This window comes from Canis lupus, chromosome 13 (assembly GCF_048164855.1).
Source record: "Canis lupus baileyi chromosome 13, mCanLup2.hap1, whole genome shotgun sequence".
NCBI lineage: Eukaryota > Metazoa > Chordata > Mammalia > Carnivora > Canidae > Canis > Canis lupus.
Genome location: NC_132850.1, coordinates 54,440,500 through 54,581,320, shown reverse-complemented (window position 1 = coordinate 54,581,320; position 140,821 = coordinate 54,440,500). Strand labels below are relative to the sequence as shown.

The 140,821-nt window shown below is 37.7% G+C and overlaps 1 protein-coding gene and 1 pseudogene across 8 annotated transcripts; one reads left to right on the top strand and one right to left on the bottom strand.

Annotated features, from left to right (window-relative positions):
• Positions 1–24,653: 24,653 nt before the first annotated feature.
• Positions 24,654–85,594, bottom strand: GUCY1A1 (guanylate cyclase 1 soluble subunit alpha 1). Of its 8 annotated transcripts, none has more exons than XM_072773745.1 (10): positions 84,636–84,904; positions 61,220–61,433; positions 52,849–53,216; positions 49,283–49,344; positions 45,764–45,822; positions 43,568–44,277; positions 41,710–42,195; positions 37,881–38,024; positions 34,331–34,485; positions 24,654–25,525 (listed from the first exon to the last, which is right to left on the bottom strand). In XM_072773745.1, the coding sequence occupies exons 3-10, from the start codon at positions 53,101–53,103 to the stop codon at positions 25,324–25,326; spliced, it is 2,073 nt and encodes a 690-aa protein (XP_072629846.1). In that variant the 5' UTR covers positions 53,104–53,216; positions 61,220–61,433; positions 84,636–84,904; the 3' UTR covers positions 24,654–25,323. The 8 variants fall into 8 exon arrangements, with proteins under 8 accessions (XP_072629846.1, XP_072629847.1, XP_072629849.1 ...); XM_072773746.1 differs by having other exon boundaries at positions 61,220–61,449; positions 84,636–84,899; XM_072773748.1 differs by lacking the exon at positions 84,636–84,904 and adding an exon at positions 83,382–83,501.
• Positions 85,595–96,482: 10,888 nt separating this feature from the next.
• Positions 96,483–97,897, top strand: LOC140602248 (ragulator complex protein LAMTOR3 pseudogene; annotated as a pseudogene).
• Positions 97,898–140,821: the final 42,924 nt, after the last annotated feature.

The window sequence follows — 140,821 nt, the reverse complement described above, 5'->3', positions numbered from 1 at the left end:
TCTTACTGTATCTTTGAAATGTAAACATAGCCCACAGTTGCCTGACTCTGAAGAAAGAAAAAAAAAAAAGACAAACTACGGAGTCTAGCACCTCTAATAATGGGCAGATATGTTTCAAATATCCACCTTGCAAAAATCTTGGATAGTCACCCTGTGCCTTTGTGATACGAATTCTCTACTCCCACATTCTCTAGGAACTAAGAGGCATTCTTTGAAATGCAAACTTAAGGGAGAAATTTTTCATCAGGAAAAAAAAATATTTGAAAATTGAGGCTATAACATCCTCTCCACAAGTATTAGTAAAAACAAAAGCTGTAAGGTTTTGTTTGCTTCCTGTTATTTCTAAAATGTATGTCCATGTATATTGTAAACTAAACGTGAGATATTTTTTTCTACCTCCAGAAGGTGTTGCTAAAATTAATTGAAAAAGGGCTCTATTTAATGGATTTGAAAGCAAAATCTTGTAAGGATTGGTATTCCAAAATTCAGAAAGATAAGAGTAACCCAGATGTTTTCAGGTTCACATGATCTGAGAAAGCATTGGTATTAAAGCTAATTTAACATTGGTGGTTTAATTAAGATATATGTGTCTGTCTTTAGAATTATCAGCATTAAACATAAAACTTTTATTTTTTTAAAAGATTTATCCATTTATTTATGATAGACCCAGAGAGAGAGAGAGAGAGGCAGAGACACAGGAGGAGGGAGAAGCAGGCTCCATGCTGGGAGCCCAATGTGGGACTCAATCCCACAACTCCAGGATCGCGCCCTGGGCCAAAGGCAGGCGCTAAACCGCTGAGCCACCCGGGGATCCCTAAACATAAAACTTTTATTCTGCTTGTGTTGACTGGAAGTCAAATATGTCCATGATATTCCTGTTGCAAATTTTGTTAGGAAGAAAAGCTTAGAATGGTTGACTGTGTGTAGGGCCTCATGAAGTCTTATTGGTAGTCTAAATATAATTGTTAAGAACAAACTAAATAGATGTAAATAAATGAAAAGATGGGTAAGCTTTGACCAGTGAGAAATAGTTTCCAAAATATTTGGTAATCTAAAACTTTAAAGTTCTGATAAAAGAAAAAAATAAAAAAAAATAAAGTTCTGATAAGTTAAATGATGAGTCAAGTTAAATTTATTGAATATCTAGGTCATTTCCAAATAAGATAAAATAATGATGCATTAAGTACTAAACCTGCATTTATCTAATTTTGTCTTATTACAGGAAAACTAAAGTTAAATTTGGATCTTTTCATAAGCAGGCTTTATGCTTTATTGACAGATTGTACTGTGAAAAGTTTCTAAAAATTTTGAAATATATTAATAGATTTGCCAGGCTAAAGAACTCTGTGTAACAGTTCACAGTTGCTCACTTCTTAACTCTCACAAGAAATTGAGGTTTCTAAGTATTACAAAACCTACTCAATGTAATGAAGACTACTGGAAATAATAAGGGAAACAACTTTCTATGCAAGGAAAATATGATTTGTGATTTCAGTAAGAGAAAGTATGAAGAATAAGAGTATGGTTTTGTTTGGAGAAAAGAAAGTGGTTTTGTCTCAAAGTGAAGCTGGTTATTTGGGCAGGGAGGAGTGAGGACAAAGTCTGAATGTAAACGGGTTGCAGGTTTGTAGAAAGGGAATCTTTTTTTTTAATTTTTTAATTTAAATTCAATTAATTAACATGTAATGTAGTATTGGTTTCAGAGGTAGAGGTCAGTGATTCATCAGTCTTCTTAATACCCAGTGCTCAGTACATCAAGTGCCCTCCTTACTGCCCATCTACTCTGTTACCTCTTCCCCCCACCTACTTGCTCTCCAGTAACCCTCACTTTGTTTCCTATGGTTAAGAGTCTCATCCTTCGTGTCCCTCTGTGATTTCGTCTTGTTTTGGTTTTTTCAAGAGGGAATCTCTAGAGAGGAGTTACATGTGTGGTCAATGCTTGCTAAGATTAAGATAAATTTAAGTAAGCAAATGAGTTTTAATATCAAAAGTACACTAGTGCAGGGGCACCTGGGTGACACAGTCATTTAAGCATCTCACTCTTGGTTTTGGCCCAGTCATGATCTCAGGGTGCAAGCTCGAGCCTCACATTGGGCTCCGCCTTCAGCCCTGCGTCTGCTTGGGTTTCTCTCTCCCTCTCCCTCTGCCCCCACCTCTGTAATATAAATAAATACATTGCTTAAAAAAAAAAAAAAAAAGGACATTAGTGCAAAATATTTGTATTTTCTTTGTTAAAAGGACAAACATTTCTTGAATATCGGCTTGCCCTTAATAAAAAAAATAAAAGTTTTTCTTTACCTTTTAAGTTATCTACCTACCTTAAAAAAAATCCATGTTTTGCCGAAATAATTTGCTGTGTTTATTATATATAATTTATTATTTGTATGCCCTTGATTACATACAAAAACTGTGTTAATATTAAAAGAGCTAAAAAATTTAAAAATTAAAAAAATTAAAAAATAAATAAATAAAAGAGCTAAATTTTGCTCACAATTATGTAACCTTCTGTATTTGCCTTTGATATCTTTTATTGTCACTTTGATTAAATGTATAATTCAATATTGTTTTATAATGTTTCATGTTCATATCTAATCAAATATTCAATCCTTTTGATATTTTTTGACATACTTGCCAAAATGAAATTCTAAAATGAAGACTTTAGATCACAATCTAACCGAAATTTTCCAGTGGGCCCCTGGAAACATTTCCAAACAATGGAAGGCCCTGGGCTGAACCAGTGGGCCCCTGGAAACATTTCCAAACAATGGAAGGCCCCGGGCTGAAGGTGGTGCTAAACCACTGAGCCGCCTGGGCTGCCCTTAGATTCTATTTCTAGAGATATGTAATTAAAATAAGTGTTTTGGGACTCCTGGGTAGCTCAGCAGTTGAGTACCTGCCCCTGGCATGATCCTGGAGACCCAGGATCGAGTCCCACATCAGGCTCCCTGCCTGTAGCCTGCTTCTCCCTCTGCCTACGTCTCTGTCTCTCTCTCTCTCTCTGTGTCTCTCATGAATAAATAAATAAAATCTTTTTAAAAAATAAAATAAAATAAGTGTTCTAAAAATTGTGTAAAACTCCTAGAAAGCAGGGGCGCCCGGGTGGTTCAGTTGGTTAAACGTGTCCTCCGGCTGAGGTCATGAGTTCAGGGTCCTGGGATGGAGCTTCATACCTGGCTCCCTACTGGAATCTACTTCTCCCTCACCCTCTCCCCCTCTCTCTTCCACTAGTTCTCTTGCCTGCTCTCTCTCTCTCAAAGGAATAAATAAAATCCTTAAAAAAAAAAAAAAAAAAAAAAAACCTAGAAAGCTGATGATAATAACCAGGTATGTTATTATCTTGAAATGATATGTGTGTGTCACAAAATAATCAGATTTTCTTATCAATTGCATTGTAATGAACTCGAATCAGCTCTTTAAGGATAGCTATTTTTAAGTCTTTTCTCATTTATGGACAGTTAAACTGTTACTCAGATGTTCTTATTAAAAGCTTCCTATGGACCTGTTTCATCTTCAGTGAGACTCATGGGAAGAACTCTGAGTACACGTTTCTGATAGCCTTAAGATCATAAAATTGAACTAGGTTACATTTCTCATTTTACTAGAAAAACTGAATTCAAGCGGAATAAGAATTATTATCATGGGACTTGAATAAACTAAGGAAGATAATTATAAATTTTATAACTTTTTGTTTGTAACATTGTTGACTTTTCAAAAATGCTTTAGTTTTCTTGATTTAAGAAAACTTTTTGTCTTAAGCAAACTGACAGTGATTTGCTAAAATATACTTTTGTGAACAAATTGAAACATTTATGTTGCTTCCTATCTGCCCCCTCCAGAACTCAAAAACTGTTAATATTCTTAAAATTTTAACAGCAAAATATTTATTTGCATAAGTTCAATAGGAATCTGTATCTCTTAGGATACAACTGAACGCATTAGTTTTGCTACCAAAGCTTGGACTGGAATGTGATATTTGAGAGAGTGATTAGTAGAATCAGATACGATCAGATTTAGCTTTATGGAACCAATAAAGCCCTTCAGAAATATCAGCCTGGTCTTTTCGAGTTCCCAGAGCCTTGCAAGTGAGTAAGAAGGTCAGTTCCTGGCAAGTGTAAGAAACAATACTTTGAGGACCTTGAGAAGAAAAGAATTCACCCAAATCCACAGGTATTGCAGACATAGTCTGATGGCAAGTATTTGGCTTGGCTTCTGGCCTCAACAGGCTGTTAAGAGTTCAATCTAGAGGATCCTAATGAAAAGTTCCAGTAAAGAAGTTTTTAAAGAATCTATATGGTTCTTGCAGGACTTATGGAAATAGGCCAAGTTTTGTTTTTGTTTTTATTTTTTGAAACTAGACTTATCTTGCCAATTAGTGTTAATTTGGCTATCTTTGATAGAAATGAGAGTGATTATAGAGCAAAAATTTGTTTCAGTAGCCCATTTTTGTAGATATTAGATTTTGATACTATTCATTATAAACTGAACTAACTCCTGATTTATTCTAGTGTCCTCCAATACCTGGCTATACCTCTCTAAACTAATATTTGATTTCCCCCCCTCTTTTTGACTTGAAATCATTTGAGAGCTAAAACTACCCTTTTTCCTAAAGCTCTGCAAACTGAGTATAAACAACTAAATGTAAATTTCAGAGAAATTGCTACCATAATACATGTATAGACAATCTTTGTGTCTGTTGCTCTGTGGGCCATGCAACAAGATCCCCAGAGATATTTAAACTACAAATTGGGATAATTGGTCAGATTGCCACTGCCTGCCCTTACTCTATCTGAAGATGCTTGGAGCCTGACATCTAGAAATCTTGACTGGCTACCTTTGAGAACTCAGAAACTGGTTTGTAATTTGATCTAATCATTAACTGTTGCTTTCCTTTCTTTCCACTGAAATACCTCTCATTTAATATCTGACTATTTGAACCACAGGCCTAACTTTGAGAACACAACTGCATCACTGCCTCCTGAAATGAACTTACCTGAACTGACCTATTGTCAGGAATAAAGGACTAGTTCAAGGACATGAAACAGTATACCAGGTCATCTTTCCTAAAGTTTCAGAAGAGGGAACCATAGGGGCCAAGGCAGGCTGCCTCCAGATGAGCCACTTGGCAAGCAGACTATTCGAGCTGAAGGCAATTGAGACTCTAGAGATACCTGAGAAATTTTTACCCTTTCCTTAACTACATAGAAGAATCTAAATTGGGGATTTTTTTTCCCAGATTAAGGGTTAATAGCAGACATAAATGTTATCTGTGTGATACATCTGTATGCCAGGGCAAACGTCTAATTATGAAACATCTGCTCTTCTTGTTACCCTGTCAATCACATTCCTTTCCTTTCAAGTTCCAGACCAATACCCCCCTCTCCTTAGTTCAGGATGACAAATATGCCTCATTTTCCCCACTATATTTGGGATTCCTATGTCTGTGTAGATTCCCTATATGTAAGCTATTAAATTTGATCATCTCCTGTTAATCTGTCTCATGTCAATTTGACTCTTGGTCCAGCTAGAAGGATTCTGGAAGGGGACAGGAATTCTTGCTTCATGATACCCTCCTCTCTGTATACCCCATGCTGAGAAGAAGAATTAGTACTGTAAGAATAGGAGGAGCTTAAGGAATCTCTTAGCCAGCCCTTAAGACAACACTATTTGAAGCTTAGTTCAATTCGTAAAAGATGAATAAATAAAAAGGCAATATATGGCCTTCAGAAATATCAGCTAACATGACTTTCATTTTCAGCTAGTAACAATAGATTAGTCACATAAGTTAAATATTAAATGTATTGTAACTGTTGTTTTCAAGGCTTTTCCAGAGATACAAAAATAATAAACCTTAGGTTAGTGGCAAAAAGGAACACATTTTTGGAGGGTGTTTTCGGGTCTGTGCATGTGTTTTTCAAGGTTTTGATGTTTTGCCAGTTTTTTCTACCATGGAATCGGGGCTTCTATTTTTGGATCATTTCATGGAGCAACATGTTCCTTAATTTCAACAATTCTGATTTGATTTATATTTGTATCCTCCTTAACCTGCGTGGTTCAGAGCCCAATTAATATTTCTTTGTGGAGCCTTTGGTACTTGAGCTATATATGTCTATTCCAAAACAGTTCACAATTCTTAAACACCTCTAGATATTACATTAAAGTGTTGATCTTTTCTAGTCTATGTTCAGCTACATGACTGAGTATTACTGATACAAAAGGAAATAGGAGAGAATGAACCGCTGATTCATTTGTTTGAATACTTCTCTTTTTATCTTTATTGAAAAAAATCAACAAAGAACAGAGTCAGCTCTGTGGACAACATGGTGTAGTAGTTAACTAGATTCTTTAGTCAGACTGCCCCCTCCCCGTGATTTAGTAGTGGTATTAACATTGGACAAGTCACTTTAGTTCTTTAAATACAGTTTCATCACTTATAAAATGGGAAAAATAGTAGGTCAATACACTCCAGTGTTGAGAAGATTAAAAATAGTACCTACTTCACAAGTTTATTGTGAATAGCAAATTGTTAATACAAATGTGATGCTTAAAACAAGAGTGGCAACCATTATGCACTGAGAAACTATCAGCAAATATTATTTTTGAGGTTGTTGCTGTTATTGCTGTTTTTGCAATCAACCATTAACATGTCTAAACCCCTTAAGCCCCCCTATGGAAATGTAGGCTTAACGAGCCCTGGAGTTAACTGGCATCGCCTGGCAATGAATGCATAGCAAAAAGAGCTGAAACATGGCAATTAGAAGATCTAGATCAGCCTTGTCAGTTACTACTTGGCAAGTTAACCTGAGCCCTAATTTCTCCGTTTTACAATGGTGATAATATTGCTTGGCCCACTTTCCTAAACTAGGGTACTAGGAGAATCAAATGCGACATGTTTGAAGGCTTCTCATAAACCTTAAAGAGCAACACTGCTCTGCTACTGATTATATGGCATTAGTAATTGAATAAACCAAAGACTCACATAAGAAGAACTGAGTGACAAGTGACAACTAGACAATCCCTTGTCTGTGTAGGGGCCAAGGGAGGCTGCCTCAAGATGGGCCACCTGGATGTAAATCTTGTTTTGAGTTAAAAGCAAATAAAACCCAGCAGATTCAGAAAAAAACTTCTTAGCTTCACCCCACATACCCCCCACCAACTGCCTGCAGGTACCAGGAGGAGAACTATTAACAGAGATTTCTTGTTTAAATAAACTACTTATCTGTATCATAGTAGGCAAACTATTTGTTTTGTCTTCCAAACATCTCCTTTCACCTTTCTCCTAATGATCTTTCTCCTCTGTATCCTCAAATTCCTACCCCTTTCCTTAGCTCTTATAAGCCTCATGTTGCCTCACAGTCTTGGAATTTCATGTCTATGTGGATTCCCTATGTGTATGAAACTCAATTTGATTTTCTCCTGTTAATCTGTCTCATGTCAATTTGATTCTTGTCTAGCTAGAAGGATCTTGAGGGCATAGGAAATTCTTTCTTCCCAACAGTTGTGTCTGTTGACATTCATATTGACATTCTTTTCTTTTTTGTTGAAAATGAAATGGAAATATAACTAAAAGATACAATAATGTTATGCATTTTCTAACAAATACAACATGAATAAAAATAATGAAAAGGAAGTAGATTGTCCATTGATCCACTTATGTGCAGCATGAACTTTTTTTTCTAAATGGGAACTTTATCAGTATCATACGAAGCTAAAATAGCCCATGACAGCACTGGGTGTTATACTATATGTTGGGAAATCAAACTCCAATAAAAAATATACAAAAAGAAAATTAGCCCATGACATTATGATAAAATATTACTCATTTCCATTGACATTTATAGTAAAACAGTTTCATTGAATGTAATCATGAGTACGTTCACAAAACAGAAGTATTTAATAAAATGTCATTTAGAATGCATTTTGAAGGATCTTTATGGTTTCTGGTGTACCTATATGATGGCTCCCTGCATGACAAAGAACATCAAACTGGAATACAGAAACAAAAAGTTCTAAACTGGTTTAACGAGATTCATAAAGCTGGTAATGATGTTTCACTTGAGAAGCATCTATACCCTATTGAAAAGATTAGAGTGTGAAACAACATTTGCTCTACTAGAATGATTTTAAAGCTGTTTAGTTAAAAAAAAAAAATCTTGCCTCTAAATAACCTTTGCAGTTTACCAAGTACTTTCACACATATTTTGCCCTTGTCCATGAAGGAGATGGTTTTGATCATTTTAGATGTTGGGACCAAGGCACAGAGGAGTAAGGGACTCGTACAATGATAAAGACCATGGATCTACTCATTGACCCCATGGTAGATCATTAGACTCCAAACCTATAGCTCTTTCCTTATGACATCATTCTTTTCCCTTTGCTATCTGGAGAAATCAACAGTTTGTGTTTGTTTATTATAATGCTTGATAGAGTAAAGAGAAATCAAAAGACAAACTATCTGCAATGAGCTATGTAAATTAGAGGGAATTGACATAAACCTCACTTTTCTTATCTTTAAAACAAAGATATTACAGATAGTAACTTTTATATCTTCTATAGCATTTTGGCAAGAATCAAATGAATAGATACATATGAATGCTTTTTATATATAGTACAACTTAATGCACACTGGATTTGCTATTCTTATTATATGATTTTCTGTCTGAATTATGTGAATTATGAATATTCTTGTGAGAAAATACCACAAAGAAGATATGAGAATGGGCTACATAGGACTTCTGGCCTTTAGCCCTACTAAGGACAAGCTACTGAACTGTCTAAACCTGTGAAGTAAGGCAATTGTGGAGATGAAATATGATAATGTATGTAAAGGAAATACTACAGCGCTTGACACACAGTAAATACCCACCAAATGTGAATTTACAATTCATTTAAGAAATGTATTCATTAAAATGTAAATAGTCCATTTTAACATGAGGTAAGATAACACTTGAATCTTAAATGACATTATATAGAGACTAGAAGCCAGGATTTCCTGATCCCTGCCTCTATCACTCCAGCCCTACAGACGGAAGCCAAAGTCAGCAGAATAAAGCAGTCTAGAGTCATTCCATTTTGTTATCCTAAGGGAATGAAAATCAAACCACCCAGGGCTCTGTGTTTAAATTTTATCTGCCGAAATAATGTATATTCACTTAACTGAACCCTTCCTTCCTTCCTTCCTTCCTTCCTTCCTTCCTTCCTTCCTTCCTTCCTTCCTTCCTCTCTCCCTTCCTCCCTCTCTCCTTCTCTCTCTTTCCTTTTTTCTTTTCTTTTCTTTTTTCTTTTCTTTCTTTTCTTTCTTTCTTTCTTTCTTTCTTTCTTTCTTTCTTTCTTTCTTTCTTTCTTTCTTTCTTTCTTTCTTTTTTCATCGTTTTCATTTTCAACTCTGCCAAAAGTCTCACACACACACAAAAATAGACCACTAATAAATACCTATCATTTCCAAGACCACTCAGACCTACTTTCTTGGCCTGCTATGGAAATCTGTGGTTTCTCCAGAGTAACTTGGGTAAAGGTGATTTTAGTGAAGTCAAGAGTTGTCCCATATGAAAAGACATGGTACCATAGAGAGAACTGTGAACTGAAAAGGGAGTCCTGAGCTGTGATGTGGCCCTTCCCACATATGTAATATTTGATATGTGTAGTGGGCAGAATCATACCCTCCCCTTCCCCTCTCCATAAAATGTCCATGTCCTAATCCCCAAAACCTGTGAATATGTTACCCTATATGACAAAAGGGACTTTGTACACATAATTAAGGATCTTGATATGTGGAGAGTATCTTGGATTCTCTGAATGAACCTAATATAGTCATAAAGGTTCTTATAAGAGAGACAAAAGTATCAAAGTCAGAGAAGATGTGGTGATAGAGGCAGAGGTGAGAGTGATTTGAAGAAGTTGCCATGAGCCAAGGAATGCAGGTGGCCTCTAGATACTGGAATAGGCAAGAAAATGGGTTTTCTTTAGAACCACTAGAAGGAATGCTGCCTTGCTGACACCTTGACTTTAGGACTTCTGACCTACAGAACTGCTAGGTAACAACCTTTTGTTTTAAGCCACTAAATTTTTGGTCATTTGTTATAGCAGCAATAAGATACTAATACAGTTTTCTCAGTATCTTTTCTGAACCAAATTCTGAGATCTCTTGAAGACTTTGTTAAGGACCGAATATTTATGTCTCTAAAATCCATATGTTGAAGCCTTTTCTAATTCTTAATGTGACAGTGTTAGGGCTCTTGATAGGTGATTAAGTTTAGTGGAGGTCATAAGGGTGAGGGTCCTAAAAGGGGATTAATGTCCTTATAAAAAGAGGAAGTGGCCAGCCATGTGAGGACACAACAAGGAAACAATCATCTGCTAGTCAAGAAGAGGGCCCTTTTCAGGAACTCAGTATGTCAGCAACTTAAGCTTAGACTTCCTAGCCTCTAGAGCTGTGAGAATTAAGCATCTGATATTGAAGTCACCAGTTTATGGTATTTGTTACAATAGCTCAAGATGACTAAGGCAGACCTATAAGTTATATTTTTTTTCTTTCTTTTTAAATTTTTATTTAAATTCCAGCTAGTTAACATATGGTGTAATATTGGTTTCAGGGGTAGAATTTAGTGATTTATCATTTCTATACAACACCCAGTGGTCATCATAACAAGAGCCCTCCTTAATACCATCCCCCATCTAACCCATCCCCCACTCATCTCCCTCCATCAACTCTCAGTTTGTTCTCTGTTGTTAAGAGTCTCATAGGAGTTTGTTTCCCTCTATCTTTTTTTATAAGTTATATTTCTATGCTAATCCTTCAGAGGTGTCAGTAATTGTAGTAAATTTCCCACTTTATTCTATGCATATCCTATTACTATGTGTATCAATCTCTTATCTTGTTGGCTATGTTGTGTTTCACCGAGAAAAGGACCATACTGATGTAGCTTATATATAATATAGGACCTGGGTGCCCCTCCCATGGTTAGCTGCAGTCTTCTTAGAAGGAACAATATTTCCCCAGAAATAATTGACACAGGAATTGTTGGCTTGTCCATCAAAGTTCTGCACTGCAAGCAAAAGAAACTAGCTGTGGCTGACTTAAACACAAGAGGAAACATATGACCCCTGAGAAATTCACAGAATCACAAAGAAGACTGGAAAAATTGTGGGAAAAACATAAATTACATGGAATTCTATTCATTTCCTGCATGAAAAGTGATCCAAAAGATATTGATTTGAGTGTACATATGACATAAGTAGGTAGATTTTGGGAAGTTTCCTTTTTACAAGATAGATAGCATTATTTAATAGTTTTGGACTTGGGGAACTAAAATTTATCTTTGCTCTTTGTGCTGGTAGGTGCCTTACAGAATCTACAGTTTCTTTCCCCACCAGTCTTCTCAGAGCCAGAAACCTTCCTTCCACCATTACCAAAATATGTGGTCTGTTTCCCAACACTAGTTAATTTTTCTATTTTTTAACTTGTATTTGAATATCAGGAATATATAGAGGGAGATAGTTCATCCTGAGAGTTGAGAATGGGATTTGAGAAAAAACCAGCAGTGAAACTAGAAGGCTGGGAAAGGAAAAAGGGGAGCAACATATGAAACTAATTATCTTGAGGGTAGGGAGAAATTCTGGAGGAGAAGATGAGTCACATTTCAGGGATGAGTATGTGCATAAAAATCAAAAGATTATTTATCATGGATTACACTAAAGATACTGATTATGCATTTAAGAATAAATGCACTGAAACCCCTGTAAACCAATTGACTGGCTTTTCTTGGTCTAATTCTACCATTTTATCTTCTGGTTCATGGCATCCTTATTACTCCTTGGCACAGATTCTTAGTAACTGTCATTTAGTCTTGGTCCCAGATGTAACCCGATGGTGTATCATCTGGCATTTTAGAGTCTCTCATCATATCCCTAACCTTGAGACTTGGAGAGCTAGGAACAAGCAAGGTAGAAGGAATCCAAAGAAGCTGCATGTTCCTTGCCTCTAGGAATATCATTATGGTCCAGGAAATAGGGGAACTGTGGATTGAAATGCTTACCAAGAAATCCACATGGAATCCAACGATTCTAAAGCAAATGGTCCACATTTAGAGACCCGCTGTCTGGATCCCAGGTAAAGCCTGATGTGTGGCACTTTTGGTCTCCTCCAACTTGGTATCAGGGTTGAAAAATGAATGACACCCAAGGTGCAGGGAACACCTCCAAAAAAACTACAAGAGATTCTTATGCGGGTTGTGTCAGTTGCAAGAAGGTTCTGTACAGACTATTTCCAGCTCTGGTAGTGATGAGCTCCCGTTAGCAGTTGTTCTGCAAGATTCCTGCTCTTAGGCTAAAACTTGTCCTGAAAAAAAAAATTGCCCTCAGTGTGCAATTTGTTGGGTGGGAGGGAACCAGCATGCAAGGACTGATTGGCCAGAGCATCTGATTAAAGGAGACTGAGCCCATCCCAAATCCCTTCATAGCCCAAACAGTAGCCAAAGTGTAGTGACACCCACTATTTACATAAACAGTCTGTGAGGAAGAGACATTTCCTTGCATTTGCCAGATTATAACAAGACCCGTTATTTGGCTTTCTTTTTAGAGGTGTCCTACCTCCCTCACTTGGGAACCACCCAAGTATATAATAGGGAGGGTTTTTTGTTTGTTTGTTTGTTTGCTCTTCACTCGAATGTGTTTCATCTTTCCCTAGGGATAAAGGGTTCTGGGCCCTGGTCCAGTGGGATCAGCAGATGATGGACAAAATCCAGAGAGCATCATCAACGATTGTCCTGTTCTGGGAGAGGGAAGAGAGGACATCACAGTCTTCCCTTGGAGGCTTAGATGCACTGCCACATTAAGGTTCTACCTTCATTATCACCTACTCTCAGTCCTGCATTGCTCCCAGACCTGAAGTTGGGTATGATTTGTCCAAAAACATTCACTTTCCTGACTATGTGGAACTGCCAGATGACGTGTGGCGCAAAGTACAGAACACTGCCTGGTACTGAGTACATCCTCAATAAATCCTTGTGCCAGGAACTGTGCCCATCACCAAGTGATCAATTTCTTCCCCTTCCTTGCAGTGAGGCTGGCCAGGTCACTTAGCTTAAACTCACACTGTGAGCAGAAGGGGCATGTGTTACCCCCAAGCCTGAACATAACAACTCGCCACACAAACATTCCCATTTCCTTTTCCCATTTGCCCAATGGGTAGCTATGCTCAGGGTATAGCTGAAGATTAGAGGGTCCGTTTGGATCCTGGATGACTAGTGAAGCATCACTCCCCATTATGTAAGAGATAACGGGTTCATGTGGGCTACTAACCTTCTGGGTTTTGTTTATTTGTGGGTTAGCCTACCTTAAATAACACAGGACTAGCTGAGGGCTTGCAGACTGGATTGCTCACCCTTGTAATATTTCTGCCTCCTGTACCACATACAGCCTTTACAGGACAGGAAGCTGAGGAAATTCTTTCCCCTATACTCTGTCCATCCTAAAGGGTGTGGGCCTATGCCTTGCCCTTTGTTATGAATCCAGACTCCAGTTAATAAGACTACTTCTTCTGTAAACGGGAAGCAAAGGTGTAATCTGGGACTTTATCTGGTCTCAAAATCATCAGGCAAGTTTGACATGAGTCATAATATTCAAGTTATTGACACAACAACTCTCTGGGGACTGAACCCAAAAATATGTCTGTACTACTGGACCAGCTCCAGAGTGCAAACTCACCACCCTGTGCCACCTACAATTTGAATAAATACACACAGCTCTCTCCTATCAGAACTGTGAGAGAGCAGCACTAATGTAAATCTCACGTTATAGAAACTGTATTTGTGACAAGTACATAGTTCTGAAGACCATAAATCAAATAGCGTTTAAATGTATCAAGGGTAGCTATTTAATGAAATCCTAATATGAGTTATGAGTTATAAAGGAAAGACTCTTTTGACACGATGAATATTCCATTTTATCATCATTTTCATAAAGCAGGTTTGCTCTTCTAGTAAAATATGCAAGAGCCATAATCTCTAAAGCCCACTGGATTGGATAAGTAATATAAAGTGATGAGACCGTTTGGGTACATTTAAGACAAAAGGTGATATTGGGGACTGCAGTGAGCTAGATATTTTTCCAGCCCAAATGAGGCAGCTTCCACTCAGGGACAGCCTTTCATCGAAAGGATAAATTGTGAGCCAATAATGTTAACTACACTGAAATTCCTTAGTGAGATCTATGATCTAGATTTCTATGGAGAATCATCTAATTTTTAAATTTTGGCACTCTGTCCTAACCTTTTCCTACTTGCGAGCTAACCAGTTAGCCTGAGGCAGTTCCAAGGTTACTGGCAGAAAACATCAGACTCCTGGGACAGTGACTAAGGACTGTATTACTCACAGCAAAGCAATAGCCAGTTTCTAGAGTCCCAGTTCCCACAGGATGATGCAAAATGGGCCAGGAGGCACCTGGGTTATATTATAACATAGGAACCTTGACCTTAGGGAACCCTGAGTCTTTTATCCTGGACTGTAGGCATGCCTCCCTTTGTTCCAGAGGGAGATACTATCTGTAGCTTACAAGGGAGTTAGCTATACAAACATCCTTGAAAAAGGTAGTCAGAGCCTCTGGTCATAAAACATGCATAAATATGAAGGGCCCATGGAAAATTATCTCCCAACATTATTCATTCCTAGTTTCTATGCCATCTTGGCTTTCGGTGAATTTTGTAAGTATAGCACTCTGATTTTTTTTTTTTTTTGATTGAAAGAACTGAGTCCAAATATGTTCAATTTGGCTCATATAACATTTAATTATAGCTAGTATCAACAATACCGTGCAGCAGAATGAGGCCACGCTGAAGTACTGACCTCAATCTTGCCCTGGAATCTTAGACCCAAACAGCTGAAAAAGCCCCATTAACCACCAGGTCTAATTTAGAAGGCCGGGTGGCTTTCTCCTTAAGTTTCTTGTTCATGTTAGAGATTGCATAGACTCCACCTTGACCTACAGGAGGAAAGGCTAGGACAATTTTATCATCATCCATAATCCTCAGCTCACTGGTCTGGGTGTGAAGCCTTCGAGGGCCTACGTGGCAACTTTGACTTCAGCTAAAGCTGGGGGAAATTTTATTGCACCATTCTACCCTTATGACTTGCATCACAGGGACAACTGCTTGCAGCATATGCGTGAATAGTCAGTCCTTTATCCCTCCAGGAAGTTTCCCTGAGTAATCAAGAGTGGTCCTACTCTGGGGAGACCTCTGTAGTCCTCTGCAGGTGCCTACTCTTGGCATTGCATTGAACGTTTGAAAGTGTCATATTCCTTCCTTATTACTCCATACCCCTACCCCTACAGTACAATTCACTGTGCTTTCAGAATTAATGCATGAGGAGGACAGTCCCAAGTCACATGTGGTGGCCCTGGAAAGAAGATAGTGGTGTTTACCATTCTCGAGATCTCTCAAGTGGAACCTACTTTAGTCAGGGGGCGCAGGTTGATAATGCCTCCTCTGTTGCTTCCCAGAAAGCTAGTAGACAGTGGGGTTCCCAGTTCAGTTTGAATACATAAGTCTAGTCTTTGTTAATGGAAGCACTGAGTGCAGTTGGCCCAACCGTCCCATGGATCCATGCCGCCAGCCAGTGGTATTCATTCGATCCACTAAATAACTGAGCAGCAGCTACAGGAATGGAGTGGAAAAGATGGTTTATGTAGGATATACATGTGCTGGAGCCATCCCCTGCTGTGTCTGATAGATTCAGTAAGGTTAAGGGGATGGTAATTAATTCATGTTTAGAGTTGTCTCATAGGAAATGGCAAGCCATTAGTCAGCACAATTTAAGGCATTTAAAACAACTTGGAACCAAATGAAAGCATTTTCTTTTATGAGAAAGGATCCAGGGATGGCTCTGGATGATAAAGATCATTAATATTCCTCCCTCTGCCACATTTCCTGGGGGTCAATGTGTTCACTCACCAGGGGCCAGGGTTATAGCTTCTCCTTCACCATCATGAATCTGGGTCCTATTTTAGTAGCTATAACTTCACCTTTTAAAAATCTTCCCCTAATTTCACCCGGACCATTCATTTGGAAAGGCTAGATGGTGAATGACAAGGGCGTTTTTATTTTATTTTCATTTTTTAAAATATTTTATTTATTTATTCATGTGAGAGACACAGAGAGAGAGAGTGAAAGAGGGTGGCATAGACACAGGCAGAGGGAGAAGCAGGCTCCATGCAGGGAGCCTGACGTGGGACTTGATCCTGGGTTTCCAGGATCAGGCCCTGGGCTGAAGGTGGTGCTAAACTGCTCTGCCACCTGGGCTGCCCCAACAAGGGCATTTTAAAATAAAATTTAGAGAAATTGATTGAGTTCCCCCCTCTCTGGCCTAAGCGAGAACTCAGTAAAAATTATGCTTAATCAAGAAGTCATCCTATGATTTAGAACTATGCTAACCCAACAAGGGGAATCAAAGTGGCTAAACCCAAATTAAGTCTGAATTTCTAGGTCCCATGGCATCTGGGCTGCCAACCCAGAGGCTGGATAGCCATGCTGGCCTCGAATTTCTTTTAGGAACAGAAAGAAAATCATGCCCAAGAAAAGCCAGAGCAAAGTCTTGAATTTTTAAATAAGGTCTATTTAGCAGCTCCTTATACCTTTCATTCTGTTCATTACCCAAGAAGCAGCCTAGAAGAGATGATTCTTTCCTTTAGCCTACTGCATTCAGTAATCAAGCTTCCTTATTAAGGTGTGTAAATCAAGGGGAGGTGACGAGAGTAGAGTCAAAAAAGTTTTAGGCAATTTTTGAGAAATTCGTTCTAGTGATCAATGATACAAGTACCAGAGGGTGGTAGGAAGCATGGAGTTGAATAATTTGAGTATCAGCACATTGTTGAGTAGCTCTGGCAATAAAAAGTACACCATTGTTAGACTATAAATGTTCCAAGAATGTCAAAACAATACAGAGCTTATTTTCAAGGGCTGTAATAATATAACTGCAGCAAGCTGATCCAGCTGGAATGCTGCACTGTGATCCAAAAAAGGTGTCGACATTGGTGATGCACCACTGATAGCTTCAAGAAGGGGTCAAAGGGCTGACGCATATTGTTGTGCCTGACCTATGATGGTGAACGCGTTGCTATGTTCACTACAGTGGTGGATCCAGGGTAGGGATGGGAGAAATCTGAATGGTGCAGTTTCAGTTAGTCTCTGGGTTCTATTCCATATCTTTAGAGAACAGGTCCTTATCACAGGCAATTACATGAATGATTCAGCAATTATAATTTGTTTTGACTGTTCATGGCCCCAGGGAGGGGTATCTTTAGTCTGCTGATACGTAGCAGTCCAAAGAGCTAGGACGTTAGCAACTATCCAAGAATAAGTAAAAAATATACTAGGGCACCAGTGGGTTTTAGTTTAGCTGAACCATCAGTGAACCAGGCCCAGACATATAGGAAACCTCTGTGAATCAAGGGATCCATTGAACCAGTAGCTTTGCTGTGTGGCAGCCGAATAGCTCCCCCCACAGTGACAGCTGCCACTTTTCCATGTGAGGCTGAGATGGCGCTGGGGTCAGGCCAGCTGCGTGCTTGATCATCCTGTTTGTACTTACCAGGGGAAGCTTGTGAGCTATTCCCACCTCGTTAATGATTGAGTCTGAGTCAACCTACTCTGAAGTGGAATATCAGGCTGGACACTCTCAAGATCCTGAGGGCTAAGGCTTCCGGTTTTGACAAGAGCCTAGTGGCAAACTAATAGGGGCTTGATAGTAAGAGTCATTTAGTAGCTCTTCTGGGGAGGCGACAAGTCTAAACCTCAAGGAGGGCTTCTGAGGAAGGCCTGTAATCACCAGAACTATCAGAGGAGAGCCTTGTAGCTCCGAGATGTGGTTAAAGTTGCGGGGCACCCAAGTTACTAACATTTACCTACATGCTGCTCTTACTGATGGGGAATTCTTCTGGAATTTAGGAAACAAAGACTTCCCGGCTGCTGCCATCCTTTCTTAACAAAGCATGGTGCATCTAGCATGCTCATTCCCCAAGTGAACTAGCTGAAATTTTAATAATTCACCTGGTTTATGCTCATTGGGCATGCAGATTTTCTTCCTTTGCTCTGAATATAAATGTACCTCCCAGTAACCATTGTCTAAAGAGGACTGGAAACATCTTTTAAGCCAGGACTGATCTTTGCCTCAGTTATGATAATGAGGTAGACTAGAGGCTGGCCCCCTGGCTGGGGAGGAAGTCTTCTCACTTGGAGGACTACAACCAACAACCAAGCCACAGTTTAGGCAACTGGTTTTGAACCTCCTTTCTGATGCTTGACATGCAAATTCCTCCCAAATTCTTCCTCACTAGCAGGCAACAAAATGGAGGAGCATGTATAATCCTGCGGACCATGTATAATCCTCCATATGATCTGGTCACCATACTTGTCACCGGTTCCCATAGACTCTTCCCTCAAAACCTGTTCATCAGCCCGCAGCATCTTTATACTCCCTCTTCCAGGAAACCATCTCTCTGTCAGCATCTCATCCTCATTGCTAAAACTGTCAAAAACTATGAGGAGTGAGCTTTTAGTTCAATTGCAAATTAACAATTTTAACTGCCATAGTTTCATGGAGGCTGGCAGCAGGTTCCTGGGTCAGAGATTAAAGACTTCATTTCTCACAACTATGAAAGCAGACAGAGAGCCTCAGCTGTAATTTGCACTGGTTCCCTGGGCCCCAATTCCACAGGACACTGTGAAGAGAACCAAGTGACCCTGCACACACAATGGGTTGCATTATAGGAAAGAAGCCCTGAGCTTAGGAACACAAATTTTTTTATAATGGTCACTAAATATGCCTGCCCTTTTGCTCAAGGGAGACATCATCTTGATTTTCAAAGGCGGTTTCCTAGACAAACATCCTGAAAAGATAATGTAGACCAAAGGCAATCTGTGCTTGTTTCCCTACCAAATAAAAGGCAGTGATGGAAAGTTGTTTTTCAGCAGAATGTAGCTGAGACAAATTGCCCCCCAGAGCTTGTGCCACTAACCATTACACTTGGATAGCCAGAGTACAGTTTTATTCTTCAGTTTATTTTTTTTTATTTGATTTTATAGTTATTTGAAAAACTTGGATAGGAGTCTTGTTGAAAATAGGAACTTTACATATCTAAGGAAATTCATTTTGGTTATGTTAGTGCCATATTTGACAGTAACTTTTTGAAAAGGGATAATAGTTGTTGGTCCTGTTTTTCCACACTGTTGTGTTGGAAGTTTCTTACATCTGTAGCAACAAGACCTACATCAGAACAAATGTGTTTGCATGGCTTGGAACAACATTGCTTTTATGTCACTTGACAGTTCACTTTTCTTTTTAAACAGCACTCATTTTAAATTTTAAAAAGTTTTTTTTTTTATTTAACACTTTCATTACAATAGTTACGTGGCAGCAATATCTAACAAGCTTTTGAGATACAGGATAACTTTTTGAAAGACTTTGCAACTCGGCCAAAAGCAGAACTCAAAATAAATGTGTTATTTAAAAAGACTGTGAAAGTAATAATAAAAGGAGTGTTGTTAGTATCAAGAAGGTTTTCAATGCCAGGTCCAACGGGGGTTCTATTTTACATAGAAGAAAAATGAAAAGTAGTACTTAAATTAGAAAAAAAAATGTATGTTTACCAAAAACTGGAGGAAAATAGGTTGATATGCTGAAAAGAAAATTTTAGTTGCCTATATGTGAAGCTTCATGAATCATTCCACAGAATAGAACGAAATAAACTAATTCTCTTTATTCCTCAAAAATCAAAAGTGGTTTCACCTAAAGCAAAAGTCACCTATTTCTCCTAGTTATACATTTATTTCAAATATTATTTACATTTTTTCCTCTCTTGATAAAAAGCTCTTAAGTTTGAGGGTTATGTTACCTTCCTGGGGTGTTCTAGGAGTAGAATGCTGGGAACCACCAAACCTCTGGAGATCAGATAAGTCTTAGGGTACAGGTCATACGCACATTTTAGGAAGGGTGATGGTCTGTGTCTCTCCTCTTTTTCATAGTGTATGTGACTCGGTGAAAATGAAGACCCACTAGGCTATTGCAGCAGTTTCCACTGGGGCTAAGTAAAACAAAACAAAACAAAACAAAACAAAACAAACAAACAAAAAAAACCCCCTAGAATTTTAAATTGTATTCATGCTCATTTAAAAAATAAAATAAGCTTTACCACTATATCATAGTATATCAGATTGGGGACAGCATATTACATTTTTAAATCATAAATCTTAGTAATATTACATTTATGCTTATGTGTTTATAATATATTGTCAATGTACTAAAATATTTTGCTAGTAGTGTGCAGGAATCCAAAGATTGACGAGCATTGCTTTAGATGAGTGAATATCAGGTTGTCATAAGATTTTGCAAGGCATCTTTAATTAACATGTGGGAGGAGGTGAAAGAACAGCACATTCTCAAATACTAATATATTTTTATTCACTTCAACTTTCCAAGACAATTTATTTGGGGAAGAAGGCAGCCTACTGTGACTGAACGCTGCCGAGATGCTGCATATCCCTGCTCCACTGGGCAGCAGTACTCCTGAGGGCATAGAATTCCATGACCACTATCACTATAGCTTTCCAGAAGGCTTCAATTTTACCCCTCTTATTCCCACTGTGTAATACCTTGGATTGTCCAACTTCTGTAGCAACATTTTTTTGTTTCGCTTTGTTTTAATTTTCTCTGAGCCTGCCTCAGAGTTCTCTCCTCAATACAAATGGCTTTGGCAACATTTCAGACTAAACAACCATCTTAGCAGTTACCTTACTTAAGGTTTGGACACTATGCATAGTCACTTTTTTCTGCCAAGCACATTTCATCACAATCTGTAAGGTTTATTTGCAATGTAATATTTTGACATTAAATACTAAAAAAATTGAAAGGAAGCACAACCTTATCCAAAATCTTTTACCAGAATATCTGAGAAATCCAAATCTGCCATTTAAATTTTGTCCTGATTTCTGTCCCAGGGTTTAAATCTAAAATATTAACATTTTCCTGAAATAAAGTTCATTATGATGGAGAGGAGTGTGTACTGATATTGATAAAAGAAGCCTGGCTTTCAGAGTATCACTTTTTTTTTCTTTTTGTTTAGTTTATTTCTATTTTTTAAAATGGGAATCTATGCATTTATGAAGCCTCTGCTATTTTTTTTTAAATTGTTTTATTTATTTATCTATTTATTTATTTTTGCAGATACCATTTGAATAGAAGAAATGGGCATAGGTAGAGGAATAATGGCTTTGGATGAAAAAGTATGTCGATTTTGTGAGCCAGTTAAAACAGATGCAGGTACGAAAGATTAAGAGCAAAGCTGCTTCAACAGGAAATATATAGATGGCAACAAAATGTAAAACGTTTGAAGTGACTGAAAGTAAGAACACCAAATGAGTGCACATCATCAACCTACTAACAGAAGCACTTAAAAGGAAGCTGCACTTTGTCTAGAATCTGGAAGCAAACGTGCTAACAGCAGAAGGAAACTGAGTGCAACAAAAACTATGAAGGACTAATTACTTCCATAAGCTTAGGCTTTTCAGGACAGGAGTGATTCTTCCTCTGCTCGCGAGAGAACACAAAGATGTCCCAGGCTTTGAGAAGAATCCTAACCACAAAGGTACATTTTAAAACTATAAACTTTGATTAAAGTACATTTTGGTGTTCTCTGCTTAGTAAAGCAGGCAGTCCTTGCTTTTAGCTTGTATTTAGACAAGGAGGTTGCACTTCTCTATGGTCTCTGCAGCACTGAGTTCTTGCTTTGTAGAGGATGGCAAGTCCTTCAACACAGGAATTGTTAACACCCCGGCCTAGCTCTTTCCAGGATCTGCCCTCCCATCTCTCTCACCCATCATATTCCCAATCCTTCCACCCTTCAAATCTGCCTTCATTTAACTTTCCAGGGACAACCATCTAAAGAGTGCACTGACGTGCACAATCAGGCAAAATGTACTTTAAGTTTTATTGTTCCGTAAAGGTTAATGATCTATCCAGCCATCCCGATGAGTGTGTGTGAGAGATTCCTTTTCACTCTTTAATAATGATTTATCCAGGAAAAAAAAAATCCATGCACTTGAAACTACTATAAGAATTCATTAACCCATTCTTTTTGGGACCATTGACTGTCGTTTTAACAGGGACTTGCAAGTTGCTTAAGAGCATTATATAGCCCTAGACTTCATTGGGGCTTTGCATGAAAAGCTCCAGTTGGGCATTTTCCAGCCGGGGAATCTCAGGGAGCCATGTCTATCTCCCAGACACTATGTGGAGTAGACTCTCCCCTTTGTTCACTTCTTTCACTTGCTAGACCCACCACAGAACACCCTGTTCCATCCTATGACTGCTTCTAACATAACCAAAGGACATGCTTGGAAGGGTCTGTCTTGGCATGATTGGCAATATGAGCGAGAAGTCATTTGGCAGAGAGGTTGGTGAAATGTTAAAGCAGTTTTTCTTTCCTTCTGACCAAAGGATCTGAAGGACTAATGACATTTAGAGTAATATGAAATTCCAGTACCAGACGTGCCATCTTTATGTTCACACCTGTGTGTTCATACTCAGGGAATAGCATGAATCATTTTCTTTTGAGATATAAAAGGAACAAGAAGCCACAGATGGAAACAATAAGACTAGAACAAGGGCAGCCCAGGTGGCTCAGCGGTTTAGTGCCGCCTTCAGCCTAGGGTGTGATCCTGGGGTCCCAGGATTGAGTCCCGCATCGGGCTCCCTGCACGGGGCCTGCTTCTCCCTCTGCCTGTGTCTCTGACTCTCTCTCTGTGTGTCTCTCATGAATAAATTAAATAAAATCTTAAAAAAAAAAAAAAAAGACTATAACAAAAAGAACAGTTCCTGGAATTCGGAGACACAGGCTGATTGGGAAGCACTCTTGGGACCCACATTACTTCTTAGAATAGTTAAACTGGCAACAATATTCAAAACTCTCAGCCCCCAAACCTGTCATAGACCCTCTGTCCATTCTACCCACCATCCTTAATTCTACTCCTAACTTCAGAGCTGCTAGTTTGATCCTTTACTTTTCTTGAAATCTTACCCTTTAGGGTTTCTGTCCCTGGCTACTATCAGTGGTCTGGATTTAAAAATGTCTCCATAATTGCTACCCGGCATCATGGATAAGAGAAAAAAAGTGCTCCTTAATTGTTTTTAGGATCCATGCTGTGAATTTTGAATATATTCTATCATGGAAATGTATGTTCATCTTACTTAAGATCCATAAAGTATTCCATAATTAGTGACCCTTTGTAGGCTGGCCCAGGGCATCTATCACAGAAAATTTAATTTCTTTGTGAAATTACATTTTTGGTAACTTATTATTTAAATAAATTGTCAAACTTATGGAATAGTTATAAGAAAAGTACAAGGAATTCCTGTAGACCTTTTACTCACATTGTTTACATTTTCTTCCATTGGGTGTGTGTGTGTATACAGAGAAAATATTCTTTGAATTTTATTTTATTTATTTATTTTTTAATATATTTTTTTATTGGAGTTCAAGTTGCCAACATTTAATTAACTTACAAACTTGGAACACAAATTCGTACCCAGTTGGGGTCTGTTTAAAAATTTGATAAACACATTTCATTTTATGCTTTCCAATTTCCTTTAATTCGTTTCATTTTTGTTGTAATAAGGGCTCAGTTCTAGAAAGAAATATGTGTAGAAGTCTTTATTTTTCTTTAAAATGCTTTTATTAACTTCATATAATTGTGAGACTATAATTCTATTTTCCCAAGGCCTATAATACTTTTCGATAATAGGATTGGTATTTAACAAGATTCAGTCAGTGCTTCAAGATGTTGGGATATCATTTAGTAAATAAATTGTCGTTGTACCTGTTGTAGTAAATTTTGGATACTAGAGGTCAATCAGTAATGACTTTTCATTCCTGAGATCACCAGGCTAGAGTGTCTATGGCTCTGCTAATACTGATTTAAAAATTATAATGTTCATCTTTCTCCTGCCTTGAAATTGAACTCTTTTTAAAATCAGATCCTTATCCCAAACCAAACTCTGTATGTTATTTAGGTCTTCAGAGAGCTTAGACTAATATCATTAAAAATAAAAGTTCCAGCTCCAGAAAAATGTTTAAGAATTTCCATAATGAAATCACAGCATCGTTTTCTTCACTGATATTAACATTCTTTTTTAAAAAGATCATTGAGATAATTCAACTAGAATAAAAAAAATTCACAGATGTGTACTTAATTAGACAAAAAACTTGATGATTCTTAGGACATATATACACACCAAAGTGTCCAACACAAATATTTAAAAATAAGCTACTAGCAAAAAGAACAAATCTCATTTCCCACTTCTGAACTTAGATTTTCTCATTGGAACTTTGTACAGCTCAGCAAGGCAATGCAGGGTGTCTGCTGAAATAGATCCAAATTTCTGTATGTTTGCGTGTGTTTTAATGTCTTATTTCTGTGCTTTACGGTATATCCCCTGGACTCTTACTTTACTCTCATGTTGCTTCTAATTAAATTAGAATGATGTTATTGCATTTTAATACAGGCTATAAGTCTCTTTTATCCCAAATGTTATGATACAGAAGCAAATGAATATGAATTAAATTGCTAATATGAATTAAAATAGCCTTTAAAAGTGCAGAATAGAAAAATGTCAAAGAAAAGGCAGCATTTATTGATATGACACATCATGTTATGGCAGATATTTTTATAAAACAATCTTGATATTTATAGAAGAACTATTTTATATTCATATTGCATCTAACCCATAATTGCTCATTTTCTTAAAAAAAAGGAAAAGTGCAACAGAAAAAAAATACTCAACCTATTTCATTACATATGCCACCAGTTAAATGAAGAAATGTAATAAAATGCAGAGCTGAAAGATGCAAAGAGCTTATGGTATCAAAGACTATCATTTCTATTTGGAAATTTTTTAAGGCAACACAATCACAAATACACTTTGACAACCATAGCATTCCACCAGGACACAAGACTGCAGGTTACTCCATCAGGTTGCACAGGTCAGGTCACTACAATTACCTGATATATGTACAATGTGTTGAATTTCGAGTACAGGTAATAAGTGATAGTTACAGTAAGAGAAATATCCCCCTAATTTGACTTTTCTTTCCTTTTTTTTCCTCTGAAGGTTTGAAGTGAATACATTTTTGTCATGTTAAGTGGAAGAAAAGTAGATTGTGACTTAGTTCCTGAAATTTTAATACTATTCTTAGTCATTTCAATCTTAAAGTGCTTTCAGAGATTCCACACATGCTCATAGGAGTCAAAACCCAAAGACTAATAATCAGATACATATTTTGTTAATCTATTCCTGAGGCTTTGCCTAAAAAATTGGCATTGCCATCTTCAACATCTTTCTTCTGGAACCACGGTTTTGAATTTGTTGCTGGTTCATAAGCTTCCAGAAAATGACAGATTCCAGGAATTTCACTGGGGAAGTTTGGTGGAAGTTCCTCCCTTGAACGAGGGGTAAACACAAAGCCAGGGCAGTCTTTGAGTAATCTGAAATGATTAAAATCAAAACATTAATATTAAAATCTAATAGTGATATAACTGTCTACACAAGATAAAACAACCCAACTAAATGAATATTCCGGAGAGTACAGATCTTCCTTGACCTATGATGGGGTTACATCTTAATATGTTGAAAATATCATAAATTGAACATACTGTAAGTTGAAAATGCATTCAATACACCTAACCTACAGAACGTTGGCCTAGCGTGCCCTAATGTGCTCAGAACAATTACAGTAGCCTGCAGTTGGCAAAATCCTGTAGCCTACACATTTTTATTATAACATATTTATAATAAAATATTTAATATTTCATGTGATTTCTTCAATGTTTTATTGAAAGTGAAAGAATGGTTGTATGGGTACAGAATGGTTGTAAATGTATCAGTTGTTTAGCCCCTAACTGGGAATAGGAATGTCATGTGGCATAACACTAGCCAGGGAAAAGATCAATATTCGAAGAAAGATCAAAATTCAAACTATGGTTTCTACCAAATGCATATAGTTTTTGCACCATTTTAAAGTTGAAAAATCATTAAGTTGAACCATCAAAAGCTGGAGACCATCTGTAATAAACCAACCATTTTCAGGGTGATTCACAGAAAGATCCTAATTATTTTAATAAGCATCTTCACAGAAGAACAATGAAAAATCAATTCACAATAACAAAAAAACTCTACCAAATAATGTATTTCACTCATATTAGGAAAAGTAATCATAGATATAATCAATAACTCATATAACAGTAAATTCACAGTAGTGGGAAAAATGGAAAATAATCTAAAAGTCTAATTATAGCAAAAAAAAACCCCAAACCCATGAATAAACATAGTGTTATAGAATAAGGCTTCCTATGTTGAAAAAGAAGACATTGTCCATTTATTGATTCATTTATTTTGTAAATATTTTGAAAAAGTAATCAAGGGCAAGAAGTTGTGAAAGAAAAGTTCTATATAAGATAGATATAGATATAGAAATAAATAATTAATAATGAGAATAACATTTGAATCTCTCAATAGAATTTTTATGAATTCCAAGTAGGTAAGAGTAAAAGAAGATTTAATTGTACAAATTGACACTTTTCTTACTATCTGGTATTGGAAATATTTCTTCTAAATTTATCTGTTTACCATATTTTACTATTTGCTACTAACTACTTGTCCATTATGGTAAACTCATTTTTTTGTGCTTGTTTATTTTTTATTTTTAAAAAAGTTTTTGTTTATATCCCAGCTAGTTAACATACAGTGTTATATTAGGTTCAGGATAATATGGTGATTCAACACTTCCATATAACATCTGGGGCCCTCCTTAATCCCCATCACCTGTTTCACCCATCCTCCACCCACCTCCCCTCTGGTGACCATCAGTGTGTCCTCTGTGATTAAGGGTCTATGTCTTGGTTTGACTGTCTCTCTATTTTTTCTCCCCTTTGCTTGTTTGTTTTGTATCTTAAATTCCACATATGAGTTAAATTCATTTTAAATTCCAATCCTACTGATGAAGTTACTGGCTCCTCTTTCTATTTGCTTCCCTAGCTTTCTGTCAAATGCATACTTAATAAGCATCTTTCTAACTTATTATTCAGGCACATGCATTCAAAATGGAAAATGTTGACAGTTCTGGGCCCTAAACCAAGTTCCACAGAAAACCACTTATTGTATCTGCCCAACCAGATCATGGCCACCTACTCATCAGTTTGTGATATCATGTCTAAATGTAATAGACTGATGGTGTCACATTAGATTTGGTACCATGACATCCTTCTATGTACTCAAGAAACCAACTGAATAGAAATCTAGGTCTCAAAAATGGGAGGCCTTCAGTAGAAAAGAACAGGTGAGCATTCAATGAGCTAATTTTTAAAAACTCATCAATAAATATGTAATCTGCAAAATAATTTATGAAATAATGCTTTAGTCATGATCCGTAAATATTTGGAACCTCTTATTTACAAAGCATACCATTTGTTAATATATAATGAAAAGTTACAGAATGCCATAGTATTAAAAGTATAAACTTCAAAGTCTGGTAGATCTAGGTTGGAATAGCAGCAAGGATGTCAGTTTTCTAGCCTTTAAGATGGAGTCATAACAGTTCAGGTCCCTTAGGACACTTGTAAAGATTAAATAAATAGATTAAACATGACTGGTTAAGCATCAATTAGCTATTAGTTAACACTCAGCGTATCGGTAACATTTAGGGAGCAGAAGCCTTCATCTACTATTGGTGGGATATAAGTTGGTAAGACCAATTTGGACATCTGATTGATGCTTAGGTAAAGCTGAACTGGATAGAGCCTATGATCTGGGAATACGATTTGTAGGTATATTATAGAGATACATGCTTATTCATACTCTAGATTACATATTATATGACATGCACATATAGTGACATGCTAGACCTGGCTTTTGACTGGCTTATGAGAGCCAAACATTCAGAAATTTTATGAGCCAATTAAAACCATCTGTAGCCTGAAATCGACTGTGGTGGGAAGACATACACCATTGAAACTGGTAGATGCTAAAAATCAAAGATTCTCCACCTTACTCCCAATGTTGGTTTATCAGCACACCGCTGCGTTAGGAATAGTTTTTTTTTTTTTTTTTTTAAGGATTTTATTTATTCATGAGAGACATAGAGAGAGGTAGGGGGGAGAGACACAGGCAGAGGGAGAAGCAGGCTCCATGCAGGGAACCCAACGTGGGACTTGATCCTGGGACTCCAGGATCATGCCCTGGGCCTAAGGCAGATGCTTAACTGCTGAACCACACAGGCATCCCAGGAATAGTTTAAATAAATGAACTGGGTTTACATTTCATAAAAAAAAAAAAATCTGAAAAACAATATTCAGCAGATTTAAGGCAAATCATGAAAGGACAGGGGCAGGTTGAATGAGAATCTATTTTTCTCTGGTTTTGTTTTACTACCTGGAGGAACCTAAATGAGAGTTACACTCTTGGCCTCTTTCTGCCCACTTTCTTTCCCGGTAAAACGAAGCAGCAAATCTTATTGGTGAGTTTGGGAGAAGCTGCTGGGCGTGCTTTTCTCTTCTCAGTGCCTTTCTGCCTCTCTCTTTGGGAGCCTGCCTGTCTGCAGGAAATGTATGTTGTCAGCTGCCCCCACAAACCCTATAGGGCACAGAGTCCAGCATGTCAGACAACGGGGTGGGAGGACTAGAATATTTTATTTTTATGTTTTAAAATAGGGATCTGAAACAAAAATGACAAAATGCTGACATTTATTAAATACTAGTATTGGCCGTATGGATGTCATGTTTTCTTTTATGTTCTTTAATCATTTAAATTAATTTATAAAAAATTAATTTATAAAATGCATTTGTAAAATGCATAAAAATAATAAAGTTTTGATAAATGGCAACACATAAAATGATAGGTAATTAAGGTCTTTTTTCTGTTCACATCAACCCAACATTTCCTATTTAAATACGGTATTTACAATCATAACCTTATATTTAAATTTATATAAAATAATCAGTACCTAGAAGTGGCCTTAAAGGATACCATTTGATTTTATTAAGGGGTTTACTCAGGATGACACATCCAGAAAGCTCTATGTTTAGGACTGTACGGCACGCTTTCTGAATACAAATTCTATGCTTTTTAAAGAAACTTACAGATAAACACAATTAGAGTGTCATGGAGTTAGAAATGTTCATGATATCATCTTTAAGGAAAGATCAGAATGCTTTTTTAAAGATTTATTTACTTAATTTGAGAGAGAGAGAGAAAGAGAGAGAGCACGAGCAGAGGGGAGGGGCAGAGGGAGAAGAGAATCTTAAGCAGGATCTGTGCTGAGCAAGGAGCCCAACTCCGGGCTCAATCTCATGACCCTGAGATCACCACCTGGAGAGCATAACCTGAACCGAAAGCAAGAGTCAGACACTTATGCACCACCCAGGTGCTCCCAAAAGATCAGAATCTTTAAGGAAAACAGGTTGCAAAAATAAAACCATTTAGATGAGAGGCTGAAGGAGATAAGACCCAAGAAAAGCTGCAATAGTCTCAGGCAGATGTCCACACATGGTGGGGTTTTTCTTTACTGTCCCTCGACCAGACAGCTTTCTCCCCAGATTGCTGCAACAACTTTCCTATTTTCTGTCATCTTTCTCCTATTCTCTTTCTTCTCTTTGTCCTTCCCCTTATAAAATTCAAGTCCTTCTTCTCTGTTATTATTAGATTCTCAGATCTCTCTTGCAACCAGGGGTTCCTGGGTCTACTTCCCCACCCACTCTGCATAGAATCCATTTTTATCTCCCACCTGCCATTTTTGTCTTTAATGATCCCTGAATCACCACATAAACTTGACTTATTAATCCACTGACCTGAAACTTGGACAATATTTAGTCTTGTCTCAGCTTTCTGCAATTCAGTACGATCAAACAAGAATGAAGAAAATTGTCCCCCAAAATAAAACTCCTCATGACATTGAGAATAAAGGAATGTATAACTGTCATGACATAGAAGCATTCTAAATTACTGATTAAAATTGGAAGTGAAAGGTAAGATCTGAAGTTAAGGATTTTTTTGTGCATGTTGGGTATGTATTCTGTGCCCTAAATTTACAACTATTTCATAAATATATCAAGGAAGCTACAATTGATGTTATTTTACTTTTTGAGAAATGTCACCCCAGAATTCAATGTATTAGCAATAAAATTCTTCAAGGAAATAATTAAGTTTTATATTTGTACAAGGTCTAATGGAGTCTATTGTTTGTCCCAAACTTTGATAGAGCTGAAATTATGTCTTTATTTTACAACCCAATTATTAAATTTCACAAAGCATGGATTTTTGATTGAAATTTAAATTATCTATTCTACTTTAAATTTCCCTATCCTTTGGAAAAAAATAGTTTTTTAAAAGAAAGCATTTTAAAATGTGGTTAAATGTATTTCATATTAAGTGCTTATTTCTTACCTAAATAAAGTATTTTAACTACCACTTGCCCTTTAGATAAGACATAAATATTTCCTATATGAAAGTAAGAGGTAAGTAAATTGAAAAAGGAAAAAAATAAACCATACCATATTTGTCTACAAAAGATTGAAATAAATTTAGCCAGAGCACTGATCTTCAACATCGATCAATGAGCATATAGAACTATTATAATCACAAATTATCTTTTTGATAATTGGTGGTGACACCATATTGCATGGTGTAAAATCCTGTATGTGTATGTCTCATAGCATTGCCAATATGGCAACTCTAAGGATTTAAGCTATGAGCCTTCTCCTGTTGCTGAAAATCTGTATTAAAGATTTCCTCTGCTGGAAGACTTGGACCATATTTAGTCTCGTCTCAGCTTTCTGCAATTCTGCACGATTGAGATCATCAATTACATGTTGAGAGTAAAATGAGTAGCTGTTATCAATGTCTTCTATTAAGATTCAAGACAACCAGTCTTTGAGATGTGAAACAAAGGAAGATTTTTTTTTTAAGATTTTATTTATTTATTCATGAGAGATACGGAGAGAGAAGCAGAGACACAGGCAGAGGGAGAAGCAGGCTCCATACAGGAGAGCCTGATGTGGGACTCGATCCTGATCCTGAGATTCCAGGATCATGCCCTGGGCTGAAGGCGGTGCTTTAGGGTTAGCCACCCAGGCTGCCCCAAAGGAAGATTTTGAAAGAGTTTTGTGTTATACTGGTTAAAAACAAAATAGAAGAAACAGAAAATGCACTTTTTCAATGAAAAGTTTTGGTGTTAAGGATAGACATACACCCAAGGATTCCTGAAAGTGCCCATGCGTATACATTGAACACTTAACAAGAACCACTCTTCTGTTATCACAGGATCATTACTCAAATCCTCCAGAGAAGAGAGTCATATCCTCTAAGGATGTGAGTTCTTATCCCTCCCTGGTGCATCTACGAAGACTCTAGGTCTATTAAGAGTCACCGAGGACTTTTCCAATTCTCATGCTATCGTGACTCATTTTTATATCAAAGAGTGGACTGTCAATCAATAAATACTTATAGCTTTCTTACTGTGTTCTGGGCACTGATCTGGGAACTGAGGATATAAAATGTATACCACAGGAGGCTGACACTCTACAAGGGGAGGCAGGCAATAAACACTTAAAGAAAACACCATTTCAGATACAGGTACAAGCTAAGAAGATGAAAAAATAAAATAATGTGAGCTGTGAGAGGTGGCAGTTGTTGTTCCTCTAGCTATGGGGGCTAACGGTGTCTCTTTGAAGAGGTGACCTTGACTTAAGGTGTAATGATGAGAAAGAGGAAGACGTAGGATGATCCAGGAAAGAAGTGGAAAGCAGAAGGGCCAATATCCTTGATCCAAGAATGGGTTTAGCAAGTCAAATGAAAAAAAGTAAGTCCAAGGTGGCAGAGTGTCAGTGAGTGAAGGAGAAAGTAGAAGAAAATATAGTGACACAGGCTGGCAGGACATGGATCAAAGAGGACATTTTAGTCTGTGGTAACGTATTTAAATTTTGTTCTGGCTGTATTGGGAAGCCATTGGAGGGGTTTTAATGTAGGAGTGATGAGATCAGATTCATACTTTATTTTTTTTAATTTTTATTTATTTATGATAGTCACACAGAGAGAGAGAGAGACAGAGAGACAGAGACAGAGACATAGGCAGAAGGAGAAGCAGGCCCATGCACCGGGAGCCCGACGTGGGACTCGATCCCGGGTCTCCAGGATCACGCCCTGGGCCAAAGGCAGGGGCCAAACCGCTGCACCACCCAGGGATCCCCATACTTTATTTTTTTAAAGACTTTATTTATTTACTTGAGACACAGAGAGAGAGAGAGAAAAAAAAAAAAAAGCAGGGGAAGTGACAGGCAGAGGGAGAAGCAGGTTCTCCGTTGAGCAGGGAGCCTGATGGGTTTCATCCCAGGACCCTTGGATCATGACCTGAGCTGAAGGCGGATGCTAAACCACCTGAGCCATCAGAAGCCCCGGATTCATAATTTAGAGAGACAATCTGGCTACAGTGTGGTGGATGGACTGTGGGGAGGAGGTACGTGAGACAGCAAGCAGAAGGGTGAGGGTGATCCTGGGTTGGCTCAGGTGGGACAGAGGTAGGAGGCTTGCCTTGGGGTGTAACACTGAAGGAAGTAAAAAAAGATGTATTCGGGATATAATTTGTAGGTGGATGTGGTAAGCTGTGAAGGGAGAAAGAGGCAATGATCATTCTGAGGTTTATAGTCTAAGTCACTCCGTAGACGGTGGTGCCATTTCAAGGAGATTGATGAACTTAGGTTTGGGGGGAGTGGATTTCCTCAAGCTGCGGTATGTGGGAAATCACTTGTTCTAAGACGATCACGTTAATTTTAATTTGACAATTAGTCATCTGAGTAAAAATACAGAATAGGATACATGGGTCGTTAGCTCAGAGGAGAATTGTGGGATGGGCTAGAGATTAAAAAAGAAAGTGAGTTCAGACTCAGAAGACCATAGGGACAGAGCTCTGGGGACTTGGAAAGTTTGATAGGGAAAGAGTAAAAACACAAGAACTAAGAAGGTGAAGCCCTGGGGTAATGAGAAAAGCAGGTTAGGGGGGTGTCACAAATGTCTAAGGAATAAAATGCTCCAAGGAGGGTGTGCTCAAGCTACTGAGGTGCCATCGAAATGTTGAGGAAGATGAGAAAACTGACCCATGAGTTTAGCAAGAGACACCGATGACCCTAATAAGAACCATTTTGGTGGACTGCAAAGGACACATGTCGATCGGTGTGAGTCAAATGGCCAATTGGAGGTTAAAGAAAAAGAAAAAAAAAAAAAAAAAGGTAGAGACGGTCAGCATAAGCAACTCCTGCAAGGAGTTTTGCTGGAAAAAGGAACAGAAACACGGGGGGTAGCTGAGATACACTTGGCAACAAGGACGATCCTATTTTAAGAGGTTTGATAGTAAAAGATATGTCTGTATTTTGATGGGAGTAATCGTTTCACTAGAGAAATTAATCGTAGAGAGCAAGCAAGTATTTTCAGGAGACAAGTTTTTGAGAAAGCAAGAAGCAGCAGCCCTCCGAGCAAACCTGGAGGGATCGCCTGGAAGGGGAGCGGGGCATCTAGGGCTTTGCCCCGGAATAAGTGCCTAAGACAAGGGCCCTGGGGTGGCTAGGCTGATGGGATCTGCCCCCGGAAGGTGGTGTAGTGCTTATCTGGTTGCATTTTTTTTATTCTTCTTCTGTGAAACATGAAGTGAGGTTATCAATTTAGACTCAGGGCTGGAAAGGAGAGGTTGTGGAGCTTCAAGGGGAAAGAAGATGCTATAAAACACTGGTCTCGGAGAATAGGAAAGATAACCTGCTGGGGATAGTTAGCTTGGTAAGTGAGCTACCCCACATATCTGGAAAACCTTTTGTTATTCAAGAGTTTCCATTATAATTGGATTCTTAAAATGAGATCCAATATATTCCTGTCTGGCATCTGAGGTAAGGGCATCCTGGGGACCGGGCCCTATAGCCCGTGGGGACCGTACCAAGTCCGGGTGACTAGTGCCTGGACTGTACTGCTGTCAGAAGAGCCATCGAAGCAGGAGAGCATTATAGGTGCTTTGACAAGAATCAGCGTGGGGGAAGACAGGACATGTCAGGGATCACGCCGGGGCCCCAAGTGTCCCCGGAGAGCTGTTCTTATGAAGCAGAGTCATGTTTAAAAAGGCGAGGGTCATGAAGTTCTTGCTTTCTTCTTGGTAGGGTTATCTAAGCCAGAGACTGTTAGGGAGGAAAAATCCATGGGAGAAAATGCCAACTACAGATAAACAAAAGTAATAGATTTCAGGCATGCAATGCAAACCGTACCTGTACGTCGTTGGGCTGACGTTAATCTTCCGTGGTATGCTGCAGGACTCGAATTTGTTGGCCAAGGTGACATTGTTTCCAAAAAGACAGTAGCGAGGCATTTTAACGCCAACGACTCCAGCAAACACTGACCCGGAATGCAGTCCAATCCTCATCTGGAAGCCAAAGGTGACACAAGGTCCCCGTCAGGGATAAAACGCTTCCCGCTCAGCAGGACTATACAGACGCCCTTTAAATGCTTTTACCCTTTGTTCCCCTCTTCTGCAAAACCTCCTGCCAACCTCCCTTCACTCGCATCCGGCTGAAAATTCCTAATACAAGGTCAGTCCCCCCTCAGCTCCTCTCCACTCTGCATGCACTTGGGTCTGGAAAACAGAGCATCTTTGTTTCAGCCCCCTTCGGGGCACCCCCTTCCGGGCACACCTCGCACGGTCACCAGGGGGACATGACAAAGGGTGGATGGCTGTGGACGTGGACCTGCTCTGTCCATCAAGTCAGACAGACAGACGGAAATTCCTGGCCCCCAGGTGGGGTTTCCCAATGCACTGTCAGGCAGGGGCGAGAGAAGCCAGTTCTTAGAATATACAGAATAAAAAGATCTACGGCAAACACTTTGTCACTGCTCAATGACTAACGTGAAAGGAGAAAGGAATTGTAAGGTTTAAGCGGACGGTGACAGAGGAAGCAGAGATGGAGCTGCTTGGAGCTACATCGTGATGACTTTTGTCATTACGTAATACACTTTTTTTTTTTAATTTGTAAAGATTTTATTTATTTATTCACGAGAGACACACACAGAAAGAGAGGCAGAGACACAGGCAGAGGGAGAAGCAGGCTCCTGCAGGGAGCCTGATGTGGGACTCGATCCCGGGACCCCAGGATTACGTCCTGGGCGGAAGGCAGGTGCTCAACCGCTGGGCCACCCAGGGATCCCCATAATATACTTTTGTTAAACACTCCTGGATGTATGGAAAAACCAGAGCTGGGCCACATCTAGATATAATGTGCGGCCTCTGATATGCTGGGGTGAAAGTTTAGGAATTCTGAAGATTCAAAAAAAAAAGGGAATTCTGAAGATTGTCAGTGATTTGGAGAACAATTAAAACAATATTTTGAACAGGCATCTTCTATAAGGTCTGAATTCTTGATGTTCTTATGGGATGCCCAAATTCTTAAATTGCCGCTACAATACAGTAAGTTAAAGTGGGGATATTTTATATGACGATCGGACATCGCATGCATTCTTTTCATGTCCTCTGTTCAGTGGACCATTAAAAAAAAAAAGTTTCATTAGATATATGCATTTTAAACAAAGGCCAAGTACTCAACGATTTAATGTTATTCACAATTCAGAAGACTCTAGTTTTGCCTAGTTTTACAACTAATTTTAAATATTTGCTAACAACGTTCTGGAATCATTTGCTTGTAAGATGTGAAATCATGAATTCTGCACAAACAAAAACACACGAGCAAGAATCAGGAGCCCTGCATCCCCAACCAAACTCTACTAACAATGGACAGTCTGACTTTCTGTGAGTCTCTTTATGTCCCGCTCGTTCTTTCTTCATCTATAAAACACAGGATTGGATTAGTTTTAGAGTCCTTTCTTTGTCACAATTTCATTTTCTTTTTTGTCACAATTTCATTTTAATCAGCAAAGCTTAGGTACCTGTTACATCTGGTATTTTCTTCTTTAGGACAATACAGTTTTGCCCATGTACCAACCAATCAGTATGAACAAAAAGCTATCTTCTGTGTCTAAATATGAAACACAGTTTTAGCACATAATTTACATCAGAAAGTTTCTGCTCCTTTTGGGCCCTCTTCTGGTTAAACCAGGTTCTCTCTCTGTACTTAGTTATTTTAGCTTTGTCCATGATAAACTTATCATAAAACTTTTCTCTATTTCATAATCAATCATCAGTTAATCACTCAATCCAAACAGCCCAGACAATGAAAATGCCCCTTGGTTCCTCCCATGCTGCTCTCCCTCCCTCCGTCCCCTTCTCCGGTTCTGAATTTCACTCTCAACAGCCACAGCTTTCTTTCCGGGGAATTTTTCAAATTCACATGCAAATTCACAAATTTCATTTCCAATTCACAAGACAATGATCCAAAGTTTAAGATGCACAATGCGTCCTGAGTGGAAACCTGCTGGGGAAGTCTTCCCTTTGGGGACCCCGTTTGACGCAGCACATGTCTCGTCAGGGACATCTTGGGAAGAGGAAGGAGAGTAACAGGAATCTGATTCCAAATTCACTTTGCACTTACTCTCCCTGCCACATTCGGCCCTCTGGTTTCTATCAATACTCCACCTGCAGCTTTCTAAGCCGAAGTGGGTAGATGTCAGTAAGGAAATCAGCAGTGGTAGATGATTTATACATATGGCATGTTGGAAAAACACGTAGAGTTTGGGGAGGGGGGGAAATAGTTTTTATTCTTTCACTCGGATTCCATTCCATCGGGTAGCAGGATAAGGAGGAAAAGACTGGGCTCAACATATGGCTTCCATTACGAAGAGAGCCAAGCCTACACTTCTGAGTAGTATAGTTTTGTATTTTACATTTTTTTTTCTTTTTTCTATGATTTTAGAGCATGCCATATAGGATTCTCTGGGACTTCAAAGTCCCATTTCTGAAAATCATCAATAGAGGACTGTCCTATAAAAATGAAGCAGCAGATTCACTATGTGTAGGACGAGTCACGGTGATCTTCTTGTATTCTAGTAAACTAATGCCTGGCATGGTAATTTTATCTTCTCGGCTGCAGTAAGACATTATTCTGAGATAATCTAGAAATGTTAGAGTGTTATGTGCTTTGGAAAATACTGGGTTGGATTAGCAGTCAATTTTCATTATAGTGTCATGACATCCACTGCAGAGGTTGGAAAACTAAAAATTACATTTTCCAAACTCGCTTGCATTTTCCAGATGCATTCTGGTTTGGTGAATCAGATACACTCGCAAGCGATCTGGAAGCCGGGATTTTTGCCGGGACCGCACTTCTGCTGCTTCCAAGTGCAAGCACAACTGTGGAAGCCTTTGGGTGTCCTATGGCATGCTTAGCAGAGGGCCTAGTTTCCAGTCCCTGATTTTGTGAGGGTCACGATGCAGGATTTCCACGAACCTGATTCAAATTATAAGAAGTGCCAATAACAGAGGCAGCAGGTTTCTGAACACAGACGTTTGCCGACTGCAGCTGGGGTGATAGAATTCCAGAACCAGCTTCTTGATCTTGGAAAAAGCAATGGCTCTCAAGAGCTTTGGGAGCCCCCCCCTTTTTTTAATTGGAGTTCAATTTGCCAACATTTAGCATAACACCCAGTGGAGCCCTTCTTTGAAGGTTTCACTTATAGATGGCTTCTTTTGTCCTCTCAGCGATTCTGTAAGCCACTGGATACTCTATCAAAAATTTCTCCCAGCCTCAGTAACTTACAGATTTTGCTCTCCACAACTAAACCCCAACTGATGCTCTATTCTTTGGATAACTAATTAATAAGCATTTACTCTCTTCCCATGACATTTGCTGGACAATACACGGTCTGCCTCACCTTGATAGGTTCTCCATGGGGAGACATGACTTCATCAGAGAGCTCCATCATCTTGAGGGCCATCAGTGCTATCTGGGCGGCATGGGTGTCACTTTCTTTGTGCAATCCCCCAGCCACACAATACGCATCACCAATGGTCTCCACCTACACATAACAGATATTTTCCATATTACAAATACAAGTTCGGAAAAAATATAGTACAACATCATATAGCAGAAGTCTCAGTGTTTGGGCCCTGTGGCAAATCAGAGTCAATCAGATACTCTCAGAAATGGCAAAAGTCATAAGGTTTGGGAGCCTTGCATCAGGCACCTGCTCTGGAGGGCAGTGTGGTTCTGTGAGCACAACATCAGGGAGTGGCTTCTACTCCCAGACTTGCTGCTGACTCAACACATCATTTTACCTTTTTTTTTTTCCCTTCTCCCATCATCTAAATGGCTCTGTAGAGGCAAATGATGTAATGCAAATGATATTTTGTGTTTATAACAAATTGCTTAAAGCTTTTGGAATCACCTGCCGATGTTATATCCTCTTAGCATACAGTGTTTTTTTTTTTAAGATTTTATTTATTTATTAATGAAAGAGACAGAGAAAGAGAGGGGCAGAGACACAGGCAGAGGAAGAAGCAGGCTCCATGCAGGGAGCCTGACGTGGGACTCGATCCCGGGTCTCCAGGATCACACCCTGGGCTGAAGGCAGGTGCTAAACTGCTGAGCCACCTGGGCTGCCCGCATACAGTGTTTTGAACAGTCACTGGTCAATCAATGTCATACGAATTTACTAAGAAAGTGTGATACAAAACTAAGACATAGTTTTTCAAAAGGATTTGAGGATTCTCAGAGGAACTATAAGTGGGTCTACATGAATATCAATAATAAAGGACACAAATGAAGATGTCAAACAATGGTCCTATTGGAAGGTTATTGAAAATCAAGCTGTTCTATAAATTCCAAGTGTCATCATTGTCATTACTGTTGTTGTAACAGAGGATTTTTATCCGTCTGTGATGCTGATGACAAAGCTACTGGTTAATTTAAATCCACAAATCATCCACCAAATAGTAACCACTGCATTTCTTTTCTCCACTAAATATTTACTATAACTTATTAAATCATATCACTCCTTTTGCCCAAACCTTCTAGTCTGGAGGGATGGAGATGAAAAAGGAAAAAAGAAAGGCAGACAAACCTTCAGTGATTCTCCATTTCCCTCAGAATAAATTTTGAAACTCTTACAATGCCCCTAGAATTCTGACCTTTCTGCTAATCTCAGATTTTATTTCTTCATCCTCTCTCTTGCTCACCTTGTCCCAGTGCCACTGGCCTCCTGTTATCCCTCAAACATACGAAATGTATGTAGCATGTTCCCACTTTGCTATTCCTTTGCCTGGAACAGTCTCCTACAGACAGCCACTTGGTATGTCCCTCCTTTCCTAAAACATCACCACATGAGAAATGCCTGCCGCAACTGTCCTCTATAAATAGCAATCACTCCTTATCTTCTGCACTTCTCCTGTTTAGCTCTATCCGGAATATCACACTAACTGGAATACTATATACTTGCTCATTTGTTCATTTTCCCTCTTTCCCCCAGTAAAATGTTAGCCATCTCAGTTTGTCTGTTTTATTAACTCCTAAATTACAAGTGCCCAATATATTTGCTAAGGAGTGAACCAGGCAGCAGTGCCTCTCTATAAGACTTTCCCCAGCGATATACGAAGTACCTAAAATAATGGCTAACATGTCTCAGGTACCCAATAAGTGTTACTGAATCAGAAGTGATGCCTCACTCCTACTTGGTGTTAGATGACTATTCTCTATGCTGTCATAGCACCTCGTGGGCATGTGTTCAGAATCGAGCATTCACCATGTCATATGGAAATCTGGCATTGGTCAGCCCGCCCTTCTCTCCCCCGACATGAGATCTTTTCACTCATGCTGGCCAATCCTGGATGACAGTAAATATCTGCTAAAACAATCAAAAAACGAGTACTGAATGAATTGAAAAATGAACCAAAGACTAAAGACAACAAGAAAATGAAGTTAAATAAAGTCCTGGTACAAACAGGTCCTGGGGAAAACAAAAAAGCTAGACTGTTTCTTGGAAGCCACCACACTCACAGGCGAGCTTATGATTTCACAATCCATATATCTTACATTTATCTCATGGTTAAGAAGCTTCTTGATTTGTCTCCAGGTATTTTCATGCAAAATCAGAAGGGAAGGGAAGGATGGAAATACAGACAGAGCAGATGATTCACTAGCTAGCTTGGGTTGTGGTTGGATTAACCACGGAACTCTCTGGCTACTAACCACGTGGTAAACAGCACGGATTCTGAATACTTGATTGGAAAAACTGAATTGTTTTAGTTTCAACAAGTTGAAATTTGTAGAATAGGGCTACTGCCCCTGTTAGCAGTGACAGCAGCAGCAGCAGCAAAGGAGAGCGAGCCTTTCTTCGTACAATTCTGAGAGGAGACAGTGTCAAGATAGAAACTATCTACTAATAAATATAATAAATTCCAGAAGAGGCCATCAAGCTTAACCTAAATGAAGCCAATTATTTTATCAGTAAGTATACATGGACCTCTTTTTTTTTTTCCCAAGGGAATTATGACTCTGTCTGGAATTTCCTGCTGGAAATTTTTTAAAGGAAGGTTTTATTTCTAGAATCTAGATTGGAACAAAGCAGAAGCTTATGTATTCCCATACAAAATATTTGTTTCCTCCTCAATAAGGTATTTATTTCATGTTGAGTGAAACTTTAAAATGCCAGATTGCACATGGCAAACTAAAAGGTGATTCAAGCCACATAAATGAGAAGGGTGCTCTATTCTTAATGCCAATGGCTAAAATAATGCAAAAGACTTTAAGTTAGTAAAAAAAAAAAAAAAAAATGTTTTAATTCTAGGAACACAGAACACAAAACCACCTCATTGTTCTCTCATGGCTAATAAAATTCCATTAAAATAAGGCTAGTACATGTTAGGGATAATTACTGTGCCTCCTCATGCCTGGAATGATGCTTGGTACATGGGAGGCACTCAATAAATCCTGCGGTATCTTGAATAACAGATATTATTTGCCATAATCTTTGGAACAGTCATGTTCATGAAGCTTATGGGACATAATGTATGTTATTCGTGCATATAAACTCTGTAGGTGGATATTACTTTCTCTGTTTTAGAAATGAGAAAGGCTACTTCACTTTCTCAGCTTCCAAAGCCAAGCAGAGAACAAGATTTGAAGACAGGTCTCTCTTTGCACAGATGTCTCTGTCCTTGGCCTTTCTTCAATACTGCCTTAAGTCAGTGTTTTTTTTTTCCTCTTAATCAGCATGCAAAGTATCTCGTTACCTCTGTACTGAGTTAACCTATTTGAAGACAGTTTGTATAACACCATGTTTCTTCTGTACTTTTACTTTTACAAAGGATAACTTTACCCCACGCAGGTCATACTTAAAATTATCTCATGATTAATAATTCAACTCGGTTGCCACAGCCAAGGGTCCTGTTCACTGACTTTTAAATTGAACCAGTTCATGGGTCCTACACCCTATCCTCCACTCAGGCTAGCATCCCCGCATTATAGGCTTATTCTTTGAGAAGACAATGGGGCAGTCCTCTCATAGAATGATTATCTCTCTTTCTGAGCAGATTCAGAGCTATTTCTGGCTAGAGAACACCCACATGATTAATGCACAATGCCTGCTCCCAGGATGCGGCTTGCAGAGAAAGCCTTTCATCGGCATTGTAACTCGGGTCCTAGTGATGATGCTTTTTCCCAGCAACTCTTGCCTGTAAAATGGGCCTTGCCCTCCTCTCCCCTACCTTGTAGACATCCAGCTCCCCACACTGCTGGTCAAAGCGAGTGTAGAGTGCATTGAGCATGGTGATGACCTGCAGCGGCGAGCACTGCGAGCAGATGGCAGTGAACCCCACGATGTCTGAGAAAAGCATGGTGACATTACTGAACTTCTTGGCTTGCACAACCTGCCCTTGCCACAGCTGCTGGGCAACCTCGGAGGGAAATATGGAGCACAGGAGATCCACCGTCTTCTTCTTCTCCTCTTCCAGGGCTTGGTGGGCTTGCTCAAGGGTGGCCTTCAGCTTGCCCAGCCTCTTCTTCAGGCCATCTTGTGCTCTGGCCTGTTCCCCTATCAAGACTACATCCCTCAGTGCATTGTGAATCGGGATATCTGAGAGGTAGAGCCCTCGTCCTGTAAAATCTTCTAATCTGTCCACACAGGGTGACCCCAAGAACAAGATTGCACTGGATTCAACAATGTAGATCATTTGGCCTTTGAGGTCCATGACCTGTGAAGCAAAGGCAAATCAACTGTAAGTTTCCGATACCTTTTTGAGACAAACAGAAAGGCAGACAGTGACAATCCCTTTGTATTTAAATTCTATTTTTTTCTTACTTGCTGAAAAGGAAGAGGACGCTTTCTTGTGGTTTGAATTCCTTGTGCGTTCTAAGATGCACGTGGACGTTTGAAGAGCGGATAGATAGGAGTAACTCTACATAGAGATCAGGATTTTCAGTAAACAATGCAAAAAATCCTTGCTTCAAGGCTTTCTCACTAAGGGGAACGCTGACGCTTCTGCTATTGTATTCTTTCAATAGTAGCAGGCAGTGTAAAGGATCGTGCCAAGGATGCCTCAAGAGACGTGAGGCGGTAGGTGATCATCCTGCTTTACTGAACGAGTGTGAGCAAATATGTGTACGTGTGTTCCCTGCAGCAAAGAGTAGAAATCAACCCAAATGTCCTTCAACAGGGGACTGGCGAAATAGAGGACAACCAAACATTAGGATTCTATGCAGTCATTGTAAAAGGGAAATCAACCTACACCTCATGACATGCAAGAATGCCCAAAACGTGTTGTTTAGTGAAAAAAAGGGAGTTGCAAGTAGCATTTTGTTTTGTTTCACACAGAAAAATGTATCTCACTGTTTTTTTATTTTTTTGGCTGTAATGAACATCTTTCCATAGTACCTATTTTGAACCTTTAGCTCCACTGCTTTTATGATAAAAAGTGGCAAAACTGTTTTCATTGTGGGAACAACCTGCAAATCTCCTGGAATCATGCATGTTCCAAAGTTATATGCATCATAAGCTTCAACGTTAGCTTTGCTCATACCATCAACTATGATTTTGCAAACTCTTTCCTTGGACTAAAAGATTACCCAGATTCTCTACCATGAGGACAACCCCACTCCCCAACATTCTCTAACAGTTAACAAAGTTACTGATTTTCCATGTCTACTAAATATATTGATTTAAAAATCCATCTAGTGGTCTCCTATAAGAAACAAGTAGTTTTTGTATGTTTGTTGCAAGATAATGCCTCTTGTTACTCCCAACTGCCAGCTATTTGATGATGACTGAAAACATATTTTTATATAAATATTTACCTAATTCCATTTATAAAAATGCTCTGAAAGAATTTTAAAAGGTAGATCGCACTCAGTAAATATTTGGGAAGTAATGAATCAAGTAAGCAAGCAAAGGAATGCAGAAAGGATTTTGCTTTAAATTGATTTTTGCCTTAAAATGGTGTCAGACTTGTTTTAAACATGTTTTATCAAAATGTCTCAAGAGATGCATGTATTTTTACCTTTTCATTTCTAGTCCTTAACCAAGAAATGATTTATTTCCTGTTCAAAGTGCCATGACATTTTCCTTACCCTGGAAGATTTCTTCACAGAGTTGTCCCATCTCCTCACTCGGACAACAAACTGCATGTTCAGCATAGTCATGATTCCACTAAACGTCTGGTTGATCTTCGGAGTCAGAACTTCAAAGTACTCTTCAAAATGAGGCTTTCCTTGAAAGTCTCTCCTGTTCATCAGCCTTCGAATGCCATTGCCAAACTGCAGAATGGTCATGTCTTTGTCAAACATGAAATGAAAAGGAAAAGTCTTACAGAAGAGGGAAGCCGGAATCACCAGCGAGGACTGGGGTTTGCCTGGGGACAGGGATGGTTTGGTGCTTTTGACATGAAGGGAGTACAACAAATAGGGTTGATTGACGAACTCGCTGCAATCATTTCGGAAGCAGGGGGGCAGTAGTGACACTTCCACTTCGGTTTCGTACAATATGTGAGCAGCTGCCTTAATGATGCCCGGAAGAATCAGGGACGTGATTCTCTTAGGGAAAAAATAGTAAACATTTAAGAAATCATGATCTTTATCCAGGCACAGAATGGAAGCATCTTCAAACCGGCCTCTCTTTTCTGCTTCTTGGCAGTGGCTGCTCTGTTTCAAAAGGGTGCTGAAGCTATTTAAAAAATCTTTGAGGGTTCCTCCAACCACACCCAAGATGTGTTCATCTTCCTCATAACATATTTTAAAAAGTTCTTCACCGAGAGATTCTTTGACAATTTCCACTGGAACTCCTGAAAGCAAATAATACATTTTCCGCATTATCAAATACATCGTCCTGGAGGGCTGTACTGTTACTACTATTTTTAACACTGAGTTGATGATTTAGTTCCCTTTACGTCTGGTAACAAGAGTTCCAACTACAACAGACCATCTACGTTCAAATTATCTACACAGACTAGTTTCTACAATTCTTGTAACTCCAAATAAAAATTCCCAATCACTTAATCACGAAAGAATGATACATTAAGCATAGCACACAATTTTTAATCTTCCTTAGGAGATTCTTCTTACAAAAGAACAATCAGTATTACAGAATCAAGTTAATTTCAGAAAAAAGCTCTCCCATCATTCTGCTAATGACAAACCAGTACATCTTGATAAAGGAGTACTGTCTCACTTGGAGGTCCTCCATCAGTAGGAATATCAGACAAGAATTTATTTATTTATTTATTTATTTATTTATTTATTTATTTATTTATTTATATTTTTTTTAGGAATGAATTTAAAGTCACTGGTTATGAAACTCCATTTTGTCATTTTCTCTAGAGTTGATGTAAAGTGATTTATAATTTTTTTAAAGCAACACAGCATTCTTGTTGTTTAATGTTACCTAAATGAATATTTGTTTGGAATATATTTACTTCCTGTAACTTCTCCTTCCCTAATCTCCTTTATTCTTTAAATTCTGTGTATCATTTCTTTTTTCCTCATCTGTAATTTGGAAAAACAATAGTGCCCTTTTCATAGCACTGTGGTGATGTGTAGAGACTATATTTAGAACAGTGCCTGGCTCCAAGGAAAGGCTCAGCATGTCAGCCATCGCCATCATCATCATCATCAAATTCTTAATATTGTGTACTTTTAGAAAGATTTAACCCATTGGGCCATGTCCTCCAACATTGAAAAGGATAGTACGACAAAGTTACCCATCCACTTGCCTCTCTCAAATTATTATTTTTTTCTCAAATTATTAATATGAGAACACTGTTAGTCCTTTTTCCCAGGATTGTTTCCAATCTTTAAAAAAATTCTTTATTTTACATTGTTAAATAAAATTTTTCATGCATAAATGAGGAATAATTAGTTATGTTCAAGACCAAAGCATGTAAATGTCTATGAGTCAGCTTCCCATGCGGCCTTATCTATGTGTCAGCAAATAAACATTATAAAGAAGAGGAAATGTTTTCGGTCAAACAAAAATACACAGCAATGAAAAGAATTATTCTTTATGTTAACACAATACATAATGCTGAATACTTCACACTGGAAGTCACCAAAAAATAAATATGAATATTTTAGGAGAAAAGATTAGTTCTACTGAAAATATTAGTTCTATTAGTTCTGCTATTTTCTATTAGTAGAAAATATTTACTGTTCTATTAGTAGAAAATTAATTTTTACTTTTCTATTAGTAGAAAGTATTAGTTTACAGGTAAAATATTAGTTCTGTAAATATAATTACTCCCTAATTAGATATTCTTAAAACAATTCTATTACCTGCTGCAATTGCTTGGTCTGTAATTATTTTTTCCAAGTCTTCTCTTTCCAAAGATTTCCTGAAAACATGTCAACATCTTAAATTATAAACTGACAAATGAATGCTACAACTTCAGATCAGAACATATAGACATGATGACAAAATAATTTGACCTACCTTTTCTGTGGAGGCAAACCTTGATTTATCAAGTTTAGAGGAGAGGAACAAGGACACATGCAACCCAAAACAATGTTGGAAAACCTCAAAACATACCTGATTTGGAGTGTTTCATCATTTTTTGAAGCATATTTACCTTTTCAGTTAACTTTTCCTAGGCTAGTAATATAGAGGTTTACACTGGCAGAGAACCAGAAGTATGAAATGGCCAACTAGGGGGATGGGAAGAAATCTGCCCCGGATTTTTCTGATAACACAATCAAGAAGAAAATTTTACATACTGATGGATTTCACGTTTTAAGTTTCACTATCTTCTTTCCTAAAGCAAATATGTAGTATATCTTGCTTCTGAGTTTAAGGCTCTATATATTTAACTCTCAGGCACTATTACATTGAACTATGTTTATAAAAATTAGTAACTAAAGAAATCTATTCTTTATTCAATCACACTGCATTGGTTTTTACAGAACAGAAGTTGATAATATAATAGCATACATTTTGATTAATGAAAAGTCTTAGTAATTTCGACTGGATGACTCATTTATTGATTTACATTTACCTAATTGTTTTTTGATGGTTTCGGATAGTGACGACTTCTTATGACCAAACTGGCCAAATCACTAATCCACGTGAAAAGACACCTAAGCTTCTATTTGTAGGTCAGTTTGTCATTAGATAAACCAATTTTACAAACAGGCAAAAATCTAAATTTTAAACAAATTTCAGTAAAACACAATACATATAGAAAAGTTTCAAAGTAAGTATTTTTAAGAAGGAAAACTGCTCAGTCCACTATTTTATCACATAAAGGCATGCTGCTTATAATTGTACAAAGTGCTAGGTAGAAATACTTTCTTATCTAAATTGGTTGAGGATCACTACATAATTTTATATCTAGTTTGAATCTAGATGAATCTAGATATCCCCATACCTCTTGTAATATATTACTTTATATGAATCATCTTCAGATTTGCTTATTTTTTAAGCAATTTCTGTTTTTTCTTTTTTTTTCCTAAAGAATGAGAGAATTTCTGCTCAGAGAACCCAGTTCTGCCAATTTTTTGCACCCATGATATGAGATGTGAACAAAACTTAGTCCCAACAGCACATAATACTACTACTGTCAACTGCTGTTGTACATACTGTTATGTATAAGGGTGTAAATATATTTATTATGTTTGTAAAATTCATCCTGTACAATTGCAGATCAAGGTTGCTCTTCTGTGATATACAAGATATTATGTTTTAAAGACCTTCTTGGAATACAATTAGAGAGTTTAGTATTTTGATGTACTAAGACCCATTTTAAGTTTAATATTTTACCTTTGCAAAAACTTTAATTAAAGATGTTATTTTAAAAAGAAAAAATAACAAACAGCACATAAAACAATTAAAAATAAGTCTCCTATCTTTATCTTTTTTTTTTAAAAGGACTAAGCTTGCATATATGCCAGCAAATGTGTGTGTGCTTGTACACACACACATCAGCCATGCACAAATATGATGATATGATCCAAAGATCCCAGGAAAAGAAACAAAGCAAAAGCTCTCTGTGAAGCCAACCCAGAGAGATATCACAATGGCTGCATTAAAATTCATTCACTTAAAAGGTGGGGAGCAAGGGGCTCCAGTCTTCAGTTAAGGACAGTTTATTGTTTTAATACATGGATTTTTTGCTTCTCAAATATAAGATAATAAACAGTCCAAAAAAAAAAAAAAGAGTTATGGTCAGTGGTTGGTAAGCTGAGAGCAGTAGAAATGGCAGCTGACCTTCCAAAATGAGATGGGGAAAAAAGGAAACAAAAAATTATATCCAAGAAACTAAAAAAGCAAAGCAGAGGGAAGCCATTTAGCATATCAGCAGGCAGTCATGAGAAGAAGGTTTGTCATCTTATTTCAACAACTGAATAATTATCATTAAGACAATTTAAAAGTATGATCAGCTCTTTAAGAAATCAAGGAAGTGGTAAAAAAAGTTTTAGATTTCCAAATAAAATGATTTTTATTTTTTTTATTTTTTTAGTTTGAGGTATTTTTAAAGAGATACCCCACTGGGAATACATCCTAACTGAACCCGTGCAACTAGTTTAGGAACATTTCAGAACACAAAGCCCTGAGAATAAATTTGGAGCCAACTGGCTGCCAAGGACTTGAGCAGACAGACACAGTAGCATAGCTAGGGTGACTTGTGGCTATCTTATCAGCTTCGCTGAGAATTAAGGTCAGAGGCATTCTGGAATGCTTTCTGTATCACTCATGTAAATAAAGCTTCTGTCAGACGCATAGATTCACACTTTCTCCTTCTGGACCCCTGCTGATCCCTTCTTGGCTTGCGGGCTGCCTGGAGTCTGGGACCAGTTAGTCAACTGGGAAAATTAAGGATAGATAATCAGCTCATGAGAAATAGACTGATGAATGGATTTATAAAATATTCCCGTAATGGTACTGGTTTGCAAAGCTACAATGTTCATTTCTGCAAATTTGAACACAAGTATTTATCCTATTATTTACACATGAAATAATCCTTGCAACTTCAAGGAATCAAAACCAAGGCCAATCACATTATCTGCCAGCAGTAAATGTGCCAAGATATATTTGAAAAACTATATAAAGCAGATTTTTAAACAAAAACTTCTATATTAACCCTTTACAGAAAGCTTTCTTTAAAAAATGTTCAAAAGACAGGGTGCAAGAATAAAAGTCTAACTGGAACTGATACTCAGCTAGTGCCCACAAATATAACCAAACTGGTTATGAAAATACGGAAACACTTCCCTTGGGATTGATAAACAGCTGTTGCCTCAAGGTTCCTGAGTCAACCCCTTCCTTTTAGCCACCCCCCAACTTTGATTCTTCAATTTCCTCCCGATGCAGCAACTGGAAGTTTAAGCTGTGGGAGGCGGGGGTGGGGGTGGGCACTGGGACCCTGCTCCACCTTTAGGAAGTATCCTGCAGGCAGGGAGCCTGTGCCTATCATCTGGGGTCCCTGCCTTACCTGTTAAGTATTGACAGTACCTCTTAGTTGGAAAGACTAGGCCTGATGGCTTGTTAAAAAGCAGCAGTACACGGCGACATGGTTAAAATCATGGGCTCCAAGAAACCCAGGCTTGAAACTCAGTTGTGCCTTTGCATAAACAGCTGTCAAATCCTAAATATTTTACATGAACCTGGGCTTAGTGATGTATTCAATGTGAAAAATAAATGCACCTACTTTCAGATTAGTAGCAGTTAAAGCACTCAGTCCAGTTCTCACATACCACAGTGATTCGAAACGTGTCGATGCAGACACTAAGTGGTGGCTATTTGCAGGGGTGTCAGTAAGTGTAATGGGAGGTTCACACAACTAAAGTGGTTCAATTTACCTGCTTTCTTTTATTTTGTGTTTTGCCAATGTTCTCTGAAGTGCAAGGTTCAGCCGCTCCAACTAAAAAATGAAAAGAAATGTTTTAAGCATTCCCTTAAATCATAATTCATTTGAAGATACATATTTTTAAGATTTGTCCTGAAAGTTTCTATCGAGCAGAAACATGATTACTTTAATGGTGAGCGTGGTGAATTTATGCTTCGGAAACGGAGACTGATTTTCTAGACGTTTCTCCAATCTGGGAAGAAACAATGAGCTTTGGCTAATTTGAGTTTGGATGTGGGCTGTGGCTCACAGGCTTTTTGCCCTTTGTGGGTGGTCTCGCTGACAGCCACAAAACAAGCTGAGTTGAGGTCCAAATAGAAGACTCCAGTTTGGTAGTGCCAGGTCTTCCACGAAGGAATGGTGGGCACCACTTCCTCTGGGTCAGGAAATCCTCTTGGATGTGTTGCCAATACTTCAGTGTGAGCGGGGCTCAAGCCAAGCAAATTCCTGTTCTCACACCCAGCCCCCCACTGACTTTCTCAACTACAAATGTGGATTTATGTTTCATATTTCATTTACATGTCCTGGCCTAGAAAAGTCTGGAGCTATCTGTCTTTCCCTTTTCCCTAATCCCTTAAATCCAAGCTTTCACCAATGTCCGTTGATCACTGATTTCAAACAAATCTTGCATTTACCTTAACTTGTACTAATTTCCTTTCTTTAAACCAATTGTTTTCATCAAATACTTACACTTTTACTCTCTTCTATTGATTTCTGAGTATTTCATGAGTTTTTCCACATTCTAAGTTATTTGTATGTAATCCTTGATGCTTCAGAAATACTTGATTATCTATTAATCTCTCTTAATCGCGTGTTTTCTCTAGTTGGTAAGTGGGATGTAGAGCGTTGGTTAGCAGTGCTGCCAATGTTTTGCATTCCATATAAAAACCATATGTATCTATACGTGTATTTATGTAATTGTTGATTCTTTCTGTAGTTTGTCCAGAGGAAAGTGAAGAATTTTCTGGTTATGCTCCAAGTTGGGAAATTCCTTTTTCCCTAACAACTATTTATATCCCTCTTACAGTTTCCACTGGTCAAGTGAGGCAGCAGAGTTAAGCAAAATAGAACAAGCTTCTGTTTTAATAAAATGAGTTATGGGAAGGACTTTCAGTTTTAAAGTGCATATAGAGCTCAGGGGGAAAAATCTAGAATTTATTGAAAAAAAAAAAACAGAAATGAAAAGTTTGCATCGGATGAGCAATAACATAACACCTTTTCAGGCCCTTCTATTCTGCTACTCTGGAATGACAGCTCCCTATTCTAAATCTGCTAAGGATATTTACCCCCTCCTCTGCCAGAAAAAACCCAAACAAACCCAAAACACCACGATTGCATAGTTAAATTTAATTATCTAAAACAAGAACTATAATGTTGTCAAATGCTGTTTTGAGCCTCTCCTTTAGGTTGCTGATAGGATTAAAACTAAACAGTAGGCTAAGCATTAAATCTGTCTACATAAAAAAGAATCAATTAAAAAAAGCTGTATTTGATCAAAGACACGCTGATGTTTGGACAGTTGATGAAATAATCTACACTGAATACCATACAGTCCAAAAACATCTGGTAGTGGGACATTTACTGTCATGAGGCAAATGGCCTCAGTTGTCAGAGTTCTACCTTTTATCCCTAGAGGTCCTATAGCTTTGCCTTCCCTGCTACGTGACGCTGTAGTCAAATTTTGATGGTTATTCCTGTGAGTTCACAAACAACACAGATTATTCTAAATAAAGAACCAGAGAAAAGGTAAAATGTCATTTAGAGTTGGTATTCAGAGTGTTTTAAAAAGAGATTCCAACATGTGTCTGACTTCAATGGCAGGAATTCAAAATTTATCAAACAAAATAATGAAGCCAACATGGTAATGACAGGACCCAGGGAAAATATGGAAGCTCTCCAGCCTTCCCATCCTCACCATCTGTTCATCTCTGTGCATCTCACTCTGTTCTTGGAAATGAGAGTCTCAACCACTTCCCAGACGATGATGCCAACCAACTCCCTGAGAAGGATGACATCGCTCATCCTAGCCAAAGCTGGCTGTCTAGTAACTTGGGTGGGGTGAGAATAAGGAAATATTTCCATTTCAAAGACCATTAACCAAAGTACTATTGTGCTAATACTGTATTTGAAGTAAGTTCCTCCAACTTTCTGCTGATTCTAATTTCTCCATCTTCAAGATTCAATGCTAGTCTCTTCTTTCTCAGTCGCTCTAGTCATTCTGTTGACAGCAGTACTTGTTCTTCCCTTCGAAAGTTGTGCGACTGTAAAAGTCAAGTCGTTTAACCTCCCAGGTCCTTCCTGGGAATGAAACAAGATGACCTCTGAAGTTCCTTTAAGTTTCAAAACTCAGTAGCCTGTGGTTCTTCAGCGCTCCACCCAAAGCAGAGGGGTGGTATTGGGTTAACAGAAAATTTTCAGTGATTATAGCTGGAGTCGGATTAGATCAATGTGCTATCTCCCAGATTAAGTGAGTTCATATAAAACTGTGAACACTGCCAGAGGGTGGAAGACATCATGAAGACTTTTCAGTTGCTCTTCTCTTTAGCCCTGCAGGAGGAGAGGAACTCTCCACATATCCCTGCATTCCTAAGATATGTGACCTCATTAGGGACGTGTCCTGTCCCCAGGGATGTCTTATAGGTGGATTACAGAAGGTGCTCCAGATTTTGAAGTGGCACGAGGCTAGGCAGTTCACAGAGCTGTATCAAGAAGTGCTCAAGCTAGGGGCACCTCGGTGGCTAAGTGGTTGAGTGTCTGCCTTTGGCTTAGGTCGTGATCCCGGGGTCCTGGGATCGAGTCTGACATTAGGCTCCCAGCAGGGAGCCTGCTTCTTCCTCTGCCTTAGTCTCTGCCTCTCTCTGTCTCTCATGAATAAATAAATAAAATCTTTAAAAAAAAAAAGAAGAAGAAGAAGTGTCGGGAGCTAATTTGCAAGCACTGGGCCATGACCTTGACTCAAGGAAGCAGGTCAAGCCTGGCTTGTGCAGAGACTTCAGACACAGAGCTGGAGGTGGAAACGGAGATTTTCCCACCTCCACAAATGGGCAGGGAACATATAACGCTCTTTGGAATTAGAAGAAAATGGATAGAAAAGAAGTCATTCTTCAAGGAATTTAATTTTAAGATAATAGCTAACAACTACCTAAGGCACTTAAGGGATGGCAAGGGCCATGGATTATTTCAGACCATGCTCATTAAAACTCTAGGGAGTAGGTACTGTTATTACTACCATTTTACAATAAGGAAGTGAGGATAAGAGGGGCTAAGCAGTTGCTCAAAGTCATAAAGTTCATCAGAGTGCAGGACCCTTTAAAAGAATTCAAGATCTTAAACGTTTTAAGATTAAACATAATTTAAGAACATGATCATTTTCAAGGAGTGTGTTTATATGTTTCCAGGAAACAGTCTACATCTATTATAGCCTTGAAAGTGAGAAAGCACGCGTTTACATTTTCCTTTAAAAATACTCGTTTACAATTTTCAAAATATCAGTAAAATCTCAAAAGGGCAAGCACTCACCTCAGGAAAGATCAGTTTGCAAATACTCTCTGCTAAAGTGTGAAGATAGACTCGGCTCCTACTGGTCTTTCTTTGAGGAAGACTTCTTTGTACATTCTTCTCAGGGACATCCTGACAGATGGGCAGAGTTGCTTTGCCACTTTCTGAGGTTCCCGCTACCTCTTCTCCTGGCTCTTTGGGAACCTGCCCAGGTGCCAGTAAGGACAAAGGGCACTCCCCTGTGATCTTGAGATCCTTCAGCTTCGTGCAGAACATGGTGTTAGTGGCCTCTCACCCTGCTGTGGATCACCTCCGGGAAAGCTGTTCTTCTTATGCGGAGTGACAAATGGAAGCCACTAGCAGATCAAGAATACGGGTGACTGGAGTGTCTATGGGTAGTAGGAAGTCAGAACAGAAAGAGAAGTGATTTTGTATACTTACGAAAACAGAAAAAGACAGGTGTCAAAAGGCAAAGACCTCATATTCATATATCATTTCCAAGTAGACAGAAAATTCTGGTGGACATGTCAGTTACAGAATGGATGAAATATTTGGTAAAGATCTTTAATGTGTGTATATTAGTAAAATACTTGGTTTTAGTATTTTTCAAATGGAACAGAGCTGCATTCCACATGTCCCTACCACAAACTACTGATTTCCATTTTTATAGCCCACTTGGTCTACTTTGATTCCAAAAGAGTGAAACTTTATGGTTTTATGATAAAAGCCAAGTATTAGGGAAGCCCAGGTGGTGCAGCGGTTTAGTGCCGCCTGCTGCCCAGGGCGTGATCCTGGAAACCCGGGATCGAGTCCCATGTCGGGCTCCCTGCATGGAGCCTGCTTCTCCCTCTGCCTGTGTCTCTGCCTCTCTCTTTCTGTGTCTCTATGAATAAATAAAATAAAAAAAATCTTTAAAAAAAATAAAAGCCAAGTATAAATCTATGTCTTAGTGCTAGTCTTACTACATTCTCATTATGCTCCTCTTTCCAAAAAATCAGGATAGCAGAAACCAGTGTCTCCCAATATGGAAAAAAAAATATATTTAGTGCTACTCAAGTATATGTTTATGGATCTAAAATGCTGAATTTTAGATGAAAAAAAAGATTAATTGAAATGTTAATTCAAAAAGAAGATGCTTGTTTCTATAAATAGCAAAGGAATTTTGAAATATCATCAAAATGAAAAACAAATAATATTTTTTTCAAAGAACTGATCCCTAAGATCATGCCATTGGATTTGCAGGGGTCTCTGGATCTGAGTCTAGATGACACTGGAGTACACCAAGAAAGTCTCTCTCCCAGAGGCCCGCTGAAAACATATGTGCGGCTATTCCAGCATGTTTCCCTTGTAATTTTGTTTGTATTGATGTTGTGACTGTGAATCTCCACACACAATCCACAACCAAATAACTAGTTATCTGTCACTGAAACCGTCTGGTTAGTAATGCAGCTTGTCAGCCATACTAATGGTCTTGATTAACTGGGTTCACCAACTGCTTCCATTCTTTGAAACACACACACACACACACACACACACACACACAGAGTGAAAAGGAGTGCAAAAAGAGCCCAAGCTTACTTACTTCCTATGATGCAAGGTGCTGGGGAGTCTGTGTTTACAGTTAAGCCTCACACAAACCATATGACACATTATTGTTATTCTCACGGCGCCAGAGGCTCAACAGTTGAGGTTATTTTCTTTCATTTGACATGCCAGAAAGTGACAGCTAGGCTTCAAATCTAGGTCCATGTCACACCAGGGCCAATGTATTTTCTATGAACCTAAACTCCTAGACCAGTTTCTACGTAATCAGGCTTAGGTCATAAACTAGGATTCATTTAAAGATATGGTTTACATATTTATATTAAAAAACAAACAATAACATAATTCTCCTGCTCACAGGCTGGTAGCAGCTGAATCATCCAGGATAAAGCCTTATACTTCAGTCTTTAGAACTGGAGATCAATTATTCCTTTTCTTTTCTGTGTGCCTCAATACTCTTAATATGTTCTTAATGTGTGTAAGTAACAGCTTGTAATTTGTCGCAGATAAGTTCTCTAATAAGTTTAGGACAATGGACAATTCATTTGCTGAACTGGGACAAATAAGGAAGCTACATTTGTCATCTGATGGCCCTTGGGTGTGTCGTAGGTTATTAGGTATGGGGGAAAGATTATGGATGCTGACAGGCCAATAGAAGCTGCCAGTACTCTCTGTGAAAGCCCTACCCCAAATCTGTGATCATATGTAATTTATGAATCTGCAAGAAGATACAAGGAAGAGCCTATCTATTCACGAACAGAAAACACTTTCTGCCAGAATAGAATAGGGAGCTCTCTCAGCAGGCTACTGAGTGACCCAAAGTAATCTGGTGATAGAGAAAATGGTTACTTGGAGTCTGAAAGACCTAAAAATCCAAGGTACTCAACCACCTTTAAGATTCAATTCTGGGGTGGGGGGGATCCCTGGTTGGCTCAGGGGTTGAGCGCCTGCCTTCAGCCCAGGGCGTGATCCTGGAGTCCCGGGATCAAGTCCCGCGTTGGGCTCCCTGCATGGAGCCTGCTTCCCCCTCTGCCTGTGTCTCTGCCTCTCTCTCTCTCTCTCTCTGTGTCTCTCATGAATAAATATTTAAAAAGAAAAAAGATTCAATTCTGAGAAAATATATGTTTCTCATTCTTTACTACATTCGAATGTAGCTATTACTATGCACTAACTCCCGTCCTCATACATGCTTTAGATCAGTGGACAGTGGGCCTTTCTGTAAAGGGCCAGAGAGAGATAATTTCAGTTTTGTGGGTTTCTATCAATGACTTAACGCCTGCCATTTCAGCATGAAAGCAACCACAGCTGATATACGAAGGAATGGTATGGATGTGTTCCAATACAACTGAATTTGCAAAAACAGGCTGTGGACTTGGCCCTCAGATGGGTCCTATCCATTTGGATCCAGCCATAGCTTGCTGACCTCTGGTTATAGAAAGCTGAGCAGGTTAACTGAAGCATTTTAAGCCAAATATAATTCTGCCTATAGGACCGGAGCTACTTCCTCATCTCCTCTACCCACCCCACCCTCAAAATATAGCAGCCTTTGTGCATCTGTTTTGTTCAACTTGAAAGTAAAAAAAAAAAAGACAGCATAGTAGATAATATTAAATAACCATAAAAATTATAATACCATTATTGTACATAATTTTTAGGAAGAAAAGCTATATTAACTGAATGCCATGATTTCAATTATATCAAGATACGACCATAATAACTAGAAGAAGAAAGTATTCAAAAAAAAAAGGAAAGCAAAAAAATAAATTAGAAGATTCTAGATTGGATCCGATGAAGGTATAGAACTGCTCCCTGAAATAAATTATTCTGGTACATATCAGAATTTTAGTTTGGGACTTAGGAGTTTGACAAAATACAGTTTATGATAACGTCTCCCATTAACTTTAGGCTTTTCATTAATGTTGGATTTCAACCCTTGTCCCTAAACCCAATACTTTGATTCCCAGCCTCCTATGCAATCTCAGAAGGATAAAACGGACCAGTCAACCTTGAAATTCTCTCTTCTCTGGGTTGCACAGCACTGTAATTTCCAGAAAATGTGTCTAACACTGTTTTTTACTAAGTAAAAACAGCAACAGGAAACAACTTGTACTTAGTTTAAGATCAGTTAAGTGTTTAATCTCATTAAATCACATATATATAAACAAGCTAATTAGCATTCTTCATCTGCTCAACCGATGAAATTACATTACGAAACAGATGTACTCAACGCTGATACCTTGGAAACCTGTTTGCCTTGTGTCTGCCTGCTAGGAATACAGAAAATGTTCTTCAACTAAACCAGTGATGATTTTTAGGTGTAACCTTAGCAGTGACTCTGGAAATGGTTTGGTCAGTGGCTGAACACAGTAGATAGCCGGTTGTAGAAATGAGAGTAACACAGTAAAGGAAAAACAAATTAATTAAAGTAATGAACTTGGTGACAAGGCCTTGGCAAGCAGTGGGATATATGTTCTCAGAAACTCAGAGAGGTATTTGCCATCTTCAAGGTTGATGATTAAACAGCTTCCAGATACACTGAATGCCCTCTCCCTTTTAGTAGTAAGTGATTAACTCCGTTATGGTGGGAATAATGACCCAGCTTTTGGCCTCATATTAATAACCAGGATGCATGATTGTTCAGGTAAAGAGGCTATCCATCATTTAAACTCTAGAGTTACACACAAAAATCTTGTTTCCTACTTATAAAAAGACCAGAGAGAGGGATGCCTGGGTGGCTCAGTGGTTGAGCGTCTGCCTTTGACCCAGGCCCTGATCCTGGAGTCCTGGGATCAAGTCCCACATCAGGCTCCCTGCAGGGAGCCTGCTTCTCCCTCTGCCTGTGTCTCTGCCTCTCTCTCTGTGTCTCTCATGAATAAATAAATAAAATCTTTTTAAAAAAAATTAAAAGACTAGAGAGAAAATAACCCATAAGGACTCTGCCACAGAAAGCCTCTTTTACAACAGCAAGTCTTAAAGAGCAGATTTCAAATTAGAAATTGGGGTGTGTGGGAGGAGCCCAAGAACGAAGTCTCCATAGTAAAAGCAAACAGTTACATCCACTGTCCAATATTGGGCCTAGGACCTAGCCCTGCCAAAATCTGTGGTTAAAGAGATATATGTGTTTTAAGATCAAATTCCAAAGTCTAAATTTTTAAGAGTAGCTGAAAGGAGAAGAGAATTTGGAAACACAAAATGCCTTAGTGAGGACAAAGTTTGCATACAGTAGCACAAACTCATCACCATTTTCATAAACTGGTGTCAAGCTTAATTTTCAGGCAGACCAGAAATCTAAAGCTTTTATTCTTCAAAAATTGAAAAAAAATCAAATAAAACTCCATAAACCAGCCTTTTACGGTGTGTTTCTTTTCCTTTTGCAGTGGGAAATATTTATAGAACTTTCCTCTGTGATATATCAGGAAAGCAGGACAAAGTACTAGAAAAACTGGTATGAATGTCCAAGTCACTCCAGTACTAAGTTAAAAAATAAAAGCAAGCAAATATCAGATTCTTTTATCTCCTCATGCTTCCCTAGCTTTAGCATTATCTCTGCTAGGTATGGGGGATGATTATGGATGCGGACAGGCCAGTAGAACCTGCCACTACTCTCTGTTACTTATAGTCCTACCCCAAATCTGTGATATGTAATTTATGAATCATACATCTTGAAAGATCAAGCCTTGGGTGCTGTGTTCATTTCCTTAAGAAATATTTATTCCTAAGTCTACAACTCCCTGGCTTTTGCTTCCACTGTGTTACTGACACTTTCCTTGCTCAATTCAGTGACAATTTCTGAAAAGTTAAAGCTCATGAACCTTTTGGGTTTTAACATACTTGATGAATTCACCATGCCATTTGCATTTTCTTTTTCATAATCTCCACTGCCACTGATTCTTTGATACTTCTACTGCATTTACTCCTCATTCTGCTCAATAGGTATTTGTGGATGGTCTACTTTGTGTTAGGCATTCTTTTAGATGCAGAATAAAGGACATTGCCTGGCCTCTTGGAGTTTACATCTGGCAGGGGAACTATTTCAGACACTTCAGTGCTATATGTGATGCATGCTACAGAAAGGGGAAGTGCACAGCAAGTGCTCTGAGTGTGCAAACCAGGGATCCAGACCCTGTCCCAGGAGGAAGAGACATCTGAGCTGAGATGTGACCCTGAACTGGGTCAAGAAAGTTCCAAACGGAACAGCATTGCTTGGAGGCCAAGACAGATCTGGTCATGTTCTAGGAACCAAGATAATTCCAGCATGGCTAGAGCATGGGGTCAGGGAGAGCAAGGTGGTAGGGAAGGGAGCTGAGACAGGCAGAGGCCAGGATTGTGGAGGGCTCTCCAAACCTTGTTAAACAAAGAAAACTATTCTAAGAGCAACCACCTAAAAGACTAAGAAGGAAGAATGTGAATAGATTGGATTGTATTTTTAAAAGATTATTTGGAGTGGAGAATGAGGAATGTGTCAGAGTTGGACAGGAGGCTGATCTGGGTTGGACTAAAATAATGACCTTAGGATGAAAAAGTGGATCAATTCCAGAAGTATTTCAGCTAGAGAATCTATAGCCCTTGGCTACTGACTGGATATGAGGGCTGAAGGAGAGCAAGGACATATTCCTCCAACTGTACTTCTCGATACCATAGCCAAGAAAGGAGTCCAGGGCCCGTGGAGAGCAACCAAGAGTCCATAATCCATTTCCCATGACTTTGGTTATTCAATCATAACTGAGCCCAGATTTTGGGTTTTCACTATTACATAACACCTTGTGGGAGTCAGAGTGCTCCAACTTTCCTGCTAAAATCTCCTTTTGGAAAGTAATTTCTCCTTCAAAAGCCCAGACGTGGGAAAGCGGACTCCAGTTTATGTTACAAAACAGAGCATTCACCTTCCAACACTGCATGTGCATGTATGCATAAGGTGTCTCCAGCGATCTGTGAGAGTGAAGGCTACTTACCTTGAATTTTTGTTACCGGAGAGCCCATACTGTCAACCTTTCCGAAACAAAGAAGTGAGCTCTAAGGGCAACAGCAACCTCAGTTGTGTGACCAAAATACTAGAAATTCCCCCTCACCTGATGTCAACTGCCTCACCAAAGCTACAGTAGCCATGCAACTTATGTTTTATAATAATTATAATAATAGTTGTATCTAGTACTGATAATTATAATTTAATAAACTGTATTCTCTCTCTTTACAATTTATTTATTTGAGGGAGAGAGAGAGAGTGTGTGTGTGTATATGTGAGGGTGGGTCAGAGAGAGAGAGAAGTATACTCTACTGAGCATAGAGTCCCACATGGGGCTTGATGCCAGGACCCCGAGATTACAACCTGAGCCAAAATCAACAGTCGACACTCAATTGACTGAGCCACCCAGGTGCCCCAAATTGTATTACTGCTTTATTAAAAATAAGGTGGGTGTGACTCACAATCTGTTTTCACTGGAATTGGGAGCAATTCTCTAATATCTGTAAAGTAACACCAGAGTTTAGTATAGTCTATAGCAGGGAGATTTTAACTCTAACAATTAGCATTATGTGATTCTCAATTTTTATATCCAAATGTTTACATCCAAATGTTTTATACCTAAAGAGCAAAACTTTTGGGAGGATAAATCCTAAATCTCTATGTTCAGGACTTTCTAGTGTGATTATCACTGAAATTTGAATACATGCACTTAGTATGTCTTCAAGTTAAATACCATTACCACTTACGGTAGGTCATGTAGGTCATGTGGAAATCAGATAAATATTTCAATATTTTGTCCCTGAAATACATAAAACAATTTCCTGCAGCTATTTCTGTAATTCCCATCATTGTTCTATGACTAAAATAGCTCCTTAGAGACTTAGTCATTTAAAAATCTATTTACTGAAAATATAACAATTATTATGGAAGAAGCTAAATGAGAAATGGAGTTCCCTTTTACATCATAAAAATTCTTTTTGTTTCTATCAATTTTCATATAAATACTGTGTATTTCTGTGATGTGAACTGGCTCATACGCAGTCCTAAAGAGGGCATAATGTCCGTATAAAGTAGCAGCCATGCTGGATTTCCAACCACCTTGTGGTCTTCCTCCTACCTCAGTCTGACCACTGTCCCATCTTGGAAGTACTTATTAGACCTTTCCTCTATTTTTCCCCTTGTCTCCATAACTCAGCAGGCTCAGCACTTTCTTATAATTTATTCAGCTTTTCCCCTAATATCAGGCCTATCATTAATTGCAGTATTCCTTAGAATGCAATCAGTCTTTTTACCTAAATTTGTATAATTTTTATGATTGTTGTTGCTTTTGTTGGTGCTCATTGGGTTTACTGGTTTCACTCTAACACATTTTCTTCCCACAAGCCCTTTTATTTTTAGTGCAGTTTTGCAGCATATGAGGTTTTTCAGGAACACATATATCGTATTATTCTAGAAATGCCTGTATGCTCAACAATGTTTGATTTAACTTTGCAAGGAAGATGAAAAGCTAAGTTAATTACCTAGAAAAAAACACTCAATAAGTTCACATTCTTGAAGAGTCTACAGATTCCATTATGATATGATACAGGTAGTATAGCCTGATGAAACTTTTAAAATGAAAACAGGTCCATGAGGATTAAACAATTGGGCTGATTGACAAATTTAATTTAAGTGGCACAATAAAATTACTGACCATCCAACATCTAGACTTCTCCATTTTCTCTCTCTCTTTTTTCTTTAGTTTTGGCCAGTCAGGAATACCTGGAAACACATCTTTGATTTCACATTCATGCATACATACACATACACACTTAACTTCCCCTCTTGTCTCTTGTGCAATGATGACTTTTTTAAAGTGTTTGAGATTATATATTAATATCCATATACCTGAAGATGATGATCATGAGAGAGACTTCATGATTGGAGAGGTAAGTTCACACAGATGTCAGTGCCATGCACAGTTGTGCCCTAAAGTGGTAGACTGAGTGTAGAAGCGACTGAGTTCAGGCTCTAGGACCAGGTGGTCTGTGTCTGCTTCTTGCCTCTACCATGGACCAGTTCTGTGACCTTAAGTTCTGAACTTCACCGCCACATTCTCCATCTGGAAAATAGGGATGCTGACAGCAACTATCTCATAAATGTGTTGTGAAAGTAAACAAATTTATGAAAGTAAACAAATTGACAAATGCAAAGCACTTACAAAAGTACCTGGCGCCCAAGATGTAATGATTAATGTTGACTATCACAATTCCTACTTGGCAGGAGCACAATGCTACACAAGTTTGTTAATGTCACTGAGTTCCTGTTATCTCAACTGTGAAATGGTAAAATGGTGATGGAACAGGGATGTATGAAGGATTAGAGAAAAATCTATGCAAAGGTATTGTGCAAGAGAATCATGCTCAATGAAGTCACAAAATCAAAGATTGACAAATTTATTCCATTTCCTCCGAAAGATCCACTAACATTTTATACCTATGACACCTTTCCTATTAGCGCTCAAAACCAGTTTAAGGGAACTTGTAATTCTCAATTTTTATACCTAAAGATTGATATACTCTCCAAATTTGGAAAACATTCTCTACCTGAAGAACATTAATGCATACCAAGAAAATAGTATCTTTGTCCAAAATTAGTGTTTATTTTATTGAATTACAAAATAATAGAGTTTACAGCATGGCCCAGAAGAGTAATATTCTAATATGGTTTTATTTTATATAATTCCACTAGCTAATAAGTTGCATGCCAAATTTCTTTAATAAAATATTAGAATAAAAATTGGACTGTGCTAGATTTTAAACCCGTTTTTCCACTCATGAAACCAAACCTGTGATATAAATCAAGCAAATCTTACATCGCTGAAGTACATACTATATTCTACAAACCCACATTATTCCCAATGCGGAAAACGTTTTAAACAAAATAAACCTGTAATGACCAAACTGACATAGAAATTCTGCGGTATTTGATTTTCTTTTCCTAGAATGCTAGGTTGACAAATGATTAGTATTGTTATACAAACAATCTTGCCTCCAATCACTGCTTTCATAAACTAACTATCTCAATATTGATTCAGGGCTAACTCTTTTATGTGCTTACCTTCTCAATGTGTACTTATTTTGTAGAAAGGTTTAAGAGATGGGTAGGATGTTAATTTTAGGGTATTTGTGAAATCAAGTGAAGTCAGCCAGGGTCTTATTAAAATAGGAGATACCATGGTTTCTAAGAAGAGTAAAATGGATTCTGGTTTAGATTGTCACACCTGTGGAGAACTTGAATTAACATTTTAATAATGAGGAGATATCAAAGTGGCCTCATCTTTTAATTTTAAGATTTTATTTATTTACTCATGAGAGACACAGAGAGAGGCAGAGGAATAGACAGAGGGAGAAGCAGGCTCCCCGTGGGGAGCCTGACGTGGGACTCGATCCCAGGACCCCAGGATCACAACCTGAGCTGAAAGCAGACACTCAACCACTGAGCCACCCAGGCCTCCCGACCATTAGTGATTAACTAACTCAACCTTCAAACTCTCTCCTCTCTCTAGAGGTCAGGCTGGGACACAGAATTCTAATCCTCTCCTCATGTGGTTGGTTCCCCTGGCAACCAGGCCCCATCCCAAAGCTACCCAGGAGCCTTATCACTTTGGAGATTCCTTAGGTTTTAGCAGTTGTGTGCCAGGAAACAACAGGCAGACGCCAAATATATATTTCTTATTCTGTCACAGTATGGCTGTGTTCCAATGAAACTTTATTTATGGACACTGAAATTTGAATCTCATAGAGTGTACATGTATTGTGAAGTTTTCTTCTTTGGATTTAGTCAACCATTTATTAAGATAAAGACCATTCTTAGCTCTAGGGCAGAACAAGAACAGGCATCAGGTTGGATTTCACCACCGTTCGTCAACCCCTGTTTTAAAAGGTCCTAAGACGGGCACCTGGGTGGCTCAGTCAGTTGAGCATCTGACTCTTGATTTCAGCTCAGGTCATGATCTCAGGGTTATGAGACTGAGCCCCCATCAGGCTCCGAGTGGCATGGAGCCTGCTTAAAGTTTTCTCTGTCCACCCTGCCCCGACCCACTCATGCACACTCTCTTTCTCTGAAGAAAGCAGAGTGGGGAGGGTTCCTGAGAGTCCATTGTTTTCCTGAGTGGTAGTTTAGCTTTATCTGACCTTCCCATTCCTGGCCCAGTCTAGGCATCTCCTTCACTGCCTGCACCTCTACTATTGGTATATTTGTTTCTGTTCTCTTTTTTGATCTTTGTTGACAGACAGTATTTACAAGTCTTAAGTTTTCATGGCTTTAAAGTTTGGAGCCCATTTTCTCAACATCTTGAGAAAAGTTTCAAGGGCTGGGTTAGAAGACTCATGAAGGTCACTATTGTGTCTTCTTCCAGAATCTTCTTTCAAATATGACACGTTAAAGCCCAGATAATTCTATTTTCCTCTACCACCGGGTGAGTTTTGTTCCAGTCAGATCACCCTTTCCTTCCCATCAAAGTTGAGGCCACTTCAGGGCACCTGGGTGGCTCAGTGGTTGAGTGTCTATCTACCTTTAGCTCAGGTCGTGATCTAGGTTCGCATCAGGCTTCCCACAGAGAGCCTGCTTCTCCTGCCTATGTTTCTGCCTCTCTCTCAGTGTCTCCCATGAATAAATAAATAAAATCTTTTAAATAATTCACTAATGGTCAACGATTTCATCAAGCATGCCTACCTAATGAAGCCTCCATAAAAAATCCTAACCAAAGGGGTTTTGGCGAGCTTTTGGTATGGTGAACACATGGAGGTGCTAGATGGGTAACACACCTGGGGAAGGCAAGTGAAGGTTGTATTTTGAAAAAGACCTTCCTCTTCTACAATTCACCCTGAGATCCCCCCCTGGACACTCTAGGAATGATGTTTCTCTGAGAGTTCCTGGGGATATGATGGGCAGTCAGGGGCCTTCTTGAGTTTTCAGTTCAACAGCAGAGCTTTTCTGACTCGTGAGACAGAAAATGACCTTTTGTCACCAACAGTGGGATCCAGATCCCCGATGGTCATGCTGGAACTGGGCCAGCAAAAGAAACACAGCAGAGTCCAGCACAAATTCCATTCCTTCTGAACTTTTACATAATGATTAAATTAAAAGAAATCATTACCAGAAGTAAATTTTGGCTTCTGAACACGTCCTTTGCAGGTATATATTTGGATACGCACAAAGCTACATGTTGAGAAAGGCTGAGTTCATTCCCATTAAATTCCAAACCACAACCATATTATTTTAATGCCTTTTTATATCTAATTGATTCAAAATGGGAAAAGTTAAAAGAAACTTTCCTGATCATACTAAACTCCAGGCAATTTTTCTTCTCCATTTCAGTATCTCTTACATGAAAGTGAACATAAAGATGGCATTTACATAATAGAGGCTTAGAACTAGAAAAGATGTTAGAGACCATGTATTGTAACCCTTCCTGCTTACAGATAACAGAACAGAGGTCAGATTTCAATGACTTGGCCCAAATCTCAAAGTTATTAAGGTGTAGAGGTCAGTTGGGAACTCAGACAGATGGACTACAAGCCCAGAATTTACTCCACTATCCAGCTGACCTTTGAAAAACATGAATTCGAACTGCACTGGTCCACTTACACACTGATTCCCCCCCCCCCAATAAATACAGTACAGTATTGTCCATATATTTTCCTTATGATTTCCTTAATAAGATTTTCTTTTCTGTAATTTATGCTATTGTAAAAATGCGCTATATAATACATATGCCGCACAGAATATATGTTAATTGGCTTGATGCTATTGGTAAGGCTTCCAGTCAACAGTAGGCTACGAGTACCTAAGTTTAAGGTCAAAAATCATGTGGATTTTCAACTGTGCAGGGGTCAGTGTCCCTAGCCCCACATTGTTCAAGTATCAACTATACTTTTATCGCCCCCTCAAGTGAAATGCAGAAAAGCTCCCCTTTTGTGAATCCCCAGGAATTGCAAGGACTGCTTTGTGAAAAATTTAACACTTAGTAATATTAGTTTTCAATTTTTTAAATTTATTTTTAACAGTAATTTTAATTCAAATTCCACCCTTAATAATTTGAGAGTTAAAAATACTTCAGCTCAGTCCAATCAGGAGTTTGCATTTCATCTATACATCATATTATTATTAATAATATTAGTTGATTAATATTAATACGTATCATAAGATTGCTTTGGCTGTCTTAGTTTCTACAATATCTCCCCAGACTCTTTTTCATGATTTTCTTATCACCATTTGAAGTTTGTCAGGAAGCTATCTTAAGTCCTTTTTCAATTCTCTAAAAATATTTTCTGAATAACCTTACTTATGATCCAATCTTTGCCACTTAATTGAAAGTAGGTATGGGGGCACCTGGGTGGCTCAGTGGGTTGAGCATCCGACTTTTGTTTTCAGCTCAGGTCCTAATCTCAGGGTTGTGATATCGAGCCCCACATCAGCTCCTCACTCAGCACAGAGCCTGCTTGAGGCTCCCTCCTCCCCCCACTGCTTTCTTGCTCTCTAAAATAAATAAATAAATAAATAAATAAATAAATAAATAAATAAATAAAATCTTAAAAAAAGTCAGTATCTTTCCAGACTTAATCTAACCAGCCAATGTAGATCACAATATATTCAACTTTGGACTTCCAATGAGTTATTTTATGCTGTAATTAAATGACAGAGTAACTGAGTAGGAGTCATCTTTATAAACATGGAAGGAGTTAGATAGCTTAAATCTTTATTATCAAATTCACTCATTTTTTTTCTTTTTATTTTCACTGGATCCTGTGTATGCACAGACACAAATACATATATACATATATTATATGTATATTATGTATATATTATATACATATAAATGGCTTACAACTTGAGAAAATGTTTCAAAAAGTTTTCCTATATGTTTGCCTTTTCTATTTCATTATTCTGTATTTACCATCTGATTTATTTTTATTACTTTTCTTTTTTTATTTATTGTTTACCTTTTTTGAAAGGGAGAAGTCTTGTTATAGATGGAAATTTATGAAGTTTACTGAATTGCGAGAAAGAACCCAATAATGCTTAGGTAATTACCTATGCTCTTTTCTACTTCTCTGTTAAATTAGCTAAACAAAAAAATATACATGTTTCCTGTAGTTCATTGCTTTATCAGAAGCACTGAGTACAAAACATCATATATTATTTGGTATTCAATAAATACGAACTAATGTCAATAAAACATACTAATATAGGGCCATTCTTATAAATAACATAAAAGACAAAACTCAGGCAAAAAAAAAGTATAAAATAGAAGTAAAATGAAGTCTATAAAATTTATTGCTTCTTGAAAACAAGTTTTATAATGAAGTATTAATAAATCAACATAATTCAATCAATACTAAGTTTCTGAATAAAGATAAAATTTTCTTTAATTTTCTTCAAAGTCTAGTATGGGTGATATATTTTTTCTTAAATGGCTAATAGAAAGTGGAGAACAGGTAGAGATAGAAAATTAATGATGTTTATAAGAAACATTGCTTTTGGGCAGTGGCAGCACAAAGATAATCAGGGAAAGCTTGGAATGCATGGAATTGGATCTTGCATTTGAAAATGACTAGGGTTTGGCCATAAAGTCATTAGCAAAAACTCCTGCCAGAGAAGGAGAGCAGTTAGTGAACATGAGGACTGAAGGAAGTTGTGGGAAGGGTCAGGAAAGCATGGGTGCTAGAGATATTATAAAATTAAAGTTGGCATCACATGGCAAATGACTAGATCTGAGGAACAAGATGACGTTGAGGTTTTTTGTCTGGAAAGATAATGGTGCCATTAATAGAAAGAGGTAACAGAAGTCAGCTTGAGAGAAGGGATGTTGAATTTAATTTTATACACATGGATCTTGAACTGTTAGCCAAGAGTCTAGGTAGAGATGTACTTGAAAATTGGAATTTTTAATTAAGGATAAGAGACATGAGTGTGTGGTCCTCCACACTGAGGAAGCTCTGAAAATTGACTTTAATTCAAACTGTTTCATGGCAAAGGGCCGCAAGTGAAGAGAGAAAATAGCCAAAATCATTACTCTGGGTGAATATTCATATTTAAGGGTTAGAGAAGGATTTTTAATGACTCAAATGGAGAAGCAGCAATCAGAAAACTATAATGAGAATGGAAACAGAAGAGGACACATGTTCAAAAAGAAGTGTATTTTACAAGTCTGTAGAGGGTAAGGGGGTCTATTAGTCAGCTCAATCTGACATAACAAAATACCATAGACTGGGTAGCTTAGACTATAAACATTCATTTTTTTTTCACAGTTGTAGAAGCTGAAAGTCCAAGAGCAGGTGCCAGCATGGTTGGGTTTGGTAAAAGCTCTCTTCCTGGTTTCTAGATGGCTACTTTCTCACCATATCCTAACATGGTGTAAAGAGAAAGAGACAGAGGAAGTTCTCTGCTGTCTCTTCTTTTAAGGGCACTAATAGCATCATGAGGGTCTCACCTTTATGACCTCATCTATACCCAATTATATCCCAAGGGCCCTCACCTCCGAATATGTTGGGGATGTTTAGAGCTTCAACATGTGAATTTTGGTGGGGACACAACTCAGTCCATAGGAGGAGGGCTGAGAAAATATCATCTGACTTTTAGATTAAAAAGACATTTATTGGAGCACCTGGGTGGCTCAGTGGTTGAGTGTCTGCCTTCAGCTCAGGTCATGATCTTGGAGTCCTAGGATAGAGTTCCACATCAGGCTCCCTGTAGAGGAGCCTGCTTTTCCTTCTGCCTATGTGTGTGTCTCTCTGTGTGTCTCTCATGAATAAATAAATAAATTTTTTAAAAAAATGTATAACTTTAATGAGACACATTTCAATAAGAATAGTAGAGCAAAAGTGAAAAATAAGGAACTATGGTGAGAAAATACTACAATGTGATTGATTATGGATTACATTGAGAAACAGCAAGTTTGAAAAAAGGATTTTGAGAATGAGAAATCTCTTGTTCTTTCTTTATTTACAGTGGTAGTTTTCTGTAAATAGAAATGCTTAGCCACATCTATATCAAGTTAGCTTAAAGTAAAAGTACAGAGTCTTCACTTCTAATTAGGTGGTAGAAAATCACAAGAGACTCCTACTCCAGCCGCAATAATGAGAACTAGCTAAATAAACTACATAATTAAGTTTAAAAAAAACCTATCAGGGGGTGTTTATAAAAAAACACAGTTCAAGTCACACCCAAAATTAAAGACTTAACACTTCCTACTATGGTCAGAAACAAAGCAAAGATGCCTTTCCTCAACACATCTAATCAATGGTACTGAAGTTATCCTAGTCATTGCGATAAGAAAGAGAAATAAAACACATATTAGAATAAGAAATGAGACCATGCCTATGTGTTGTATGTATACATAATTGTTCATGTAGAAATTCCCAAGGGATCTACCAAATAAGCATATTGCAAGTCTAGTTCCAGACAATGGCAATAAAGCAAAATTGCAACAAAGTGAGTCAAGTGAATTTTTTGGCTTCCCAGTGCACATAAAAGTTATGTTTACACCATTACTATAATCTATTAAGTGTACGATAGCATTATGTCCAAAAATATGTACATACCTTAATGAAAAGTACTTTATTTTTCAAAAAGATTTATTTATTTATTTTAAAGGAAGGGGGAGGGCAAGGATGAGAAGGGGCAGAAGGAGAGGGAGAAAGAGAATCCCGAACAGACTCCCTGCTGAGTGCAGAGCCAGATCCAGCGCCCCATCCCACCACCATGAGGGTCATGGCCTGAGGCGAAATCAAAGGTGCCCCTGAAAAGTACTTTTTTTTTTTTTTTTTTTTTGAAAAGTACTTTTTGCTAAAAAATGCTAACCATCATCTGAGCTTTCAGTGACTTAAAATCACTAATCACAGATCACCATAACAAATTTAATAATGAAAAACTTGAAATATGGTGATCATTACCAAAATGTGACACAGAGACACAAAGTGAGCAAATGCTGTTGGAAAAATGACACTGGGAGACTTGCTGGATTCAGAGTTGTGACAAACTTTCAATTTGTAAAAACACAGTATCTGTGAAGCACAATAAAATGAATGGTGCCAGTAACAACTAGAAGTGAATTAAGCAAGGTTGCAGATACAACCATGGACGTATGTATGTATGCCAATCTACAAAAATCTATTGTAATTTCTGTACTAATAGTAAACTCCTGGGAAATAATATTTTTAAAAATCCATATATAATAACATCAATAAATATGAAATACTTAGGAATAAATCTAACCAAGGGTTTGTAAGACCTCTGTACTGAAAACTACAAACACTGGTAAGATAAAATAAGGAAGGCCAAAGAAATGCAGAGGTATATCATACTTAATACTGTTAATGTACCAATTTTTTCCTAAATAATCTATAGATTCAAAGCAATTCTAATTAAAATCCCAGCTGTCACGTTAGTAGATATTGATAAAATGATACTAAGATTTAGGGGAAGAGAGAATATCAATACTAAAGAGGAAAAACAACACCAAAAGATTTATACACCTTATTTTAAAAGTTATTGCAAAGATAAAGTAATCGAAAGAGTTTGATATTGGTCTGAAAGGAGTAACACAGGGATCAATGGACTAGCGAGTCCCAAAACAGATCCAGAGTTGTGTGTTCAATTATACAAACAACATTATCAAGGTAATTCAGTGAGGAAAAAAAAAGTTTTTTCAATACATGATGTTGGAACCACTGGATATGCATATGGAAAAAAAATGAACATTGATCCATATCTCACCACTATATACAAAAGTTAATTCTATATGGATCACAGCCATAAATGTAGATGTTAAAATGATAATACTTGTAGAAGAAAACAGGAGAAAATCCTTATGATCTTGTATGAAGCAAAGATGTTTAAATAGAAAAAACAAATCATGAAACATCAAAGAAAATGACAAATTAGACTTCATTAAAATTCCAAATCTTTTACTCTTCAAAAGATGCCATTAAATAAACAGAAAGATAAGTCACACACTGGGAGAAAACATTTGCCACACATATATCAGCAAAAGTAATTAAATCCAGAATATATGATGTTTTACTGCTAAATAAGAAAGCAAACAATTTAATTAAAAAATGGGCAAGAGATCTGAACAGATGCTTCACTAAAAAAGATATATAAATACTCCATTAATAGCTCTTCCTATAGTCAATAATATTAATTATGAGGCAAAAACCCACTGGAAAGTCTAAGATTTAAGTTTGACAGCGCCAAGACTTAGCAATAATGTGGGATAACTGGAATTTTTTATATGCAGCTGGTGGGAATCCAAAAAGGAACAAGCACTTTGTAAAACAGTTTGGTCATTTCTTAAAATGTTAAACATGCCTTTTCATACCACCCAGTGATTCCAATTCTAAGTATTTACCCAAAAAGAAAGGTAAACATGTATTCAAATAAAGACTTGAATGCAAATGTTCACAGCAGGGTTTTTTTTCATAATAGTCAACACCTGGAAACAATTCAAATGTCTCTGATCATGTGAACAAATAAAAAAAGATGTTGCAGAGCCACACATGTAAAGGACTATCACTCAGCTGATACATGCAACAAGGAAGATAAATCTCAAACCGTGTGAATGAGACTCCACATACAGGATTACATTACTTCCACATAAAATCTAGATATTGCAAATAAATCTGTAAGTAGAGAAAGAAAGCAGATCATGATTGTCTGGGGGACAAAGGAAGAGGGAGGAATTGATCAGCAAAAGACACAAGAAAACTTTTAAGGGGTGATGGGAATCTTTTTTACGTTGGTTATGGTGGTGGTGGTTTCACAGGTATATACATGTGTCAAATCATATCCAGCTGTGTATTTTATATATGTGAGATTTATTGTACATAAGTTGCACACTGTCTAAGTTGTTCTTAAAAACAAAACAAAACTAAGTGGATAACTCAAAGAAACTTAAATAGATTCCAAAAGGAAAAAAAAAAACAGACCTTAGGAGAGATGAGTCATGGCTCTTTTCATCCCAGATGAAGTGGTGGAAGGTTAGAGTCTCCCCCAGGTAGGTATTAAGAAAACTGGGTAAATCTTTATCAAGCTTTTAACTGCTGCAAGATAGATTAGAATCCAGAGATGCCTCACAATTTATATTGACTCAGTCTTCCACACTTGCAGCTTAGTATGTATGTGTGGATGTGTAAACAGAGAGTATCCATTGAGAAATGGAAAGCAAAGAAAATGCAACAATTGGAAATCCTAAAAATGAAAAACACAGTGCCACCAATAAAGAATTCCATTTAGTTGACCTAACATCAGAGGAAAGGATCGATGAACTTCAAGTCAGGTTAATAGAAATAACTCCAAGAGAATCACAAAGAGAATAAACAGCAAAGATGTAGAAGGGCACCTGAAATCTATAGAACAATTTGAAAGGTCTAACATAACATGTACTTAGAGTCCCAGAAAGGAAAATAAGAGAGAGAGGATACAAGAAGAAGAAATATTTGAAATGTCTGGGAATAGTCCATATTTGACAGTAGCATTAACTCACAGATCCATGAAGTTCAGCAAATCCTCATGTATGATAAACCCAAAGAAAATCACACCTAAGCATTTTGTTACCAAATTTCTGGAATTCAAAGATAAAAAGAAAAAGAATAGCCAGGGAGTCATGGAAACTAGCAAATAATGAAATTTAAAAAAAAATTAAGGACCGAAGAAACAAATAAATGTTTCCCTTAAGTTATATATCCAACAAAATATTCTTCAAGAGTTAGTACATATGAAGAAAAGAGGTGCCTTCTCATAACAATCATAACAACTTTAGACTGGTGGAAAATTTAAAGATATTTTGTTTTAATTTAACTGAATTTCTATCATAATTCTTTCAATGACATTAATTATCTCCTGTTTCATGCATTCTATTTGGAAGTTCACAGGTCTTTGAAACCTAACCCCTGAGTTTAAGCTGACTAATGTGTAAGCAAGTATGATATGGATGTATGCAAAATCACTTGCGAACCACAAGAAAAACTTTTATATGGCCAGGAAAGGTGCTAAGACATAGTATTTAAGAGGATGGATGTTGCCTAGCTATGAACACTGGGTCCACCACTGAATGAAGATATGATTCTAAGGCAAAGAACTTTAATGGTCTTGACTCCATTTCCTCATCTATACCTTAAGTGATAGACTAGAACATTTCTCAAGGGGCTCAAGAAAGCTTTAATTTTAATTGTTTTAACAATGCCTGGAATATAATATGTGCTTAATAAATGCTGACTCCTAGTTTCTGAAATCAGATATAAAGTCATTCTAGCACCTGTATGCTACATCGCTCATGGCTTGGTTGAACTAAAAGCAGTAATACTCAAAGTGTCATCTGCAATTTCTGGGGGATGCCCCGGGGCCCTTTAAAGGATATGTAACTTCACAATTTTCATAACGCTACTGAGCTACGGTGTGCCCTTTCCATTCCCAGTCTCTCAAAGGTATAGACACGACACCTAACAATGTCATCATTTTATCAGCTAATGGGATGTGTGCTTGCATAGAACTTCCTAAGGTCGGAGATTTGTGTAAAAACATATGCATGTTCAGGGATTAATTCAGTTCAGAACTTCTGAGCTTTTCCCAGAAATCATTGGTTTTACTTGCTAGCATCTCTGTAACCCCATCATTGTTCAATAAATCATAATTTTAAAATTCCCCAGTTCTTCTTACACCTCTATGTAAATACAAAAAGCAACTACACTTCGCTGTTTTATTTTGCAGTTGTATTAGTGTATGTTTTCTAAATTGTAAATTTTTACCTAAGCTGCTATTTTAGTAAATTCTAAAATATTTATTCCAATTTAAAGAAAAATTTATTTGTATTTTTCATATATTTAAGGATGTATTCTTGGCTTGAAAAGATGAGACTGGAAGACTTTCCAGCCTACAGCTGGACCATCTACATCTGCCGTGGTGAACTCGACAGCTTCCCAATACTTGCAAATCTTTCCAGATGAGATTTATGGTGATGATAAATTGTAAAGTGTGTCAATGCTTGTTAGACCCGGCAAAGCTCAGTGAACCAGTATTTTCTAAAGACCATGATGTTACAAAATCATGCATTAATAAAGGATCCATCCATTGATTGAATATAGATTGTAATGGTTTCACGTCCCATATTGCAAGTAACCTTTAAGTTATGATCATGTTCCAAATTTGCAAATTTTTGTATCAACAAAATTTACCATTATCTGAAAACACTATTAAATCACTCCTCCCTTTTCAACTGCATATCAGAGTAAGGCTCGAATATTTTTCATATATTTCTACTAAAACAACCTGAATATGTTAAATTTAAAAAAAATATATTACTTTTGAGGCACCTGGGTGGCTCAGTTGGTTAAGTTTCTGACTCTTGCTTTCCACTCAGGTCATGATCTGCAGGAATGGATCCCTGTGTTGGTCTCACACTCAAGGAAGAACCTGCTTAAGATTCTCTCTCTCCCTATCCCTCTGCCCCTTCCCTCACTTGCATTCTTCCCCTCTCTCTAAAATAAATAAAATCTTTAAAAGAAAGATAAAAATATCACTTTTTATTTCAAACAATTACATAATGATTGTGGGTTCTTTTACCAAATGCATGGGTAGTACTATAAATAATATGCTTTAGGTTTGTATCTCACAAATCATTTGGGTAGTGCCACTTTGCTCTTCCACAGCATTTACCTTAATGTCACACTAATTCTGTATCCACCAATGTATCCTTGTCTCTGATACTGGGCAAGACTATGTATTTCCTTTTCAGAGTCTGTATACTGCTCTAGACCCCGTCACAACATGCTTTTTCCAGGACCTTTCTTTATAATTACTCTACCTAACCTTGCCTTAAAATCTTCCCCCTTTCTTCTATCTGAATTCCTCAATTTATCCATTTAACCAGTCATTCATTCATTCATTTGTTCATACATCCTAGAGATATTTATTAATCACCTATTACCACTTTCTAAGAGATGAGGATTCAGGAACCTAAAACCCAAAAGAAATGAAAACAAACCAGCACTAGACCCTTAGGGAATGCTTCATGTAGGGAATGGGGTATGGACAGACTCGAAGCACAAAAATTCAGTTAAAGTGTGGTTTCTTACACATCTGATGGGAACACAGGAAATCTGCATCCAAACCTGACATGGTACATTGGCAAAAGCTTCCTCAAAAACAGACTTTAAGCTGCATCTTCTCGAATAAGTAAGAAATCACAAGGCATAGAAAACAAGAAAGGTATTCCAAGGAGCAGAAAAATACGTGCAAAAGACAATGAGAGAAACAAAAAAAGAGCCTGGTGATCCATTACAGTAAAGACTATACAGTAAAGACAATATGTCCACAACACAGGAATCCAAGTAGGAGCATGATCAAGACCTTGAACTGCAGAGGTAGACAGTAAGGCCAGCAGAACACCCGCTTGAAATTACCAACACTGCATGATCTCTACACCACTTACACTGGTTTTTAGCACATGGCATGCAGCATATTCTTGTATTCATACAATGACCAGTGATTATTTATCAAGGACAGTCAATGTAAAGAAACATAGCCAAACACCATTTTACAGCGTGTAAAATAGACTATGACAACATACAGCTACCAATTTCCACTACCTACTGAAACAGTTCCAACATGAAGATAAAAATAATTAAGCCAGTGTTACTCTGGTTTGATTTAGATAGATCATCAAGGCCACAACAGGCTGGTGAGGAAAATGTTCTAACCACCCCCAGTGAAGATAGGGAACAAAAGTATGAAGAAACAACTTTTTTTCAGGCCTTCTTTACTGTGTTTAACCTTCTTCTTCCTGTGTGAGCACCATTGTGTCACCCAACGTACCCTACTTGTATCTACCTTTCCCATTTATGGTCCACACACTAGGTCTTTCAGTTTTCTTTTTCTCTTAACTTTTAAAAGTCTGCAGTCCAGGAAACCATGCTCTTGCCTGAAGGTAGAAGTCAATATAATCAATGTGACTTTTGCTACTGGGCGAACAAGATTATACTACTCTTCTCAGTTAAACAGTTATTCCAGGGCCCCCTAGAGATAAAATCCAAAGGACTGCATCAATCCCCAGGATAGGACCAGTGGGGGGAAAAAAATAAACTTTTGTGGTAGATGGCCTATGATACCTTTCATATATAACCTTCTTGCCCTTGGCTAAGCCATCAGATGAGTTGCAAGTCTAAATCGGGATAAATTCGTATAGCTTCAAAGGGTGGCAAAGAAAGAAAAAATGAAGAAAGATAGCAAATTCACTTAGGCTAATTTGCTAGCTACCCAAGGAACAGATTCTCTCAAGAAATATCACAGCTCTCCTATATTCCACTGCTGATTTTTTTTTTTTAAGTTTAAGACAGCACAACAAGAGCTTAAGAATTACTCGAAGCCAGTCCCTACAGAAGAGAACCAAAGATAGATGCATGGCGGATTAAATTGTTATTTGGGGTAGAGATGGACAAAGAGGAATGTTAATTACAATCAGTGACTGTGAATATTTTAAAACATTTAAAAAAAGGAATTTTACCCGAAGAATCTTCACTGGGAAAGGGGCCTGTTGCTAATCACATTTACAAATGAATGCTAATCCACTGTAAGAATATCTTGTTTTAAATACTGACACATCAAGTATTGACAATGTTAATGTGTTTATCCAAACCTCTTCCATGTTACAGTTGTCATCCTCTACATACTCCACTCTTTGTGTTTTTTTTTTTTTAAGATTTTATTCATGAGCGACAGAGAGAGAGAGAGAGAGAGAGAGAGAGGCAGAGACACAGGCAGAGGGAGAAGCAGGCTCCATGCAGGGACCCCGATGTGGGACTTGATCCCCGGGTCTCCAGGATCACGCCCTGGGCCAAAGGCAGGCTCTAAACCACTGAGCCACCCAGGGATCCCCTCTTTGTGCTATCTTGATTAAACTGTATACTCACAAATATACGACATAAAAGTTTATATGATACCAATGGAACATTGAAATCACTTGCCCCATGTGTTATTAACTTAATTATATAAACCATGGAACATTTAAATACTTATAAAAGAGAGTATCTGAAATTGCAAAATGACTGAAACTTGAGAACAGTACCTCAATATCCTACATATAAAATTAGGCTAGTAAAATAACAAAACTTCTCTAATAAAACACACAGCATTAAAGTTACAGGAGCTTCTCAAGCTCACAGAGGGAAGCACCTGATCCACGGTAAGGAGCCAAATCACTCCCTCATTAAATTTAGAAATGCGTATCAAGTTTTGAATAGTTTGAATTGATTTACGAAGGTCTAAGTAAAAGTCACGCATGTGCCGTATCTTGTCCCCAAACTCAAACATCAAGATGGTTCTTCATTACCTAATAAAGCCAAAACTCAGCCTGGCATCCCAGTCCTTTGTAATCCAATCTCACTTTACCTTAAATCTTTTTATAAATATGCCCCATTATAGCCTCATCACTCCAAGCAGGCCCGTATCATAGCACACATTTTTACTGAGTGCTTGGGATCCATGGGACACTTCTATTAGGTGTCAGTGAATGGAATGAGCGCTGGACAGATATGGTACCTCCTGCCACCGAACAGGAGTGTAATGAATGCTGAAAACAGACAATTGAGCAAGCAATGATAGGGTAATATAAGAATATGAGGGGGAAGCACAGGGCATTGAATGGAATCATAACAAAGCACTCAACGCAGACTGGGAAGGCCAGAAGTTTCTGAAAAGGAGAGCCTAGTTTGAGATTTAAATGTTGAGGAGTTATTGGTCTCTCAAAAATTGAGCAAATGGAAAAGAAATGTAGAAATGGAGGGAGAGGTCATAGTATTTTCCACAAAGGAATACTTCAAGGTTGTGCTTGAGAAGACCTGGTGTCACTCCTTCTCCCTCCACAGCCCAGTTCCACATGGGCATGCAAACACATGGACCCACACACGCACCCCCCACGCTTACCCCACTCAGCCGCTTCCTGCTCTGTGCCTTTCCTATCTTCTGCCCAGAACACTCTTCCCACTCTTCTCTATATTTAAATCCTACAGGTCCTGCAAAGTCCCACATCAGTCCTCTTTTAAAATCTCAACGAAGAGTCAGGTCTTCCCCAGAGAGCCTTCAGGATGTCCATCCTGCAAAACTCTCTCCTTTAGGTTCTTCAGCCCTTACTAGAAAGGCACCACTCACGTTAAGCTCATTGTTAAGTGCTGATGTGTGTAATGCTGAGACTATTTCTGGGCTCTGTTATCTCTACACGCAGACTGTAAATTCCCTCGAGTCAGGGACTGTGTCATAAACTTTGCTTGTATGTCACTCGGCGACAAGCATAATCCATAATAAAGCATAATCCATAATAAAGCTTACTGGGAGAAGTACAAAAAGTTGAGCCTCTGAGAAGAGTGCCGTAAAATATAAAATAAGCCGAAGCTTTCAAAAATTACAAATTAAAAAAAAAAAGTTCTTTTAATTCTTCTAGTTTATCTTTGAGATAAAGTGGAGACAATGGCATTTATATTGGGTATAGGAACTTGCAGGGGAGGTGACGAAATGCAGATGATGGCACGGGACTGGTCAAGCAGAATTATTCTATTTTTGTTTTGTTTCACATCCGTTCCTCAAGAAAATAATATTCACACTGCCACAAGTAAGACAAAAGTCAAAGTAACAAATTTAAGGCCCAAGGTATAAAATGGTGTTAAATATTCTAAATGAGTTTTAATCCATTCATATAAAGAAACTGCATTACAAAGTACTGGAAGCAATTGTAGATGAAAAAAGGGAATAGTTAAAATCATCTTTTAAAATATTACAATGAAGAGAAGGGTTGATAGAGAACAAAGAGCGTGATGATAGTCATTCCAGGCATGATTCCCAAGAGAGTCTTAAAACTATGGTAAGTGAGTATTCAAAAATGTGAGGCGTTACCTATAAGCTAGTGAAGGGTGTCAAGGAGCATATCATTATCTAAAAGTAATAACTTGGTATCTATTCTGCAGAAAGTGGAAATGCATTTTAGCAAGGAATCTGAGCAGTCTGTCACAGTATACCCCTGGGCCACACAAGGGGATGTAAACTCCAAAGAAAGAGAGTTACTTGATGTTATTTATAACCGATTGGACATCCCCCATAAAGAGGACTAGTAATTCGTAGAGTCATGTAAAGCAAGAGGAAGGTGTCTAGGATCATGCCAGACGTCTTTCCAGTTCAGCATTTTACAGTTACTTGGATAAAGATATTAATTGTATCCTAACCAAATTTATTAATGCTGCCAAATCGGGAAGAATGGCTAATCTTTATCAAGGAATCAGAATCCAAAAATACCTTGACCTTCTGGAACAATAGGCTAACTAAAGGTAAAGATTAAATTTAACTGCAGTATTTTTAAAAACCCCAACTTAAGCAGTCAAATGTACAACTGGGGAGAAGCATACCTGCAGAAGAGTATGGATAAAAGGATGCATGATTAAACAGTATAGTGTGGCTGCACAGAAAAGGTGGGGGAAAGCCGGGTTAGATTTTAGGATGATTTACTATACAGTATCCAGAGGAGATAACCAATGGCATCAGTCCACTCATCTATGCTCTAGGCAGCACACCTTAAGAAAAACACCAGTGCATCCAAAAGAGAAATTCCCTCATGATAATGGGACTTCCAAGGCATGCCAATTAAGGATGAGTTGAAGGAACTGGATAGTACCAATAGAGACACAGAGTTGTCATATATAAAAGCATTTTGTATAAGTACCCCAAGAGGTAATAATCAGGGTACGACCATTACAGAGGTAAATAATACCGTTCAATCTAAGAAAAGAATACTTATGCTCAGGATGGGTCAAATAAAGAAACGCCTCCTAAGTTCCAGATGAATCTTGATAAATGGTTTGCCTAAACTGATCTTAATATTCTCTGTGAATATGGAAGTAAGGTCATCTGCTAAGAACGAAAAGAGTAGAGATAATATGGACGGGCTGAAAAACCTGGATAAATCTGGAACAAGGGCTATGGAGAATTTGATATGGAATTATCCAAGAGAGGATAAAATAACTTCCTAGTGCTATTAACCATCTCTTAAGCTGAACTCAGAATGAATCTGATTCTGGTAGGTCTAATGGCAAGAGATCCAAAGTCTAGAGCAGAGCTGACATTGCTGTTCAAGATGAGTGTGGTAAGTAAAGAGAGGAAAAAATGAGAAAATTGAGGGTGGCCAATGAACAAAAATGAGAAAGAAGGATGTTGGGTAGTGAGTGGAACTAGCAGAGGGATAAGAGGCTGTGGAAAGAAAGAGTATAAAATTCACAGCGTTCTGTTCTGCTGGGGCAATCCTGAGGGATGAGAAGGCCCAAGTGGGTAAATAACAGCAGATTCCCAAAGGGAGGTCAAGCAGGTTAGGGTCCTGTGACCGCCAAACCCACAGATGTTGAATGAAGCCCTGAACAGTGACAGCTAATGAAAAACCTCCATTATTTTAGATTCCCAAGGAAAGTAGAATGTCCAGGAGGTCAAAAAGCACTGATAACAGGGACAGGGTAACACAAGTGAAGGTTGTAAATTTTAAAAGACAAAGGGAAATTGGACAACGGTGAAAGAAATAACAGTTTACAAGCAGTTCTGAACGGCACATGAGAGAAGAGCACAGCAGTGTCTCTGGGTGATCCAGATCGTAATATTCCATAAAGCATCAGTACAAAACAAATATTTTTTTAAAAATTGTATTCTTGAACAGACCAATTTACAGCATCAAAGCATTAAAAAAACCCATAATTCAATAATTACAAAGACAGCACAATTAACCTTATTAGACACCTACTATGTGCCAGGCACTGTGATTCCAGTGACAACTATCCTGAAACAGATCTGAGTTTGGTAGACAACACAGACAGCTGTACGGGTATTTTTAATGTGATGCCACACAGAGAAAGGAGATATGTAGATAGGTCAGACCTGGAAAATAATTCAAGATTAAGAAGGTCTTGGTTTGTTTTTTTGTTTTGTTTTGTTTTTTTGTTTTTTTGGTCTGCCCAACTTCCTTTCCCCAGGGTGTTCACTCTCAAAGCTATTGTCTTTGGTTGGCTTTTTGCTAATTCCTACTGTGGTGAGTAGGAGGAGAAGGTATGTGAGTTAATTAAACTGAGTTGCCTTTGATTTTCTGAAAGGGAGGGTTCATTTTATAAAACAAGCATTAATTGCCAGAAAGCATTTCGGGTGTGATATGAGTCACTACAAGCAGTGAAAATCACATTTTTGTGGCAAGGGGTATCATGCCCCAGAGACCCGTAAATTCCCTTAAGTTTTAAATGGTAATCATTCTTTCTTAGTCTGGGCTGAGGAGGGAGTTTACCTACAGCTCTTCACTCCTTGCAAATAATTCTGTTCATGCTCTAGAGCCCTCATGACTATAGGAAGACAAAACCTGTTGTCCTGAACCCAGGAGAGAGAGAGAAAAAAAAAAATATATGAAATAGGTCAGACACTTCTAAACTGTTTGAGAGAAATAAAATAAGCAAATGTGATTCAGGACAGCCAAAATATTATTCTGACCCCGAGTAAGTCCACTAGTCTATGGACAACCAAATTTGTTCGTATATAGACCTAAAAATTGTCAAAAGCGCTTCCTGTATCGGGTCAAGGTAGAGATACTCAAAAGTATTCCATAGGCACCTAGTAAATACTTACTGAATAAATCCAGATGGTCTAGACACTAAAACTGTAATTATTGATATTTTACAAAGAATAGTATCTCTTTCTACAAATATGCAGAAAAGTAACTAGTAGTATGTAAGACAAGCAGCTTCAGTGAATACCTATAACTAAATGGTATACAAATCAATGCCATAAAAGTTATGTATCACAGCAAAGAAAAACTAAGCAACTTGCTGGCAAATTTGACAAATAGAAAATATTCTGATTAATTTCCTCTAAAAAAATGTTCCCATCAGAAACATACATTTTGGTTTATTCAAATACTGCTTTAGCTTTCTACTTCTCTTTACCTGGAGAAATTAATTCTTAAGGCTAATTTGATTTCTAGCTAGAAATTTTGGGGGGTATCAATATTATTATTTAGAAAATCCATATTCTCCCTCTTACAATTTTTATTAATTCTTAGCAAATGTAATCTACAAATGTAAATACGGGATTTAATTTCCCTGATACGGTTCCTGACAAAATTCAAGGTTATCCAGGCTTAATTTATTAAAAAAAAAAAAGTAATATTAACTGAAGATTTAAGTCTTTTTGTTTGAAAAATATCTAGACAAAAACAGTTGACATTTAGGCACAAGAGTATTTTATTGGCATATTCATAATAGAAATAACTTAATTTTAGTTATGACTCCTTTAGTTTTTAGTGCGATCTTAAAAGTTTTACAAAAGAAATGCCTTAAAATAAGATTGTTTTATAAACCATAATTATAAGAGATACAATGAATAAAGTTTTTGAGGTTTACTACTTTTTCCCCCCTTCAGTGTTGCCAGATATAAGTCAAATACATTTACATCTTCTACATTCTTTATTTTTTTTTAAATTTTTAATTTTTTTCTTCTATATTCTTTAAATGACAGAAAACTATCTTAGATATATTATACCTGGACATCTAAAAGGAGAGCCTTTAAGGGATTATTTATATCCATATACTTTGAAACACCACCACAAGTATAAGTACTTTATATTTCTATCAGGTTTCAAGTAGAGAAAAATACAATTTTTTTTTTAATTTTCTGTGTCATGCCAGAAAGAGATCTCACAGTACTAGAAGAAACAGAATGTACCTACCTATTCATGACAAATTTTTACTAACTAAAGTTCACCTACCTAAGTTTCCTGATACATTTAAAACCATTCAAGTGGACCTATTTTATAGGAAATGTTTAATTATTGTAACATGAGTTACTCTAGAATCTTGCCTACTATTTTAAGTCTGCAGGCTTTAGGTGGAAAGCCTATTGTTTTGACCAGAAAAATTGTTTTGACCAGAAAAAGTAAAGTTTAAGTATTTTAACTGTGGTTATTCTTCTTTCGGGTCAAACGTCCCTTTGGATAGCTGAGGACTCTGGACCATTGCCCCAAAAATGCAGTGACTCAAATGTTTAAATACAGCATCAGGGGCTTCATGGCCCCTTGCAGCAGATTCACACTCACTTGTCCAGTAACTGAGCAGAACACAGACAATCTCACGTGAAGAGTAATAAAGCTTAGTCAGCTTTTCGACAACTTAAAACCTGCGTTGGAATTTTAGATTTTCATGTTGTGCTATTTTTACTGTCACTGATTTTTAACACTCTTCCTAACACCTGAAGTGACCACTCCCGAGGAGAAAATAGAGCCGTTTTAGGAAGAGCAACAGATTTCCTCCACACTGTGGACCGGGATCTAAAACTCTCCACCACCAAGCGCCTCCCTCAACCCTTGTGTCCCTTACCGGAGGGTGAGCGAGGCCCCAAGACCAGGTCGCCAAGGAGGTGCGCACCCGGGGCCACCGGCGGGGGGCACCGCTCCTGACAAATACTGAAAATACATCTGTGTGTGGCCTGTTGTATTTACAACTCAGACGGGTTTTCAATAACCAGGTGCCTCTGGCCGGTTACCACTGAGGGAGAGGGTCAGCCTGGCCTCCTTCAACGGTGCAAACTGCACCCGCTGCAGCCAATGCAAATGCAGCCTCGGGGAAGCAGCGTGAGCAGCAGCCAGACGCGCACAGCCTGCGGTCGCGGGGGCACGAGGCCGCGGCGGCCACCGGGGTGACCCCGGACCCCGGACCCCGACACCCTCCCCGGCCTCCCGGGCCCCAGACCCTTCCCCGGGATCCCCCCGGCTCCCCGCCCTCCCGGTCTCCCCTGGCCCCGGATCACCGCCCCCGGTCCCCCCGAACCCCCCCCCGGCATCCCGCCCCCCCCCCCCGGCATCCCGGGCCCCCCGCATCCCGGCCGCCCCTCTGCACCCCCCCGGTCTCCCCGGACCCCCGGATCCCGGTGCCCCGGCATCCCGGGCAGAAATTCGGCGGCCAGATCAGACCAGGCGCGCACACGCACACGCACACGCGCGCACACTTACTCTTCGCCCCAGCGCCGAGCAGCCCCGCTGGAAGTTAGCTGGCTGCCCCCGCCGCCCCCGCCGCCCCCGCCGCCGCCCCGGCTGTGCGCTCCCTCCCAGCCGAGCGGCTCCCAGCGCAGCAGCCCGCGGGGGAAGCGGCCGCAACGCCGCCGCGCGGCCTGGAGCCCCCGCCGCCCCGCCGCCCCGGCCGTGGGAGAGCAGCGCCCCCCCTGCGCCCCGAGGCCCCGGCCGGGGAGAGCAGCCCCCTCCCGAGCACCCCGAGGTCCCGGCCGGGGAGAACAGCCCCACCCCGAGCACCCCGAGGTCCCGGCCGGGGAGAGCAGCGCCCCCCCGCGTGTCGACCCCCCCGCGTGCGCCCCGAGGCCCCGGCGCCCGGGCCGTGGGAGAGCAGCGCCCCCCCCCGCGTGCACCCGGAGGCCCCGGCGCCCGGGCCGTGGGAGAGCAACGCCCCCCCGCGTGCGCCCCCGAGTGCACCCCGAGGCCCCGGCGCCCCGCAGTGGGAGAGCAGCGCCCCCCCGTGCCCCCCCGCGTGCGCCCCGAGGTCCCGGCGCCCGGCAGTGGGAGAGCAGCGCCCCCCCGTGCCCCCCCGCGTGCGCCCCGAGGCCCCGGCGCCCGGCCGTGGGAGAGCAGCGCCCCCCCGAGTGCACCCCGAGGTCCCGGCGCCCGGCCGTGGGAGAGCAGCGCCCCCCGTCGGCGCCCCCCTCGGGCCCCGCGCTCCCCTGCGCGCTGAGTCGGCCCCGGGCGCCGTGTCCTGCGCTCCGCCGTCCCTCCGCGCGTGGGCACCGGGCCGGGCCCCGGGGGCAGAGCAGCCGCAGCGCCGCAGGCCCCGGCGAGGGGAAGGGGACGAGCCCAGGCCGGGCGCCCGGGGACAGGGGCGGCCCCTCGGGGCGCGCAGGGTCCGCTCCCTCGCCGGCCTCCCGCACCCCGCGGCGGCGTTTCCGGGCCTGGGGGCGCCCCCGACCCCCCGCTGGGAACGCGGGAGAGCGGGCGCGGGGGACGCGAGGCGGGGGGCGGGGGCGCACCTGTCGGGCCCCGGCGCCGCGGCACCGCCCCGGGCTCGCTCGCGTCCACGCTCCACAGGCGGCCCCGGCCGCGACGTGCCCAGGGCAGCGGGCTCCCCGCTCGGCTCGCGCGCCCCGAGAGCCGGCGCCCCGGCCCCTCTGCGGCTCCCTCCCCGAGGCCCCCGAGGCCCCGGAGCCCCCTCCCCTGCCCTGCACCGAAGGACGGAGAAACAAAGTGGAGACCAGAACGCACCATGGTGAGGTCCCGCGGCTCCGGTCCCGCCGACGCTGGCCGCGCTCCCCGCCCCCGGTCCCCCCGCAGGTGGCGGCGGCCGGCGGCGGCTCCCGCTCTGCTCCTCGGCCTTTTGCCTCCGGTTTGGCGCAGCCCAAGTGTCGGAAAACCGCAAGAAACCTGCTTCGGAAAATCAGCTCAGGGTTGGAGTCCCACCCACTACGCCCAGACTAGGGCAGGGGACGGAGTCCGGTCCTCCCCAGCCGCCCCGTCGCCAGCCCAGCAGTTACTGTGCGGAGACCGAGACGAAGGGACAGGGACAAAGGAAGAGAAACCAAAAAAAAAAAAAAAAAAAAGGGAGGGAACTCAGGGAAAATTTGGCTCACTTAAAAAAAAAAAAAAAAAAAAAAAAAAAAAAAAATCTCCGCTATGCACTGGTCCAGAAAAACTGTCGTTTTCAGTAGTTAAAACCTCCAACATTTCTGCTGAGAAGTTAATACCGCACAGCCGTTTTTTTTTTGTCCTGGTTTATAGGTTTAAAACCAATCTAAGGCTTTGCAAATGCAATTCTTCGGTTGCAGAGCTTATACCGTCTTCCCAGTAAAGTCCCCACTCTGCTTGGTTCAATGCATTTAATTATATTGGTTATGTGTGTGTGTGTGTGTGTGTGTGTGTGTGTGTTTGTGAGAGAGAGAGAGAGAGAGTATTCTAGGACAGAAAAATAAGTTCTGATTTTGAGTCAGTTTTCCGATTTTAAAAAAAAACCCATTAGGCTATTTCATTTTGAATTCATAATTAATCCTGATTATTCTGTGACCCTTCTTCAAACCCGGGAACTCTGAAGCCAAGCATTCATGATTATCTGCAGTTCTTGTATTTCTCCCCAACCCAGCATATAATTTGGTCCCATGTTAGACTCACCACATATGCAGAATTTTCTCCCAGTCTTGCCTACTGCGTTCTCCTCTTGACAAACATTGTGCAAATAAGCAAAGGACGGGGTGGGGATGGGGGTGGGGGTGGGGTGGGGGTTGGATACATTTAAATGTGAAAAGGTATATTTAAGTGAACTTGGCCCTAGTTATCAGGCAAAAGTTCAGAGCTATACATATGCATTTTTTTTGGTTCCACCTTCTCTGAAACCTTCTCCTCTACTCCCAGTCCATGATAATGTCTCAATCAGGAGGGCTTTTGTCCTCAGAGCTCAAAGAACTTAAGACATAGAATAAAAAATAAAAATACTTACCCAGTGTTGCACTGTGCAGTCAAATTGCAGTAGGTGACTATGTCAGCCTTGTGTGATTGTCTCAAGTGACCTCGAGGAGGAATCAAGAACAGGAAACACTGGAAAACCAGGTGAGTAGAGTCATGCAAGCAATATTTTTAAACAATCAGATATGATAGGAACATAATGTGTTAAGATGACCTAAGGGCCTTTCTTGTGTTTCTGTAGGAAGCAGAAAACCTTAATTTTTACAACGTACTATATTTACAACTATATTACATTTTACACCTGTATATATATATATATATATATATGATGGCAAGTATTTAGGGAAATACTTGTAAGCACATATGTAGGTACTCTTTCCCTTTTGTATCTATAATCCCCTGTAGCTCACAAGCTTCGAAACAGTTCTGTGGAGCAATGTGAAATACTATGTCCCAGTCCTCAGGGAGATCATGAATAAGGCGTTGACTAACCTACCAGGAGGTTGGCCTTCTTTCAGTGGACATCACAATTGAAAGAGGAGAGGATCTCCTACTATTTTTTTTAAATAAATTCAATGATATGAAAGCTCAGAGGAAGAAGAGATACATTCTGATAGGGGAAATACTTCATAATGGAGCAGCATTAGAGTTAGGCCTTAAAAATGTGGTCATTATGAAAAGATGAAATAGAGGAGATTTTTCTTTGTTTGGTTTTGTTTTCAGGCAGAGGGAAATGTGTGAGCAAGGGCATGGCGTTGAGAAGGCATGAAGACCAATATTCAAGAAACAGACTGATGCCATGAATTAGAAATATGAACTAAATGAGAAACAAAGAAAGTCTAGGAAGATAAAGTGGAAAGATTAGTTGGGGCCAAGTGGCCCCATTGGCCTATCTTCCAGTTGCATGCACTGTAGGCTTATATGAAAACTGTGGTTTTGTTGTGGTTTTTTTGTTTGTTTGTTTGTTTTTTTACTAGCGTTACTCTCGGTATTCCTTTCATCCTGGAACATGACTTGTTTAACCCATTCCTTTCTGCCTTCACCATCCTCATAGCCCATATCACACCCAAATCCTTCACAAGTACTACATTTAACCTCAGGAATCTCTGCCAGGGGCTACTGGGTAAACTCCCAGCTAAGGAGTGTGTGTAATCTCCTTCTCCCATCCTTTGTGTTGGTCAGGCAATGCAGTATGTGGGAAAAGCAACCAATCTCAGGTACTAGTGATCGTGAAACACGTGTTCTGAAACACGTGGATGTTTGTTGCACCCTGAAAAAGTGCAAAGAGTTCCTGATGTTAGGGAAGTAATCTTTGCAGCCTAAGTGGGATTCAGTAAAATTACTGTTGAGTGGATTAATGAGTAGATGAGTATTTCGTCATCTGCTGGATCCATATCCTGTCTTATAGATAATGTGTATGTTAAAACCTACTTGCCTCCACTTTATTGAGAACAGGAAAGTTGTCATGACAACTCAATAAAAAATGTTAACGTGGACTAGTATTTGGTTTAAGGCGATCCTTGGTGATCTTGTCAGCTTTGGCAGAAAAGCTTAAATTTTTCTTCTCAAAATGCTTGTCTTCTTCTGCGTCTACAACTGACAATAGCACAAAAGCATTCAAATGTGTATTCTTCTCACGTTCAGAAATGACAATGGCAACCAGAGAAGTGATCTGACTCTTAGCTACTCAGAGTGTGGTCCGCTTATCAGCAGGATCATCGTGACCTGTCTTCCTGCTGGAAATAAAGAGTTATGAACCTCACTCCAAACCTACACAATCAGAATATTCCTTTAATTAAATCTTCAGTTGGTTCCTAGGTATGTTAAAGTTTGAGAAGCCCTGATCTAATATCAATGCATTAAGTATGCTAGATGTGGAAACGGGTTGTATGAATCTGTCTAAACCTAGGGATTTTTAGAACCAGCATATCCTTTTTTTTTTTTTTTCCTGTGATATTACCACCAAATCAGTTTATATAAAGTCATGGGACTAACTGATTCATTTCTCCTGGCTTCTTGGTCTAGTTCATAAACCAAACATGAATTCATAAACCGAAGGAAATGGAGAGAGAAATACGGATGGGGGCAATGCAGCAGGAGGAAAGACATGAGAAACATTGACCATTATTGTGTACTCTCTTGATATGTCGGGGACAGAACGTCACTTTATTTTTTAGCAAATGGACAAACCACTTGACTCTACTGTTTATCAAAGCAGGGTAACTTGTCAAACACAAGAAAGATAACTTCATTATCTTTTTCCTCTTTATGACTCCTTTTCCCTCCTTTCCTTCTTAAGATGATTTACTTTCAATTTGTTTTAAATACAGCTGGTTAGATAAACTTTACATTGCTAACTTGTCCTTGCTGGGACCGTGTTTCGTGGTCCAAACTGTCTCTTTTAGAGTGTGAAATTTCAGTTAGGAAGGACCGACCATGTAAGGTTAGAGTCCTTAAATTTCAGGTAGCAGTTTGGACTCTAAGGATTCTAATGATGACAGAAATGTTCACTCTGTTTTCTCAAACCAGTGGTGTTTGTTATCAGTAAATAGAGCAGTATACAGAATAATGTGCCCTCCCTGCCTTCAGATGCCCTGAAAAAATATGACTGTTATGCTCCGAGGCACATGGCTAGGGGAAATTAAGGTTGCACCGAGAATGAAGATTGGTAATCAACTGACCTTGAGATAGGGAGGTTATCCCCGATAATACACGTGGGCACACTGTAATCCCAAGGGTGGTTGGTTATAAATGAAAACTGGAGGCAAGAGAGTCAGGGTCAGAGTCAGAGTGATGCAACGTGAGAAAGCCTTGACCAGCAGTTGCTGGCTTGGACGATGCAAAGGGGTTATTACCATGGCATGAGTGCAGCCTCTAGAAACTGGGTAAGGCTACAAAACCTAGGCTCCCTGAGAGCCTCCAGAAAAGAAGCAGCTCTGCCAAGGCTTTGATTTTAATCCGGTGAGACTCACTTCAGAGTCTCAATTTGTGTTAAGTAGCTAGGTTTGTGGTTGTTTGTAACAGCAGCAATGGGAAAGGAATGCAGATTTTGGTACTGGAGCGTGAGGTGCTAGTGTAATAAATACCTAGAAATGTGAAAGTAGCTTTGAAATGGGGCAGTGGCAAAGCCTGGAAGAATTTTGTGGGGCATGATTTTTCAAAAGCCTAGGTTGCTTTGAATGTGCTGTTAGTGAACAGATGTATGTTAACTCAGCAGGCGAGAACTCCACAATGTGATAGAGAACTGGAAGCATGGTAGACAGATCCTGTATCATTCTAGAGAATACGGAACACGTCATAATCTGACTGCTGGTTGAATTAGGAAGTTGAAGATGCTGCCAGTGAGGACATAGCTGGAAATGAGGAATATGTTACAGGAAACTGGAGGAAAGGCTATGTGGAAGGGAATTTGGCTGAATTACAGTCTGCAGGTACCAGAAAGGAGGAATTTGGATGGTTAGTGGAGGAGATTTCTAAGCAAAGTGTTGGAAGGCATGGCTTGGGTTTTCCTTGCTGCTTATTATAAAATGTGAGAGGAAAGAGAAATGGAAAGAAAGAACCATTAAACAAAGTGGAACCAGGATTGGCGATTTAGGAAATCTTCAGTTTATCTAGACTTTGAAAGATGCTGTGCCACCCTTTTCCAGGTAGACGTAATGTCCCTATACTTGGATGACATGGAGAGAGGTTTTCTTTATTGATTCTCATATTTGAAAAATCTGCTGAACATACCGATAGGGGAGATCCCCCTATTTTAATTTCATGTCCTAAAGTCCTAGTCGTATTGACTCTTTTACCTCTATATCATTACACAATACCAGTAGTATTCCATGAATTGTGTTTCAAAAGGAGGCCAGAGCGGTAGTGGTAGACCTCGATATGTTTACTGCTGTCGACTTCAGAAAATTGAAAAGAAAACATAGGGTAGAGACATTGACGTGGAAGTCCTTAAGATGAATGGGTTACTGGATACTGCAAAAAAGAGACTTGCAAAACTTACTCAAAGATATTTATTGAGTGTAACTCTACCCAATAAAAAAATATTTCCTATGAGTAAAAACTGACACATTGAAAAGGAACAGCTCAGCCACACAAAGATATGATGTCTATAAAAACAACAGGAAAAGTCCACAGCTAAGGTTAATCTCTCATTCCAACTTAGTTCAAAACACACTTAGTTTTCAATATTGCTACTTCCACTGTAGCTTAGTCCCTACCCTCTACCCTGCTTTTACAAGATTTTTAAAGACCTTCCAAAATAATTGACCATATAAAGCCAGATTCTGTTTTCTGAGTATTTTATCTTTCTATTTTTTTTAAATAGGAAAACTAATGCCAGCTTCCAACAAAGGTTATTTGGAGTTTGTAATAGCCCCAAACTGGAAACAACTCAAATATCCAGCAACAGATGGGTGGATGAGCAAATCATGGTATACTTGTATAATGGAATACCACTCAGCAATAGAAAAGAAGAAGCTGCTAATACATGAAATCACAAGGACGAATCTCAAAAACATTGTGCTGGGGGGGAGAAAGAAGACATAAAATTGTACATATTGCATGATTCCATTTATATGCAATTCAAGAAAGGGCAAAGCTCGTCTGTAATGACTAAGAGAAGCTTTGCAGTTGCCTGGAGCCAGGGTGGAAGCACGCCAGCAAAAGGGGCTCAAGTAAAGTTTTGGTGATTAAAATGTTCTATATCGTGATTGTGGTGGTGGTTATGAGGGTGTATACAAGTATCAAAACTCATCGAACTACACACTTAAAATTAGTGTTTTTTATTCTATCTAAATTTATCTCAATGAAGTTGATTTGAAAACAACATCGGCCACAACCAAAGTCATTGAAACAAGGATGAATGACTTCCAGGATTCTAACATTTTAATTGTCAAGAAGAATCATAATAGTTGGCATGGTAGGATGTTAAATATGTGCCAAACACAGTTCTAACCACTACGTGCATTAGGTCATCCTTTCCTTCCAGTAATCCTTTGAGGTAAGCATTATTATTATATTTACTTAACACAGGAAAAAATTGAGGCATAGAAAGATTAAATAACTTTCCTAAAAGCACAGAGTTAACAAGTTGCAAAAGCAGGTTTCAGACTCGGGCCATCTGGCTCATAAGCCTGAGGTATGAATCACTCTGGTTATCCTGAAAAGAGCTTCTTAATTATGTGAAATAAAGAGTCCTAGTTCAGACACATTAAATCAGACTGTTTGAGTACTGGTAGGTCCCAGAAACCTGCATTTTAACAAGCACCTGTAGTCCATTCTGATGGTTGACTATGAAGACCAAATATTTCAAGGTAGTAAAGTTGTCTTACTGTGAATTCCTTGGACGGGTACCTATTCCTGACACAATTATGTAATAGGTTTGGGTTTTCAACACTTGCCCTTCGAGCTGTTTATATATTCTCTTAAATTCTTTGCTTGACATTAGTTTAAGCTGCCAAGTAAGGAACGGAGAGCATGAGTTTGGATAGCTTTATTTTTAATAGAATGGTTAACTAAATAGTAGTATGTAATTATGTATTTATAGAAAGGAAAAGAGAGACGAGAGGGAAGGAAGGAAGGAAGGAAGGAAGGAAGGAAGGAAGGAAGGAAGGAAGGAAGGGAAGGACAAAGCTAGGCAGATTACTGAAGAGGTAGGCAAAACATTGGAAGTATATTCAATAAAGCAATTTACAGAAGAAACTATTAAGGAAGATACACTCAAGTCATTTTCTACCAATTCTTCAAACGTCATAAAGGTTGAGTTGTTCCTGCTTCCTTTCATGGCAGGTCATGTTGAAAAGTAACCACTGATTAAACAAATGCCTTATACAAAGGGTTGGAAATTCTTTAACACTTTTTATCTCTAGGTATCAAATGTATAAGAGACCCCAGGGCTCCCTCCTTGGGAGCTTCCACCACAGGAGGACAATACTATTTCAGGGGGTTCCTGTAGAGCTGGGTTAAAATAAGAGTGTGCAAGTATCACAGTTTAAACAGAATATTACGTGTAAAGGAAAGCATTTAGTCAAAATGATAATTTTTATATGCAAATATAAATATAAAAATATCTAGCTACCCTTACATTTTAAGAGGAGCATTCCCAGGCAACATGACCTACTCATCTGTAGAGAAGAGAGCCTTCTGCACGCAAAGACATGTTTGTAATTTTTCAAATAATGGTCAATGAAATGAAGAGGATTCTTTAGTCAGTAAAGCATCCTCTCTCCCTTTAAATATCATAACACAGAAAACCTTGTCTGCTTCCTCTGTTACTCTTTCATAACTTAAAGGTGCAAAATATGGTGTGAGAATAATCATGTGCCTCTCACTAAGCAGCCCAGCGGGAGCATGGCCTGGTGGTTTTCCCTAGTCTAACACAGGACACTCACCAACTGGTGATGTGTGCCTACTAATGAGCTAATGAGTGTGCAGCAGAAACATCTAATGAATGGGTATCAATTTTGCTTTTCATTTTCGATTTATTTCCGAAGCCAAGATATTTTCTTTAAGCTCTGCTTTTAAGAGTGTTTCACGTATGCTTCTCCTTCTGGGAGAACTGAAGCACATAGATTTCAAAACTGGGAAAAGCAGCCAGAGAGACTGAGTTGCTCTTAAATGATAATCTCTCCAGACAGGGCCAAAAGGTATATCCTGTGCCATGCGTTAAAAAAAAGAAACTGATTTAAGTTTCAAAGTAAAGAGAATTCTGTTTTGACATTTAAAAAATAGGCAAACTATGCATAGGCAGACTGGTTAAAGTCTCGTTTTGTGAACGTGACAGTTATGGCAGCTTTTATGATTATAAAATAATTTGTTTAAATGGTTGGTGATATTACCGAAGGGCAATCGTGCCTTACCAAATCTCTTTCTTCTCACTTTTTAAAATATTCTATTTTGGTCTGATTATACAAGTAATGCAAGTAATAAAAGAGGCCTCCCCTTTCCTACACCATAGCAGATGTACAGAGAAACCCTTCCCGTGACAGCACACTTGACGATGCCCAAGAAAAAGTTAAACATGATTTTAAGGCTTAACTAGGCTGGATGTCTGGAAAGGGTAACACAAGCTGAAACCAGACGCAGTGAGAAAGAAAGACTTCCCTAGTAGGCAAGCACAGTAGTTGGCAATTGCTTTGAGGTCATGTGCCTACTCACGGTGGGGCCAGAGCTTGGGTTATTGGGCAACATGTTTGGGGGACCTAGACCCCAAAATGAAACACAACTAGGAAATGATAACACAGGAAATAGAAATCTTGGAGGCGGTGTTTTCACAGGGTAAATTCTCTCATTAGATACTGACTCAGATTGGAGTACGGGGTAGAAACCAGGTCTCCCCTAAGTATTCCTGGTGTCAGAAACTTCTATAGTTTGGGATTGGAAATTAATACAAACTAAATGGCTTGAAAATCTCCAGGCAGACCATTTATTTTAAAGTGGACGTACATTGGGAATGCTGCAGGAGCCTGGCAGGAGCAAGTGTCGATCCTCACTGGTGGAATTCCCTTAAAGAGAGTCTTCGGATAATTTCTACAGATAAAGTCCCAGGAAAAATGAGCACATAATAAGGAAGTCCCCAAATACGTGAAGAATGCAACCACAAATGACAGAAAAAACTCAAAAACTTAGAAGTCAGACAGACCTACAAGGACTACAACAATAGAAATTATTCAAAAAGAATATAAAATAAGTATGTTTAATATATTTTGTAAAATAAAAGACATTCATTGCATAAGAAAGGAACCAGAATATAAAACTTGACCAGTTTGAAATTAGAACCAAAAGGAACTTCCAGAAATAAAACTCTAATGATTGAAAATAACTGTTCTGTTGGAAGAGTTAAATAGCACATTAGATAAAAATGAAGAGAATATTAATAAGCTAAAAAATAGATCTAAAGAAATAACCACAATTTAGAAAGGGAGTTGGATGAAAATATGAAAGACAGGTGAAGATTTATGAAGGATATTACCAAGAAGGAGTCGAGAATTAGTAGGAAGGGGATTTTTTTTTTAAAGATTTTATTTATTTATTCATGAGAGACACAGAGAGAAAGAGAGAGAGAGAGAGAGGCAGAGACACAGGCAGAGGGAGAAGCAGGCTCCACGCAGGGAGCCGGATGTGGAACTCGATTCTGGGACCCCAGGACCACGCCCTGGGCCAAAGGCAGGCGCCAAACCACTGAACCACTCAGGGATCCGGAAGGGGATATTAAAAGGGACACCTGCTAAGGTTTTCCAGAATGTAATCCAATCACCCACACTCTTCTTAGTACAATTCAAAAAGGATAAATGCAATTTTTAAAAAATCTGCTCATAAAACATTGATGAAATAACCAAACCAAAGGTAAAGAGATCTCCAAAGTGACAAGAAAAATTCAGATCACCTACAATGGAATGACAATTAGTTTGACTCTCAATTGTGCTAGCTTCTTAATAGAAACAATTGAAGGTAGAAGAAAATAGACTCTTACTTTCAAGGCACTAGAACTGTATATTCAATAAAATTGTCTTGGGAGAACTGCAGGCAGGGTGAGAAGAGGGTGATTTTACAACCATCGTCTTATAAATGAAAGAATTTCTAAAGGTGTACTCCATTTAAAAACTTTATTTATTTGTTTGCTTTTAAATAGGCTTTATGGTAGGCATGGAACCCAATAGGGGGCTTGAAATCACCACCCTGAGATCAAGACCTGAGCTGAGGTCTAGACTATAATTGACTGTCACCCAGGTGCCCCAGTTATACCCCGTTTTTAATAGAATTTTTTTTTTTTGAAAACACAGTATTTCCAGTCAGATGATCTGAAAGGAAGACAGAAGAAAGGGCAAAAGAAAAATAGTAAACATGAAATATGTTTAAGGTATATGAACAAAGGAATTGATTGCTAAATTCTATTTTAAGAACTTCCTTTTATCAAAGACACTATAAAGAGAGTAAAGAGACAAGATATAAAGAAACTGAAGTTATTTGCAACACATACTTAAAAATGGATGAATAATTTTATAAATAGATGGATTTGTTCACATATCTTATATCTTTCTGTATTCATTCTCAGGAATTTGGGTCCTAGAAAATGAGTTACTTTATACTTAGCAATGTCACTTGCCAGATCATTTCATAAGTTTTAATAAATTTATAATATGAAATTTGTATAAAGGATATTCCTCTGCTTGCTTTAATTTTATTTTAATATTTTAAATTGTTTTGCTATTATTTTAATTAGAGATTTATGTTAAACATTTTCATGAAAAGCGAATTTCAAATTATATTAGCTTTATAAATTATTTTTAAATATCTTACCTATCTATCTAATATTAAATATCTATCTTATTTGGTCATTATCACTACCACTATCTCTTATTTTTTGAAATGTCAGTTTATACTCTTTGCCCTTGGTTAAAGTATTAGTGCTTTTTTTTCCCCTAATTCACTTGAAGGAGTTGCTTATATATTTAAAATATTCATCTGAGGGATACCTTGGTGGCTCAGTGGTTTAGCACCACCTTCGGCCCAGGGTGTGATCCTGGAGATCCCGGATGGAGTCTCACATCGGACTCCCTGCATGGAGCCTGCTTCTCCCTCTGCACGTGTCTCTGCCTCTCTCTGTGTCTCTTATGAATAAATAAATAAAATCTTTAAAAATTAAAATATTCTTCTGAAATATCAGAATTACCAACCCTTAAATTGAATTCTTCTTGATTAAAATTACAGGCAACTATGGGGGATTTAATGATAAGTCAAGAGACAGAATGTTGTCCAGGACTGGGCTGATTTTTTTTACCCCTTTCAACTTAGTTATAAAACTTCTGGTGACTATAGTAGGACAATGAAGGAAGAACACAGCTGGAAGACTAGTCAAAAAGGACAAGGACTTATTTAAAATTAAATATGCATGCTCTGTTTCTTCTTACTGTAATTAGAGCCAGCCTTTTTTTCTCTGTTTACTGACACTCAGGAAAAATGAAAAACATTTTCTCAGATTCATTCATTCACTAAAATATTTTTATTGAGTAGCAATCACACAACAGATACCGCTCTAAAAACTGGAGACTCGACAGTGTGATAAAGAAGGATCCTTGTTGTCATGGCACTTTTACCATGATGGGCAATTTAAAAAGATTAACTAAGGCACGGGGGTGGCTCAGTTGGTTAAGTGCCCAATTCTTGATTTCAGCTTAGGCCATGATCTCAGGGTCGTGAGACGGAGTGGGCTCCTCACTGGGGATGGAGCCTGCTTAAGATTCTCTCTCTCTCCCTCTCCCACTGCCCCTCCCCACCCAAGAAAGGGAGAGAGGAAAAGAAAAAAATATATTTAGGGTGTCAGATGGTGATTTGTATAATTAAGCAGAGAAGGATGATGGAGGTGAGGTGGTGAGGAGGAGGTTCAACTGTTTATTCAACCACTAAGATTTTTTTTCCTTTCATATCTCAGTTATCAGATACTTAAGTTCTATTATGACCACTATATCCAAATCTTTGTCTTCAGGAAGACAGAAATCACTTTTTGCATTTCGAGCAGAGAGAGGTGCTAAGAGAAATATTGGAAGATCTCAAGGAGGAATGTACAGATCAGAGGAAGATACCACTGATGATGTTAACTGCCTTTAGTGTGAGGGTGGCTGAGCCAAATCTCATGAGTCACTTTGTCAGTTCAGGTGCCAGCTGTTGCCAGAGGGAAATAGCACTTCTCTTTTTCTCTGCTATCTAAAGCTCACAAATTCAAACTAAATCCTATTGGTGAGGGACTCTGGGAACTATAGTTTCCATGCTCCCACTTGCATTCCAAGAATACATGAAGGGGCAGGGCTGATGCTCAATTGATAAGACTCTGGTATAACAACAGAGTTTGAAATAAATTCTTGCAAATATTGTATAAGTGTATTTTTGTCCAATTAGCCCATACAATATATTTGCTGTAGGATATTGAATCTACTATGCTAAGGTGTAAATAAGCCCACCAATTTTGAGTTAATTAGCCAGAATTTCAGAGCACAGAGATAGTATTAGAAAAAGAGCCTCTGACTCATGTCACTGGGCCTGAGAGGCATAGGAAGTGCTTCCTGGAGCACAGAGGAGATGCAAATCATGTGAGGTTGGCTTTCGGAGGAGACTATCTTTGAAAATGTCCCTGGATTTACAGGTTAGAGAACATGACAGCTCAGAAAACCAGGTGTGGAAACTGAACCTGGGGAGAAAGGGGATCATCATGGCAAATGACCTAAATTGATTCCTGCATAAAATGTTGCCAAGGGTTGAAGGGCGCCACACTATTGTGTCAGATAAAGGCAGAGTGCCTAGTATTAAAGTGGTCAATGATAATGCTCCAGAGCACACCTTGCAACCTGGTTTCTTATCAGTTTTGCGTTTGCATCAGACCAGGGGAGCAAACTTGAATTTTCAAAAAAATAAAAATAATATCTGCTACTATAACACCTATCAGGTGATTCAGTTCGATTGTTTACCTTTGGTGGGGAGTTTCATAGCTAACGGCAATGCCAGTACAGGACTGTCAGTCTAGAAAAGGAACTTGCTCCATTATTTGAAGAATTGAGACAAGTTGTGGAAATTTTTTAATCTGACAGTGATTTTGTTGTACACCCTATTGTCAGTATAATAGACACAATATCAATCCAATAATCTTTAGATCACAATAATATTTGTATCCATGTATTCAAGAATGGGCCCCTTTTCCACCTTACACTAAAGAATCTATAGATATAATTTACAGACAGATTGTTATTTTTTCTTGTATAGTCTTTCCTTATTTAGAGAGCTGAGGATACCACAGAAATGGTACATTACGGATACCATGAAGTTAGCCAAAATATGCATGAGACTCTATTCAGTGGGTCAGAATCAAAATAGTGCTTTGATCCACTTGAGCCTTTAAATGCTCCTTATTATATAATATCCCCTGGAGTGCGGAATGGAAGCAGACCCTTCTTATTGCAAATAACAATAATGAGGGCATATTTTTCTTTATATTGTTTTATCTCTCTGTATTGAATGTAAGGAAGATAAAATGGCTTAGTAAAAGTAATAGACTCAGTACAACCATGGAAGGCAGGAAGGAAGGAAGGAAGGAAGGAAGGAAGGAAGGAAGGAAGGAAGAGAGGGAGGGAGGAAGGGAGGAAAGAGAAGAAGAGAAGAAAAACGAGAAGAAGAAGAAGAAGAAGAAGAAGAAGAAGAAGAAGAAGAAGAAGAAGAAAAAGAAAAAGAAAGAAGAACGAAAGAAAAGAAAGAAGAAAGAAAGAAAGAAAGAAAGAAAGAAAGAAAGAAAGAAAGAAGAAAGAAAGAGAAAGAAAGAAAGAAAGAAGAAGAAGAAGAAGAAGAAGAAAGAAAGAAAGAAAGAAAGAAAGAAAGAAAGAAAGAAAGAAAGAAAGAAAGAAAGAAAAGCTCAGAGAACATTGTAGAGATGTGGAGTTGAGGCTGAGAGGAAAGATGACTGTATTGCCATGTCCTTTATGAGATGTTTGGTGTATCAAGAAAGTTTAAAGCATCAAGGGCAATATTCATTAATTTCACATATTGAAACATTCTACCATTTCAGGAGATAAACTAATGCCATTAAAGATAATTAATTAATTAATTAAGTCTTTCACTTGATTCAACAATATGTCAATAGTTGTTTATTAACCTAACTTGGGAATTATCATTTTTTTAAAGATTCTATTTATTTATTCATGAGAGAGAGAGAGAGAGAGGCAGATACACAGGCAGAGGGAGAACCAACGTGGGACTCGATCCCGGGTCTCCAGGATCACGCCCTGGGCCGAAGGCAGGCTCTAAACCACTGAGCAACCTGATCTGCCCCGGGAATTATTATTATTATTTTTTAAAGGGATCTAATTGTGGCCCTCCAGGAGTTCACAGTTTAAAAATAAAGGAAAATTAAAAAATAATTGCACTACAGGAATACAAATGCTATTATAGAAATGCTTAGAGGGTACTTTAAGAACCCATGAAGGGTCATGAACCATTTCAAAGAGTCGATTATGTTTGAATTAGAATTTGGGGCTGTCCAGTAATTTTCTAAGAGGATTAGTGGAAGTGCAAATTATTATTCTAATTATACAGACTAGAAATTGAAGCTCAGAGAGATTAAGTAACTTTGTAAAGTCATACGGTATCTAACATAGTGTCTGACACAGAATAGGGACTCCTAATATCAATATTCATTGAATGGATGGAAGGATGAAGGGTGATTTAGTGTCCAGCAAAATGAGGATGCAGATATTATTGTATTTACTGAAGATTTCTAGGGTTTATATTTTCAAATTTCAGAAAATGCTTAGAGCTTGATTCAGTTTCTTTTTTAAAGATTCATGATGGGGATGCCTGGGTGGCTCAGCGGTTGCCCATCTGCCTTTGGCTCAGGTCATGATCCTTAGGTCCTGGGATCAAGTCCCACATCCCTCTGCCTGTGAGGAGCCTGCTTCTCCCTCTGCCTGTGTCTCTGCCTCTTTCTCCGTGTTGCTCATGAATAAATAAATACAATCTTTAAAACAAAAGATTCATGATGTATTTTTTTTAAAAAAGACAAAATTCTTAATGTGACAATAACCTAGCAAATGATACCAACAATAAGATAAAGAACAAAGAAATTGAACTTGCTTAAAGGGCATATATAATTATGTTAAATGATCATAACAAAGGAAATCAAGAGGTCAAGGGAAAATCTTTTAAGAAAATTCACAACCATATTCATATACATTTTAATTATGGTTTTATATAATTCAACAAATACTATTAATAATCCCAGATGCATTCTATCTACTTTCCCCATAAATTTGTAATCTAAGATAGAGATCGAATAGGTAGGAACCAACTTAGACTATTGCTTTTACAGAATCATTATTTTAGCCTATTGGCCATGGAAAGGAAATAGCTGGTGCCTGGGCACTTTGATGAGTTATCAAGTAAAATTAATTATTTTAATCATAGTGGAACAGCAAGGGCATTTTTTATCCTATTGCCTATATCTTTTTCTTCTACGAATAATGACTATTTTCTTTTTAAAAAAGATTTATGTATTTATTCATGAGAGAGAAAGAGGCAGAGACATAGGCAGAGGGAAAAGCAGGTCCCTCGAGGGGAGCCCGATTGGGGCTCCATCCCCAGACCTGGGATCATGCCCTGAGCCAAAGGCAGACGCTCAACTGCTGAGCTACCTAAGAGTCCCAATAATGACTATTTTCTTTTTGGTGTTAAAAATGGGTAAGTTAAAGTAACTAGAAATTTTATATGTTAAAGAACAATTGTTGCTAGATAGGAAAACATAATAGTAGTAGTAAAATTGTTATGTCTTAATTTTCCCTTCTTAATGCAAAGTGAAATTGATGCATTTAATAGAATTATTTTTAAGATAATTAAAACCATCAGCTGGAATGTGGAAATAACTTATAATGCAAGATAATTTGACATACTTGGTAATAAACTTCGACTGACATTTCTGTATGGAAAATGAGTAAAATAGGCAGTTATAATTAGCAAATAAAAAATCTTGGCTATATTAAATTATTCAAAAATCAGAACTGGTGATGGGCCTTAGGTTGCCAGGATGACTTGTCTAAATAGAGGCATTTATGAGAATGAAAAGAGTACTAACAATTATTATGTTGAGATGGTAGACATAAAACAAGAATTTTCCTGGGCCAATTATCCCTATCTCCTTCCTCCATCAATAGGATGTGTCCTATTGATGTGCCCCCCCATCCCCTTCAACATGATGGGATTATCCAAGGATACATTTTACTGAACACAAACCCTCTGCTCATGTTAACTCATATGCTCTTCTAGACTTTCAGATGTTGCAAATTTGGAACATTGTTTTAATTTTCCATCTCTCCGGTCTTATTATGGAGGGTTCTCTCATCTCCCATCCCACTCAGATGTCTTCCTCCATCTCGACAATGTCAAACATCATGTACCAGTTAGCCATATTATTCTTGCCTATGGTTTTAGCCGTCAGATGAAGTAAGGAAATTAGCAGCAGCTACATGTACTGCATAAATGTGGCTCATAGAGATTTGGGGCATTGTGGTAAATGGATCTGAGGAAAAGGAAGACAGAGGAACAATGGTCTCTGGAGAATGGGATTTTCTGTGACCCACAGTTGTGGGTCAGGGAGAGTGAGAAAAATTGAAAGGAGTTTGGAATATTTTTTGTAATATTAAGGAAGAAAAGGTATCAATATTAGTTACTTTTATAGATACCAGAAAAACAATAAAGGAGAAAGTGAAAACTAATATGGCTTTGTGGTTATGCAAATGAAACAGGTAATTTAATCTGATGCCAGGACTTCCTTTCAGTTTTGGTAAATCACAATGCAGTAGATTAACTGTTGACATATTATTAATATTATTATTTTACTAATTTGATTGTAACTTTTATCTTCTGTTACTTCAGTAAAAAGAATACTGTAATTTGGAATGCTGCTGGTCTCCGACTTTCATTAATTTCCACTAAGTTATTGGTGTTTTACATTGAGCCACTCGGTTAACTTTTCAAAAATTTAAAATTATCCTTGTGAGCTCTTATTTATAACTATTTCATGGTTAGCGACTTGACATAGGGCAGGCACATCAATTTTTTTCATGGGACTATTAGCAAAGTATAAGCTTTTCAGCACATAGTGTTTTTCATTTTCCTTCGGGGTGAGATGAGGGTGTGGTTGAGTCATCTCTGTAGCTTCTTCTGGTTACAAGGTTTTTGTTGTATGAGTATTGTGAAGACATTTGAAGAGTTGGGATAAAAATCAGAAAAACTACATTCTTTCTCATTTCTCTCATATGTGTTAGAAATAGGCGTGCAAAAATCTAAAGAAGACATCTTCCATTAAGCAGAAAATAAACATCAGAACTTCAAGTGCATGTAATTTAATCATGGGTAAAATTAGGTTGGCAAGAGAGGGTAAAGCTTCAAAAACAGACATCTTTAACAGAAGTAAAATAGTAACTGATGCTAATTCTATGAGAACATGTAAAGCAAAGTGCTGGATGAATATTGTCTAGAAAATATTTTTGGCTAGAAAATATTTGTATACCTGTGTTTTGGCCTTTTTTTGGCTAGAAAATATTTATATACCTGTGTTCATATAACAAGTATAATTTATGTCTATCTGAATTTTATGTCCAAAAGCTGTTTTATTTTAATTGTATTCCCTAAAAGAGGCGAAGAATAGTGCTATTATATGAACTATCTGTTTTAATACTTTCAAGAAAATTGAGAAATAATTTTGAGAATATGAATTTTTTCTGTAGAAAACTTTACTTGTTCACTTAGCTGTAAACTATGTTTGTCTTAAGAAGGGCATTTCGCTCACCAACTCTATGACAATTATATACTGATTATTAACTCATCACTCCTTTTAATTAACTCAACCAACATAAAAAGGTGGTGCAGTGTCCTTTACAAATAGGAAATACTTAACAGTAATTCTCCTTGTGAAAAGTGAGTTTTGGAAGAAAATAAATGTGATGCTATTTGATGAATATTATAACAGAGTATGGGATCTCAAATTCCCATGACACTTTGGAACCATGATTTGGGGACAGTTAAGGGTGATGGAATAAAACTTGCTTTGTAATTCAATCTTTTTTTCAAGTGTAGATAATTCTTCCTCCACCAGGTTTTCTTTCAATAGGGCAGGATAACACTTTGAGGTTTTGGCGGGGAGTTTTTCTGTGGTTGTCTTTAAGATTTCATTTATTTATTTGACAGAGAGCACAAGCAGCGGGAGCAGCAGAGGGAGACTGGAGAAGCAGGCTGCCTGCTGAGCCTTTTTCCTAATCAATGTGGGGCTTGATCTCAGGACTCTGGGCACCTGACCGGAGCTGAAGGCAGACGCTTAACCAACTGGCACCCCAGGATAACACTTTGTACAACTTCTCTATTCTCTTTCAGAGAGGAAGGAGCAGTTCAAATAACAGTGATTATTATGACCATTAGATAATTCAGGAAGAGGCATGTTTTAAACTTTCTATAACAATGCAAAACTGCAGTAAACATCACCCTGAATTAGTAAAACATTAACATCAGATTCTTAGTCTAAATTTTCTCATCTGTCTTCCACTATAAACTTTATTTTTAGAACTTGCTTTATTTAATCTTGGTTTTATTCCATAACTAAGTGGAATGAAACATTCTAAGGCAATACAATTTCCTATACCTGATTCTCTAAAAAATTATTTAAATTTCCTGGTAAATTGAATAGTTGTACAAAGCACTAAGGTGCCCCCTTCCCCTGTCTTAACAGAAATTCAGTGAAAAAAATAAAAGTATTTGTATAAATGTCTATTTTTATTGTGGGCATTTTGAGTGAGTGCTTGGCAGAGTGTATTTTTGTGACAATAAAACAATTATCGGGATGCTTTAACTCTTTTCTTAGGTCATAAGCCATGAATTTCACCATATTGAGAGGCAAAGTTTATTCATCATAACACAAGAATCCAGAAGCTTTGACTATCTAGAAAACAAAATTAATTCACTCCAATCCCCAACATTAATCTTAATCAACTAAGCAGTGTTGAATCACTATATTGTACACACAAAACTAATATAACACTCCATATTAACTATACCAGAATTAAAATTCTTAAAAAATTTTAAAAGTGAAAATAAATAAATTTCATCAAATGAGCATTCGCCTGAAGATAATTTGAAATCTCCTTTAGAACTGGAGGGTATTATGCTGAGTGAAATAAGTCAATCAGAGAAAGACAAACATTATATGGTCTTATTCATTTGGGGAATATAAAAAATAGTGAAAGGGAATAAAGTGGAAAGGAGAAAAAATGAGTGGGAAACGTCAGAAAGGGAGACAGAACATGAAAGACTCCTAACTCTGGGAAACGAACTAGGGGTGGTGGAAGGGGAGGTGGGCGGGGGGTGGGGGTGACTGGGTGGCGGGCACTGAGGTGGGCACTTGACTGACGGGATGAGCACTGGGTGTTATTCTATATGTTGGCAAATTGAACACCAATAAAAAATAAATTTATTAAAGAACTTACTCCCTTTTTAGATATTAAAAAGAGAACAAGGTAACTATCATTGATGTTAGTTCTTTTATTATTCATTTTATTATTATTCAACTACATTCATATTCCTGCAACCTAAAGATGGGGCTATAGAATCCTAAATCTGTAGACCATCTTTTCCTGCATCCATCTTCTGAGAATCACCACATGAATTAGTTTCTTGAGCTACTATAACACAGGATCACAAACCTGGAAGCTTATAACAACAGAAATTTCTTCTCCCACTGTTCAAGAGGCCAAGAGTTTGAAGTCAAAGTGTTGGTGGGGAGGCTCTGAGGGAAAACCCCTTTCATGCCTCTGAGTTTCTCCTTACTGAGAAGGAGCAATGCTTGACTTTCCTTGGCTTGCTGCTGCATCCCTTCAACCTCCGTCTGCATCTTCATGACTTCTCCCTCTGTGTCTCCATGTCTTCTTTTCCGTCACTGATAACGATATTTGTCTTTGGATCTAGGGCTCATCCTACTCCAGGAAATTCTTTTTTTTTTTTTAATAATAAATTTATTTTTTATTGGTGTTCAATTTGCCAACATACAGAATAACACCCAGTGCTCATCCCATCAAGTGCCCCCCTCAGTGCCCGCCACACAGTCACCCCCACTCCCCGCCCTCCTCCCCTTCCACCACCCCTACTTCGTTTTCCAGAGTTAGGAGTCTTCCATGTTCTGTCTCCCTTTCTGATATTTCCCACTTATTTTTTCTTACTCCAGGAAGTTCTTATATTGAGATCCATATCTTATTTACATCTGCAAAGACCCTGATTCCAAATAAGGTCACATTCTGCGGTTGCAGGTAGACCTGTCTTTGGGGGTCTATGATTCAACCCACTACGCCAGAGTTATCAACAATTGGACAGTTTTCATGTAAATTCTAGTTTGCATGAAGTTTCGGTTGAGGGATTTTGGAACTGTCGTGTCATAAATACAAGAAACCAGGAATTAAAAAAATGTGACATCTAACTGTACCCCATTCATCTCTAAGATTCTGTAATTGTGGTAATAGTTACATTATGCCATTTGCAGTATTGATGGTCTTATAAAATTATCACTTCATTTTGTGCTGTATACAAACAATAGAAATAAAATCTACTCTTTATCTTTTCCTTTTCGGTGGATTTAGTTTATTATTCTAATGGAAAGATCAATGTCATTCTAAGAGATACTCTCACAGAATATCATAATTTTAAATAAATTAATCAGCTTCGAATAAACAAGGGTCATAACATTTAAAATGAGGAAAGACCAATATTTACCAAAAATCAATATACTAATTATTACAATATATTTCATATAAAATATATACTCAAAGTGAAAAACGGGTAATAACTTTAAAGAAATTATATTAAAATGTAAAAAATAATTATGGTGATGTCAAATCTCAGGCCTGAGCTTTATTTTGCAGCACATTTTGGTTTTTGGATTATTTAAAAATAGATAATTTTCTTATAGATTTCTTTTGGGAATAAAATTATTACTTTAAAAATCCCTAAAATTCTAATTAGCCAGGGAAATCTTGGCAAAGGAATTTATTTGGAGCAAAGATGAGTTTATTCTAAAGCTTCCATTTATATTGATATGTTTCCTCATGTGTCAGCAGAGGTCCATATCTATCTCTATTTATAATATGTATTAATATATATTTTTGCCACATTTGCTGATCTTTAAATAGTATAAACAAATCAACTACTGATGCTGTGCTCACCATAGACTGATTGATATTTCTTATTCAAACCACTTGTTATACAAAAAAAAAAAAAAACAAAAAACAAAAACAAAAAAAAACACTTGTTATAAATCTCCTTTCTGGACTCACAGCTCACTCTTGTGTGTGTGTCTCTGCCTGTCTGTCTCTCTCTGGCTTCCCACCCCTAATCTTCTCCATACACTATATATAAAACTTATTGCATGTAATTATGTAATTCAGTATGTTGATATAGATGACTTTCTATGCTAATATAACTCCATTAACTATGTACATACATATACATATATATGTTTGTGTGACTATTTAATTAACATTTTCTCCAATAAAATATTAAACTTCACTAAAGCTTTGCCAGAACGGTTTTTAGCCACTTTTTTCTTTTTTTTTTTTTTAATTTTTATTTATTTATGATAGTCACAGAGAGAGAGAGAGAGAGAGAGAGAGGCAGAGACATAGACAGAGGGAGAAGCAGGCTCCATGCACTGGGAGCCCGACATGGGATTCGATCCCGGGTCTCCAGGATCGTGCCCTGGGCCAAAGGCAGGTGCTAAACCGCTGCGCCACCCAGGGATCCCCCACTTTTTTCTTAAAGTGTATTTCTGCAGTTATCTTTGAAGTAACCTTTTAATTTTTTCCCCGGTTACAGTAGTTTTCTTAATCGTTCTTGTTTAAAAGCATATTCCCTTAATGTATTACCAGAGAGTCAAATCAATGATTTATTTCTTTCACATTGTTTTTTCTTAGGCTGCTAGCATTTTTCTGTGCACTTTAAATAGCAGTCATGGTCAGAATACTTGATTTTATAATCTGAGTTGTGGTAAAGTGGTCATTTGTGTGAAAGTGAATTTTTGAACCTTCTCTTGTTCAACTTTTAAGTACTTATATTAACCCTTTTAAATATTGGGCAACTTTATATGCTAATGAAAGATTAAATTTGATGAAAAAGTCAAAAGCTGGCTACAAATTGCTTTTGATGGTTTTAATATCTTTTGTTATATATGAAAGCATTTCAACTTAAATTCTATTTATCTTTATAGGGATTAGTTTTCAAGGGCATCTCTAGACAAGGGTGCTTTCTACTAAAGCAAAAAATCTCTCATGCAGTAAACCATAATCCAAAATCATCATCCAAGAGCACAGAGCCTGTGAACTTTTTTATTGGAAGTAATACCAATAGATGCTGGCTCGCCCTCTGTCAGGGGTGCTGGGTTGTGCTGGAAAGGTACTTAGGAAAGGTGACATCTAATTGTACCCCATCCATCTCTGAGATTCTGTAGCTGTGATAATATATTTTGGCTATGTCAGCGTTTCAATATCACCTTGAGATTCAATAGAACATTCATTTATTTATTATTTAATAATAATGCAACATAAATTTATTGGAGAAAAAACGATCAATATAGAGAAACTTAAAAATTAAAATCTCATGTAACATTCACCATTCAGAACAAACCTGTGTAATATTTTGGCAGATATATTCTCACTATGTTATTCATTCATATGCCTACCATAAAACTTCAAATAATGTGGAAATCAAACCATATTTTCCTTCTTAAAATGAGATTATATTCTTCTTACTATTAATTTCTCTAAATATTTCTAAACATTCATGAGTAATTCCTGTGGATAAATTCCCAGAAATTTAACTGTTAGATCAAAGATTGTTACTGTTTTTAGCCACAGTTGTTTTTTAAACAACTTACACATTTTGAAAGAACGATTTTTTTTTGTAGCATCAGCAATAGTCTTCATAGGGCATTTGAAGCACAATTATTATGTATACTTAATGTTGCCATTATAAGTATATAATTTATTATTGAGGCAAAATTTTGGAATAAAACCAAAGCAAGAAGTCTCTGGACAACTCTTGTTCAGGACCCATGCTGTGTAAAGTGCCACAATATGTTTCTGCGTATGCCATCAGAAGGCACAGGGAATGGAACAAGTTCAAGGCCTATGGGGTTTCAGTATTCTTGGAACAAAATATAGTCTGTGCAATGCTCTTGGAACACTTATAAGATGACATATGATAACTAAAAAAGAAATAAAGCAGATTTGGAAAACTCTCTGGACATACTCATTTCCTTAATCTGAATCGTGCCATTTTAAAACCATGTCTAGTTTTCTAAAAATTTGTAATCTTTATTTCGTTTTGACTTTCCTGACATGTACAAATCAAAAAAAAAAAAAAAAAAGTAAAAGATAAGCCCAGGGTTGTCTTGACACCATTTTGCCTAAAAAATAGTGAATCTACACTGGCTTTTGTCAGTTGGAGCTAGGACAGAATTAAGCTGTAAGGCCTTAAATTTTCCATTGTATGTAATGGATGATCTCTCCTAGGCATCTAGAATGATACTAGTTATATAACATTCATTGGAGAATTGGGCTTACTTACACGGAATACTGGTGAGGAAAGGCTGTCCTACGAGATTCGAGTGCCTGCGTGATCCAAGCACAGGACTAAGGCACTAGAACAGCATGGCCACATGGAGATGATGAGGTCACGAAGTCAGCACTGCTGGATGCCATACATCGAGGGGAGGGTGAGTAGGGAGCAAGCAGGCTCTGGAAGCCTGGCCTGATTTTCACCAAAGGAACTGGTATTATTTCTACTTGCACAATGGCTTGCCCCTGTGCTTGTCCCAGCCCAGTATAAAGAATATCCTTAATTATGGGATGGAGAGACATGATCTGTGAAAAGGTCAAGTAGCATGTCTTGTTTATCCCTAGGGCTGGGGCACAGCAAGGGTGCACCATCAGAACTCAGTAAATCTGGTGCAGAGGACAATAAACTGTCAGATAACTTAATTCTGCAGTTTCCATGAACCGAGCCTCTGTTTCTCCATATATAAACTAGAGAACATGATTCAAAAGATTGCCTCAAGGATAAAATCAAATAATGCTGGTAAAGATATTTTTGTGAACTTTAGAACTCTGAATAAGGAATGTATTAGAAAACAGCTTCCAGTGGGGCCACTTCTCAAAAAAGAGAGTAACTTAACATTTTATTAGTCTGGCTAAATTGCAGTACACATTTCCACACTGACATGCTATTGTATAATCGAGTACAAGTAATCTGTACCATTAAAATGTAATTTTTCCCATGAGATTCAAAAATATTATTTTAATTTTAAATGGAAAAAAAATGAATCCCATAAAAACCTTATTTTCCAAGAATAGCTTTGTTCCAAATAGGTTGTCCTCAGTTGGCTTAAGCAATCTAAAGTTGACCGGTTTTATGCTATTGGAAGAATTTTGAATTGGATTTATGACAAATTGGTAGTCATATTGATATATGAAAGCTGGCATTTTTTATGTAAAGGGAATATCACTATTGCAAAAGAATAACTTCAGAGATTATATATATTACTAGATCCAAATAGTGTCTTCCACAGACCCTCTCAAATTCAGTTTTTAAAAAGTAAGTAATTTTGTTTTCAGAGTAATAAATGCCTTTATCTCATATATTTAATTTTTTACTGAAGACTTAAACAAAGAAGACATTTATGTTTAGCAACATTATCTAATCCATACTTGTTCAGCTAAGCATTGTGATCTTTTATGAAAATTTTAACATTTTAGAATTTGAATGTGATAATTTTTTAAAGAATTTTTTCAGAACAGGTTTAGGCTCACAGAAAAGTTGAAAAGAAGGTACAGAGATTTTATCTTTTTTTAAAAAAATGATTTATTTATTTATCTGAGAGAGCGAGCAAGCAGGGGAAGGGACAGAGTAGGAGGAAGAGAATCTCAAGCATACTCCCCACTGTGTGCAGAACCTGACCTGGGGCTTGATTCAGGACCCTGGGATCATGACCTGAGCCAAAATCAAGAGTCCAATGCTTAGCTGACTGAAGCGCCCGGGCACCCCCAGAGATTTTCATATACCCTTTGAGCCTACAGATGCATAGCCTCCCCATTATCAGCATCCTCCACCACGGTGGTATATTTGTTATAACTGATCAACCAATACTGACACACAATCTGCAAAGTCCACAGTTTTACTGGGGTTCACTCTTGGTGTTGCATATTCCATGGATTTGGACACATATGTAATGACATGTTTTTGTTATTATAGTATCATACAGGGTATTTTCACTGCCTCTTTGCTATGCCTTGATAGATAATTTAAATTATTGGACAGTTATTTTAAAGAGATACATCAGGGATGCCTGGGTGACTCAGTCAGTTGGGTGTCAGATTACTGATTTCAGCTCAGGTCATAATCTTGGGGTCCTGAGTTTGTGCCCAGTATCAGGCTGGGTGTGGAACCTGTTTGAGAGTCTCTCTCTTTCTTCTTCTGCCTCTCCTTCCCTCTCTATTTCTAAAAAAAAAAAAAAAAAAAAAAAAAAAAGCCCATCAGTACCATTCTTTTGTTTGACATCTGAAAATGCATCATGTCAGTTTCCAACAGCTATTGTTGAGAATGGAATAATAGAGTTTTGAAGCAAGAAGAACTAAAATTTTAAGCACTTAAAAATTCTATACCCTTTTGCACTTTTCATATACCTGTTCATATTTGGAAAGTGTAAAAATTGGTTCATAACAGCTCTCACTAAAAATCCAAGAATATCCAAGTGTATTCTACTAGGTTAATGTAAAAAATAAGTTGCGCACATATGTTGTAAATAGATCATAAGGATTTTACTGAGCTTAATTATACACAAGATTTGAGGCACTGCATTATGCGTAGGTGAGATTTTATTCCAATGATATTTTAAATTCTATTCCTGAAACTCTGTATGAGGCATTTTAACAGCACAATCTCTAAGGTTAAACTGGATGAATAAATCCTATATTCAAATTTATTGTTATGTTATTTATTCGAATGGGAAATGTAATTAAACATCATTGTTGCAAACGGTACAAGGTATCTTGATCATGCACAACTTACAGACTCTTTTTTTTTTTTGCAGTAGGTGGAGATTAGCCATTTTTTCACGACCATATCACAGGTCATAATGAAAACAAATCTCAGGCCACCTGGGTGGCTCAGTGGTTGACCATCTGCCTTCCGCTTAGGTTGTGATCCCCTGGGGTCCTGGGATCTATCGCCACCACCCCCATCAGGGTCCCCACAGGAAATCTACTTCTCCTTCTGCCTATGTTTCCACCTCTCTCTCTCTGTGTCTCTCATGAATAAATAAATAACAAATCTTTAAAGAAATATCATAAAAATTCTGCTACACAAATATTTATTTAAAAACATTTATTAGGGATCCCTGGGTGGCGCAGCGGTTTGGCGCCTGCCTTTGGCCCAGGGCGCGATCCTGGAGACCCGGGATCGAATCCCACGTCGGGCTCCCGGTGCATGGAGCCTGCTTCTCCCTCTGCCTATGTCTCTGCCTCTCTCTCTCTCTCTCTCTGTGACTATCATAAAAACAAACAAACAAAAAAACAAAAACAAAACAACAACAACAACAAAAAAAACATTTATTAGCTAACAAGCACAAAAACAATATCATCAACTGGCATATAAGCTTGATTGATCCCAATATTCTTTTTTCCTAGGATATACTACCTTGCATGATAGTTTCATTAGTTTTACAAATGCTTCCCTAGGGGCATTTGTAGAAATATTCTATACGTAGAATTCTCTTACTCTTATAGTTGGCATCAGGCAACCAGAACACTACTCATAATAGACATAAAGTTATTTAGAAATGAAGCCTAGGAGAATCCAGGGTTTGCTCAGACAAGAGTGGAAAATGTCTATATAATATTTCAGGCAGTTCACTTATCTTGCATATTACTGACTTTGACAATGAAAATCCATTTCTAGCATTACTTCCTACCTGAAAAGCAGGACCTAGGAAGTAGGAAGACCACAAGTACAAGTTTATTCAGGAGTGTCCCACTTGACTTGTGGCTGATTTTGTTTATACTTATAATCCCTTTGTCACAACTGGATTAGCATCAGTATAGATTTCTCATTTTTAAAAGTGCAGTACTATTATTAATAGTTGCATTACAATAATCAGGAATAGATTTTACAGACTTTCTTTTGGGCGTACAACTCCTGCTATGCGCCCTATATAGTATTGAGTGCTCTGCTGCAATAGAAAGACTTTTCACTTTAACAGGTGGTAATCAAAAAGACAGTGATAATCCATCTTCCTTTTCAGATGCAATATAACTGGCATTTTTGTATTAAAGAACACATAAAGGGCACCAGCTGGTAAAGACTCATGCCCAGACTAGAAATTGCTACTTTGAAAAGGATTGAAGGTGATTTTATAAGGAACTAAATATAGTAATTTTGTAAGGAACTGAATGTAGTATTCAATATATTGAATAGCTAAATTCTTTAAAAATTACCCAGGAACATGATAATAGAAGCAGAGTTGGACACGAAATTGACTAAACTTTGTGAATATATAACAATTATATATATATATAAATATAAAATATAACAATTATATTTATATCTTATATTGATTATGCTTTTCCTTATGTAAACTTTTTATTTGAGGGCAGTTTTAGATTTATAAGAAAAATAGCAAAAATAGTATAGAGTCCTGATATACTCACATCAAATTTTCCCTATTATTAAATCCCATATCAATATGATACATTTGATATAGTTGATTAATATTGATACATTCTTGGGACATCTGGGTGGTTCAATAAGTAAAATATCCAACTCTTGATTTGGACTCAGTCATGATCTCAGGGTTGTCAGATGGAGTCCTGTGTGGGACTCTGTAAGGGGCATGGAGCCTGCTTAAGATTCTCTCCCTCTCCCTCTGCCTCCATCCACCTCCTCCGTCCCTCTTAAAAAGGTATATATATATATACATCTATCATATATAGCATCTATCATCTATGATTCATAGATTCTTGTTATCTAAGACTTGTAAATTATTAGACGTTTCTTGGTTTTTAGCTGTCTTTTTTTTCCTGTTCCAGCATACTGCATTATATTTAATAATGTCTCCTTAGGTTCTTCTTGGCTGTGACCATTTCTCACTTTTTTTTTTTTTTTTTTTTTTTTTAAGTGACCTTGACAGTTTTGACAAGTACTGGCTGGGTAATTTGTAGGATGTTCCTCAGGTGGGATTTGTCTGATGTGTTTCTCATGGTTAGATTGGGGTTATATGTTTTTGGAAGGAAAAATCCCAGGGGCAGAGTGCCTTTGTCATCACATTATACCAAGTGTACATACTGTCAACATGACGTCACTGTTGATAATAATCTTGATCACCTGGATGAGGTAGAGTTTGTCAGGATTCTCCATTTGAAGTTACTCATTTTACACCCTCTCTTGCCAGAGAGTGTGGAAGGAACATTGCTGCTCACACTTAAGGTAGTGGAGAATTATGCTGAAATTTTTGAGGCTGGAGTGTCCACATAGGTTACTTGAAATTTTTCTATAGGACAAATTTATCTCTTCTCCATGTGTTCATTCATTCAGTCGATTGTGAATATCAATGTGGACTCAGATATCTAAGTTATATTTAGAGTTGTAATCCAATGCTGCTTTATTTAATTTCTCAAGTTTTTCTGGCTTTGGCCATCGGGAACTCTTTCAGAAGACTCCTTTGTCTTCTGACATACATCTATTGTTTTGTTTTCTGAGTTCCTTTTTTAAATTTTCTGACAGTACAAGATGCTACAAGCTAATGCTGTAATGCTATATATTTCGTGCCCCAGTCCTAGATTTGGTCATCCCCAAGGAAATTTGATTTCTTTAATGATATGATTTTAATGATATTAAGAACCAAGATCTGGTATTAGGTCTGCTCATTGATCATAGGGTGTTAACTGTTTTTAGACTTCTCAACTTACATAGCATGGAAATATGTGTGTGCATACTAACCACTGTCTGTAGTCATATTTATTAATATTTCCATATGTAACCATCTGTATCCATATTAAGCTAAATGTAAATTCATATTGATATCTCTGACTCATCAGTTACCATGTGGATTGTTCTCGTCTCTTGCCCTGGCTTAGCTGTAACTTTCCACTTAATAGTGAGAAAGCTGGCTTCCTGCATCTGCCCATCCATTTGCTTTATTGCTTAGTTCCACTATAGGTATATAGCAGAATCAGAATTCTTAAACTTCATCCCAATAGCAAACAACTTTTCCAACTAGAATATAATGTGTGTAGTTTTTTTGCCTCTTCTTACAGTCTCCACTCGTTTCCAGATTTACTTAGGTCAGTGGCTGTTTCCTTGAGTCCATTCAGTGAGGTCTTTTCATATATTTGTAACATGGTTAAATTATTTAGTCACTTTGTGCAGTCCATCCTGGGATTCCTCATCCTCCTAAATGAATTTGTTATACTTTTCATGCATTAAGGTTCACTTTTTTGCTGTACATTTCCAAATACACGGGAAAATTTGAAATGCAAATTTGAAAATGCATAATGTCATGTATTTACCATTACCATATCATACAGAATAACTCTAAAAAATTCCCCTATACTTTACCTATTCAACCCTCCCCTGGAAACTACTGTGTTTTTATCATTTCTAGAATTTTACTCTGTGTAGAATGTCATGTAATTAGAATCGTACAATATGTAGCCTTTTCAGACTGACTTGTTTAATTTAGCTGTATGCACTTAAGATTTATCCATTCCTTTTTTGACTTGATAATCATTAATTTTATTTCTGATTAATGTTCCATTATATGAATGGACAGTCTGTCCATTTTGATTGTTTCCAGTTTTTAGTAATCATAAAAGTAGCTATGAGCATTCATATGAAGTTCTTTGGGAAAGGATAAGTTTTCATTTCAGTTGATTAAAAACCTAGGAAGACAATTACTAAAGCCCATGGTAAGACTGCTTACCTCTGTAAGACACTGCTCAACTGCCTTCTAAAGAGGCTGTCCCATTAGGAATTCCAGCTAGCTCTTCATTCTCACCAGCAACTGGTATTGTGAGATTTTTGGATTTTAGTCATCATAATGTGTTTCATAGTATCCTGTTGATTTAACTTGCAATTCCCTCATAACAAATAATATTTAGCACTTTTTCATGTTATTATTTGCCTCCTGCATATCTTCTTTGGTAAGGTGTCAATACGGACATTTTACTCATTTAAAAATTTGGTTGTTTTTTTACTATTGAGTTTTAAGAGTTCTTGTAGACTCAGGCATAATCTTTTATCAGATATGTGATTTGCAAAAATTTTCTTCTGGTTTATGATTCATCTTTTCATAGTATTTTTCAAAGAGCAAAAACATTTTCCTAAATGGACTTTATTTAAAAGTTTCATATTTATAGAAAACTTCAGAAGTTAGTTCCCATATACCCTACATTCAGTGTCCTTTATTATTGACATCTTACATTAATATGGTACTTTTGGTACAATTAATAAGCCAACAATGATAAATTATTATTAACTAAATTTCATAGTATATGCATCAGTTTTTATGTGATAGTCTGCTTTTGTTCCCTGCCCCCTCCCCCGCTTCCCGAATCCCCTCCAGCATGCTCCGTTTCCATATTATACACTACTATGTCTTTTTCTCTCTTGTAACATCTATCTAGCCTTTTTTTTTTAAGATTTTATTTATTTATTTATTCATGAGAGACACACAGAGAGAGGCAGAGGCACAGGCAGAGGGAGAAGCAGGCTCCATGCAGGGAGCCCGATGTGGGACTCGATCCTGGATCCCAGGATCACACCCTGAGGCAAAGGCAGAATCTCAGCCGCTGAGCCACTCTGGCATCTCTATCTGGCTTTGATATTAGGGTAACACTGGCCTCATAGAATGAGTTAGGGGCTATTTCTTCTGCTTTTTTTTTTTTTTCCCAAAAGAGATAGTTGAAAATTGTTATCATTTATTACTTTAAGGTCTGCTCAAATTCACCAGTGAAACTGTCTGGACCTGGTGAATTCTTTTCCGGAAGGTTATTAATTTTTTACTCAATTTCTTTAGTAGATACAGGGCTGTTCATTTTTCTTTGTGCGAGTTTTGGTGTTTTGTGTCTTTCAAGGAATTGGTCCATTTCATCTAAGTTATCAGATCTGTGAGCATAGAGTTGTTCATAATATTCCTTTTTCATTCTTTAATGTCCATGTGATCGGTGACAATAACCTTTCTCTTATTTCTGGTATTATTCATTTATGTCTTCTCTATTTTTTCCTTCATTTGCCTGGCTGAGAGAGAGATATATCCATTTTATTTATCTTTTTTTTTTTTAAGATTTTATTTATTTATTCAGACACAGAGAGAGGCAGAGACACAGGCAGAGGGAGAAGCAGGCTCCATGCAGGGAGCCCGAGTTGGGACTCAATCCGGGCTCTCAAGGATCATGCCCTGGGCTGAAGGAGGTGCTAAACCACTGGGCCACCTGGGCTGCCCTGTTTCCTACTTTCAAGTTCATTGTTATCTACACTAATTTTTGATATCTTTTTTTCCACAACTTGATTTTAGACTAAAATTGCCCTTCTTTCACTAGTTTCTAAGGTAGAGAGTTAGTTATTTTACATCATTCTTCTTTTCTAATACATGAATCTTGTACTTTAAATTCACCTCTAAGTATGTTTTCACTGCTTCTACAAATTTTGATAGTTGAATTTTCACTTTCATTTAACTCAAAATATTTTCAAATGTTACTTGAGACTTCTTTGACCCATCCTGTTCAGAAATGTGTTGTTTAATTTCCAAACATTGGGGAATCTCCAGCTATCTGTCCGTTAATGATTTTTAGTTCAATTTTTTTGTGATCTGAGAAAATATATCATATGACTTGTATTCTTTTAAATTTGTTAATATGTGTTCTGTGGCCAAGAATGTGGCTTATCTTGGCAAATGGTCCACATGGGCTTAAGAAGAATGTGTCATCTGTTATTGTTGGATGAATTATTCACAAACGTAAATAAGATCAAATTAGTTAGTGGTACTACTTAGGTCAGTCTTAACCTTATTGATTTTCTGCCTGCTTAATCTATTGATTAATAGGTGAGAGATGTCAAACTCTCTAACAATAGTAGTGGACTAGTCCATTTATCTTTTTGGTTCCATCAGTTTTACCTATTTTGATGCTCTGATTTTTTGTACATTCACCTTTAGGATTGCTATGCTTTCTTGGAGAATTATTGTCAAAAATCACTCTAGATCCCTGATAATTTTTCTTATGCTGAAGTCCACCTGGTCTGAGATTCATTCACACAGCTACTATAGCTTCCTTTTGATTAGTGTTAAAATGCCATATTTTTCTCCATTGCTATAGTTTTAGCTTTTCTGTTTATATTTAAAGTGGGTTTTTTGTAGAGAACATAAAATTGAGTTTTTTAAGAGATCTATTCATAAAATTACTGTCTTTTAATTACTGTATTTATACAATTTGACATGTTTATTGGTATAGTTGCCATCCATCCATCATGTCTGCAGTTGTTTTCTATTCATTACATTTGTTCATTGTTTCTCTTCCCTTCCTGCTTTCTGTGTTCTCTGTTTTTATCTATTTTATTTATTTTTTAAGATTTTATTTATTTATTCATGATAGACATAGAAAGAGACGGGGGAGGGGGCAGAGACACAGGCGGAAGGAGAAGCAGAAGCAGGCTCCATGCAGGGAGGCCGACGTGGGACTCGATCCCAGGACTCCAGGATCACGCCCTGGGCTGAAGGCAGGCACTAACCCGCTGAGCCACCCAGGGATCCCCTGTTCTCTGTTTTTAAAGAGCATTTTACATGATTCTGTTTTATCTACCTTAGCATATCAGTTACACTCATTTAAAAAAAATTAAGGATTGCTCTAGACTTTCCAATATATATTTTTTAACTACTCTAAGTCATCCTTCAGCTAATACTAGACTGCTCCACATGTAGTGTAGGTAATTTATAACAGGATATTCCCAATTCCTGCTCCCATCCCTATGACGTTGATGTCATTCATAGCATTTATCCGTATGCTATAACTACTCAATATACTTTTACAATTGTTACTTTAAAGAAACCATCATCTTTTAAATAAATTGAACTAAGAAAAAGAAAAAAATACCATTATTCTTTTCCCAACACTTTATTTGTGTGCTTCCAGGTTTCTGACCTGTATCATTCTCTTTCTCTCTGAAGAACTTTACACATTTCTTATACAGGTCTGTTGACAAGAAGTGTCTTCAGTTTTTGTTTGTTTGAGAAAGTCTTTATTTCTCTTTCACTTATAATTTTGCTGGATATATAATTCCAGGTGGGTGAATATTTTTCACTTAATACTGTAAATATTTGACTCTACTTTCTTCTTGTGTGTTTCTGATGAGAAGTTCAGTATGATTCTTATCTTTATTCTTTTACAGTTAATATCCCCCCCAACCTCTCTCCAGTTTCTTTGAAGATTTTCTCTTTGTTTTTGTGTTTTGTAGCTTGAATATTGTATGCACTGGTGTCAGTATTTTGGTATTTATCCTGCTTGATGTTCTCTAAAATTCCTGCATCCATGGTTTGCTGTCCTTAGTTTTAGAAAGTTCTCAACGATTATTATTTCAAATGTTTCTCCTGTTCTCTCTTTCTTCCCCTTCCAGTATTCCAATTATGTTGTATCTTTGGAAGTTTTCCCATTGTCCTGAATTGTCTGTTCACATTTTCATTCTTTTTATTTTTGCATTTCAGTTTGTAAAGATTCCATTAACCTATCTTCAAGTTCCCTGATTCTTTCTTGTCTCAGTCCTATTCTATAATCAGTGCAAGTCGTTCTTCATTTGCGTTATCCTATTTTTTATTTGTATTATTTTCTTTTGATTTTTTTATTAAGAGTTTCCATCTCTGTTTATATTACTCATCTATTCTTGCATATTGTCCACTTTTTCTATTAGGGCTCCTAACATATTAATTTTGATTATTTTAAATTCCTGTTCTAATGATTCCAACATCGGTGTCACATCTAAGTCTACTTCTGATACTTGACTTGTTTTTTTAGACTGTAGGGTTTTTCATTGGTTTGCTTTTATTGTTGTTGTTTTCTTTGCCTTTTGACATGACTTGTAATTCTTGGAAAAATCTGTGCATAATATATTGGGTAATAGTAATTGAAGAAAATAGGTCTTTAGTGTGAAAATTTATGTCATGATAGGCACTGGACTCTGATTGATGTTTGCTTTAGCTCTGGATGCCAGAGACTTCAAATTCCTTTAGTTTAATTGTTTTTGATCTTCCCTCTTGACTCTGGGCTTCCCTAAGTATACCTCCTTCGCAATTTCAGCTATGAACCACTATTGTACAAAAGCTCTGTCGTTTTGGTGGTGAGATATGGAAAATGGAAAATTCTCTATAATCTTATGATTGAATCCCAGTCTTTAGGAAGTTTCCCCAGAGGGTTGCATGTGCTCCTTCCTTAGGTAATGCAGAAGGTTGGGATGTGAAGAATTCTCTTCTCCCAGTTAAGACATGGTTTTGTAAAACCTTTTCCTTAGAGAATGGGCTTTTTTAATGGAAAAGGCAGTGGGCATATTTCACAATGACTGCTGTCTTTTCCTTCTACCATTTTTCTTCAATTTTCACTATGAGAACCTAGAGAGATTTATGGAGGTAAAATCCACAAGTAAGGGACCCTTCTAAGACTGTGGCCTCCAGGATTTTCTCATTCTCATGCCAGACTATTCTCAACCTTCAGTAATTAATCAAAAAATCATTTTGATATTCCTCCCAGTTATATCTCTAGTGTCTTCTGCTGTTGGTAAGCAGATCTGAGCTGTGGTCCTCTTGATTTTCCTATCTCTTCAGATTTTGGGACTGTGGTTTGACTTACCACCTCAGTGTTCTGGTAGGTCTAAAAAAGTACTTGATGTTCAGTTTTTTTTTGTTTTTTTTTTTTGTAAAAATGAGGGTGACAACTTCCTAGCTCTACATGTCAGAGCTGAAACTGAAATTTTAGCTTATATTATATTCAAAGTAATCAATAATTTTGAAAATGGACATAATTAAAATTATATATATCCACAATATACTAACACTGTCCTAAAGCTAAAGAATAAACATTTCAAAAGTTATATAATGTTAATTACTTTTAGCATCTTCTTGCACACTCAAAAATATTTGATTTGGAGTATGAATTATGTGGGGATGTTCGAGCACCTACAGTTATAAAGTCCTGTACAAGTGTTTGACTATAATGCCTTTCATTTTGTCTACGAAGACTCATTACCAGATTTAAATATTTGGTAAACATAAAATCGCCCTGCATTAGCAGAACATGGTGTAGACTTGTCAATAACTAAAATATCTACATTACGTACAAACAGCAAATACTCTCATCGAGTTGCTAAGAATGTTTAACATCTATTTCTTTAGATGGAGCAAATTTATTTCTGTGATGAGGGATTTTCTTGGACTTGTTATTAAGTTACTTTTATTCAGAGGTGGGAATAGATGTTAGCAATAATAACTTTCTTAGAAGTTATGGAAAAGGAAACATCCGACTTCCTCTGTTTATAACAGAAATTTCCTATGCCTCACATTAGAAAAGCCTGTGGCTCAGAGGTTTTTCTCTTTCTCAGAAGAAAATTTTTTATAACTGCCAAGTTAGATGCATCAAAAGAAAAGCAAAGATGAAAAAGTGGACACTAAAGATTTTTCCCTTAAGCCTTACTCCTGAAAAAGCAAAGATAATTTTCCTTTCGATATTCAAAACTATGCTAGAAGTACTATAGAATATAACTAAAACATCTGATTTGAGTAGTCTATGTTGACATCCAGAAATGAAGGATACCACAGAAGCAGCCACAACAAAGGAGTGTATCAAAGATAACATTTTCAAATTGGTTTAAGGATATATTCTTATTTATTAAATAAAGCCTAGACTAAATGCACATTAACAAAGTACAGTGGTGAGCAAAGCAGTTTAATATTTTTCTACTGCTCCATACTTAGTGAGATGGGAAACAATAGCCAAATATATCATTAAAAACAACCTAAAAGCTATGAAAAAAAAAAAAAAAAGAACAGGGAAGGGGGAATCTGATTTTCTCAGATGGGAAGTAGAGATACGGTCAGGGAACCTCCCAGAGGGAGTGTAGTTGAAGATGAGATATAAAGTGTGTTTGGGAATATAGTCGAGTGTTGGCGAAGGAATAGTGTTCCCGGCAGAAGGAGCAGGATATGCAAGAGCCCTTAGGATAGGAAATGTAACTCGTTGGAAGAATGAAAGGGAGATGAGTGTAGCTGGCGTGGAAACAGCAGAAGAAAGAAATCATGGCTTTGGCTATGTGTAAAAACAACTTCTGACTTTGATTTGAGTTTAAAAGCACAGTGGTCCAGGGGTGCCTGGGTGGCTCAGTGGGTTAAGGGTCTGACATTGGTTTTGGCTCAGGTCATGATCTCAGGGTCAAGACATCAAGCCCTTGTCAGGCTCTGTGCTCAGCAGGGCGTCTGCTGGAAATTCTCTCTCTCCCCCTCCCCATCACTCTCTCTTTTACACATAAAGAAACAAATCTTTAAAAAAATATAAATATAAAATAAAAATATATAAATAAAAATGTGGTGTTCCAGGGAGGAGTTAGAGATCACATTCCCTTATCTCCATATCCACTTTGGACCCATGCTGCTCTCTAGTCTTTTATAAATTTGTATTTCTTCCCAGAAGGTATCACCACCTGCAGGATGCAGGTAAATTTGACTCTGTTGCAAGGAAGCCCCAACCTCAGCCCCTTGTAGACTGTTCCACGGAGATTTCTCCTTATATTCCAGAGATGAGAGAAGCCAAGAGTGGTATTGGCAATCTTATGGGTCTTTACTCTGCCCCTCTTTGCTGTTCTAACTTCCTCTCATGTGTGAAGTCTCCCTTTCTACGTCCAAACTATAAATAAAAGTTGAGCATGCTTCTTTTCTGTTTTGCTCATTTATGTATTTAGGATTCAGGATACCATAGTGCAGTATTTTGTTTACATTTGACTGCATTACTTGACTATGAACTGTTTGAAAGAGGACTATGTCATATTTATTAAAAACTAATATATATATATTTTTAAATTTTTATTTATTTATGATAGTCACACAGAGAGAGAGAGAGAGAGGCAGAGACATAGGCAGAGGGAGAAGCAGGCTCCATGCACCGGGAGCCCGATGTGGGACTCGATCCTGGGTCTCCAGGATCGCACCCTGGGCCAAAGGCAGGCGCCAAACCGCTGCGCCACCCAGGGATCCCCAAAAACTAATATCTATTAATTCAAGAGATGAGTAAAATAAAGCTTATGTAGTTACTAAAGAATTAGAATTTTGACTTTGAATTCATTCGCTTTAAAGCTCTACTTAGGATGAATGGCCTAGTTAGCAGGGAGTCTTCCCTTGCAATAATCATGGAAAGGTGGTCAAAAGGGGCATTGGGTCAGATCAGAAACAGCTGCCAATGCAAATCTGATGCTCTTGACTCTGGATCTTAACTTTTTTTTTTAGGTTTTGTTCTGTGGGTTTTTTTTCTTTCTTTCTTTTTTTAACTTTCTTATTCTCAAACAAAAGTCCGAACTTCCCTTGACTAGTCTGTATTTGTGAGTCCAATTCATTTTTCAGAGTGGACCTCCTCTTAGTCTCCCCAACACAAACAATGACATGCACCGTGCCCCACATTCCCATGGGTCAGCCTCTCTTAAGGACTATTTTACAGACAGGAGGGGGGCACTGGTTAGATGGAGTGTAGGGGTGCTTACTATGATGTCATTCCTCACCTGCTACTCCAGAAAACACTTTGAGATGCAAATGACAGTGCCATTGTTGTAGGGATAAACTTGAATCTACTTTATTTTTCAAGCAAATCTTGCACATAACTTGAGGATTTTGCTGAAATTAGTAGAATTTTGAATACAATTCCCTACTGATCTTAACAAACCATAATTTAGAACTTCTAATTCATTTAATTCAGATGCTTTGAATGGAACAGAGTGAATTTCCTCTTAGCAAACTTAGGACTAATCTTGACATAAAGGTGAGAATCATAACAACAAAACCATTAATCAAAACATTACTATCAAGACATTTGCAGGCTCACAGGGCTGCCAAAGACTGTATAAGTTGTATACTGCAGAGCTTTGGGAGCACCAGTCACACATACCATTCAATGTGCAGTTTAACTCATAGCTGTACATATAGTCTCTGTAGGCCTTCCCAGGGTGTTATGTGATATGTCATTCCCAAATTCCTGATTTGCCAATATTGGATTCCAGAAGGTTCCAAGCCCATTTATTAGATTAGTTTCCTATAATTTATCGATAAGAATATCATTTGAGAAGAAATCAGATTATTGACTATGATCTACTCAAATATATCTGTGAACATATTAAACTCTTGACTTAAATTTCAAATAGTTCTTTGTTCAAATGATTGCCATATACTGACATTTTGCTAGTTCTATTGTTATCTAATAAAATCTTTACAGCATGTCATGGTTAGTTTAGAATATCTCAAATTATTGTTTTCTGGTTCTGAGAGAGGGAATATACATTTTCTCTGGCCAGTATGTTTGAATCATGGAAATTGGACCTGTTAGGTTTTCTGGGCTTATCAATGTCACACAAGTTTAGCGTATGTCATTTTAATTCTCATTTGAGGTATGTGGTTATTCAAGAGACATTGAAAATGCTATGATCCAGCCCATGAATTGTGAATTTTCTAGGATGGCAAAATCTTTTCTCTAATAGAATCTATAAGATTCTTTCTACTCAATTGCTTTATAACAGGTGACTTATTCAACTAATTTTGTCAACAAACAAGTGGATGGATCAATCCTGCTCAAGTTTTTTTTTTGAACAGTCTGATTATTTGACTTGCAGTTCCACAAAACTGTTTGCTCCTTAAAAACAGGAACTGTATCTTACTATCTTTGTATCTCTAAATCTGGTGGAAGAAGAGATATGTGTTAGGTGTTTGAAGTTTTGAGTATATGTGAGAATAGGCATACATATTTTCAAGAAATATTGCTAATAAAAATTACTTAATATTGAGTGAGTTGATATATCAGTCCAACTATTCAAGATACTTAAGTCATGATTTATATAAATAATCTAAATGTACTTTAATGACTATACTACCACAATTATACCATATGCATGATAAAAAATCAAGTATCAATTTATGATAATTATATAATAATAATTTTTATATAACTATTCTTTGATAAGCAGCCATAAAAGATTTTTATAACAGGATTTATTAAGTTGATTCAAAGTGAATTTTAAATGAGGACTCTCTACGAAGAGATATATCAAGTCTTGGTACAAAGCTGATATATTAAGATGTGAACTACATTTCTAAGATTTCACATCATAATTCTGTAGACAATGAGACATTATTGTATTTTTTTTTCATACCAGTTGGAAATGTGTTTCATGCTGTCAACCAAGAACTGTGCATTATAATAAAGTTCCCAAAGGCTTTGGCCAAGAGCAATATAACACCAAACGGCTTGTTGCATATATCAAAACTACAAATATCAGACATCTGTTGTTAAATAAATAATAACTAAAAGATGAATCTGTTGAAGATTTTAATTGAAAGGGGGACAGATATAAAATGTAGTCCAACAGGTGGGATATTTAAAACAGAAACAGCTGTTTACCTTCAGTCAACTCATTTTCTTTAACAAGTGTTTTTTCCCATCATTAAAACATTTTTTCAGGCAATGTACAAAGTTTGAAATAGCTATTTTGTCAACACACATCTGCATGATCTCCAAAGCTACCTAGTATGACTTTACAATGCAATTAGTGGAGTTTCATTTGGAAGCGTCCAAAAGAATGTAAAAAAGAGGGAAACGCCTTTTAGTAAGAGGCAAAAGGATGTATTCCAGAAGAATAATGATAACTTTCCACATTAGTGTATAATAAATGTCCATTTTGTTATTGCTTTACAAATGGTAATGAAAAGATTAGCTGAAATATGAAAAATAGTCTGTAGTCATGGAAGTGACAAAAGTCTGCATAAGATTTAAAATCAACATGTTCTCTCTTTCCTAAATTAACAGTTTATTTGAAATGAGTGTAGTGATAATTGCTACACGAGCATTTAGGGATTAACAATTAGCAAACACTTTATTATTTTTGGATGGTATGAGGGTGACAGAGGGGATACTGGTAAAAGAGTAGTAATTGATTATACCATAGATACTGTTAATACATGTAAAAAATAGTCATAGAAAAGTTTCATGTTTATAGCAATTTTTTTTTACACCAAAGATCATATCTACATACAAGATATATCTACTCTAAAGTAGGATGAAAAACATTTGGGTATTGGTATTTATCACCTTTCTAGACTGTTGCTCTCAGAATGGGAAATAATTTCTACCTTCTTTGCCAGTCCTAAGTGATTGGAAGTGGTTGCTTGGGACATTGTGTTGAGAAAGATTCTGAGGACTCATTGAGAAAATATATAATGACAAGTTAGTGATTTTGGAGGTGGGGTGGTGAATGATGGCCCATATACCTAATATGCATTATCTCTAGAGCTAATATAGCTTAGAAATTAACCGCAAAGTGTGCCTAGGTGGCTCAGTCGGGTAAGTGTCTGCCTTTGGCTCAGGCCATGATCCCAGAATCCTGGGATTGGGTCCTGCATCTGACTCCCTGCTCATCACCTCTGCCCCTCCCTCACCCTCTGCACCCCCCCGCTGCTCTTCCTCTCATCCTCTCTGTCAAGTAAACAAAAACTTAAAAAAAAAAAAGAAATTAACTGCAAAGACCAAAATTTCTATCAATATATCCCTGAATAGATAGATAGATAGATACATAGACAGATAGATAACATTTTATTCCACAAAACTCAAATTTAATGAGATGTATAGTGTCTATTTCTTTCTCTAAATCAGTATTTTATGAGGTATATACTGACTTTCATTTGCTTTCATGTTTGGGGCAATTTTTGCTTGAAAGTGTAAGTCCTTCTCTTGACAGAGTATTTAAATAATGCTTGGGACACTTGGGTGACTCAGTGGTTGAGCATCTGCCTGAGCCGAAGCTCAGGTCCTGGTATTGAGTCCTGCATCGGGCTCCCCACAGGGAATCTGCTCCCATAAATAAATAAATAAATAAATAAATAAATAAATAAATAAATAGAAATAAAATCTTTAAAAATTAAAAATTAATAAAATAGTGCTTTAAAAATAATGACATGCAACCAAGACTCTAAACTTTCTTATAAACTGCTTGGATAGTGGGTATTAAAGAGTTTTTACAATGGTATTTACAAGAACAAAACACATAAACAATGACAGTGAAAGCTGGCTCGAATCTAAATAAATAAAAATTGTTGAAAAAAAGTTGTAATTACTGTCTGAAAATGTAAGTTTTAGAAAACACATTCACCAATGGGCCATTGGTGGTTCAAACCCTCAAATTCTGGTTTCTTATCTCTAGACAAGCCTTCTGGAATTAATCTTTTATAAATATCATGATGTTCCAAGTTTTTGGTTAATACTGAGATCTCCACAGGAAAGATTGCTGAAGATTTGATAACATAATTGGAAAATCTAACTATTTTATTACCATTCAAATGCATCTGCCTGAGGTGGGGGAAAAAAGACAAAGATTGGAGCTGGGGTTAGGGCCAGAGGTCAACTCATATATAAGTGATAGGCACCTCCAAAATGAGCAATGTCAAAAACAACAGCCTTCACACAGAAAAGACTTCTTGAAAGTTTTGTTTTCCTTAAGTTTCTATTTAAAAGGAGCTGACCCTTATCTGATAGTTGGTTTTCAAAGGAAGAATGAGTCATGTCAGAAATGTTGTCAATTTTTCTTTTATGAGGACTGGCAAAGAACTTTCTATTTTCTTCGTATTTTATTAGACCTCGAAATAGATTTAGGCATTTCCCCTTCGAGAGTGCACATTAGAATACCAACTCGCATTTGGAAAATACAGTCCAGCTTCCAAAGAGCTTTTGCCTATATTATTCAGCTTTGCCAGTCCTGACAATGTAGCTCAGTGTGGAGTAGAGGTGTCAGCACCCCTGTGTTGCGAATGAGGGAATTAAGACAGGGCTGATTAAAGGGTTTTCCAAGGGCACATGGTTGCCATGAGCAAAGCAGGGAAATAAAACCCAAACTGTGTGACTCACTACTGAATTGTTCTTCTGATCACTGTATGTTGAGTGCTGTGAGCGAGCCAAAGGAAGCACCTATGGCCTTTCTTCAAGAGCGAAGGCCCTTCCTCTAGCGGCAGGCTGATAAAGGGATGGGGAGCATGTTTTTAATGAAGGCCATAGAAAATCTCTCCACAAGAAAAATGTTTGTGTTGTGCTGCATTAACTTTTAATCCTCTCTTTTCTTATACCATCAGCCTGGATGACACCAGTCATTCCCTAGCTTACATGGTAGTCCTGATGACTACCATGTTTATCTCTCTGGCTTGGCTTTCCTTCCTGTATAACTTTAGATCTAAATGTGTACCTGCCTACTGGATATTTCCAGTGGAATGTCTTCTAGGAGACCCACAGTCAAAATATTCCAAACAGATTTTCCCATCTTGTTCCCACACCCGATCCCTCTCTGTGTTTTCTGTGCTAGGACTGTTACTACTACACCAAATGAAACAAAACTTGGACTGCATCTTTACTTCTTTCCTTGATAATGTCTCATATCCAAGTGTTCTCCAACCATTGCTAAGGCAGTTTTTCAAACATCCCCATAAATCTTAGTGGCTTTTTCCATCCTTTCTGCCTTTATTCAGGTCTCATGATTTTTCACATGGATTAAGGCCCACACTTTCATCATCTAAGCTCAAGCTAATTGAAATTGATTTAAGTCTTAAGCTATACCAAATTCTGTATTGGATCTATCACCTTGTTTATACCATTGGTAAATGTTTTAATTCTTCTGTCATTAAGTCTAGTTCTCAATGTGGTTTTCCTCCTTGCCCATTGGGAGATTACACATCGTTGCCCTGTGGATTTGGCCATACAATTTGCTTTTTCCAGTGAAATGTAAGCAGAAGTGGTATGTGTCACTTTTGGATGATAACTCTAAGAGCCATTGTGTGCTTAAAAAGGACATCTGTCTTCTGCCACAGACAGGCAGTGTCTCAGCTGGAGGATGATTCATCAACTTGTGTCCTAGAGAAAAGACATGGAGCAAAAGCTGCCAAACAACCTATGATGGACACATAGAATGAAAGCAAAATAAACCTTCATAGTTGTAAACCTGTAAGTGTTGGAGATCTTTTTTGTTTTCTCAGCATAACTTGAAGTACTTTTACCAATACATCTGCCTGGAAGAGTCTTCTTCTTCGTCCATCTAACTCCTCTTGTTTCAGCTGAAATTATTTTCTTCTCATAATTCATTTCTAAATTATTTTCGTAATTCATTTCTAAATTTGTGACTGGGTGCAAACTCTTGTGTTTCTATAGCACTCTTCTCATAATAATAATGCTCATTGCATTGCACTGTAATTATTTGGTTATTGTTCATGTCAGTCCTATAAGGACATGGCATTCTTTCTTCTTCATCATTTTATTCCTCTCTTTTAGTATCTACTGCATGAATGATATGCAATAGTGATGTTGTAGGAATGAATTATGCATAAATCAATGAAGGAAAAGAAGTCAAAGCAGTTCTCACATCCCTAAGTATTGTAGAAAGTTGTGTGAGTGACAGTGATACATGGACATTTTCTTTGCTGTGGTGACAGATGGAATTCTAAAAAGAAAAGGTGTTATCACTGACCTCTAGCATGTATCAACCTTACTTTCTGTTTTTCACACAATTTCAAACTACAGAACTCTGTGAAAAGTTTTAGTCATAAACTGTAGCTTAGAGGACATTTTTGTCTGGTGAGTTCCCTGAATGTGTTTAGTTTCATTGGGTAGTCATGCCTCCTAACAACTCCAGAAGCCATGACGGACAATTTATCCTTGGGTCACAAATGTGAGATAGCAAGGCCATCCTATTTCATGCAGACCTATAGAAGTTTTACAAGAAGATTGACAAATCAGAGTCTTCCTCAATCTGGTTTGTTCTTTATGATGTATGTTTTCATCAAAAATGTTTGGTAGTCTAATTTTGGTCTAGAATTGTGATAATTTAGTTTTCCATTAAAGTCACAGTACAGTTTTAGGTCCAAGTTTGTGATATATGTTACTGACCCTCTTCAATAGTACCTTACATACAATAGGTTTTTAATAAGTATTTTTTTCTCCTAATCTACTTCTTGCTACTACTGATATTTTTTTTCCCTTTACTATCAAATGTCTTGAAAGGATTAAAAGAATACTTTATGCATTTTCACCTTTGTTTTCTTACATTTCATTCACTTTTTAGCCCATTGCTCTTTAGTTTATACCTTTACTTTATACTTTTAATACCTTCTTCTCATACTAACACACACACACACACACACACCAGCCAGGTCAAAGATTTTAGCTTGAGATCATGAAGAGCCTGGACAAAATTCTCCTAAGAGAAATGTCCTTCAATCTTTCTCCAACACATATGTATTTTTCTCTCTTCTGCCTAATCCTTTTAGATTGTTGATTTGTTCGGGTGGTATAATCGACATCTGATTCAGATTATTCCTAAAATGATGTCTCAGATTATCCTTCAGTGCTACACATTGTAGCTCATGGAGAGAGACACGTATCCTATAATTGACCAGGCTCACAGAGAATGCACTCAAACTCTGGCTCAGCATTTCAGATCCTGATTTCTTAGAAAGTGGACGTTGGAGAATTGTAGGCTCTTGGACTCCCCCTCAGCAATCTTAAACACCACTTGAGGAGTTTGTTGAGAACTCTACTTAAATCTAGGGGGGCCTCTGATAATCTAGCTTTAATACTGCCATCTGGAAAACAGGGTCATCTGAATAAAAGTCATAAAGTGTTAAGACTGGAAAAGATTTTATCCCACACAGCTTAATGCCTCATCTCATAGATGCAGATACTGAAAGTAAGGGGATGTTTAATGGTTTATTAGAGCTAATTAATGAGAAGAATGGAAACAGAACCTGAATCTCCTAAAGTTTTATTAGGGTACTCTTTGATTTGTAGCATCTTTTATTTTCTCTTTCTCTTTCTTTTTTCTTTCTTTCTTTCTTTCTTTCTTCTTTCTCTCTCTTTCTTTCTTTCTTTCTTTCTTTCTTTCTTTCTTTCTTTCTTTCTTCTTTCTTTCTTTCTCTTTCTTCTTTTCTTTCTTAACAATTTTCTTATACTGAACAGAAAAATAAATTCAAAATGGATTACAAACCTAAATGTGAGACTTGAAACCATAAAAATCCTAGAGAACACAGGCAGTAAGTAATCCCTTTGACATTAGCCATAGCAATTTCTTTCTAGATATGTGTCCTGAAGCAGGGGAACAAAAAGCAAAAACAAACTATTGAGACTTCATCAAAATAAAAGTCTTCTTCAAGGTAAAAGAATCAACAAAACTAAAAGGCAACCTATGGAATGGGAGAAGATATTACAAATGATGTTTCTAATAAAGGGTTAGTGTCAAACTATATAAAGAACTTATACAGGCAGCTGAATGGCTTAGTCAGTTAAGTGGACAACTCTTGATTATGGCTCAGGTCCTGGGATTCAGCTCTGCATCAGGTTCCATCATCAGTGGGGAATCTGCTTGAAGATTCTCTCTTCCTCTCCTCTGCCCCTCTCCTTGCTCTCTCTTTCTAAAATAAATAAATAAATCTTTTTTTTTTTACAAAAGAACGTACGCAACAAACAAAAAGAACTTATGCAACTCAACACCCCAAAAATGAATAATCTAATTAAAAACAGACAGAAGACACCAACAGACATTTCTCCAAAGAAGACGTACAGATGGCCAATAGACACATGAAAAGATGCTCAACATAATTCATCATAAGGGAACTACAAATCAAAAATACATTGAGTTATCACTTCACACCTGTCAGAATGGTCAACACAAGAAATAATAAGTGCTGGTGACAATGTGGAGAGAAAGGAATCCTCATGCACAGTGCATTGGTTGGTGGGAATGCAAAATGGTGCAGCCACTGTGGAAGACAGTAGGGAGATTACACACACAAAAATAGAACAACCATATGATCTAGTAATCTCACTGCTGAGTATTTACCCAAAGAATAGAACAAATTTTTCAAAGGATATATGCACCCCTGTGTTTATTGGAGCATTTATGTAGAAGCAGCCCAGGTGTCCATTGATAGATGAATGGATAAAGAAGATATGGTATATATACACAATGGAATGTTACTTAGCCATACAAAGGAATGAAGTCTTTCCACTTGCAATGACATGGATAGAATTAGAGAGTATAATGTTAAGTGAAATAAAACAGTTAGAAAAGAGAAATACCATATGATTTCACTCATGTGGAATTTAAGGGAAAAAAAAAGACAAATTAGTAAAGGGGGGGGAAGAAGAGGGAGAAACTAAGAAATAGACTCTTAACTATAGAGAACAAACTGATGGTTACCAGAGGGGAGGTAGGTAGAGGGGGTGGGTGAAATAAACGATGGGGATTAAGGAGGACACTTATTGCAATGAGCACCAGGTGTTGGATGGAAGTGTTGAATCACTATATTGTACACCTGAAACTAATATTAAACAGTGTGTTAACTAGCTGGAATTTAAATGAAACTTAAAAAGAGTGCCTATTTCTCAAATAGTCTCTGGGCCCCATTGGACTTACTGTTGACATTTCAAACAAAGCCCTTAAGAGGACCTGTTGCAGATCCCAGGCATTCTGCACACGAGGAAACTAATGGATAATAAATTTGAAAAGTTGCATCTCAAATGAACAAATTGGAAGGGAACATAGGAACTAAAGCAGTGGTTTGTTAACAATTGAGAATAACTCAAGGTAGAAGGCTGACTTTATATATATATGCTTGGGATAATGTGGTACAAAGGTTTTGTAGAAGAGAGGAGAGAGAAGATTGAAAGTTTAGGTTTAAATATGTTGAATTAGAAAAGACAGTAATTTATCCAAGTAGAAATATCCAGCAGGCTGTGGAGATTAAGGAAGAGAAGAAGAAGAAGAAGAAGAAGAAGAAGAAGAAGAAGAAGAAGAAGAAGAAGAAGGAGGAGGAGGAGGAGGAGGAGGAGGAGGAGGAGGAGGAGGAGGAGGAGGAGGAGGAGGAGGAGGAGGAGGAGGAGGAGGAGAGGGAGGAGGAGGATGAGGAGGAGGAGAAGGAGAAGGAGGAGGAGAAGAGGAGGAGGAGAGAAGGCGAAGAAGAAAAAGAGTAGGGGGAGGGAGGAGAAGGAGAGAGGAGAAAAAGAGAGAGGAAGGAGGAGGAGGAAGAGGGAGGAGGAGGAGAGAAATCGAGGCTGATGAAAGATGTAGACTCAGAGAGGTATTCTTTGAGTGTGACTCTGAAGCGAAAATTTAGAGACAAGTAAGAGTAGGGAGGTTCTGCCACAATTAGCACTTCTAGCAAAGGAAGAAGAGAAGATGCAGCCAGAGGCGTTCTGCTTCTCTCTCTTTTTAAAAAAAATTTATTTATTTATTCATGAGACACACACACACACACACACACACACACACACACAGAGGCAGAGACACAGGCAGAGGGAGAAGCAGGCTCCATGCAGGGAGCCTAACAAGGGACTTGATCCCCGGTTTCCAGGCTCAGGCCCTGGGCCAAAGGCGGCACTAAACCGCTGAACCCCCCCGGGCTGCCCTCTCCTTCTCTAAATAATAGTGAAATCATTTCCTGGAAGCCAAGTGTGGAAAGATTCTGTGGAAATAGTCAAGCCTGCAGGTAGGAGGAAGCATGGTGATGTAGTTGGCTTACCCCTCGGCTCTCTCTAGGACTTTTGACTTTTGAAGACTGACACTTTGACTCCTACACAAAGCTTGGAAATGGAAATAAGGAAGGTGTCTGGAATGTGAGACTAACAGACTGCTTTAGCACTGGGAGCTCAGCAGCCAGTGAATCCTGCTGCCAAGACCTCTTTGTTCTTGCCAGGTTTCCTGGGCAGGTCTGCTGCTTCCCATTGATCATGAGGTGCCAGATTCTGCTAAAATTTCTTTCTTATTTCAGATGGTCTGCACCAGTTTCTGTTTCTCTTTACAAAGCACCATATCTGACACACAGTGTGACTTCACATTATTTCTGGGAGCCTAGAGGAGTACTGAGTTCTGCAAGTAGTCCTGGGGTTGGCAAGGAGGAAGGAGGGGCTCTATTTAAAGTCAAAGAAGTCATTAGTGACCCTAAAGGGGTCACGTTTAATAGCCTGTGGTAGGTTAGATGTTACCCTGTAGGGGATCGGGGAATGGGTAATTGATTTAAAGGAGGCCGTAGGTACATACAAGTTTGGGGAATTTGAAATTATTACGAATCTTCAAATGTATTTATGGGTAGGATGTACATGTATGACAGGTGGGGTACAAATGTCTTGAGGAGAAATGTGAGAAAATCAAACATGGTACACTTAGGATAAATCAACCAAACATGTTTGTAACCAAGTGGGTTGGTGAGGGTGGGGTGACAGGGTGGAAAAGGAAAGCATTATAGCCACGGAAGTGAATAGAATTATTTCCAAATATTAACGGGTAATGTGATAGGGTTTCACTATTATATGCCTCATTTATATCAATATCACAATTGAGATAAATTATATTACTCTAGAAACAAAAGTCAATAAATTGCTACAATTAACCTATTTGATCACCATTATTGTTGACATAAACACAAACATCAATGAAAGTAGGCCCATGATTATTGCTTAAGAAGACATTTTTCTCTAGTTTTTCCAGATTTCCTAAATTGTGAAACACTTTTGACATCTGTTACCTGGAATTAGGGAAATATGCCCATCTACGAAAATCATTGTTGATGTGCTGATTAGTTTTCTCAACATATTTTGGTCAGTATCACTTATTTTTCCATCAGAAATCATATTTTGGTCATTTAGAGCTTTAGAGGAAATATTATTAAATATAGAATAGCTTTATTCTGTTTTCCTTTGCCATTACTACTGATAGGTTAGCCGTTTTGTGCGTGTGTTGTGTGTGTGTGTGTAGGTGATTAACAAATTTCACAGTTGTCCACAAGTTTATAAACATTGCTTTTAGTAATTTCATAAAAAGATTTGTTTCTTTTATGTTTCAAATATATTTTGAATTAATTTGAAGTAAAGAAATTCTAAAGACCAAAGAAGATTTTTTAAAATGTTATTAAATTATGGATTTCAAAGAAAGCAAACACTGAAAGGACACATTGATTCTTTTGGCTAGTTTCTTGACAGAAAACATCAACATATGTGGCTCTGTAGATAGTAGACTCCAAAGAGCCCCTACTGTCTGTTCAACATTCTTTTCTTAGTACCTGGTGCTGAGCTCCACACATGGTAAGCACTCAATGGTGAGTTAGAGAATGAATGGGTGGATGAATGATATCTCTGAAAAACACCTGGATTATATGACTTATTTGTAACTAGTTTCTATAATTTCAACTCACTACACAAAAATACAAGGAAAGGAACAAGTAATAATCTCTGTATCTTTACAAAATTGTGAAATTTGAAGTATACCAAACAAAATAACACTAAGAATCCCTGCATCTGGCATGGAATGCTAACCTTTCAGTGGGAGGCTTTTGGCATTAGATTAGCTTTAATTGATAGATCTATATCTATATTTATATCTATATCTATAACATATCCACATGTCTATATACATTTATAAAATACATATTATATTTAATATATAGATAATATATATGCAGTCTCACACAATTTAAAAAATATATGAAGCTAAAGAAACTTGTTAAAGGATTTTATAGATGCTCTAGGATAAGTTAATAAAACTAAACATATTTTTTCTTGCTAGCTTAGGAATAGTACAATTTCTGTAATAGTAAATTTCATTGTGCATGACAATTATTATTTCATGATCCAGGACATTACGTATATAGGAACAAGTTTGAAAACTTTTGAGACTGAATAAATTCTTTGCTTTTTTGAAAAGCATTTGCTTTTATTTGAATTGAATATTCCTGAAATTGTGTTATTATTTGATCAAACTGAGTCAAGGAGATAAAATGAGGAGGAAAAGAAAAAGTGCTATTTGGTATTGTTCTAAGTTTGTTGAAGAGCTATGATTTGATACTATCTTAAAGAAACATAGCAACTTGCATTTTCCAAGATGTGGTTCGTCATGATGAAATTTCCACAAAACTACATGTCATAAGAGGAAAGATATTATCTCTAATCTAGAAATAAAATATCAGACTAATACTCAGGACTTCTGTCTATTACATAAATACCTGTTATATGCATTCTATTTTCCTATATACATCTTATTTCCATGCCGTGTAGCCTCCTACTATCTCCAGTAATGGCAGTGAAGACTCTTCTGACCAAAGTCAGAAGTGACATAAGTGACATTTTAACAGCATCATTAAATGACTGCCATATCCAGGTCATGATCTTAAATGTAGAACAACATTTAAATATGGTCCTCCTGCCTTCTCCAACAGGAAAAAAAAAATGGTTTTGTTACTAGTATTGAGTTTGCTCATTTCCCACCCAGCCACACTGAGGATCTTTAGAGTTTAAGGTTAACATCGAATGTTAAATAACCACAAACAATGGCTTATAATTATTATTTCATAACTCTTTTGGAACTTACAGAATTGGGCAACAAAATATTTAATTGCAAGAAAGAGGAGTTCTTTAAAGAATTTCATGGGTTACATTCTTTCTGACATCCTAATACCTTCAATATCCTCCATATCCTCAATCTCCTTCCAATTCTGCATTCTCCAAATGTTTATCCCATCCCATAGTATATAGGAAGAGACAGCGCTTAACAAATAAATTTGCCTAAGGACTGATTTTCATTTTTATATATTACATTAAACAGAACTGGCACATACCGATTGCATTTAAGAATATTCATGACTGAACTAAGAGTCAGACTTTGCTATTATGATCCTATCTAAATTGGGAAAATTAGTTTTCTATGGGAAAGAAGAGGGACTATAGTTATAGAAAATACATGATTACCTAGAGGAGATCTTAAAGTCAATTAACTAGATAAACAAAGAAAAAAATCTTTAAATACCAGTCCCTACAATAATTCAAATGAGATAGTAACCTCACACCTGTCAAAATGTCTAAAATCAACAATATAAGAAACAACACATGTTGGGAAGGATGTTGAGAAAAAGGAATCCTTGTGCATTGTTGGTGGGAATGCAAAATGGTGCAGCCACTGTGGAAGACAATAAGCAGAGCGGTTTCTCAAAAAATTAAAAATAGAACTACCATATGATGCAGTAATCTCATTGCTGAGTATTTACCCAAGGAGAGCACTAATTTGAAAGGATACATGCACCACTATGTTTATAGCAGTATTAGTTACAATAGCCAAGCTATTGAAACAGCCCAGGTGTCCATTAGTAGATAAATGGATAAAAATGTGATATATATATATATATATATATATATATATATATCACATATATATAATGGAATATTAGTCAGTCAGATATATATATATATATACATATCTCACATATATATAATGGAATATTAGTCAGTCATAAAAAGAATGATATCTTGTCATTTACAATGACATGGATAGAACTAGAAAGTATACTGTAAAGTGAAAGAAACAAGTCAGAAAAGAAAAATACCATATGATTTCATTCACATGTGGAGGTTAAGAAGCAAAATGAACAAGTAAAGGAAAAAAAAAAAGAGACACAAGTCAAGAAACAGACTCTTAGCTATAGTGAACAAACAGATCGTTACCATAGTTGGTGGGTAGGGGGTAGGCATAATAGGTGAAGGGGATCAAAAGTATACTTACCATGAACATCAAGTAATGTATGGAAGTCACTATGTTGTACAACTGCAACTAATATAAGACTGTATGCTAGCTATACTGGAATTTGCATTAAAAAATTTAAAATAGGGGATCCCTGGGTGGCTCAGTGATTTAGCGCCTGACATTGGCTTGGGACGTGATCCTGGAGTACCGGGATTGAGTCCCGCATCAGGCTCTCTGCATGGAGCCTGCTTTTCTCTCTGCCACTCTCTCCCTCTCTCATGAATAAATAAAATCTTAAAAAAAATTAAAATAAAAGAATGTCCACACCTGCTCTGGATATAGAGAAAAATGGAAAAGATGCCATTTTTTCCCATTAGTTAACATACTCTAAATAATTGAATGTTAAGTTTCTACATGATGAATTTTTAAGATCCTAAAAAAAGAAATTTAGCTTTTTTTTTTTTTTTTCCTTCATTAATAGTACTAGACCACCGAATAGATCCTGGGGGTTCCAAAATCCTTAATATTTTCCTCCTTCTTCACCAAGACACTGAATCCTTGGATCAGATGACTGGCAATGATGAAGACAATTGAATATCATTTATGAAAAAATATGTTTGCAGGATACTTATGTCCTGAACATTTATGGGAACATCAGTGTTTCACTCAATTCCTACTTGGAAAATGTTAACACAGAGACTAGCCAGCTGCTTGCCCAGCATTGTACCTAGCCGACCTGCCATCCCAGAAGTCCCCTTGCCCCATAAATGAGACTTTTGACATATCTTCTGGTTACTGATACTCTATTAAATGAAGAAGGCGAGCTTGGAGCAATGCTGAAATAATCCATCCATGGGTGGTGTCTTGTTCAATTCCCTTATGCAGGATTAGACTATCTTGCTTCTTCAACCCCTAGCTATTCTCTATCGTCTAACAAAAACATCACAGATTAAGGTAATTCTGATTTAGGAAATATAATCACTTCTGATTTAGGAAATATAATTCTCTTCTGATTTCTATTCTCTTCTGATTTAGGAAATATAATTACTTCTTAAATTCCTGAATTTTCTCTTTGAGGTCTACAAAAAATCAACAAGAAATTTGGCCCTTCCAAATTTACTCTGGAAAAATTACAATTTCAAAGGTTTGTCAATAGTCCATTTTCTAGTATTCTATTACTTATTGGTTACTAATGAAGGAAAAAGGTGTATTTTTCATGATCGCTTGATATTATCTCCCACATGTTTTTTGGTTAGGATCTTCCCATGACTAGGATTTTTTTGCTCAAGTGCAGTGGTGGGGGGCGGGGGGCAGGGAAAGACTAATAAGAATACAAGTCAATCGTAGGTTGTAATTTCTAATTACTTTCTCACCTAAAAAGGAAATGATATCTAAAGTTGGCCTTTCATCAAGCTAACTGACAAAATGACTGAATTAACCATGGTAAGCGTATTGTTAAAATTACAATTTGTTCGAAATTAGGCTGTGGGAAAGAGAATTTTCTACAGTAAGTTAAGCCAAGTTAAACAGAGAAGGAAAAACATAACTGTTATTCCCTTTACTCCAAGTCTGGGTTAAAGGGTTGATTATGTGGGAACATGCCAAAGGGTCAGATATTCCAAACCCATGGAATCTGGCTTCTTGACAAATATCTAAATATAACTTATGGCTTTAAGTACTTTTTTTCTATTTTGTTCCATTAATTTAGAAATTCTGATATAGATCATTATCAAACCCCAAGAAATTAGTTTATTCTTCTTATAAATGATTTAGATATTTATAAATTAGATAAAAAGTTACTGTAATACATTTCTGCCTACATGTGTGTATGGTATTATAGGTATCATATTTTTCAGATGAAATATAACATGCTTGTTATGTAATTAACCTTAATACATATATATGTATTATATATATAGATATATGGATAATATCATGGTTTCATTCAGTCTTACAGATGATTCTTAGTGGAATATACCATCATTTCATATAAAATTCTGTAGTATTTTCTTTAGTTTAAACATGAAGCTACATTAATTTGATGTTCTTGTGTATTAGGAAATTGACTTGAAGTAGAATCATTTAATCATGCAAATTATCGAAACCAAACTGCGGGAGGAATTGCTCCATCTTAAATCTGAAGTAGTTTTGATGATATGTATCTATCTTGTTATTAACGGAATCTTACAATGTAAAATACGTTTTCTGTGGTTAGCCATATGCTGTGTTGTTTTATTTTAGCATGACTTTGGTCCAATATATATACTCCTCAATTGCAACATCAATATAAATATTATAGGATTGTTAGTATAGTAGATCCCTCATGTGTACTGATTGTTTTATTGAAAAAAAAAACTTGATTCTTTTCCAAGAATCATAGTGCTGTTATTTTTGGTTAAGCTTTAAGTTCCTTTGGTTGGGATTTTTAGGCTTGAAAGAAATCCCTTAAACCATCTTGAAACTCAAAACATTTTTTTCTTTTCCTTTTCCTCTTTCCAATCCAATGTCTATGGCTTCCCTGATTTAAATCTGTTTTGAATTAATTGTTCCTTTGACCAAGAGCTAATAATTTTTCCCCAAAGTCCATTCACCCTCCTTTAGCAAGTTCAAGATGTTTCTGGAAAGGCTTGAGTATTTTTTTCTTTCCTTGGTAAGCAAGGATTGAGGTTATTTATTCTCTGATGGTAAACAGACAAAAATGTCAGTGAATGTGGATTTATGATCACACCCTAGGTTAACAATTTAATGAGAATGAACAGGCCATACACATTGTCTTACTGAAAAATCTTCTTTCACATATATTTTAGGCTTCACATGTTGCTACTCTGGAAAAGGTGAAAAAGGATCTGGTGTTTTATAATATATGTTAGCTTCATTGAAATAATGCAATTTCAGGAACGACTCTGATATAAAGATATTTTTAGAAAAAGTAATAACTTCAGTTAAAAGAAATGGAAGACATTTTAAATTTTAGTTGGGTGGAGAAATGACAATTAACAAGTAGCTAGCTGTCTAGAATCAGTTTTTCTGTTATGAAATAGAAAAGGAGTTGGAACTGTCTCCATTCTAAAAGTAGTTTCTTCTAGCAGATATGAAGCTCACATGAGAATTTGACATGCAATTTTTGTGATGATTTTGTATAATTTATTTGTACACACTTAATACATGGTGTTTAAGAGATAATTGACTTCTAATTTTGTCAATTTTGAAATATTAGAAAATAATCTCTTTTTTTAAGAAAATAATCTTTAATCAATATAGGAACTTAAACCTCAGAAGACAAAATGTACTTTGAATGATAGTAAAAAATAAGTTTATATGGTTTAATTTTTACTTCCTTCTTGTGAAAAATATAGTTTAGAAAGAAACATAAACTACTCTTTGTCACCAGAGTAATGTCTATCCTTCATTAAAATTCTTGTCATTAAAAAAGTTAATAAACTTTTAAGCTTAATTTAAAAACATTTAGATAAAACAAAGTAGAAAGAGGCGATGGTGAAATAGAAACATCCTTAGATGTTGGGATGCCTGGGTGGCCTGGGTTTAGTGCCTGCCTTTGGCTCAGGGCCTGGGATCGAGTCCCACATCGGGCTCCCTGCATGGAGCCTGCTTCTCCCTCTGCCTGTGTCTCTGCTTCTCTCTGTGTGTTTGTCATGAATAAATGAATAAAATCTTTCAGAAAGAAAATTCCTTAGATGGAAAATTTCAGACTACTGTGAAGTTATTTTCTTGCCTTTCTTAAATATACAAAAGCAGATCAAAGAAACTATTCAATTAGTGGTTTTGAGCTGGTAGGCTCTGTATCTCATTTCTGACCTTGCACACCAATCCTCCTTTTTATTTTTATCTTTAGTTCATGTATATACATACACACACACACACACATATATATGTAATTTATTTTGTTTTGTGAGTAGAGTTGACATGCAATGTCACAATTGTTTCAAGGGTACGACTTAGTGAATTGACAAGTTTGTCAACATTATGCTATGTGCACTACTGGTATAGCTACCATCTGTCCCATTACATTGCTATTATAATATCATTGACTGTATTCCTTATGCTGTGCCTTTTATTCCCATGACCTATTCATACCATAATTGGAAGCCTGTATCTCCCACTCTCCTACAACCATTTTGCACAACCTCCAACCCCCCTCCCCTCTGGCAACCATCAGTTTGTCTTCTGTATTTATAGATCTGATTCAGCTTTTTGTTTATCCAGTTTTTTATCCCATTAATGAGTAATCATATGGTCCCATGACCAAGCAAGATGGAGCTACCATTGTTTATTTATTGAGTACATTGTTGTCAGAAATATGCTCACATTGTCGAGCCGAGGTATCAATGACAATGTTAACAAATATTTAAATATTTAAAGTTAACAAATATTATCACTTCTTCCTCTGATTAGGCAAGTCTCTGGAATTTCTCTACTAGTGGAAAGCCTCAAATCTGTCATAAATAATTAAGGCTAATGTTTTTCAGGTTTGCTTGTAGCTTAAGGTTCCATAACATGGAGAAAAATCTAATTACTTTACTGGATTAAGAAGAAGTAAGCTGGGACACCTGGGTGGCTAAGTGGTTGAGCATCTGCCTTTGGGTCAGGCCATGATCCCA

Coding starts and splice junctions, on each gene's coding strand:
- GUCY1A1 (XM_072773753.1), bottom strand. CDS start 53,103: ATGTTCTGCACGAAGCTGAAGGATCTCAAGATCACAGGGGAGTGCCCT. Junction 49,345..52,848: donor GCAAACTGATCTTTCCTGAG/GTGAGTGCTTGC, acceptor TTCATTTTTTAG/TTGGAGCGGCTGAACCTTGC. Junction 45,823..49,282: donor CACAAAATAAAAGAAAGCAG/GTAAATTGAACC, acceptor ACATGTTTTCAG/GAAATCTTTGGAAAGAGAAG.